At 38.7% G+C, this 117,063-nt stretch overlaps 4 protein-coding genes across 6 annotated transcripts; 2 read left to right on the top strand and 2 right to left on the bottom strand.

The window, feature by feature from the left end:
- Window positions 1-6,069: 6,069 nt before the first annotated feature.
- On the top strand, window positions 6,070-9,528 carry star2 (steroidogenic acute regulatory protein 2). Its single transcript, XM_087782976.1, has 7 exons — window positions 6,070-6,133; window positions 6,176-6,250; window positions 7,649-7,770; window positions 7,829-7,987; window positions 8,049-8,233; window positions 8,952-9,045; window positions 9,424-9,528. Exons 1-7 carry the CDS (start codon window positions 6,070-6,072, stop codon window positions 9,526-9,528), a joined length of 804 nt encoding a protein of 267 aa, XP_087639102.1.
- A 1,671-nt stretch (window positions 9,529-11,199) lies between these two features.
- adamts14 (ADAM metallopeptidase with thrombospondin type 1 motif, 14) lies at window positions 11,200-57,463 on the bottom strand. Its single transcript, XM_087784295.1, has 22 exons — window positions 56,910-57,463; window positions 56,273-56,691; window positions 38,201-38,357; window positions 36,409-36,605; window positions 32,290-32,373; window positions 29,975-30,131; window positions 25,820-25,925; window positions 24,289-24,432; window positions 24,030-24,162; window positions 22,992-23,105; window positions 22,751-22,899; window positions 22,299-22,471; window positions 21,971-22,104; window positions 20,785-20,908; window positions 20,582-20,662; window positions 19,373-19,536; window positions 18,509-18,674; window positions 15,136-15,268; window positions 14,868-15,075; window positions 14,620-14,749; window positions 13,551-13,655; window positions 11,200-13,475 (listed from the first exon to the last, which is right to left on the bottom strand). The coding sequence occupies exons 1-22, from the start codon at window positions 56,986-56,988 to the stop codon at window positions 12,961-12,963; spliced, it is 3,672 nt and encodes a 1,223-aa protein (XP_087640421.1). The 5' UTR covers window positions 56,989-57,463; the 3' UTR covers window positions 11,200-12,960.
- A 7,877-nt stretch (window positions 57,464-65,340) lies between these two features.
- On the bottom strand, window positions 65,341-111,437 carry pald1a (phosphatase domain containing paladin 1a). 3 transcript variants are annotated; one of them, XM_087784293.1, is made up of 21 exons: window positions 111,279-111,437; window positions 106,222-106,267; window positions 96,731-96,934; window positions 96,459-96,561; window positions 94,677-94,856; window positions 94,162-94,326; window positions 93,213-93,373; window positions 93,024-93,099; window positions 91,654-91,808; window positions 91,118-91,214; window positions 90,607-90,711; window positions 90,297-90,392; window positions 90,091-90,225; window positions 89,889-90,005; window positions 89,199-89,378; window positions 88,939-89,136; window positions 88,548-88,688; window positions 87,651-87,722; window positions 86,773-86,913; window positions 74,362-74,517; window positions 65,341-66,464 (listed from the first exon to the last, which is right to left on the bottom strand). In XM_087784293.1, the coding sequence occupies exons 3-21, from the start codon at window positions 96,919-96,921 to the stop codon at window positions 66,315-66,317; spliced, it is 2,619 nt and encodes an 872-aa protein (XP_087640419.1). In that variant the 5' UTR covers window positions 96,922-96,934; window positions 106,222-106,267; window positions 111,279-111,437; the 3' UTR covers window positions 65,341-66,314. The 3 variants fall into 3 exon arrangements, with proteins under 3 accessions (XP_087640419.1, XP_087640420.1, XP_087640418.1); XM_087784294.1 differs by lacking the exon at window positions 111,279-111,437 and adding an exon at window positions 108,362-108,498; XM_087784292.1 differs by lacking the exons at window positions 106,222-106,267; window positions 111,279-111,437 and adding an exon at window positions 101,107-101,297.
- A 1,498-nt stretch (window positions 111,438-112,935) lies between these two features.
- On the top strand, window positions 112,936-116,600 carry ndr2 (nodal-related 2). The gene is made up of 3 exons (XM_087782864.1): window positions 112,936-113,293; window positions 115,351-116,108; window positions 116,335-116,600. The coding sequence occupies exons 1-3, from the start codon at window positions 113,047-113,049 to the stop codon at window positions 116,485-116,487; spliced, it is 1,158 nt and encodes a 385-aa protein (XP_087638990.1). The 5' UTR covers window positions 112,936-113,046; the 3' UTR covers window positions 116,488-116,600.
- The last annotated feature ends 463 nt before the right edge of the window (window positions 116,601-117,063 follow it).

The following is a 117,063-nucleotide window of genomic DNA, read 5'->3' as shown; positions in this document are numbered from 1 at the left end:
GATGTGTGGAGTCCCTCATGGTTCTGTTCTGGGTCCTTTATTGGTTTTGCTGTACTTGATTCCCCTAGGTAAAATCATTCAGAGATTTCCCGATGTTTCTTGTCACATTTTTGCTGATGACATCCAGCTCTACTGCTCTTTTGATCCAACTGAGCCCCAGAGGCTGAACAGCTTAGTCAATTGTTTGCTAGAAATCAAACAATGGCTGAGTGAAAACACTTTACATCTAAATGTGGACAAAACTGAAACTCTGGTGATTGCTCATGATGATAATGTTCCAGGGTTGATTCAGTACTTCGGTGACTTAGGTCAGTCTGTCAAACTGAGCATGAGAAACCTGGGTGTTGTATTTGATAAAGACATGTCTCTTGTTCAACACTGCAGAAAACTGACCAGAAACTGTTTCCTTCAACTGAGAAAAATCTCTAAACTTAGGAAAATGTTGTCGGAACATGATCTGGAGCTTGTAATCCATGCGTTTGTTTCTTCTCGTCTGGACTATTGTAACAGTTTGTTTTCATGTCTTAACAAGAAGGAGCTGTCTCGTCTGTAGTTGATTCAGAACTCTGCAGCGAGAATTCTGACCCGCTCAAGTAGGAGAACTCACATTTCTCCGATCCTTAAAACTCTTCACTGGCTTCCAGTTTCTTTCAGGATCAACTTTAAAACTCTGGTTCTTACTTTCAGAGCTATTCATTATCAGGCTCCTCCTTACATCAATGATCTGATCCAGCCTTACACCCCAGCTCGGGCTCTGAGGTCTGTGGATCAGAATCTACTGATGGTTCCACGCACACGGTTCAGTACCAGAGGAGAGAAATCTTTTCAGGCTGTTGCTCCTAAGCTTCCGATCTTCCTCTCTCTTGATTGAGTCTACTGACTCCTTTAAGAAACATCTTTAGACGTTTCTATTTGTTCAGGCTTTTCCTTGATTTTCTGGAACTCCTGTTGTGTTATCAGTTTATCTTGATCTTTAAAATATATACTTTATTGAATATTGTTTTGATTGTTTAAGCGCTTTGTGACCCTGGTCTAGAAAAGCGCTATACAAATAAGAATTACTTACTTACTTACTTACATTTAAGTCGCCTTAATAACATTTCTTAAATCCTTGGGTTCACTCTCTCCATCTTCTTTTCCTTTTTTTTATCAGGATGGCTGCACCGTCCATCTCTTCATTCTCACCGACAGATTTCCGAACAAAACAAAGCTCAAAAACCAAGTAAATTCAAGTAATTATTATTACTTTTCCCCAAGGTTGACCCGGTACTAAGGGAGTTTTTTAAAGCAGAAATATAACTATAGATATATTAATTGATATATCAAGTAAGTCATTATTTGTAAAGCGCCTTTCGCAATACGACAAGCTTAAAAAATCAAAACAATGCACAGTTAATTGGCTTTATTGTGTCATTAAGTGACTCAATGATTTTAGGTAAGTTTGCGTTATTCATAAAATACCTGGACATATTGTGCTACTTCAACAAGATGTTTTCAAATTGTGTTTGAAATAATTTGTTGTAGATTTGTTGAACGATATTAGATTGTGTCAGCTCTTAGATTATTTTTATATTTTATATGTACTGGTAGTTGACCCACAATTAATACATCAGCATTTCCCCATAGCAAGTCCTTGAATTGAACAAACCTTGATCATCTTTTTTCGTCAATCCTTACCTTTTTTTTTTAACCCAAATCACAAACCACATGCTTGTCTCCGTTGTTTTAAGCTTCAAAGCCACCATTCATTGTCCATGAGTCATTCCTCTCCACCTATCTAAGCCGTCTGACTCCGTCCTCGCTAACTTTGTTGCTGAGCCTCTGACATACCTGAGCCTCTTCAACTCTGACTTTTCGAAATCTACTTGTCTTCGTGCCACTGTTCCATCTATGTGCGCATGTGAAATTGTGATTTGCTCCTTCAACTTCTGCGTACAAAAATAATTCACATTTATATTCACGCGGTTAATCAACATCCTGATGTGTCGCATGCCAGCGATGAAAAGAGTGGAAATGGAGGGTTGAGGAGAAGAAAAGCAATCAGCTGATTACCCCTTAGAATGATTGACAAAACCAAATACATTCTACACTTTTATGTACTGTTATAGGTCAACTAGACGTTTATCATCAAATGAACATCAGTAACTTATATCAAAATATCACTCCGACTACAGTCTGTATGGTTTCCATGCATTATTTAGAAAAAAGTGAATTTACTCACGTAGTTCGTGGAGGAAATAAATAAATCCATTGAAGCTCGTGAAAGACTCGAGAGTATTATAACTTTCTTAACAACGTCCAGCTTTTCTTGAAAAGTCCTTCTTGAAAATGGCTTTGCAAGTATATCCGCAACCAGATCAAGCTCTTCAGCCAGTGTGTGTTGAAAAAAAAACAGTTCAATTAACTCAAATCAATGTTTCAGCTCCATGTGACTTTTCTCAGTGCTATCAAAACAGAGGACATGAACGTGTCACGTGTTTAACGCGCTCAACGTGTTCAGCGTCATGGAAGCTGTGAGAAGGGTAGCTGCCGGAGAACCAGAATGACCAAAGAGAACCAGAACCACCAGATGACTTTCAGAGTACTAAATGTCATTCTCTTGTTTAATCAAATATTTTCAGGTAAAGAGAATCCAAAGAAGAAAGACATGTGAACTATATAACCAAACATAAAAGTGTTTTGATTTCTATATGCAGTTTGAACATACATCTCAATATTGTGTTTTCATGGAACATGTAATGTTTGATATCATTCTGATCCTTAGAAAGAGCTGGGAAATTTATGATAAGAACCTTAGATCTTCCAATAACGTCAAATAAGAGAAGTTTCAAAGTCAATCAGAGGAGAAGGACAGAGGGAGTGGACTAGAGCCAATCTCTAGCCAATGGGTGCTGAGGAATCAGACGTCACCGCCCTATCCAGGAGCATGAAAGAATGGCTTAGAAAGGCGCGATACAAATCTCAAACCTTTCGGTCTTACCCTGAGACTTTTGTGCGGCAAGTCTCCCCAGCTACATGACCTACTCAAGACGACGCAGCCAGCCAAGCAAGCCTGAACCTCTCTGGCTCCACCAACCAACCAAACTGCTCTTTCAGAGAAGCTCCATGCGTCAAAGACTTGTGATCCCTTGAGCCGAGTAAAGATGCGTCTCTGGTCGGTAACGCCAACTCAGTCTAGGAAGTTCTTTGCCAGTCTGCAAGAAAGGAACAGGACTGGACCCAAGAAGACCCCGACATCAGCGCTTCCCGCCGCCAAGCAGTCTTCACCGTGGTCCCTGCCAAGTCACTCCACAACGCAACTGGATCAAGGGCCTCGGCTTTGTGCTCCTGCTGCTGCTGCTCACCTCTTCCTCATCCTCCTCACCTCAACTACCTCGTCGTCATCACGCCTTCCACTCTCCTCTCGACGACGTAAGAAACTGTAACATTGTCATTCTTTCTTTCAATAAATCCTATAAAAAGTACCTCAGTTGTCTTTACAATTTTTCAGATTTTTGTATAATCAATTTAAGAGCTTCTTTTTCAGTAAAGAACATTAAACATGACAACAAGTAGTGACTTCAGTTAATGAGATTGATTCAAACTAGTGTTTTATTATTAATTAATAAGACCAATTAATTAATTATTAACCACGTAAATGTAATAGTTTCCTATGGACTAAGACTCAAAGGTGGTGCTCCATTATTTGAGGTATATTCTTAAAATATTACATTGTAATATTTATATAACCAGAGCGCTGGTCGTCCTGATAAAATGTAACCCTATAGTCACTACACAACTATTTATAAACTACTTATTCACATGTGTATTACCAGCAAAGTAGCCACTTATAAACCATCATAAGGTTCTTACACCTTGTGTATTGGGACTATATTCAACCCTTCATAGCATGATATTAAAGTATTCACTCTGAACTACACCTTAACTATTGATTGTTAACAGGAAATAAATAATTCATTAAAGATTAACTTTGGTGAAAACTGACTTCCCTATACAGTATTTACCCTTTATAAGCGCCATGAGAGAAGTAATTCACCATTAATAATACTGTCTCCCTCTATTACAGGAATAATGTACTACTATCAATATCATCATAATTACTAAGATTAAGTATTTCTAATTGAGAATGTGTTCGCTCTTCTAAAGTGGCATCATATTCATACTTAATTTACAAGTATTTGACAGTTTTAAGATCAAACATGTTTAACACTCAACAGCCTTTTTCTACCGGTGGAAACTACTCTACAAGTATTGACAGCATCTTAAAAGCAGCAAGTATTAGTCATAATGAATTACATTTTTGCTGATGACATCCAGCTCTACTGCTCTTTTGATCCAACTGAGCCCCAGAGGCTGAACAGCTTAGTCAATTGTTTGCTAGAAATCAAACAATGGCTGAGTGAAAACACTTTACAGCTAAATGTGGACAAAACTGAAACACTGGTGATTGCTCCTGATGATAAGGTTCCAGGGTTGAGTCAGTACTTCGGTGACTTAGGTCTGTCTGTCAAACTGAACCTGAAAAACCTGGGTGTTGTATTTGATAAAGACATGTCTCTAGTTCAACACTGCAGAAAACTGACCAGAAACTGTTTCCTTCAACTGAGAAAAAAATCTCTAAACTTAGTAAAAGTATGTCACAACACGATCTGGATCTTGTAATCCATGCGTTTGTGTCTATTCGTTTAGACTATTTGTTTTCATGTCTTAACAAGAAGGAGCTGTCTCGCCTGCAGTTAATACAAAACTATGCAGCCAGAATTTTGACCTGCTCTAGTAGAAGAACTCACATTTCTCTGATCCTTAAAACTCTTCACTGGCTACCAGTTTCTTTCAGGATCAACTTTTAAATTCTGGTTCTTACTTTCAGATCTATTCATGGTCAGACTCCTTCCATCAGTGATCTGATCCAGCCTTACACCCCAGCTCGGGCTCTGAGGTCTGTGGATCAGAATCTACTGATGGTTCCTGAACACGGTTCAGGACCAGAGGAGAGAAATCCTTCCAGGCTGTTGCTCCTAAGCTTTGGAACGATCTTCCTCTCCCTCTGTGTTTGATGATCTACTGACTCCTTCAAGAAACATCTTAAGACATTTTTAATTGTGCAGACTTTTCCCTGATTCTCTGAGACTCCTGTGTTTGTCTCTGTGCTGTCTTGATCTTTTAAGTTTATATTTTATTGGGTATTGTTTTGATTGTTTAAGCACTTTGTGACCCTGGTCTGGAAAAGCGCTCTACAAATATTACTTACTTACTTACTTACTTCCCCTGTGGTACTTTAGTGAATAGTTAGTTTTTACCAAAGTTAAATCTTTAATAACTTATTTATTTCCTGTTAATAACCAGTAATTCATGCTTTAATATCATGATATTAAGGTTTGTTTATATTCACAATGAACAGGTTGTGAGTCATTTATGATGGTTAATAAGTCCGACCATTATAAACGTATATTTAATCTGATTGTATTGCTCTTACATCACAATAAATATATTATCACATTGTTTGCACAATCCAGTTTTTTTCTCTCAACAAACGAATGATAAACATTTGCCTTGTTGATACACTATAAATATTTTGTTTCTAAGGACTTTTAAAAGTAAGAAATTTCACTGGATAACAGATGATAGTATATTGTTGAATTACTGTTCATCATGAGGTATGAGGTGAAGAAGTTCTGCTCTGGATGTGCCTCAAGGATGCAGACAATGAAAGAGGTCGAGTGGATGATTGATTTTGTTGTTTGTACTTTTTAATCCTATTAGTACAGATTTTATCTCATGCTTGTTTATGATCTGTTTGTGTTACTTATTATCAATGTTGAGTGTGTTTTCTTTTGTGTCACACAGTCACACACGTGTGATTATGCAATAGAACCTCCTTGCCGGTGTTATTGTTTCCATCCATGTGGAATGCACACATAGAAGTCATTCTTGTGTCCATTCGACCTTGGGGAAACAGTCCAGCTGCTATCTTCTTCTCGAGCTCTTATCTATGCTCGTCCTTGGCAGGACGTTTAAAACCTGGAGCGCGGCGTTGGTTCCCCGCTGTCACTGCTCAGGACAGACGCCATGCTGCCCGCTGTGGTCAAGCTCTGCTGCGGAATCTCCTACCCACACCTGAGGAGCACGGCAGGTAAGCGTCCACCTGCTTTGTTGTGTCAGTTGTTGCCTGCAGGGCTCCAGCGCACGGCCGTCGCAGTGGTCAGCAGGAGCCTCCAGCACCACCAACACAGCTCCGCTGACACACACGGTGGGAAATGTACTTTTTATAATTATGAATAATCGGAATTAGCTCGACTTATTTTCACTCATTCATGACCACATTCTCATATATTCCCTCTTGTTTTTTTTACAATGACGTTTGATTTGATTTGTAGATTTGGTTCAATTTAAGGTTTATTTGTTTGTACAAATACAACGAAAAGAATAAATATAGATAATAATGAGTTTAATTTAAGAACTGATATCTAGTCATTTTCAATGTTTTCTTGATAATAACTGAGTACATCACAAGTTATGACATTGTACTGACAATAAAAGAGCTTTTAGGCATTCCATGTTTTCCTGTTAGTCACATAATACAGACAGGAGTTGAGATAAGTTAAATTAAGGTAAGAAATTAAATTCTGTGAATGTTGTACTCGGCCGTCCAGCAAAAAGAAAGATGGTCAAAAAAGTTTGAATTCGAGGTATTCGTCTGATGTTGTGATATTTATTTAGCTCAACAAGCTACATTTTCTTTCTTTAATATCAAATGAAATATGAGAGTTTTTTATTTACATTTATTCAACAACATGTTTTAAGGGATTAATATATACAAGCAAGTAAAAAAGATGAAGGAAGAAAGTCAAAAGTGTTTCGTTAAAATGTAAATTAATAATAAATACAAAATACAGTTGTTTGTAAGCTATTAGGACAATTTTTACATGATCATTCTCTGACCGCATGAATACAGTCTAGGGGCCGCATGTGGTCCCCAGCTGGCACTTTGCCCAGATCTGCCGTTATTGGTCCAGCATCAAGGTTTGTCACCGTGTGTCATCAATCTCGGAAGTCTCCACCTCCATAGGACTTGTTGTATAAACAAAGCATAGCACGATTTCAGCTGACTGGAGGAGGAGTGAAGCCATTATTACATCCTAAAGGACTCTGCTCTCGTAACCTCTTGTTCGCTGAGATTTCAGATGGGGGATAAGTTTATAAAGTAATAAGTTCAAAACATGGTCATGATGAGAGACTTACTGCATCTTGGCGAGGAAGACTTCAACATTTGAAACATGTGAGTGAGTCAGGAGAGTTGGGTTTTCACATTAGTTATCCTAAATAATACATGAAAATAATAATAACACAACAATATAATAACAATACAAATAATGATAATATAAGGAAGATAATAATAATAATAAAGGAAGTCACGATAAATAAATAAACAACAGTAAGTGAGGGGAGCTAGTTACAACAATTTTTTAAATATATTGATATACTGTATATATATATATATATATATATATATATTGTTACTAAACATTTCTGTAAGAAACAAGGCTTTCATCTCATCGATATTCTGTCCTAAAGTCCTGCAGCTTGTTAACAGCATCTGCACACCAGCCATCACTGCTAAGTGTTGACTGACAAACACAATCCACAGGAAGCGTTCTGGAGGCGGTCGGAAGAGAACGTGATCGGTTGGAGCAGCAGGGCCGCGAGGCGATGAGGGAGGCCGTGGAGATGCTGGAGAACTCCGAGGGATGGACGGTGGAGATCTCAGAGGTGCGGTCGACACTGGTTCGGATGTTCTCGGGATGACGACGTGTTCCTCTGAATGTAGAGCAACGGGGACTTGATCAGCAGCAAGGTGACGCCGGAGGCCAGGAAGGTGTTCCGGCTGGACGTGGTCCTGGACGCCAGCATGGAGGAGATCCATGAGCTGCTGTTCGTCCGAGTGGAGGAGATGCAGCAGTGGAACCCCAACATTCACAGAATCAAAGTGAGCCACTAGACTCTCGTCCTGGACCTCACCTCTGACTTCCCCCTTCTCTCCATTGAAGGTCCTTCGTCGTGTCGGACCCGAGACCCTGGTCACTCACGAGGTGTCGTCGCAGATGGCGGGGAACCTCATCGGACAGAGGGATTTTCTGAGCGTCAGACACAGCAGGAGAACCGACGCCTGCATCTATCTGGGAGGTGCTGCCACCTGGCTGGAGTCGTGTCCACCTCAGGACGGTTATGTGAGGTGAGGCTCTACGTCACACCGGACTCGCAGCGACGACCCGCGTCAGTCAAGTGTGAACTAAACCTGTAATCAAGTCTTCACTTGACTGCTTTATAGATGGACTGCTCCTGATGATCTCATTTCTCTCAAATATCAAATGACAATAACTACTGTATACATGACGTTTCATGTCATACTTATGGTATGATATATAGGATATAATCATTGTGTCGGATTAATCTGTCCTGTAACAGTTGCTATGGTTACCTATAAAGATGTCAGTGTTTAAGATAAGGAACAGAGACGATGGATGTCAGCAACTACACAGAAAATATTAATTATTTTTGATGGAGGAGGTCCAACACGACTTGCACGATTTAATTAAAGTTCAGACAATTTACAGAAAACATTTTACACATCGGAGAAAAAAAAGCATTTAAGGAACAAAACTGGATAAGATCATAATATTAGCAGTCTCATTTATACTTTAAAATATTGTATTTGTTATTCATTTTCTTTATTTAACTGACAATTTAAAATAAATGGACTATAAAATGGGATTTTGACGCTTGAGCTGAGTTAACAGCAGTAGCAGGGACGGGACTTGAGAACTGAACAGAGCTGAAAGTATTTCCACAGAGACATTTAACAAAAAAATAATATTTCACGATATGTTAGTTTCAGTCATTTCCACCTTCGGCTGTTGCATGAATATAATCAATCTTGTCTCTTCTAAAAGGGCCGAGGACGGTCCCACTTGTATCCTCATCCGGCCTCTGAAGGAAGAGCCGGGAAGAAGCCGTCTCACTTGGCTCCTCAACATGGACGTGAAGGTGACTCGAACGCAGCATCAAGTGCCAAACCAACGCACGACTCGAGTCTTATGAAAGCGAGCGTGAAGACTCTATTAGCAGCTGCTATACGGATGAATGACTTGACTCGTGAATACACGACTTTCATTTCACGGTCACTCGATGTAGTTTGTTTCTTTCATGCATATGATTTGAGAAATAAATTGAAAAAATATTACAAGGTTGACAGTGGCAGTGAACGCAACACTCAGTGTAAATAAGACCAGTTAATACAGTAGCTGCAACGAGCTGGTTATTCACCAGCGTCTTCGAGATGAGACTCAGACTTCAAGAACAAGTGTGTGTTGTTGAAATTATGTTATGAACAAGATCTTGACTGTAAACTGAGTCTCCTGCCAGGGCTGGCTGCCGAAGTCCATCGTCAATCAAACGCTCCCGAGGGCACAGCTGGACTTCATCAGACACTTGCGAAGACGACTGTCCTGGACGACCAGCCTGGGCTGACAGGACTCGACCACAGTCTGGCACTTTTCTTTGTGACTTAAGAACCCAGTGAACGACTTCATCCACGGATGAGGAGCGACGAGGAACAGATAGGAATTAAAGTTTCTGTGACCAAATAATTCATTTCGGATTCCTACAGCAGAAGAACTACGTTGATGATTCAAAACACCTATAAAGATTTTCAATAACATGAGAGTTCTTTGTGTTTCGTCTCACATCTTGTTCTCAAGCACCATTCAAAGGAAAGACAAGCTGTGTATATTAATCCTTTATTTCTTGAAATACATGAAAATGAAGTGAAGCTAAAGTCCCAAATGCATTCAGTGAGGAGGTGAGTGGACCCCTGATGCTTGGTATGACTCATCATTCCAAAGCTGTGATTGGTTGATCCTAAAAACTACATACAAAGGTATTTTTGGTGATCATTGGCAAAGGATGGAGCCTCAAATCTATAACGCCAGCATTAAAAGCCCTTATCTAGACTTTGTAGTGCTAAAAATGTAGAATAATATATTATAAGAACAATAATGAACTTGATTTTAGAAACTTTTATTTTCAACACAACATATATATTTTTTTTGGTGGCAGTAAAATATAACAACACACAAAATAAGCAACAGAATCAATTTATTTCAACCTTTTTTAATGTATAATTACACTTAACTAATCACTGTTTTAAGTTAATGTTTCCACATGTATGTTCAAGTAATTTTAGACCTTTTTTGGACATTAAAATTAAAAGATAAGGAACAGAGACGATGGATGTCAGCAACTACACAGAAAATATTAATTATTTTTGATGGAGGAGGTCCAACACGACTTGCACGATTTAAAAAAAAGTTTAGACAATTTACAGAAAACATTTTACACATTGGAAAAAAAAAAGCATTTTACGAACAAAACTGGATAGGATCATAATATTAGCAGCATATTTTATTTGTTATTCATTTTCTTTATTTAACTGACAATTTTATATAAATGGATTATAAAATAGGATTTTGACGCTTTAGCTGAGTTAACAGCAGCAGCAAGGATGGGACTCAAGAACTGACAGAGCTGAAAGTATTTCCAAAGAGACATTTAACAAAAAACTAATATTTCACGATATGTTAGTTTCAGTAATTTCCACCTTCGGCTGTTGCATGAATATAATCAATCTTGTCTCTTCTAAAAGGGCCAACACTTGTATCCTCATCCGGCCTCTGAAGGAAGAGCCGGGAAGAAGCCGCCTCACTTGGCTCCTCAACATGGACGTGAAGGTGACTCGAACACAGCATCAAGTGCCAAACCAACGCCTTTTTAGGCCTTTTTTGGACATTAAAATTAAAAGGGTAATTGGTATTTTTTTTCTCGTTTCCTTTTTGTTTTAATTCGTCGCATATTTTATGTTTGTGTATAACTCTAATTTTATTTTTTTTAAACTAAAACATGGTTAAAGATATTTTTACTATCTTTAAGCAGAATTTTTTTTAAAATATTCTACAGCAAGTGTATCATTCATTCAGCCCGTCGTATAAATAGTAACAATATATAAAGTAATCGAAAGTATATTTGAAATACTTTGGGTTATACATCCCATACAAATCACCGTGAGTCGCCCCCTAGAGGAAAAAAGAAACAAGACACCGCAATAATGTTAAAACATGTTTTACTTTTTTTTCTCGTACCACTTTAAAAACTCAATAAATATTAACAGTTAAAAGCTTCCACTCACTCATACACACTCACACGTATATACACAACTATACAATACACATGATGTCATAAACTGTAAAAATGGCGTCTCACCACCTTGGTTTTCCATTTTTCTTATCATAATGTGACATTTACACTATTTACATTTTCATTTTATTTATTTATTTTTTTTACCAGAAAACAAAATCAGTACTTTTTGAAACTCTCTTATTTGTCTGGAAGTCACATGTGAGGGCTTTTAGTTGCTCAAGTCAAGTTGAAACATTATCTGCTAAGAGCACCAAAGTTTTCTTCCTCCTGAAAAAAAAAAAAAGAAAAGGGGTGATGGACCCTTCAAGATGTTCCCGTGCCAGAGTGGAAGCTCAATAAAATCTTAAACATTTCAAGCATATTGAAATCAATTATTATCAATGTTGGAAAACAAGAGAAACACCAACCTTTTTTTTTTTTACCTTCATGTTTACTCAGAAAATGTATTTATTTAATGCCAATATTACAAAGTAAATATTAAATGATGTACTTTTTCATGATTTAATTGAGGGTTTTAATAATAATATGACATTGTAAATTTAAAAAAAATATACATTTTGAACTAGTGTCTAGTTGAGTTACAGATTTTTAATTGGAATTAATAAACATTTAAACACCGCCGAGGGAAAGTATAATAAGGATGAATGTTTTCCAACATTGATGATTAATTCAGCGTTACAGGGCAATAAGATGGAATTTCGGATTTGAATATCGAAGACTGGATTTTGTTATGGGCTCATGACTGCTCATGTTCACAATAGTTCAATAGTAGTTCTAATGCACTTGGAACATAAACACAGGCTGTACATAGAGTCGGAATAATGATCCTACGTCATTGGTTCATACAATATAAATGCTTCTCATTCTCAGAGAGCGTGGGTCAAGAACAAAGAAGCTCAGTCAAAGCACACTTTGACACACATCAAAGCTAGGGGGCTTTTCACGTTTTGAAACCTGAATTTTGTGGATGTGTAAGTTCATTTTGACCGATAAAAAAGCTTTTTATGCAAACAGCACAATAATAATTCAGCATTTACTGTGTTGTCAAACCCTAGGAGCTACTCTTCAGGTGTCGGAGAGAGAGGTTTTCTTAAGCAGTGTTTGTCTGTGGAGCTGGAATCTTGCTCTTCCTGTTGTAGCCAACAAAAGAATAATAAAATCATAAAAAACCCACAGAAGTAACATAAATCATGGGTCGTGTTATCTTAAACAAGAGGAAACTTAATTCGACATTATAATGAATATTATATTGAATTGAATCCACTGTAGCGTCGTTTCTGTTCTCACTGATACAAACTCTCATCAAGATCTGCTTCCTGCGTCTGTTAGTGCCTTTAAAACAAAACTTCAGTATTTTAACGCTTCAATGAGAGAAGCGCCGGAAACAGAGAGCTCAATTCTATTGGCTGGATTTGTTTTTTCCTTAGCTACATTTCAAAGGCAACGTTATAAGTCCATCTGTCTAAAGCCTACAGGTTATTATTGTTTGTGTGAAAGAATATCAATATTATATGAACCAATGACACGTAGACCTCCGTGAACGCAGTCCTCACATTTTGTCTTCTTTTACAGCACCTTTGTTTTCTTAGTTTCTGCAGTTTGATGAGGTAACCATCTTCAGTCTGGTCAGTTTACAACAATCTTTGTAAAAAAAAAAAGAAAAAAAAGAAAGAAAAGAAATTAAAAAAAAGAATTGTTGAATGTTCATCATTTCTCAGTGGACTTTTTGTGAGCGGAGTCCCTCTCGGATCCTGAATCATCCCTTTTAGTTTTTGCTGTGGTGGGGGTTAAAGTGCTGTTTGCCGTGTTCTCCCGAGGTGTGGGCGCCGGAGGTAGAGCGGGTCCAGGGTCCGAGGAGCGAGGGGTGGGCCCTGAAGACGCCGAGACAGCAGCCCATGTCGGTGGCTGTGTGGGGAGGTGAGGTCGTCTGCCGCTGGTTCTAGTGGTTTGTGCTGGGAGTCGCGCACTGATGCTGCTGCTGCTGCTGCTGCTGCTGCTGCTGCTGCTACTTCTGCTGCTGCTGCTGAACAGGGAGAGAACAGTAGAAGCGAAGGCCTGGTGCTCCGGCACGGGGGTCTGGAGGAGGTCCGGGTATTGAGTGGCCAGGTTCTCCTTCTTATTGCAGGACTCGCAGCACAGCTTGTTGTATCCAGGGATGGAACAATAACGAGCCAGAACCTCCATTTGACAGAAGATCGATTTATCTCCCAGGCAGGGCTCGTCTGTTGAGGTGGCATCACGGAGAGCATGAGCGCCAGGCTTTTCTGTCAACCTGGACAAATTGTTTATTGACTTACTTGATGAGAGTCTGATTAGGGGATTCTCCGAAACCCTTTGATGGCCTGATGTGTCTGCCATTGTCGAGTTGTTCGCCGCGTCATCGCCCGGAGACACCGACTCACCTGGAGACCAAACATAAGAAAAATGTTTCCGACTGCATCGACTCTGAGCTTTGACTGAAGCTTAAACAGCATCTAATAGAAACTGTTTCATGCCCTCATGAGGTCAAAGACCATGTAGAAACCAAACATTTTATTTTGTATTTATTTATATTATTAATTAATGTTCTTTGAATGTGACTCTTTTTATTTTAAGATTTTGTCATTTTTGCCCCTAAAAATATTTGGAAGTCAACTAATGTAAAACCAACTCTCCCGACTCACATGTTTCAAAGTCTTTACCCAAGATGCAGTAAGTCTCTCATCATGACCATGTTTTGAACTTATTACTTTAAAAAGTTCTCCTCCGTCTGAAATCTCGACGAATGAGAGGTTACCAAAGCGGAGTCCATTATGACGTAATAATGGCTTCACTCCTCCTCCATCCAGCTGTAATCAGACCCCGCTTTGTTTATGCAACAAGTCCCTTTGAGGTGGAGACTTCCCGGGATTGGTGACTTGCAGTGATAAGCCTAAATGTTTGACCAATCACAACAGAGTGAGCGTGGTTACGGTAAACAAGAGTTCATCTCCAGAAAGTGTTTTCAGTGGGCGAGGCTTAAGCACATTTTCTAATGTAAATATTTCAATGAAAAGAGAGTTTTGTACAAACAGACACTGATGACTGATGAGTCCAACATCAGTTTACAGGGTCTGCTCGAGGTCTCTTCCCATTATCACATGAAACACATGTCACATGTTCAAGTCTCACCAGTTTTCCTCGTAACAAGGCTACTCTTACATCTTTGATGTTTGATTTAATTGAAAAATTGATAACAAAAAAAATAGAAATGAAAGGTTGAAAGGACTGAAGAAAGTATTTCAACATAAAAACAACCTTCAAGAAATAGTTAATTGAATCAAGATTTAATATGGTGCACACTGTAGTCCAGGAAGGTGTGTGGGTGTTGGTGCCTGTGTATCTCACCGAGACACTGAGTTAATCTGCAGATGATGATGGTCTCCGGTTTCTCGCCGTCACATTCTCCCACCGCATTGTCGCTAGTTTTGCAGACGACCTGTCTCTGCTGGATGCCTTCGCCACACGTCACCGAGCACTGAAAGTATTCAACTCATTGATAGCAAATCCTCTTGGGGGTCCCTCTACACCACCACCCTGGCCCTTTTCTGGACCAGTTTGACACCCCTGCTCTACACAAGCAGTTTCAGGCTCACCTGCGACCAGGCTCCGGTCCTCCACTGGGGCGGACATGCCGTTTGGTTGCAAGTCCGTCTGGGCTCGGGTCGGTCCTCGACGCAGTGCTTGCTGTGGACGGGTCTGTTGGTGCCGTTGTGCAGAGCCTGCATGCACTGGACCAGCCGGGTCTGGAAGCCCAACTTGCCGCACGTCTTGCTGCAGGGACTCCACTCTTCCACCGTCCATCTGAGAGCAGGGAGACAGGATGTGAAAGCGAAGAGTCCACCGCCCGCTTCCTGTACTCACATGGGCTGACTGCACTCCTGGACGTTGCAGCGTTTTCGGACGGGTTTGGGTTTTTTGCTGCTTTCACAGAAGTTCCTATGGACCAGGCGGCTGTCGCTTTTCCTCCTGCATCCATACTTGGTGTACTGAATACCTGGCAAAAACAAACTGCACTTTGAGTCATTCAGGAAACAATGGAAGAAGTTTAGAACACAATAATATTCACAAACACACAAGGCAGAGAACATCCACTGAGCCAAAGCCTGAGCGTCTCAGAAGTCCACTAAACTTGAGGTGCACAAACTTCACCTCAGGGATCTAATGTCTTCTTACAATGAGATTGTGGAAACTGCTAGATCTGAAAACAGATCAGAAAACTGGTAGCAGCAAATAAAAAAAACCCCAAAGTGTTGTTTGACACAATTCATTCTCTCGTGTCTCCTGCTCCTTACAAATCACACCGTCTTCTGTGAAGCTGACAGCAATGCATTGTTGAGATTTTTCATTGACAAAATTAAATTGATCAAAGAGAAAATCTCTCCCCCTTTGTTTGGAACCCCTACTGTCTCTGAGCCCTTCTCCTCCTCTTGGTCTTCCTTCACTGCTGTATCTTTGGGTGATATTTCGGCACTAATGAACAAGATGAAACCCTCCTCTTGCTCAGATGAAGTCCTTCCTTGTAGGCTTTTTATCAAAGTATTTGATGTAATTGGCCCCTGGGTTACCAATATGGTGAACCTCTCCCTTTCCACAGGGTTTTTTCCAAATGCATTTAAACATGCCATTGTAGAGCCTCTGCTCAAAAAGCCAGGCTTAGACCCGACTGACCTCTGTAATTTCAGGCCTATTTCTAAGCTCCCTTTCTTGTCCAAGATCTAGGAGAAGGTGGTGTCTGAGCAGCTGTCTTTGTTCCTGGATCAGAGCGACATCCATGAGAAGTTTCAGTCTGGCTTCCGTAAACATCACTCTACGGAGACAGCTTTACTGAAGGTGTCCAATGACCTTATGATGTCGGCTGACTCTGGTAAATTCACTGTTCTGATTCTCTTGGATCTGTCCTCAGCTTTTGACACAGTTGATCACCAAATCCTGCTGAAAACACTGAGGGTTGAAGTGGGACTGTCTGGGTCTGTGTTAGAATGGTTCTCATCATACCTTTCTGGGCGCAGTTTTAGTGTATCTGTCTGTATCAAATGAGGTCTGAATCGGCAGATCTTATGTGTGGAGTCCCTCAAGGTTCTGTTCTGGGTCCTTTATTGTTTTTGCTGTACTTGATTCCTCTCAGTAAAATCATTCAGAGATTTCCCAATGTTTCTTATCACATTTTTGCTGATGACATCCAGCTCTACTGCTCTTTTGATCCAACTGAGCCCCAGAGGCTGAACAGCTTAGTCAATTGTTTGCTAGAAATCAAACAATGACTGAGTGAAAACACTCAAGACCAGCTAAATGTGGACAAAACTAAAAATCTGGTGATTGCTCCTGATGATGAGGTTCGAGGGTTGAGTCAGTACTTGGGTGACTTACGTCAGTCTGTCAAACTGAGCCTGAGAAACCTGGGTGTTGTATTTGATAAAGACATGTCTCTTGTTCAACACTGCAGAAAACTGACCAGAAACTGTTTCCTTCAACTGAGAAAAATCTCTAAACTTAGGAAAATGTTGTCGGAACATGATCTGGAGCTTGTAATCCATGCGTTTGTGTCTTCTCGCCCGGACTACTGTAACAGTTTATTTTCATGTCTTAACAAGAAGGAGCTGTCTCGCCTGCAGTTGATTCAGAACTCTGCAGCGAGAATTCTGACCCGCTCAAGTAGAAGAAGTCACATTTCTCTGATCCTTAAAACTCTTCACTGGCTTCCCGTTTCTTTCAGGATCAACTTTAAAATTCTGGTTCTTACTTTCAGAGCTATTCATTATCAGGCTCCTCCTTACATCAGTCATCTGATCCAGCCTTACACCCCAGCTCGGGCTCAGAGGTCTGTGGATCAGAATCTACTGATGGTTCCAGGCACACTTTTCAGTACCAGAGGAGAGAAATCCTTCCAGGCTGTTGCTCCTAAGCTTTGGAACGATCTTCCTCTATCTTTGCGCTTGATTGAGTCTACTAAATCCTTCAAGAAACATCTTAAGACGTTTTTATTTGTTCAGGCTTTTCCTTGGTTTTCTGGAACTCCTGTTGTGTTATCAGTTTTATCTTGCCATTTAAATTCTATACTTTATTGAATATTGTTTTGATTGTTTGCACTTTGTGACCCTGGTCTGGAAAAGCGCTATACAAATAAAAATTACTTACTTACAATCCTCATAAACGAAAGAAGAAAGAAGAAAAAAGAAGATATAAAGAAGCAACCGTAGTGCATGGATGCTCTTCCCAAGATGCAACACTGATAGACTCAGGGACTCATGTTGTCTGTCTGTCTATCTATCATCTTTTCCTTTTATTTATTGTGTTCAAATTACTTTTGCCTACTATTTTCCACTGCACATAAACTATCAATTTTTTGGTTCTTAACACTTAGAGACAAAGATAATACTTTCTGTTTTTTGTTTCTTTTTTCAATTCCGAGCCTATGGAGTTAAATTCTTCTTCCGTCTCTAGTAAATGTGTGCCATCGGACTTTGAATATAAATGTCCATCAATTCAAAATAAAAACTTTGAATTTGAAAAACTATGAAATTTCACACACAGTTATTTTTCAATGCATGGATAAATAAAAACAGTGTAAAATGTGTATTAAAATAAAAAAAATGTTAAAACATATTCGGTTTCAGTAATTAAAAATCTATTCAAAATTCAATGTAATAAAAATAAGGAATACAAATTAATTAAATGGAAAAAATGGAAAAAAAATGTAATTTAAAAAAAAATTGTGTAAGAAATCTGATGTGAAAAAATGTAAAGTTAATATCCAGGATGTGTCAAGTGATCTCTATTATTCAACGTTACAACGAAAAAATGAAAAACAGGTCAACAGACTCACCGGAGCTCCATCAATCCAATTCACCACGTTGAATTGTTAGTTCTTTTTACATTTAATGATTTAAACTGAATTTCTTTTTTTACAAATTTAATTTGACACTGAATTTATTTATGCATTGAAAAAATGTATAACATTTGATGTTTTTTCAAATTCGGTGCTGTAACAATTCAGAGTTAGAAATCCATTTTAAATTAAATTAATTTTCAAAGTTGGGTGGCACAAATGTACTTCCATATTCCTGCCCGAACGATACACTCTCATTTAAAAAAATATATACACATATTTAAGTTAATATTAAGTATATATATACATATATATAAGTCAAGCCCGGCAACACAATCGACACCTGTGGCTTCCACGGAACGTTCCAAACACTTCTTTGCAGTGAAATTGTTCGTTATTTGGACCGACCTCCACCGCAGGGTTTGGAGCACTGCGACCAGCTTTTCAACGCCCACTCGTACGTGTCCAGCTCTGCTAACAGCACATTGTTATTGGTGATGAGGGGCAGCAGGTCCTCGTGGATGATGTACTTGTAGGTCAAGCTAATCTTGGTGTCATCTTCCTGGGGAATGATCTGAGGGAAGACATATCATATGGTTTATTTATTTATCTGCACTAAACTAGTCTGTAGGCAGTGATCCATCCATCCATCCATCCATCCATCCATCCATCCATCCATCCATCCATCCATCCATCCATCCATCCATCCATCCATCCATCCATCCATCCATCCATCCATCCATCCATCCATCCATCCATCCATCCATCCATCCATCCATCCATCCTTCCATCCTTCCTTCCATCCATCCATCCATCCATCCATCCATCCATCCATCCATCCATCCATCCATCCATCCATCCATCCATCCATCCATCCATCCATCCATCCATCCATCCATCCATCCATCCATCCATCCATCCATCCATCCATCCATCCATCCATCCATCCATCCATCATTCAACCCATCCATCCATCCATCAATCAACCCATCCATCCATCCATCAACCCACCATCCATCCATCCATCCATCCATCCATCCATCCATATCTATCTATATATATATACAATTATGATTATACATAGATGTCTTTATTTTATGTCCATGTTCACAGATAACTCCTGCCTACAAAAAAGTATTCTTAATTATTTATCTACCAGTGATCTGTTACGGAGAAAGAGTTCATTTTGGTTCTACATGTGCAGCACCCCGGCCCACTTAGCACCCCTTTCTGTCCTCAGAACAACATGAGAGCTATAAAAAAACGACTCACCAGAACTGTAATTCCTTCATGCAGTGGACCAGAAGTCTTTAGAGTCTCCTTCCCTTCATCCGTGCTGTACTCCCACTGAAGACCACTGTCGATAAAGGTCCTGGCCTCTGCCTCCTCGCTCTTAGCGTTGAGGATGAAGTTTCCAGAAACTTGATTCTTCACAGCTATTCGGTAACAGATAGACATAAAAAAAGACATTTATAAATGTAAAAATATAATTTTTATCTGAATAAACGTATAAAAAGTTTAATCAAAGGAGACAAATACCCTTCCTGTCATGGCATGTCTCTATGGGAATCACTTCCACCTTTTTTATTTCCCACATATTATTTAAATATGCTGTTTTTTCTTTTCTTGATTGCACGAGTCATATGTACAAGAGAGAAACAGACTTTGAAATAAATATCTTGAATGTTTGTATCATGCTGGACAAAACTGAAACTCGTAAACTTGTATTTGACAAAGACATGTCTCTAGTACAACACTGCAGAAAACTGACCAGAAACTGTTTCCTTCAACTGAGAAAAATCTATAAACTTAGGAAAATAATGTCACAACATGATCTGGAGTTTATAATCCATGTGTTTGTGTCTTCTCGTTTAGACTATTGCAACAGTTTATTTTCATGTCTAACCAAGAAGGAACTGTCTCGCCTGCGGTTGAAACAAAACTCCGCAGCCGGAATTCTGACCTGCTCTAGTAGAAGAACTCGCATTTCTCCGATCCTTAAAACTGGCTTCCAGTTTCTTTCAGGATCAATTTTAAAATTCCGGTTCTTACTTTCAGATCTATTCATGGTCAGACCTTCCATCAGTGATCTAATCCAGCCTTACACCCCAGCTCTGGCTCTGAGGTCTGTGGATCAGAATCTACTGATGGTTCCTGAACACGCTTCCGGACCAGAGGAGAGAAATCCTTCCAGGCTGTTGCTCCTAAGCTTTGGAACGATCTTCCTCTCCCTCTGTGTTTGATGATCTACTGACTCCTTCAAGAAACATCTTAAGACATTTTTATTTGTGCTTTTCCATGATTTTCTTGGACTTATGTGTTTTTCTTATGTGTCTTGACCTTTTAAAGTATATATTATAACTGTGTATTGTTTTTGATTGTTCAAGCGCTTTGTGACCCTGGTCCAGAGAGGCTTTACAGATAACCTTTACTTACTTACATAAAAAAAGGTTCATAAGGTTTCTCACAAAGTTCACTCACCGATAATATGTGGTGAGGTCTCATTCTCCTCTATAACAATATGCCGAGCTCCGATGGGGATGTCGAACATTTTCAGCATTCCTGACACAGAGACACAGTGGGGGGCGTTACCACCCTCGGGCAGAGACAACCACGGTGCAGAGAATCAGGATAGAAGAGAACGGTTTGTGGGGAAATTCCCTCCACGAGAATGGAGTCGTTACCGTTCTTTTTGGGCGTCTTGTTGAGGGTGAGCTTCACCGTGCGACAGTGGGAGTTGTCGCCCTCACACACCCCGCATTTGTCCTCCTGCTTGTAAGAGCCGACCTCCTTGTCACAACCCACGTGCTGAGAGAGAAGTGGGTCATCAGAACTCTTCACAGACCGTGATAGACATGTTTATTTACTGCTGCTGTCATGAATGTCCTACGCCCTTGGATCCATTCATTACTGTGACCCGGATCCAGAAAATAAAGCAGCACAACGTTATGAAAGAATATCAGAGCAACATTTAAAATTAAATTTCAAAGGCTACTCATTTAAAAAAAATATTGTGTGTGTTTTATTTTAAGAATAATAGTAGTGTGCACATCAGACTTTGTGTGTAAAAATAAATCATTCTTTTAGAACATAATCATAACCTTTTAAATTCAATGTTGTCTGGTGGCACTATTATACCAATTGTCATTACAAAATCTAACTAGTCATAAAAAATGCATTCACTTGTAAAAAAAAAAAAAAATCATAAAAAATATATATATATTTTTTATGTTTTTATATATATATATATATATATATATTTTTTTTATTATAAAAATATATATATATTTTTTTCATGTTTTTTTTTTTTACAAGTGAATGCATTTCACTGTAAGTCTATCAGGGCCGTCTGATTATTCAATGGTTGAATTTTTTAAATGCATGTAAAAAAAAAAAACATAAAAATATATATATATATATATATATATATATATATATATATATATATTTTTACAAGTGAATGCATTTTTTATGTTTATATATATATTTTAACTTTATTTCAATTATTAACCCTTCAAGGTGACTCAAAGCCCAGAAAACACCCCAAATTAACACAAGGGTCAAATAAAATAACTTTAAATCGAATCTTTCAATAAAGAAATAATCGAATGAAATTACTCAAATACTAATTAAATGACTTAAAAAATATATTTCCATAACTATAAAAGAAAAAGTGTCAACATTTGGAATGTTAAATTCAACCATTGAATAATCAGACGGCGCTGATAGACTTACAATGTGCTCTTTTATGATCATACAGCTTTTATCTGATGCGTCAAACTGGTACTTTTAAAAACAGTTTTTAAAGAATTAATTTCCCAAAACATTTTGAGTATGGAAAAAAAAAATGTACTTGAGAACCAAACATACCAGACACTCCCCTCGCGCACACACGCTGAAAGGGTCGGAGTAGCTGCAGCGGGCGCCGTCGTGCAACACTTGGTTCATGAACACCACCTCCCCGGTCTCTTTGGATTTGCAGCTCAGCTCGCACTTGTGGCTCTCTGGTGGAAGAAGATCACAGGAATGAATGAATAAAATGTAACCGAGTGTCACTTGGTTTGGTTCCAACAGATATTCCTGTTGATCAGGTGGTCATTGTATGGATGTCATGGTGAGGCTGAAGGACCTCACAGTGCACACCTACACCAGATATTGTCCCCAACACTTTTCCCCCGTGTCCTTGTTCAGCACGTACCATCTGGGTGCTCGTAGGGCAGCCAAGTGTGCTTCTTGTTGTTGTGATATTTGTTGCTTCTCTGGACGCACTGTTGAGCACGGAAGTCCTCATAAGGGCCGGCGCACTCCTCAGTGTTGCACATCTGGTAATCAAAGGCCGAACCCGGACAGTCTCGGCCTCCATATGCTGGCCTGAACACAAACGGATATCAAGAGGTCAGTCAAGAGCGAAGAAAGAGCTGTTACTACTGGATATAAATATAAAGTGCATTTTCTTCTATAATAAAGTGTGTTGTGAGGAGAGGTTAGAAAAAACCACCCATGATCCATTGACAGACCCTTGTGGTGCACCATGAATACAAGAGTTTAACATTACGCTGAAATAAAAAACAATTATGATTATGATTCATCTCTAGTTCAGTGTATCTCACGACTACGTTCCAGTCAAAAGATTAGTCTGAGCAGGCGTACGAGGGATTGTTGCACTGTCTACTCCGGGATCGGACGCCGCCACCACATGTTCTGGAACATGAGCCGAATTTTGACCACGTGCTCCAGCTCCCGTCGTGGCCCTGAGGCTGCTGGCTGGATCTCCAGATGCAGTGACCCTTGAAGCACCACTGGCAAGGACCAGAGAAATAAAAAAAGAAAATGTTCAAGTTATTAAAATGATCAATACCTCTTCGCTCAGGACTTGGATAAAAAGATTCACCTTCCCCGGTGCACACTCGGTGCCGTCCACTGGAGGACCCTTTTTGGTCTTGCAGAAGTACTGGTTGTCGGGGTGACTGCACCAAAGCTGTTTGCAGGGGTCATACGTACGGAACTACAGAGAGACAATAGAACGACAGGGAAAATAAACAGACCTCTGAGTCAAAGACATCATCTTTATCTTCATATTCCAGCAGGCGAGCTAAAGATGCTGTATTTTTAGAAGCACTATGATTAAATTGAGTTGAATTGAATACACAGGCAGCTACACTGTTGGGTTTTGAATGGGGAAAAAGGCCTCTCAGTCTTCTAGCAACGCACAAATGCTGCTGAAAATGAAATAAAAGAATGAAAATGATATAGAAAAATCAATTTAGCTTATAGTAACTATATTGTGCTCGCCTGGTTTGTAAAAATATTTTTTAATACTAAATATCAGTTAGCTTTTTGTTTTATTTGTGATAAGAAAATACTTTAATATTATGAATTGTTTCTTAATCATCATGGTAAAACAACTGTAATTTTTTTTTTGCAGAATTGTATTTGTCTATCAAACAAATTGATGATAAGAAATCTGTATTTTTTATGGCATTATTTACCTGTCTCTACATCCATCTATCTTTACGATCTAATTTTAAAAATATCTTTTCAGTCTTACTTAATACATTTTCTTTTATACAACATTCCAACTGTCTGTGTAAGCTAATTTATTTAGATTTAAGAAGTCCCTTTCTAGTGGTTAACGTTTTAAAATAATAGAATATAATATACAGCATAATATATTTTAATATCTAATTTCCCAAAGGAGATCTCCAGAGTGATTAATAAAGTCTATCTTATAATAATAATAACAATAATAATTAGTAAAATGAAAATAATGATAACAATAAATAATAAAAATAATAACAATCATTATATATGTCCTTTTGAAACGAAATACACTTTTTTTCCTTAACAAAATAACATCGTTCATATCAACCACAACATGAATAATAACCACTGACAACAGCAGAATAAATAATGTGGACCTCGAACTTACAGCAGTGCACATTTTATAACCGACCCCGAAATCGAAGCGACACTGCTCGTCCATGGAGTAATTGATTCCTGGCAGCTCGGTGAGTTTGGGCCACTTGTGCTCGAAGGGATCGTCCAGCAGACAGTCGTAGGAGCTGCAGGGGAACAACAGACGGACAGACTTCAACACCAGATGGAGTCTGTGAAGATGCTCGGACTAGAGAGGGAGAAGGAGAGAGAGCGAGAGAGAAAGAGAGCGAGGGAGAGAGAGGGATGCCTACTGTATGTATCGATTGAGCTCCTGTTTGCTGCAACGTGACCAGTGATAGCGATGGAAGGCGGCCTGGACGAGCGGCGCCATGATGCTTCCCATGCTGGTCTCGTCGGCACATCGGTTCCCCTGACCGTCGTGCTCCATCCCTAACCTGTGTCAGAACGTTATTTAAAAAAAAGGTTCAATTTCAATGCACAACAAATAAAAAGGGCTCTCATGATATCACCAGGTCTAGTATTGGCTGTTTTTTTTAATTTTTCAATACATGTTTTGACTTCTTGGAGGTATTATTTTCCACATTCAGTTTCCTTCCTGGTCGACGCGAAAAAATACCTTTTTCACATTTATCATCTACTATAAATGTGGATGCATGATTTACTCTTTAGTCCTCTAATGTTGGATTTCTTTTCCCTGTGGCTGCAGGTGTTTCATTTTATTCTCAACTTTTCATCAACCAACTAAGCCACCCTAACCTATCTTGATCCTCCACCCAGTCTCCCGTTGCCCTCTTTATGTCCTCCATGATCCCCATTGGTCGTCTCCCTTGTCACTTATGTCCCAGGACATTGGATTGTCTGCTGCAGGTTTCTTTTCATGTTCAACTCCTCATCTAAGGCGACTTTTGATTCTGAATTTAACCTTTAACCTAATTTTACCTGTGAAGTGTACGTTAGGACATATATGTTCTTAACACAGGACTGTGTGATTTGGTTTCACCAACAACTGTGTAACTTGACATATATAAGTTAAAAACACGACATTGTCGAGACAGTAAATTGAAAACCAAAACACAAATTTTCACATGTTGGCCTTTGGATCCAAACCGGGATGTGATTTCTGATAGAAATAGAATACAGATTACTAGCACACAGAGAACCGAGCCAAAAATGACATGCATTTTACAAAAAAAAAGAAAAAAATATTAATTATTCATAAGCCCACATGTAGCCTAATATATATTAAGGGAATTTCAAGAATACAGTATAAGATAAAGGTTCTAATGAGTCCATAACAGTGTTAATAATATGTTATTATATCTTATTTTAAACTTTAACTATGATTAAAGTTAAAGCTATGTAAAAAGAAAAATTAAGATTTCCAATCTACTATATCTTTACTCATATGTTTTATCATTTTGAGATGAATAATTTCATCTTGAAAGCTGATGAAAGAAAGAGCATTTGTACTTGAGTTTGACATCAGGCTCATGGCACACAGCACGATAAAATGTCATGCAGCTGTCACAGAAATGTATCATTGCAGTAACCCAATGAAAAAAAGATGAGCGCAGAAATGACTGAAAATGAACACGTTAAATTAACAATTAATTAACACAAACTTTGCTACACAAATGAAAGTGGACTGCAAAGTTGCATTAGTGACATCCCTGGACATGAAACACATTCAATTCCTTGTGAATAAAGGTCCGTGCAGCACACTTATGCGACGGAGCAAATAGCCTTTTTGGCCGGGAGAGCAGGGGAAGTTTAAAAATTGGATAGCAATCGTTCTGCTGCTGCGATTGGTCTGATACTCACACATGGCCGGTTTCATGAGCGACTACGAAGGCAGACGAGAATCCGTCTTCATGGTTGAGCGTGCAGCTCCTCAGTGGATGACACATCCCGGTCACCGGAGCGTAACCTGAGCAAATGAAACCCATGGTGTCAAGTTTGGTCGCTGTGACATCGCTCAGTGTGCACGTCCGACACTTGAGTCTTTGACAGGCGTGTCACTGAACACGCAATAATGATGACCATTTTTAAAAACGTTTTCTTACTTTTACATTTATATTCATCAATCAAATATTAAACGCTGTTTTACAATTACTATTTTTATTTATAATTTTAAACACATTTTACATTTAATTCGCTATATATTGATAATTAATTTAATAGTAATAACAATGGGGTGTTTTTGTTCAATAAATGAAACAGGTTTAAGTAATAGTTGAAGACAATACTTCATTATGATTTTTAATGGTTGCCTTTATAAAGCTGATAGAACTGTATTAATTAACAATAAGCATAATTGGCAACGAAAACTCATTATATTAATAAGATTATCTAGCAGTTCATTAATATATAAATAAATAAATACTCATCCTAAAATGTATACAGTGTAAAAGGTCTGAGTCAAAGCGGAGCCAGAGCCAAGGTCTTAAGTCAGCTGGTCATCATTACAGCACAACACGTATGAGCAGGTGGACACATGAGATTTGCTTGAAAAGCAAAAGCACAAAGACACAAAACTCGATCAAGAGGTGTGCAGCGATTCAGTGTTTGCTTGAGATCAGAAGCACGTTCATTTGTCTTCATGCTTTTCTGACCGTCGATTATTTGGCATGCAGGTAAAAAGCAGAAAATGCAGCAAGCAACAGCTTATGATGATGATGATGATGATAATGATGATGACAATGAAGTCGTTTCAAAAGCCCTTGACATGTTATTGCAGAGATGACAGAAGGATGAGAAAAGCTTTTCCTCAAAACAACAATCTCAGTCAAATTGACCAGTGACGTGACAAAATATAGTTATTACAACTTTCAAAGTTTTTCTTGAAAAGTAGAAGCTTGAAAAAGCTCACATGATGTGGCTTGCCATCTCACAAATATTTGCAAAACTGTAAACATGGACAAGTTAATACAATTCTACAAATATTATTGTTGAAATAGTTTTTTGGAAGTGATATTTTTTTTACGCAAATGTTGCTAAAGCTAAATAGCTAACACAACCTCAATGAAGTAGTCAAAACATACATACAATTCATGACACTTGCTCTCGCGTTTTTCAGTTGATTTGTGATAAATATATTTCTAAACAGCCAAAGAGCTGTGTGACTGCAATTGTACTGTGTCATTGCATTTAATGACGTTTGTTTTTTTTCTGGTGATTAAATCTTGTTTACCTTAACCGCACCGACTGCTGTGATCGGTCAAGCATTGAGGTTTGTCACTGCACTTGATCATTACCAGAAGTCTCCACCTCCAAGGGACTCATTTTATAAACAAAGCAAGGCATACAGCTGGCTTGAGGAGGAGTGAAGCCATTATTAATTTCATAATGGTCTGTGCTCTCGTAACCTATCGTTCGCCGAGATTTCAGATGGTGGAGAACTTTATAAAGTAATAAGTTCAAAACATGGTCATGATGAAGGAGTTACTGCATCTTGGAGAGAAAGACTTTAACATTTGAAACACGTGAGTGAGTCAGGAAAGTTGGAGTTTTCACATTAGTTGACCCTTCAGTATAGAGCTTCAATTCCACTGGTTTAACGTTCCACTTACTTTAGACCCACCCCAAGCAATTAACCTGCTTAATAAATTGTGAGTGGAGAAAATAAATATTTGTGTTCAAACTCATGACAAAACAACCAAGGAAACGTATTCCTGAAACACCTGGTAGCTCATGATTTAATTGGATTTGCTTGTCGTTGAGTCGTGATTCATAACACGACTAATCTAACAATGTTCAATAATAACACGCATTCAAGTTTAAATGTAGAAGGCTCTAGGCTGAAAATATAATGACTTAACAACAATATTGTTCCTCTGTCTTTTTCTTCCTGCATTTACTGTGCGCAGTGGGATCCTGAGTGGATGACTCACTGTTTTAAACATGGCTTAAGTGATTTGAATCAAAGATTAAAATCCTATTTATCAAACCACGTTAGGGATGAATTTGTCATCTAGAATCAGGTTATTCTGGTCAGTGTTGCTGCCTGTGCCGGTGTGGTGATGGCGTCCGGGATCAAAAGTCTACGGTTGGTGCGAGGAGTGAGACGTGAGAGGTGTCCTGAAGCAAAGATCCTTTTATCTGAGCGGCAGATAAAAGGATCAGGAACGTGCCCGAGATACATTCCTTTTGAAAGCTCATGAGCGTTTCTCACATAGAAGCGAAACCGTGCAGCAACTGCAGCATAAACTAGCGGCTGATGGGTGACAATGAAAGTGCTGTAGGTGATACATCAGTGAAGATGAAGTAATGACTTGTTTTAGACTCTCTCTGGATGATTCGACTTCCCGAAAGCTTTGAATCGAGATGCATACATATCAGTGGTGAGTGTGACAAGAGGGTGCGATGTCTGCATTGGAGGATGGGACACAGCGCCACCAGGTCCAGCCCAGAATAGTGCGCCATAGATACGGGTTGTGTTATGACAACAACACAAGCGTAGCCATGACAACAACCGGAGGTGAGAGAAGCACAGCAGGTAGCCTCGGGTCGTCCACAAAACATGACACAAGTGCTTCAAAGGTTAAACTTATCCACAGGTCAAAACATGAGCACAGAGAGGTTTTGTTCTGACTACAGGGCGGCGCCCTGGTGGAAACTGAAGGTAGAGTGAATGGTTACGTACATGTGGTTTGACAAGCGTTATTGATTTTTTATTAGTGAGATCAATACCAGATGTACTTTCATTTCAATGTTCAAATGAGCATCAAATATTATAAGCTCAACAAAATGTTTGTAAGGAGATTTTTCTTTTTTTTTTTACGGCATTGCTTAAAATACTCTTGTGGTCATTTGTGGAAGTACTGTAACAATCACACGCCAATTCATTATTTTAGCTTATTCATATATTTGAAGTTCATACAAGTTATTTTCCTACAACAATGTTTTTCTGTCGGCCACAAAGCTTTTTTTTTAGAAACAGAGTGATTGGTATGATGTTATTGTGATTTGTTTTAATGTCAAATGATGTGAAATGATGTAAAAGAAAAAAGGTTAAAAAAAAAATGGATTCCAAAAAACATCCTCTTTATTCAGGACCCCTTGTTAAAGGTTGAAGGAGTCAACAAGTAAAAAAGGCAGACTGATTTGTCTTTTACCGAGTATTGATTTCGTACAGATCATTAAGTCTGAATGGATCCAGCAATGTGGACATAACAGATAAACCTCTGCGCAGACTTCAAAATCTATATGGATGATTGTGTAAATGTCACATGACTTAAGTAAGCGTTTCATTTATTAACAGGTGTTTTGGGAGCAGCTTTTGTTGACCAGGAGAGGTTGTGACAAACAAAAACATTACTTTATTATTGTAAGATGAAGTACTTTTTTAGTCTTTAAATTGTCTTGCAAAAGATGTATTTTCAACCGAATCACAGTATCAATGCATACTTGTGTCCCAGTTTGATTTTACATTGTTGTATGTATCGTATCGTTGTGTAACATTATATAAGGGTAAAGGTCTGGGGATCGCAAATATAAGAAACACAATTTAAGCTCAGATAAAAAAGACAAAACGGTGCATAAATACGCTCAATTTCTCAAGTGTCTTTTTAACTGTGGGTTGACTTGAGTGACTACTAAAAAGGATTTGTAGTGCAAGACTGTGTTGTTCAGTTTAGGGAGCCTCGTATTGGAAATATGGACCATGTTTGATGCTCATTTGAAGGTGGGCTGAAGGAACCATACACAGAACTAATGGTGTGTTTTTAAAAAAACATTTCTGTTTTTTCTCTACATGCCAAAAACCATCAACATCTCAAATGTTCAGTTCTAGGGTGGCGTCAACATCAAGTCAGCCAGGTTTAGGAAAGATTTTCTGGGGGTCATATAGGATTTCAGGGTTGAGGCTGACGCCGAACTTTCCATCGACCTTACCTGGACTTGAAGCCAACCCTTCCTGAACGGAAGCAGAAATCAGCACTCAGACTGCACATGCCTCGATCGAGTGAAATACAGTACCTTGCATACCTGCGGGACCAAAATCTTGCCTTGTGAGAAAGATAGCGTGGTCGTGGTACTCGGCGTGGTCGGGGTCACGACGCTGCTGCGTGTTAGCCCACCTGCACACCTGCTCCAGGCTGCGGGAGGGGTTTCCACGCTCGATCAAGCTGATCGACTGCAATGAAAAGACAGAACTTTTGAACACAGAAACGACATGTCCGTGAAAAAGAGAACGGATCAGAGTTGACTTTTCTATAAGCTGCTTCAGAACTGATGTTTACATTATTAAGATGGAAGGTAAAGATATGTTCCTGGTGGATGTGTGCACGTGCGTGTCAGGGAGGTCTAGCTTGTTTGCCTTCACCTAATTACTTCTGTGTAAACAGTTTCTGCTAGGAGGAAAATAGAAGGACTTCTATAGCTGTAATTTCTGACGTTACACATGTCTTAATGACCAATTAGTCTTTGTTGGCAAGGAAACACTTGATAAATAACATAATGAGAAATGGAAAAGCAGGTTCGCTAATGGGAGACGTGACATTTGCTCATTGGTTTTTATACCAATGGTGCTGTACACATAAATTAAACAAGATAAATTGGCAATTTTCTAAGGAACTCTGGAATATACATTTATTAGCATTATAATGCTTCCATTAAAGATTCATGTACAATAAATGTCAGGTACTCTTAGTCTTTAGACTTTCTTTTATTCTCATTGCACAGAAAACACAGCAGTGAAACTGTCAACGACATTTCGTTGCTTGGCAACCGTTAAAAACACAGCATAATGAATGTATATATAAAGAGTATAAATATGATTATTAACAAGTTAAAAAAAAGTACAATATAGTATAACAGAATAAACAAATAACGATTTAAATATTGCATATAATTATTAATTTATATATCATCAAAAGTTAGATTCAGGATGAATTAAAAATGCTTTATCCTAAACATGTCCAGTTTTTTTTTTAATGCAAGTAGGTAATATATAAATATATGTGTTTGATCCATGAAGCAAACAAGCTTAAAATAATTTTAATATTTTTACTAATCTTTGTCCAGATACAAATATAATAGATCATATTTTATCATCATTATTAACTTTTCGAATAAGCATGCTCTGAAGGTGTAATAGTGGCAACAAACCGATGAAGAATAAGTGCGACAAACATCTCATGTGAATTTCGAAGAAATATTGTCATCAACGAAAAAGTAACCAAAGTGCAAAAGTCCCGGGAATGCTCTTGCTTTACGGTTTGGTTATTACTGTTAATGTCAAGATTGCTGGCCTTATGGTTCCAGATCCATCAATATCCATCCATGCTAACAAATCACTGCAGTTTCATTACAAGTGAGAAAGTGTCATCAATAGCCAAATATCCATAATGTGATGACGATGTGGATGAAAACAACACATGAAATGTAACAAAATCTATATTTGGGGTTATTTGTGACATTTACCACAAAAATTAATTATTACATTCGTCATATTTATTGCCTCAAATCATCACAAAACTCCAAGATTATCATCAAAGTACTAGCATATAATTTATTTTCCACCTTTTTACCAGCAACATTAAGTGGCAAAAAAAACAACTTATAGAATGTGAGAAGCTTTGCATACAGAATTTTATCTCTCACCATCTTTGCTAGACGCAGTGAACTAATGATGAAGTCATGCATGACTAGTCTACGTGGAATTTTGGGTTAAAAATCCGTGACCTGGCTTTATGTGGCCACTTTGGCATTGGCGGTTCCAGAACATTGAGAACTTTAGAATCTTCATTCTAGAATGAGTTTATTATTTTATTTTTATCCATTTTATTCCTTTAACTAGTAACAGTGTCTGTACAGTGTACAGTATGTTGACTCTAACCCTAACCCTAACCCTAACCCTAACCCTAACCCTACCCTGACCCTAACCATAACCCGAACCCTAACCCTAACCCTAACCCTAACCCTAACCCTAACCCTAACCCTACCCTGACCCTAACCTTAACCCGAACTGGAACCCTAACCCTAACCCTAACCCTAACCCTAACCCTGACCGTAATATTAATATTAAACTAATCATGTTTTAACCTAATCATGTTTTATTCTTTGTATTTTGTTAAACTATATTTTCAATTCTGCATCTGATGTATGAGAGACAATATCTGTATAGAGAGTAAAATAACTGTTGATATTAGAGCTTAGAACGATCTCTTCAGTTTACGTGTTTTTTCTATGAAATAGCCTGAAACGTGCCGACTCATAGTTCCAGACGCAAGACGAGCACGTGTTTGCCTGCTTTTCATTAGCATAGCAAGTGATTGAGGCTGGTGACTCACCTGTCGATACCCGACCATTATCATTCTGACAAGCACGATATTAATGTTGGCGCCCAGAGATTCGTCGTGGTAGATTTCATCAACCTAAGGGCAGAAAAAAAACGAGTAACTCGCATGAAAGGCAAAATACTGTTGACCATATTCAACAAACAAGACCCTTTTTTTTTTGCAGCAAATCACGTATGTCATCCTGCTTCCTCATGGTTCAAATGGTTAGTATTCAGCTGAGGAGCCACGAGAGTGTTACTTTTCATCACGGTATCACTACTTCAATATGATGAAAAATCCAATAAAACGACAACTGAAGACCTTCCTCACAGGATGTGAGAGATAAAGCAGGTCAACAATGTCTGAAATTAGTTTTTCAAATGAGTTTTTGCAAAAGATCAAATACGATACAGGAGGAAAACTGCTTGAAGTACTCACAATTTAAGGGCTTTTATTGTATATAGTTAACCACAGGTGTGCATCATATAAGATTTGTAATCCTTAGTATTGTTTCCTCGTCCATCACAGGATGGATTATGCAGTTTAAGAATACGAAGATTGTAACTCATTTATCCGTTGTGTGTCTTTGTGTGTCCTGTGACAGACTGGCGTCCTGTCCAGGGTGTCCCCCGTCAACCGTAGAATCTGGGATTGGCTCCAGCCCCCCACAACCCCAATAAGCAGCGTAGAAAATGAATAAATTAAGACATATGTCATAATTAATAACATTTTTTTTAACTTTGCTAAAGGTATGTCTTGGACCATTTAAGGTTCTTAAATGTGGGCGTCGGTATTTTTAGTATATTTTGACAAAGTTTATTTTGTCCAATAAACACATTAAGGCAGAATGGCTGCCTTGGGGCTTGGTTCTGGTTTTCTATTTCTTATTGTGTGTGTTTTTTTTTAAAAGTTTAATTTGTTTATTCTGTATTGGCACCTCAATAAGACTTTCTGATTCTAATTTTGATATAGAAACACAGATATAAAACTGTCCAACAGCCGGTCCATTTCGATGTCAAGATTGAAAAGGATAAAAAACCCATTGGATGGAAAAAGCTAAGATTATTTTGATGTCTCATCCATTGTAAATATATTTCATGCAGTTTTTTTTGCAGAGTTTTGCCAGAGAATTGAATCTATGTTTGTAAAGGACGGGAAGATTTAGTCCAAGATTATCTGAGCACAGCGGAAGGACATGGTGGTCCTTCCAGCTGAGCCCATTTTTCTCTCCTCTGACTTTTCTCTCAAGCCTTCATTCCACCCCGAGGAGAGCCCAGAGAACAGGTATCCATATTAACTTAACCCTTCAGCTGTCAGGTCGTTAAATCTAGAGAGGGAAACCGACAAAAGAGATTCCATGTCATGCAAATGTCTTACGTGCATTCAATTCTACATTCTTAGTTGATAATGAACGGATGTCACGCGGTGGTTAGAAGTTGCATATTTGGTCCTTGGGTTGAACCAAGTTTAGCGGGGTAATTGCAAAGCCAGCAGGAACGTGGGATCAGACTGTTGTGGCTGGAATGAAAGTAGCAGCTGTGGTCTGGAAGCGTGAGGTGTCCCGGGATCGTGTGTGCATGTGTGAATCAACACAACTTGAGAAAATTACAAAAAAAAAAAAAAGCCAACAACACTGCTTTTGTTGCACCTCCTGCACGCTGACAGGATGTTCAGCGATCAGACCCTCCAGGCGATTTATTCCAGGTGGTGCCACACTGCAGGTATGAACGGCGGGACTGGGGGGCGATCTGGGCAGGACTTTGACTGACAGCTGCAGACAATTCTATCTCTCTCGTTATTCTTTACTCTGTGAGCTGACATTAAACCTCTCTCCTCCGGCACAATGGCAGAATAAAAGGACGACACAACCACTAATTAAAAGAAATGAGAACACATGATTCCCGTCGACTGACACGGCCTTTGTGGCCGCCCCGTATGCTGCTTCCAGTCAACTTCCTAATTGGTCTAGTGGGGTTAATAAGACCACCGTGCTGGAACCAAATGGTAACTGTTACAGAGTGAAACCAGCGCTCTGTGAAAATCTGACTTGAGGGATTTGGGCTTTGTAAGTAGATTATGGTGGTAGGAGCTGGTGGAGCCCGTAATGAATGATTTTTTTAACCTCTTCATTATCCTGCGAACGGCTCCACAGAGCTGAGGGTCTATTGATTAACGTCTCATTTCTGTAAGGTGGGAGGAAATCAAGAATGTGAGATGACAGGTATCAAATCATTTCATACCATCAATATATTTTTCTATTTAATGTTACTAATTTATTAGTTTCAATTATTCTTGTTCTTGGACTTGAGTTGGTCTCGATGGTCTATGGTTTTGCTCCTGTCTTGGGTTCCCTCGATCTCGCCCGGTCCTGGGTCATAACAGTCGTCCAAATATTACTTTCCTGTTTCTTTGTGTCATCATAATGATTCATAGCATTGCCGTCAACAAGCCTTCATCATGTAACAAAACTAACAAGACTTGATCTGAAAGCTGGTCATGTGATCACTATAATTGACTATATAAAGCAAAATTGATTACTTTTTCTGACCATAAAGTGCATTTTCATACATAAGGTACACCAGGTTAAAAAGCGTTTTTTTTTCTCCTGCGTTACTTCTGATAGCCTTGAATTTTTAATATCCTTTGTAAACATGCAACACTACTATGAAACCTTCCACATAAAAAAAAACTATGGAGCCTCGCAGTAATCTTTTACCAAGCCTAGCGGTGTGGTGGATGTTTGTATCTTGATGGAAAATGTATGAACAATCAAGCTTAAAATACAGACTAATTTAACTTAACACATTAAGTAAAATCTACACATAAATTGCCCTTTAACAACATTTTGCCAGATTTTGACCTCCATATTTTTTAAAGTTAATACATAAGCCGCAGAGGATTATAAGAGTCAATGTCAATTTTTGTATTAATCAATTATCAATCAATTTACTCTGTGACAGTACTTTAGTGAACATTTGGTCACATTTAGTTACGAAATATAAAAATGTCTTAATCCCATTTTATTTACATTTGCCATTAAAACAAGACAAGCCTTTTTTTAATACTGTTTTAAAGACGAATTAACTTGTATGTGTGTTCAATAGTGTCTGAAGGGCAATGGGCATAACATGTGTGGGACAAATCAAATATAAAGTAAAACAAATGCTAACAGACTAGGATTGGGATTTATTTTCCGAGTAATCCGTGTCTTTAGGAGTTAAAGGAAGAAATCTGTGTCCGTATGAAAGTTGCGAAGAGTGCCTTGTTTTCTTTGTCCTTCTGGTCCAAAATGAAAAACTGAAAAAAACATCCAAATACCTCCATACTGCTCATCAGTAACACCCATCTTGTATTGAAGCCTCAACGTGAGAAATAGTTGAAAAAATGCAAACAAATCTATATTTTAAGATTTTTTTTATAGCTGTAGCTAAAACGGCTAACATACGACACTGGCAGGACAGATCCCAGTGTTTGAGATTTACCCAGTGTTTTCTGTCTGTGTAACATGTTAGCCTATTAGCTTCTGCTACAAACAAACTTAAATAAAGAATCTTTTAATGTTTTCTCCACATTTCTCTTGTTGGAATGGGATTACAAAAGGGACATTACATTTAAACAGTATTTGGATGTTAGACCTGGACCTGGATGATGAAGAAAGGTAGGCACCTTTCGTAATACTGACATAAATTTCTGCCTCTAAGTCAATAGTGAGTAGAAGCACTCCAAGAACTCATCATTTTTGGATAAGCTGTTGACCTGTCACTGCATAAGCCAACTTTGCATGAAGCAAAGGACAAGAGGAGGCCACTCTGGTTACTGTGAAGAGGACCATCCATTCAGCCAGAGGAAGATGAGCAATAATGAAGAAACAGCCACTCACTGATAGAAGGGTTTTTCTCCTGCATAATTATCTAACAGCTGCCTACATGTCAAATGGTACAATTCAATCCAATTCAACGCTAATGCACACAATATTTATCAGCGTCAGTGACTTAAATTAATTAGTATAGCCTTAAACGAAAAACTTATTCAAGGAACAAATAGCAATGATTATAAAATAATCAACTTCATTTGACAGGTTGTCAACTTAATAACCTTGAACACTGTTAATGAAAAAAGAGTTCCACTTACTATGTTCATTAGTGTGAGAACGTAGTTCTGCACATGCTCTTTGCCATGGAAACGCACCACAGAATCATCCACAGCGAGGAGCACTTCAATGTTGTAGTCGTCTGTCTTGGTGTGCCGTCGCTTTCTGTCCGCCTCGGAGAGTTTATGGCTGACAAGATCCAAAGATTCAGGGAGATCGGCGATCCCAAAGTCTGTCACTGCAATAAGAAATGTGAAAGAAGGATCGGTGATCAATACATTGTCCGAAGTAAAGCCGTACAATAATTTTCTTTAACTTTCATATCGGATTCATGTGTGATAAATGGTTTCAAGCATCAAACTCTTCCCTTGACTTATGTAGTGAATACATTGAAAAGTAAAAACGAATGAGCAAAAATAACCCTTTTTTCCATCAAATTAATATTAATCCAATTGTAATTCAGCAAACTGTCCCTGAGGAGTAGAGCTGCTCACACTTTTTCAGGATGAGAGCTACTTCTATGAGCAAAATGACCTCCTACTCTAAAAGAGCAAAGCATTTTATCGGTATACAATATTGTTTATATGTGCCATGTATGTTGATGTATGATCTGTTAGATTAAAATTGTAACATATATATACGCAATACTTGAAATTAATGCTGAAAGATAATCAATTATGAAGTAAGAAAATAATACAATTTACTCGTTTGATCTAAGAGAGGGAAACGTTTTGTCTACATACATACATACACTCACAATCAACATTTCTCTTCATTCTGATTACTGGCTTGGGACAAGCTTGAATCAGAATTATAGTCATAACACCGGTAGATTCAAATATTGTTTGACTGCAAATGACACCTTATTTTGTATATCAAACAACGAAGCCGGCGAGACCCCAGGGGGGGAGCAGAAGACAGGAATAATTAGATTAAATGGAGACAAATTAGGAACTCTCTCATTGGGGGATTGGGGTACACAGGGAACTTGAAAGATCAATTTATACAGAAAGGACAACACCCTAGGTGGGAAATCTGACTTAAATATAGCGAGCCTCCTACAGCTCGGGACCATTCTGCCCAGGACTGTCAATCTGTGAAGTCGCCAGGAGAAGTGGGTCCGTTCCCATCGTTATTTGAAGCTTTTATTTTTTTTTGACTGAAATAAAGCGACCCGTTACACACTCTGGATTGTTCCTCTTTCTCCACAAAGCAAAGTACAAGACTCGGGACAGATGTCACGTCGTGTTCGAGCGACGGAATTGAATCCGTGTTTTGATCCTTTTAGACTTAATGAAGTTGTGTTGAATGAGACCCTTGGCAGAGGTATGCACTCTCTCAATGCATTTGTAGTTTTTCACTTCTCCAACATGGAAGACTCAGGATATGCTGGAGAGATTACATCCCACAGTTGACCTGGGAAAATCTCAGTATTCCACCAGCTCTTCTGGAGGATTTCTGACCTCAGGTTAGCGGAAATAACGGAAACATTCATGTGAAACATATGTAGCAGAATGACTTCGAGAAAAAAATATAAAATTGAGCTATCGTAAAAATCTTCTGTAGGACTAGAAAGGTCCAAGAAGCCGGTAAATACCAGTTTTCCAGCAAATGTCAGAGCTATTGTTGCATGGAAAGGGGAATTAAAGAGGAATTCACGTCGGGGGCGTGGCTATTTGATTGCAGAGGGAAGGTTTGTTTCTCTTTTATCATGTTATTATGAAACTCCGGTTTCCACATGTGCACCCACTCACACAGCAACACCCAGTCAAAACACACACACACAGCTCGGTTTGTTTCCACTGACGTCAAGCAGCCTCTCTCCTTGCTTACCTTCGTTGTGGAGGTCCTCCCTGTGCAGCCCCGCGTCCCGCTTGATGGCCGACCTGCGGTAAACCACGTGGACACGCCCCTTCACTTCCCCGTCCTGCTTGCCCTTTTCCAGAGGCTCAATGAAATACTCTCCATTATCAGTTCGGATTAGACCTGCCTGGAAAAAAAAAGAGTTGAAATCAGTGCACCACTTCAAGAGACACATTCTTCCCTCCGCCAGTAATTACAGCGTAGCTGATCAATTGGGAAGGGCTGGGGAATGACGCAGGTAGATAATTCGGGTTCTTTAAGATCCTCTTCCATCATTTATTGGGTGTCATAACAGACATAACAGATGTTTCCATGCATTGACACGTTTTCAAGTGTGCTGACGATCGTGACTTTCGCAGAATTGTGTGTTTATGACACATATTTTGCAGGTGAATGAAAGAGAGGAGATTGTGATTATGTCACATATTTTCAGTAAGTTCATGGTTGAGTGTAGATCTCTTAAAAAAACTATTTCTGTGACATTTTATTCAAATATTATTATGAGAACGATTAACTCAAGGTTGGATTCCGGAAGCTTTTGAAGATTTCGATATTTACTTTAATGGCTTTTAACCACTGACATCACAAAAATAAGTCAACTTACAAGTTTCTGTAGTGACAAAAGGGTTTTTTAGATGAGATGGAAAAAAGTGTCAAACTCAAGCCTAAAACCATCGAAAATTGCGAACTGAATCAAATGTATATTTAATGAGCTGTCCATAACCGTAAATATGATTCCGATTGCGATATTATTTTGAGACTCAAAGGTCACCAAACATAAACATCTACTTTGATTTTAGCCATTAAACAAAGGGCCAAATCCCTGTAGGTCATGGAAGTTGCTTTACAGTCTTCTTTGTTTCTTCCGCTTTTCTAGATACCTAGTTCCGGAGATTATTTTATTTGAACTTAGATGAAATGGACGAAACCCCAAATTCGGAAACCAAGGCCAGAAACTGAAGCCGAAACACTGAAATAATTTATTACTAGCACTGGATTTCTGTTATTTTGCAATTGCATGAATTAATAGAGGATACATCAATTACAAGATTGAAAACATTTACTTAGCATTGATATTAATCATCCTTTTGTGCTGTGTCTTTCTAGTGTGTCATATTGAAAGGAATAGCGTTTGCTTTTAAAATGTAAAAACGCTTTGTGACATCGGTGAATTAAAAAAAAGTACTTTAAAAATCTAATATTAATATTTTTATTGGATCCATTAACCACCCTGACCTGTTTCTCTGCATCCATTCAGCCTGTATCTTTTCTTGTATGCACTCCTTTATTCCAACATACCTTTTGATGATCTTTATAATGCAGATCATTAACAGTCACGATAATGCGCAGAAAGAAAATGTCATCTACTCGAACCCACTGGAGAACTTCAGCTGTGATGTTAAAAGAAACACTTTAGGCTCTTTCAGACAAACTTTTTAATAAACTCTAAAAAGGAATTTGTCTTCTATTGAATCAAAGAGTTACCTTAAAGGCATTGGGATTCTGCCGAACTGTGCAGATAGGTGTGAGCACATTGGTAATGTAGAGAGCGGGACTGACCAAATGGAAAGAGAAATGTGTGTAAAGAATTGAAGCTATTCAGACCCGAGTCCTTAGAGCTTTAAAAGGATTTATGATCGACAGATCTGTTGAACCAAACGTGGTGAAGAAGATTGATTTTCCAGATGATTTGCTGTACAGTATAGGGAGTAAGCCTCCTCAAGTGAGTCTATAGAAATGGCCTGATTTCAGAGACAATGTTCTTATGCAAAGGCTACCTATCAACAGTTAATCTTCTTTTCTCTAAACTGTGATGTGTCCGTGTAGGAAAGACAAGAAAAGTGAAGCAGAGTTTACCACAGGTGAAGTATTTTCGTGTCATGCAGCAACAGTTTGCATTTGTAATTTCCTTATAATGAGCCCAGGAACTAGGTTACATTTTTCAGGAAAAATTCTTGGAAAGAAATCACTTTCTTGTAATGAGACATCTACGAGTATGTTACTGAATGCATTGATGGATATTTAATGGAAATGTTTCAGGGTCTTGTCTCTTGTCTGATCCTCCTTATCTGGGGTTGTGTCACGTTGGCAGCAGCCTCAGCACAGAGGCCCGAACTTTCCTCTCCTCAGCAATGTCATCCATCTTTTCCCAGGGAAAATTCATTTTGGCTGCTTGTACCTGTATCTTGCTCTTTCGGACCCTACTCACCACATGACCATAGTTGAGGTTAGGGATGAGGAAAGACTGGAATACGGAGAGTTTTGCCTTTTGGCATAGATCTTTTTTTACCACCACAGATCGGTAAATGCCCCCTCAGTCTCCCCGCTATCCCACGCTCCATTCACTCGTCTACAAGACCCTGAGATACTTGAACTCCTCCACTCTGGGTAGGGTTAGGGCTCATCCCAAACGCTAAGAAGGCATCCACTAAATCACTTGCATGTGTCAGTTGTTTTTTTTTAAATAAACTTTTCCTCCCTTTCAGGCATCTAGGCAATGTTTGGATTCATGACCACCTCTGGCACAGTCTCAGATATTTGTCTTCTTCCCCGGCTTGGTTTGGCATGAATAGTGTGTATCTGTATTTAAGTATTTTAGTTAAACGTATAAGCAGGAAAGGGGGAGCCTGGCCAAAGTGTGATCTAACTGGGGCCAAAGGGTAATTAGATTAACTCCTGTGGCCATTGTGGAGTTGTTTGTCCCGGTGCCAAATACTACTGTATGACAAACTATTGTTTTCACACACTGGAGAGAGTTAGCCTTTGGTGGACCTGTCCAGGATTTCACTACAACAGGCTTGACCAAGAACTGATTGGATATTTGCATGTTAGACACAAAACTGTGAAAACTAATTTGCACAAAATATTTGCTGCTGCTGTGGTGGAGAAATCAAGTTCTTCTGTGTAAACCAGAGAGCTGCACAAAACTATTCATTGAATAATAAACAGTGCAGAAGAAGAAAACCTCACAACCTTGGAATTAAAAATAATAAGCATCAGAGAACAGGTGTATTAAAGAAAAGGTCATTGTTGGGGTGAGTTTATTGTACTATTCAAGAAGAAAACTAGACGTAATTTCAATGAAATTTTGATCCCGTAATTCAATTATCTGTGTGTGATGTCTTGGACGAATGAAAATCAACCCGAAATGATTAAGTCAACAAGGAGTATATAAATGTATTAAAACATCTACTTGTAGTCAAGTCTTTCATCTCAATCATTATGTCAGCATCTGTTTATTCAATGTTTAGGTATTAAAGATAAGCATGTTTTATGTTTGCCTCCTGTACAATCCTGCAGTAAATAAAACTTCCAAAATAAAAATTATGATCAAAACTAAAATATCCGTGAGAAAATTATTCTTCAGTTTCAGCTATTTTCATGGTTAGTGATTGTTCCAATCTGCTAATCTATTATATTATGAATTGTGCAGCTGTTTTGCAGACAATAAAAATTAAACTTGACCTTTTCCGTTATGTTTATTAGAAAAAGCTTTTGATTTCAGTTCATTTGTCTTCAATTGTTGCAAATTAAACCCCATTTATGTTCTATTCCGCAAATACAATCTTTTAAACTCTGTTATTATTATTATTTAAAAGAGGCATTCTTTTTCTTATGTTTGATTTTTTGTAAAACAATACTGTTATTATTGGGCTGCTTGTTGAATATAATTTGATATATCCTCACAAATTCAATTCAAGCGTTGGAATGCATAAAGCTGTTGTTACTGCCACACATAAGAACGTCTTTATCACAGAGTTAAATCACTGAATCGATATCGTTTTCTTATATATTTTACAATGTGTCCAGTTGAAAGCCTGTTAAATGTTCAGGAGCAACAAAAAGGAGTGCAGGATGTAAAAGTCAAAGGTTGAAGTAGTGCGGTGAAGGATTTCATCCAGCTCAGGCCAGGAAATTCCAAGTACGACATGCTCAAATACTTCCTCTGCAGGCTCTTATTACACTGTGAGGGAGTGAGGCAGCATCTGGAAGAGCCCACTGTGGAGCATTATATTCACTTTGGCATTATAATATGAATCAGTTTGTGTGGAACTCATTTAACAAAGCAAGCACTTTTAAGTGTTCCTGTTGCATTCTTTACATTCACCTCTACCTCTGTATTTGTGACTCAATAGATACATTACTCAACATCAGATCATTAAAAGAAGCATATAATAAATAGTACATAATCGTGTTTGTTATGAATATAGTTGGATTTTTTTTTTTTATTCAACCAGTATTAGTTTCTGTTGTCTCTCCATCTAGGTGGGTTTGACAAAAATGTGCCTTCAATAAGCAAGAGCAGTGGTAAGTAATGATACGTTCTTGAGGTATTTCTTACTCTGCCTTACAAATGAGAATAAATAAATGTGATGGGTTCCTGAACAATAAACCTTCTCAGTTTCAGCCACTGGCTTTATTTTTTGCTCGATTCATCTGCCAAAAGCTAAAGGCTGGTCCATGAAAGTACTGCTGACAAAAAACCAATGAATATATAACTGAGTAAAACCAGTCCATGTGTATTAGAACACTATGAAGGAGCCTTAACTAAAGCATGTTACTCATGTTGTAACTCTCTAGTACTTCAGTTTTACAATTATACAATTACGTTGACCATGGATTATTAACATATTAACATCTGCGTCAAAAAAGGTCAAATCTTTGAAATAAATTCAGACACAATACAGTAGCAGTAGAAGGACAGTTACTATAACCCTTGAAACACAATACTTGTTGGGTTACCAAACTGGGGCTGGGTATGGATTTTGGTACTTTTGAAGAAACTCTTGATAGTAGAGTATCGAGTGTCTATACATGCCAGGTTGAACGGAAAAGGAGATTGAGTGCAAGAATGCTCCTCCAGATGCAACACTAATAGACTCAGGGACTCATTCATTCATTAGATTAAGTCTGAGTTTGGGGGCAGGAGTGGAGTGAAAAGAGGATGTTATTGTATGTTAATCCTTCTATCCTTTTCTTTGCGTTATTTCCTTTGATCTATGTTCTTTATATTTGCACTTTGTCATCCCTTTTTTCATTTATTTGCTTTTTTTAAGAAACTATAGTCTGCTGTAAACTGGAAACCCAATTTCCTGAAGGAGATCTCCAGAGGTAATCAATAATAAAGTTTATCTATCTTGTGTTTCAGTGCTAAGATTGGTTATCCATGTACAATAAAAACTTCATACTGTGTGTTTCGTTCTGAAGCGAAACTGAAAAGTGACATAGGCAGTGAACATCATATTGATTTGTAACTTGGTAGCTGTTCTTTTGCACTGGAACATTATTTTTTTTCTGTAAGAGAACAGCTTGGAGTGGAAATTTACCAAAGCAAAAAAATATTATTTATAATGATTTTCACTACTGTAATGTCATTTTATTTTTGCCATAATTGATCTTAATAAATTGGTATAAAAAAAAAAAAAGGATCTTTACCAAGTATCAAAGTGAAGGTGTCGATTTCAAAACCAGAATTGATGACGTTCAATAGATACCCAGCCCTACCCTCAACAATCCTTCGTTAATCTGTAAATCATGTCAATGAGATCTCCATCTTCTGGCATAGAAGTGTGATATGAGCAGCTTTCTATTCTGTCACCATATGAACGCCATTTAAAGCTGAAGCTGGTAGTTTCTGTTGTAAGACTCGATACACTGAAGACTATAATAAAAGAGCCAGGATCAATCTCTAATCTCAAATCAGGAGAGACGCTGGACAGAAAGTCATTATTTGAAGTAAATACTTCTGGCCACAGATGAGTAAAATCTCAGGAAACAATATATAAGGTACCCATTATTATTATCGACACGTTTGGTGAGGTATTCCATTGCTGCTGACTGACAGCTCACACGGCGAAGGGGTCAATAAAGCCACTCGGTCTCACTGGAAACCTAAATTCCACACAGTGGTGGCAGTAACTTTGAAGGTGAAGGTGTACGCCACGTAAAATCTGACGGCAGTCACAGTCTGTCGCTTGTGCTCACGAAAGCGTCGCCTCTGAAGAGAAACACAGTTTGAACAGTATTATGCAAACAGTATTATGAGCTGTAGATGGATTGAGAGCTAATTCTCTCAAGGAAAGAATAAAGGAATATCGATTTAGTAGAGACACAAAAGCCAGCAAAAACACATCTACAAATGAAGTACACTTGTTTATTTTCGGGGTTCTCAGCAAGAAAATCTATTTTCCCATCACAATTGTTTTTATTCACTTGTAAAAAATCATTAACTGCTCAACTTTTGCAGCAGATATAACGCACTTTGAAAATAAAATAAATTCAAAAATCTATATTCATCCATTTTATTGTATGTAACAGGACTGTTTTTTGCAAAGCATTCAAATCTTGGAAGATTAATTTTCACTGCAGTTACGTGATCATTTTATTCACTAATTAATAAACCTTAACTTTATGATAACTTCTCAGTTGCATGTCAGGTGAGATGTGATAAGCCAGAATGGAAATGGGTTATAAAAGCGGATCTAATGTCTAATTGGATGTTAAGGTCACCAGGTTCACTTCACCTTTACACTTTCCGACATCCGACCCCGTCGGCTTACAGCTTTTGTGAACAAGCAAGGAATCCAATGAGCGGGGCAGTAGGTTTCAGAGATGAGTGGAGCGCAGACGTGAGACTGAAACGATTGGATAGGCTATGAGAGCGAAGGGATTAACTCTGGATTGCTTTTAACCTCCCTCTGGCCTGCCTCATCCTACGAGGATAGCTGTTAAAGTGTGAGAATAGGATTTCTAAAAAGGGTCGGTCGTTTTCTCCAAACTATTATCAGCTAAAGCAGACAGTATAAATCAACAATTGTATCATATCCATCAGGGGTTAACATGTGTATTCATGTGTCTTTGCGTACCTGCCACTCACAAGGTAAATGGACTTTAATGATATACAGAAGCTGTGTCATTATCTCCTGATGAATTCATCAACATGTCTTCTTATTTGCTCAACTCCACACTCAAGCCGTGTTTAAAGGGAAGTCATTGGAACAAGAAAGCCTGTATTTGTGTGGGTTGAGAAAGAATAGAAACTGTGTGACCGTGTGGTGATGATGGTGTTCGGTTGTAGTAATTGTGTGAAAAGCCATTTTTTAATGTAATGATTGGACCAGGGATGTAAACAAGCACAGCTGATTACAGTGAAGCAGAAGAAGGTTCTATTTGTGGATAGTTTTGGAGAAAGAAAGAGGAGGGATGAAGAGTTGATTCAAAAAATACTGATGTAAACTCTCTTGAGCAGCAGGTTAAAATATACCGAGTATGTGGTTTGCAAGTTAAATAAATAGATACTGATGACAAAAATACTAAAACATGTTTTGAGGCTTGTGGCTGAACACCCATGTATATTGAAAATATCTTTTTGGAAAGTGAACAGGCTTATATACGTTCCCAGATGCAACCAAAAGCGCTTTACAAATAACCATTACTTACTTACACTCATACATAGCAAAACTGTCATTGAGTTTGTCAACACGTGAATAAACTGAAGGACTTCTTGTCATCATAAAGCTGTCTCAGGATATATTGCGGTAAAACACACTTAATCTTAATTCTCTTTTAATTTTGGTTTGATTTATTTAGCATTTAATCCATATTATTGATTTTAGGTTAGTTGAGTGTAAGAATATTCAAAATTACATTTTAATACAATTTTGAAAATGAAAGGAACCACCATGCTTCTATACAAAATTGTCAAGTAGGTGGAAGTCATGGAAATAGCCAAAAAAACATTTGAGGGGCGTTTCTTTCATAAATAACCAATCTTCAGATCCAACCTCGAACATTTGAAGACATTTTTCAAAATGCATTTTTTAAATGTTCAATAGAATATGTGGAATTACTATTATAACATTAAGTCATCACAGCAACTGTGAGGCGGTATCTGATCGTACATTAACTGCTCAGTGCATCTAAGAAACCTGCATGAGAAGCTTATTTGTAAAGAATGGAGACGCTGGTGTGTGTTGAAGTTTTATTGCAATACTATATCGTACTCAACAGCACTGTATCGATTATTTATTTTTTGGGGGCTTTTTTAATTTAATATACTTATTTTAAGGTTTACATTTCAATACACTGTGTTTAAATTTAAACAATTTGATTTTAAATTTAAAATTAACATGCAAATTTTCACAACGTTGTATTGCAATTAAACTTTTCCTAGATGGCAGCAGTCCTTACATCCCACACAGCTAAAGCAATAATGAAACCCTGCACGATCCCTAAGATTACAGAGGACGAGAGGATACAGTTGACTCCAGCAGCTTTTAGAGTAAGTTCATAAGTGAGTAATTACTATTTGTAAAGCTCCTTTCACAGACCCTAGTCTTTTGGACATATTTTGGTTTTAAAATAAAATAATTAAGTTAAGATTTAGGTATCGCAGTACATCGAAATATATCGTATTGTTGCCCCGCTGTTGTAATACGTATCGCCAAATACTTATCAATACCCCTACTATCTATCTGTATCTGCATGAAATTGTTTTTGAAATGATTGTGTGTTTCTACAGAAAAATGCAATAGTGTAAAAGTGCTTACTTCCCACTCCCGCTTGAATGTTTTATTATTTTGGACAATAGTAGGAGGTAAAATATGGATATTACATTGCAGGTCAAAGTGTTGTGATTTAATCGCAAGTACTTTTAAAAATAATCAAATTTAAACAATAAGCGTAACTAAACATTTTGTTTGCCGCTCGGAATACAGTCCTCCTGACATCAATGGTGTTTGAATAACTTGAATAACTTCAAATAAAAGAAATGATTTTCTAAAGAAGCAGACACTTTAATCTATTTATAATATTATTGATATATAAATCGTACATATACATATAAAATACATCTCTTATAGTTATGAAAGCTTTACAAAATAAAACCTCCAGTTTCCTGCCACTTGAAACCACTTATATTGGAGGTCAAACATTCGAGAGCAGGAATGTGCTCATTCTCCATCTGCAATCAATGGAAAAAGGTTTCTCGATACCTAGAAGGACAACTGTCTGTTGGGTGTTGCTATGTGGCGCGCATAATCGTCAGAAATAGCCACCATCAGGCCCCAAGTTATCTGGCACTTTCGGTCGCACATGTAACTCAATCATCTGAGCTTATTCCCGGCACATGAGTATAATGATAGCCTCGACTCCATGACAATGGAGCATGCAGGTCCGGAGAGTACAGCTGTGCGACAGTTCACCAGCTGTCGCTGACACCGTGGCCGCATCGTAAAATATGAATATGACTCCAATATTGAGTTACCGTCAAACTGTCACGTTATATTATATTTTATTCAGATTATATTTGAGAATATCTTATCACACTTGATATAAGGCACAATCACGAAGCACCTGTGGCGTCCGTTAACTCATGGCCCGGGGACCAAATCTGGTCATCACAGTGACAGTGAGAAGTTATAATCGTACATTAACCTCTCAGTGCACCTAAGGAACCATCTGTATGAGAAAGTTATTTGTAAAGAATGGAGACGCTGGTGTGTGTCGAATGACCAGACCAGTTTATTGTCCAGCCACACTACAAGGTACTTGTAGTTGTCTACAATCTGGACTTCATCACACCTGATAAACACTGGAGGTAAGTGTGGTCTGGAACTGCCAAAGTCCAGTGCAAAGGTTGCTTATAAGACTCCTGTACTCGTCCTCTTTGTTTTCCATGATGCATCCTACAATGACAGTGTCATCAGCAACGTCTGGACGTGACCTAGCACCTAGCAAAAAAACACAAAAGCACCTAGCGAGGCATACAACGGCACCTAGCAGAGTAATACAACAGCACCTAGCAGAGTGATAAAACAGCACCTAGCAGAGGAATACAACAGCACCTAGCAGAGTAATACAACAGCACCTAGCAGAGTGATAAAACAGCACTTTGCAGAGTAATACAACAGCACCTAGCAGAGTAATACAAAAGCACCTAGCAGAGTAATACAACAGTACCTAACAGAGTAATACAAAAGCACCTAGCAGAGTAATACAACAGTACCTAGCAGAGTAATACAACAGTACCTAGCAGAGTAATACAACAGCACCTAGCAGAGTAATACAAAAGCACCTAGCAGAGTAATACAATAGCACCTAGCGGAGTATTACAACAGCAACTAGCAGAGTCATACAACAGCACCTAGTAGAGTAATAAAACAGCACCTAGCAGAGTAATAAAACAGCATCTAGCAGAGTAATACAACAGTACCTAGCGGAGTAATACAACAGCACGTAGTAGAGTAATACAACAGCACCTAGCAGAGTAATAAAACAGCACCTAGCAGTGTAATAAAACAGCATCCAGCAGAGTAATAAAACAGCACCTAGCAGAGGAATACAACAGTATCTAGCAGAGTAATATAACAGCACATAGCGGAGTAATACAACAGTACCTAGTAGAGTAATACAACAGCAACTAGCAGAGTAATAAAACAGCACCTAGCAGAGTAATAAAACAGCATCCAGCAGAGTAATAAAACAGCACCTAGCAGAGGAATACAACAGTACCTAGCAGAGTAATACAACAGTACCTAGCAGAGTAATACAACAGCACCTAGCAGAGTAATACAAAAGCACCTAGCAGAGTAATACAATAGCACCTAGCGGAGTATTACAACAGCAACTAGCAGAGTCATACAACAGCACCTAGTAGAGTAATAAAACAGCACCTAGCAGAGTAATAAAACAGCATCTAGCAGAGTAATACAACAGCACATATCAGAGGAATACAAGATTACCTAGCAGAGTAATAAAACAGCACCTGGCAGAGTAATACAACAGCACCTAGCAGAGTAACACAACAGCACATAGCAGAGTAATACAACAGCATCTAGCAGAGTAATACAACAGCACCTAGCAGAGTAATACAACAGCACCTAGCAGAGTAATACAAAAGCACCTAGTAGAGTAATACAACAGCACTTAGCAGAGTAATACAACAGTACCTAGCAGAGGAATACAACAGTATTTAGTAGAGTAATATAACAGCACATAGCGGAGTAATACAACAGTACCTAGCGGAGTAATACAACAGCACCTAGTAGAGTAATACAACAGCACCTAGCAGAGTAATAAAACAGCACCTAGCAGAGTAATAAAACAGCATCCAGCAGAGTAATAAAACAGCACCTAGCAGAGGAATACAACAGTATCTAGCAGAGTAATATAACAGCACATAGCGGAGTAATACAACAGTACCTAGTAGAGTAATACAACAGCAACTAGCAGAGTAATAAAACAGCACCTAGCAGAGTAATAAAACAGCATCCAGCAGAGTTATAAAACAGCACCTAGCAGAGGAATACAACAGTACCTAGCAGAGTAATAAAACAGCACCCAGCAGAGTAATAAAACAGCATCTAGCAGAGTAATACAACAGCACCTAGCAGAGGAATACAACAGTACCTAGCAGAGTAATACAACAACAGCTAGCAGAGTAATACAACAGCACCTAGCAGAGTAATAAACAGCAACTAGCGGAGGAATACAATAGCATTAAGCGGAGTATTACAACAGCAACTAGCAGAGTGATACAACAGCACCTAGCAGAGTAATACAACAGCACATAGCAGATGAATACAAGAGCACCTAGCAGAGTAATAAAACAGCACCTAGCAGAGTAATACAATAGCACCTAGCCGAGTATTACATCAACTAGCAGAGTCATACAACAGCACGTAGCAGAGGAATACAACAGCACCTAGCAGAGTAATAAAACAGCACCTAGCAGAGTAATACAATAGCACCTAGCCGAGTATTACAACAGCACCTAGCAGAGTAATACAACAGCACATAGCAGAGGAATACAAGAGCACCTAGCAGAGTAATGCAACAGCACCTAGCAGAGTAATACAACAGCACCTAGAAAGTAATACAACAGCACCAAGCAGAGTAATACAAAATCACCTAGTAGAGTAATACAACAGTTCCTAGCAGAGTAATACAACAGCACCTAGCAGAGGAATACAACAGTACCTAGCAGAGTAATACAACAGCACCTAGCAGAGTAATAAACAGCAACTAGTGGCGGAATACAATAGCACCTAGCGGAGTATTACAACAGCAACTAATAGAATAATAAAACAGCACCTAGCGGAGTAATACAACAGCAAATAGCGGATTAATACAACAGCACCTAGCAGAGTAATACAACAGCACCTAGCAGAGTAATAAACAGCACATAACAGATGAATACAAGAGCACCTAGCAGAGAAATAAAACAGCACCTAGCAGAGTAATACAATAGCACCTAGCCGAGTATTACAACAGCACCTAGCAGAGTAATACAACAGCACATAGCAGAGGAATACAAGAGCACCTAGCAGAGTAATAAAACAGCACCTAGCAGAGTAATACAACAGCACCTAGAAAGTAATACAACAGCACCAAGCAGAGTAATACAAAATCACCTAGTAGAGTAATACAACAGTACCTAGCAGAGTAATACAACAGCACCTAGCAGAGGAATACAACAGTACCTAGCAGAGTAATAAACAGCAACTAGTGGCGGAATACAATAGCACCTAGCGAAGTATTACAACAGCAACTAATAGAGTAATACAACAGCACCTAGCGGAGTAATACAACAGCAAATAGCGGATTAATACAACAGCACCTGGCAGAGGAATACAACAGTACCTAGCAGAGTAATAAACAGCAACTAGTGGTGGAACACAATAGCACCTAGCGGAGTATTACAACAGCAACTAATAGAGTAATACAACAGCACCTAGCAGAGTAATACAACAGCAAATAGCGGATTAATACAACAGTACCTAGCAGAGTAATACAACAGCAAATAGCTGATTAATACAACAGTACCTAGCAGAGTATGACAACAGCACCTAGCGGAGTGAAACTGGCTTCCAGTTCCTTTCAGGATCAACTTTAAAATTCTGCTTCTTACTTTCAGATCTATTCATGGTCAGGCTCCTCCTTACATCACTGATCTGATCCAGCCTTACACACCAGCTCGGACTCTGAGGTCTGTGGATCAGAATCTGCTGATGGTTCCACGCACACGGTTCAGGACCAGAGGAGAGAAATCCTTCCAGGCTGTTGCTCCTAAGCTTTAGAACGATCTTCCTCACTCTTTGTGTTTGATGGAGTCTACTGACTTATTTAAGAAACATCTTAAGATGTTTCTATTTGTTCAGGCTTTTCCTTGATTTTCTGGAACTCCTGTTGTGTTATCAGCACCTATCAGATTAATACAACAGCACCTAGTGGAGTAATACAACAGCACCTAGGATATTAATACAACAGTACCTAGCAGAGTATGACAACAGCACCTAGCAGAGGAATACAACAGCACCTAGCAGAGGAATACAACAGTACCTATCAGAGTAATACAATAGCACCTAGCGGAGTAATACAACAGCATCTAGCGGAGTAATACAACAGCACCTAGCGGAGTTATACAACAGCATCTAGCGGAGTAATAAAACAGCATCTAGCGGAGTAATACAACAGCACCTAGCGGAGTAATACAACAGCATCTAGCGGAGTAATACAACAACACCTAGCCGAGGAATACAACAGCACCTAGCAGAGCAATACAAAAGCACATAGCAGAGTAATACAACAGCTAATAGTAGTGTAATACAACAGCACCTAGCGGAGTAATACAACAGTACCTAGCGGAGTAATACAACAGTACCTAGCGGAGTAATACAACAGTACCTAGCAGAGTAATACAACAGTACCTAGCGGAGTAATACAACAGTACCTAGCAGAGTAATACAACAGTACCTAGCAGAGTAATACAACAGCACCTAGCAGAGTAATACAACAATAATTTATATTTTATGCCTATAAATAAGTGTAAAATGAGTAAATTTGTGCAAGAGCTAATTGAAAGAGTCATATTGAATTCTCAGGAGTCAAGGATGCTGCTCTCCATATCTGTGGCTGGATGTGGACAAAGACAACAGCGGGATTCTTTTGGCATACGTCATTTTAGCTAACAATGGTGGCCTTGCACTCGATGAGGTGGTGGTGGAAAGAGCAAAGTTGGGTTTTGCGTCAGATACTAGACAGAGGAAATGTGACACAGTGTGGTTTCGACAATTATGACTCTTATATTGAGAGTTCTAAAGGTCATAGATCTATTATATGAGTATGTTTTGGCACCAGATTATTCACACAAGTTCCTACAATTTAATAAAAATGCTGCTCCTGTGCATGATTCACAATAAAAATGTTGCCGTGCCATGTGAGGGATTTCAGAGGAACAAAAATGTCATTAGACTCTTATTTTACCACAGTTTATTCCAATGATTGAACTAGTCATTGTTTTTTGATTAAAACAACAATCTTATTATATTGTTGTTTTACTTTCGTGTTCTCAGTTTTCAGAAGAAAACGTGACTCCTAAACAACAGAAAGAAGCACTTTTTCCCCCACCGTGAGCGCTGATGGCACTAATGATGTAACATGGAATTCCAGCGGAGTTCTGTCTTTCATCACACATGATCCCTCAGCATCAAGCAGACATGACAGACTAAATAAATTTGCCTGCGAGCTGTCTACACCACCACTAGCTGCGCCTCGACAAGCTCAGACAGGTCGGTGTTTACGCTGGCATCGATACAAGACAACACATGGCTGATATTTCTGGAGGTATGACTGCGGTTGGTGCCATCAAATAAAACATATTTTCCCACATTCATACAGATAGTTTTGGTTTGGTTATAGGCAGAAGGGTGTCACATTCTAGAATTACTGCTTTAACCACAATATGTAATTCATCTGAGTGCGCTGCTTTTTATGAGTCTTAGAGTCGACAAAAATGTGACCTTGAAATACTGTTCTCTTCTGATATACTGTATACTGAATACTGAACATTAGTGGAATCATACATCAGGCAAACATAATAAAATCAATGCCAACTAAAAGCACCATAGACATGACTTTCAGATTCATCATCTCAGGAAAAAATGTTTTGCAACTTTTGACATGAAAATTGAAGTAACCCAAGCATTTTTTGTAGTTAAAAAAAAAAGGGAACCATTAAAGAACTCAAAAAATAAAACTTCTCCGCCTGAACAAACCAAATTCCACCTCAAACTGCAAATGAGTTCCAGTAAACAAACTAACTGGGGCACAGATGTGAAAATTTCCCAATTTCGTTTCACACATTCATCATGGACAGTTCGGCGAGTTGATTAAATCGTGATTCTTTTCAGGGTTTGCGGTTATTATATAAACAGCGACCATTGGACCTCAATCAAACATCCACAAAAGCCTTTGAACTTCAGTTTATGTCATGAAGACTAGTACGCTTTAGCACTATTAAACATGGTGGATTTAAAAATCTCTCTTTGAGAGATAATCCAACGCAATTTCCGTCACTCATTATCTTTTAAATTCCAAACAACCTTTACAGAAATGTCTGGTTAAATGAAAAATATGCCAATTACATTACTTGTGTTTTCGAAAATTCCGTTTTCGCATTGTTTTGAGGCTAATTAAAAGGAAAACAAATATATTCCTTAAAAAAGTCAATATTCATTCCTGCTTTATCAAATAGAATACACTCTGAGCTGTGAGGCTGAGAAAAGTGATGCGCCACAGGAAGAGACATTTCAATAATGCCAATTATTCTTTGCAATTTATCTGCATCCATCACCTTACGTGGTCTTATCAGCCGCCATCAGCACTTTTCTCTCCACCATCAAACCATCCGAGTCAAACCTCTCTAACTTTTTCTGCAAACCTTTTCCACAAGCTGTCAATCTGACAAACTACTAATGACAACCAGAGCATCTACTTCCTGTTCCAGAGCTACTGTCTGTCGAGCATACATCAACTCCCGCCTCACTGCTGTCCCATGAAGCTTCACTCCAGCTGCTACTCTTCTGTCGCAGATCTCGATCAACATGTAAACTTTAACACGAGTTTAAAAAATCATTGTCAGTCTCTAACCCTGACTTGCAGGTTAATCAAACATCTTTTTTCACATTCAATGCAAAGGCCACGAGGCAAGATTTTCAATTGAACAAGGCTCTGCACGGTGAGGAAGGTCAAGCAACAGCACAATCTTCTTGGCATTTACTGGTTTTGGGTTTGAAAGCGGATCAAGGGACCAAAACAATTCATCATGGGTTTTTTGAAGGTCCCTTTGGACTTTGGATCTGTAAAAAAAAAAAACTCCCTGAATTTGTATTAAGTGTTTAGCAAGTTTAGGGTCATCAAAAATATTGAAAAAAGCCCTGAAAAACTTTGACGCCACATCTGGAAAAGGAACTTGTTTCGCATTGTGTTGATACTGCAGTGCAGACAGTCCTTCATAAGAGACAGCCGATAAAATCTCGGGTTCATCATTTACCTTAAACTAATAAATGATGTCTGGCAGGAGGCTCGCATCGATGTCGATTTTCTTGCTATGAAATAACCTGATAATAAACCTGAGAAATTATTCATTTTATGATTCACAAGTTCAAAGAATACTTTCTTGTAATTTACCTTGTGTATGCCTTTTGCCATGAACCTTTCGGTGGTTAATCTGTTAATTGAATTATTTTTATTTGAATTATTATTTAATTCTCCTGTTTTTCATGTTATTTGAAAACATTTTCACTCATGTTTATGTTTGTCATTTTAAAAAATAATCGACTATCTTCTTTGGATTCTAAGGTAATAATTTTATTATTGTGAAATCCCTAAATCAGTCGTGGAAACGCGCGTCCTTGTTCAAGATTGTCTTTTCCTGCAGCCATTCATGAAATGATTGAATTTTCTCGTAGGTGTTTATTTATTTAGGGGACGATGCATGTTCATGAACATAAAGATTTAAATATGCCAGATGCTACTTTCCATCTGCAGTCCCTGGAAGATCAAGAAAATACAAAGAACAGTCCTTGACGGTAACATTGATCTTCAGCCATCATTTTAGTTTGGACTATCAAGAATATGGCAGTCTCTTTCATCAGCTCAAAAGCACCTGTCGAGCCTTTGTTATACGTCCGGTCACTTTACTGTGTGTTGTTCTTTTGTAGCACCGACAGAAATGCTTTGGTAGTACCAAGTATCGAAGCATCTTCTTTCGTTCTCAAGTTCCAATATCCATGCGTGATCAAAATAACAATCTGTGGATTCCTTTGAAGAAAAACCGATAAGTTACGAAGCCAGAGAACATCAGATTAATTTGTCACATGAACTAGAAAGATTTGTGTGTAATGTCAATTTCCGTTTGTTAGAATTGTTCTCACAAATATTGGTATTGTGAAAAAGTGTTGTTAAGGAAGGTATCGTTACCAGTATCGAAAATGTTTGATGGTTACCCAGCCATAAGTGCTGGATTTGAACTTAATAAATGCTTTCAAGGAAATCGGAGAGGCCACATAAGATATTACAATATGGAAATGCATATTTGCTATATTTCTGAAGTATAAGGCCATAATGAAAGAATGTTTTTTGTGTGAGGTCTCTAATGGGTTTAAAGTAGCTGCACTTATCAGTGAGCAGTTATAAACACAATTCTAAGTACATGAAAAGTATTATGTAATGAACGTTTTTTGAAGCATATTCTGGCAGTGATGAAGGACAAACGCTTTTAGAATTTTACAAATGTGTGGAACAACTGGGGCCAAGTCTGGCCAAAGTCTCAGCTGGTACACGAGGAAATTGCTCATAATGATGGTTTGAAGCATTAGATTATACAGGGGATACAGGTCTGTTGATCAATATCTACAGCTCTTTACAGCAATTACTTTTGGAGTCTCTCAGTGAGTGTCGATCAATGTAGAAACACTTCAGCCACTCAATATCATTCTGAACTGAAGAGAACTCACCGAGATACTGCACATTATTTGAAGAGGAAGTCACTTCATGACATCTTCAGTTGAGGTGTAAGTTGGTGTTGGACCTGGAATACCACAGATTCCAGATGGTTTCGCGGTTCTATCGATGTGTATGTATGTACACGGTTGGTAGATCACTCAGTAAATCATGCCTGATTTCCAGCGATCTGATCTCTACAGCAATGAAGTCCAACCATAAGTAGTTTGGTGTCATTGTTTCTGAAGCATCACTTACCAGTCCATCGCAGTTGCTGATGGCCACCGTGGCCTCTGGCATGTCGCTCACGTCGCCGGTGAAAACACAGTTCCTGTGAATACGCTCCTTGGCCTTCTCCTGAAAGTCCTCCTGCCATTCCACAAAAGCTCCCGGTGCCACCAACCTCCTGTTGGTCCTGAGGCGGAGGTGCAGTTCTTTCCCGAACACGGTGACGTTGAAAAACAAGTGCTCTTCGACGGTACGGTTGACCGCAGGGGTCCCCGGGGCATCCCGAGGAACCCTTCTCCTGCCGCCGGGAGCCCGGGCGCCGCCGCCTCGAACATCTGCATCCTTACTTCCGCTTCCCGAGGAAACCACGTGGGAAATGTACCGGCCGTGGGAGTCGGTGCTGAATGGCACGATAAGACCATATTCACTTAACTTTCCAGAGAGTTTTTCTGATGGGACAGACAATGTCAAGTGAGAGTCAGAGAGTCAGGAGAGCAGATCAGAGACATTTGTGAGGGGGTTTTATTTAAGCATATAAAAATGGGTTGTAGGGTTCATGGCAAATAAATCCAGCTTTACTGAATCCCATCTTAACCTTCACTTTCTGACACCTATTCATACACTTTTTTTTTTTAACTTTTTCTGCAGAATTTTTACAAGCACTTACCATGGGTTTCTGTAGCCAAAATATGATCCAAAAACACGTGACAGAGTGAGAAGCATATGAATAAATAGATACAATCCATAGCGAGCACGTCTGTGTGGAGGTTGAAGCTCTGGAAGAGAAGCTTGCTGGAGCAACAAAAAAAAAGAGTCAAACTCCTGCGGGCCAGCCGGTGGACATTTCTCTCTCCTTCTACACTCCAAACTGGCGGATATTCGCAAGTTGTTTCCAATCTTTTGGCCTGTGCTGAACTGCAGAGACCGAGGCTGTCTCATCCATTTAGAGAGCCGAGGGGAAAAAATCTGGGGTGCTGATGACGACAACTGCCCGGTACAAGCCGGGGCGGTTTTTGAAGAGCTAATAACTTTTTTTGGTCGTCTTCTTTTTACCTTCTCGGATAACCTCTCGACAAAAGAGGAGATGGAGGAGGAGGAGGAGGTGTTTTTTTTTGCGGAGAGAGGGGGGGAAGAAGAAGAAGAAAAAAAAAAAAAAAGTCGGAGGAGTTCAGATAAGAGAGTCCCGGTGGAGCCACATCTGCCGCCCAGTCCTGCGGAGCAGAGCCGCCACTTGAAGCCCCGGCAGCCGACGCTGGGAGCGCCAGCCCTCCGCTCACACCACCGGACGTCGGGGATTTAAACTCCGTGGAAAACGCTCGAGTTGATCAATAAATAGTCGCACTGTTATAAAAAAACAACATTCTTGACGAATATATAAATATATTTTAAAATGTATCGCTATAGTTATTATCAGCGGATGTTGTTATAACGCTTTGCTTAAACTCACTATTTAAGTTTATAAATATATAAAAATAGATACAAAATATAAAAATAGATATATATTTTTTCATTCATTGAGGCGAAGTAAGCGATATAAAGTTGTAGCTAGTTTTTTAAACTAGACTGTAAAATATCGTTCTAGCAGCGTTACTGTTAATTACAATGCATTATGGGTAATTCAAAAAAACAAAACACTAGACGATTATACGACCGTTGTCGTGCTTCACTTGGATTAAACTGTAAACGATACATATTAAAGTTAAACACTGACTCTTTGTTTTATTAACCAGAAGAGGACATGGCGTCAATGTGTATGTTCGCTAAGAACACGCTTTTAATACATGTCTTTGTTGACAGAGCCAAAAAGGTAAAAGCGGCAAAAATTTAAGAGGAAGCTGAAAAATGAGAATTTAGGTAAGAGTAACACGTGTTTTCTATGTGTGTTTTACTGTTTGTCTCATTGTTTTTTTGTTTATCTTAATTGTATTTTATACTGGATGTTATGTATTTCACTCCTTTGCTAATGTTAGCAATGCTAGCGGTTACATTAAGCTAATGATAGCGACCAGCATTAGCCTCCGCTCTAATGAAAGTCCTGTAAACATTTTAGAAAATGCAAGAAAATACAAAATGCAATACTTAACATTTGTGATGTTTAGTATCAGATTATTGAAACAAAAAGGTTAAAGGACACTTTATAGTTCTAGCATAATAAACAGAACATATGGAGGAATAATACAAGACCTTCATAGCAAGTATGAGTGGAATATATTTCTAATTTTTTTACATCTATAACCATTCAAATCCAGAAATAAGTTTTTCAGTCAGTTTGTAAGGTTTGATAGATAGTAACCATTGAATAAAAGCGTAATCACCCACATGCCCTTCATTTATGTTGCACGTGACTTGGACTCCTTTAAAAATATGTTTTGGTTTGGATTCTATGAGCGCACTGAACTCTGTTTAATAAGGCGTCCTCTATTGAATTAGTTCAAAGAAGATGATGTTTTTATGTTATCCCTGTGGTTGTGAGTCTGTTGTGTTGAATCGTGTTGTGTGGTAAAAGCTGAATGGACCAGAAATGACCCGAGCGTGGATGAAACTGTTGTTGTACTTTACAATGTGCACGTCAACACCACCAGCCTGTGACCTTCACTTCTGTTTACGGTGGGGTTTTGTGTTGAAACTCAAATTTCTTTACTCATTTCCATGGCCAAAGTGACTCGGATTTCATTAAAAAACACACTGCTTTAATAATGAGTTCTGCTCATATCTGCCTCTGATCGTGAAGGACCTCGTGAAGGACCTCGTGCAGTCCAACGGTCCGGGATCTGCCATAATCCTGCAGAGGTCACTGTGAGCATACGTTCAATTCTCCGACAGGGATCAAATCCAACACCATCATTAATAGTTTAGGTGTGAAAACTAAAAAAAAAGGGGATTCCATCTGTGGAATGACAGCCTGTGAAAACTTTGGAGTGTGTGTTTTTTCTTTTTGTTAGAGTCCAGACCGGGTTGGACACGAGCACGCCGCCACTGAACCAACAGCTCTGGAATCCTTCTCAGAGGACGAGCAGAGTTGGGGGGGGGGGCGGTGGGGTGTGGGTGGGGGGTGAATGAGTTTTGACGTCGGGTATTTTCATAAAAAAAAAAAAAAAAAAAGGTGTCTAGACGAGACATTCTTTCTCCAAACAAGCCCACCTCCCCCACTCCACACAGGGCCTGCATTCTCCTAATTACTCTCAGGATGGTGGATGTCGAGCAGGTGTGGGGTCCCAGGCAGCGTCACTCCTCGAGGGTGGCAACGAGACGAACTGGATTGAAACTCTCTGCACCAGTAAAAAAAAAAAAAAATGGAAACTAACCGCCATGTGAGGATGGAAACCATTAACTGCCTTTTAAGAACTTTTATGCTCTTTTTCCATCCATACCATTGAGTTTTGCATGTGTCTCGAAAGCCAGGATTCCAAAATATATAGTAGTATTCAATTAGAAGCCTTGTTTTTCCCCTCTGAAATGAAAAGCTGCACTCAAGAGTTTGCGGTTGAGTCCACACACCAGAACAATTTTCTACTACAGCGCTGGGATTAGAACACGGTGTCCTAGGTGCTGCACGCTTTTTTCTTTCCTTTGCAACTGTGACTTTATAGGACTGTTAACGTGTCGCTGGTGTGTTCATGGATATCATGAGATACTTTTTTTTTTTGAAGAACCAGAGGGGTGCAAGGGCTGGAGTTTTTACTGGAGAGATTGTGGGATTGTCAGCGTGCGGAGATCTGGGATGCCTGGTGATGATGTGCTGTAATGTGGTCATGCCAGCGTGCTGAGAAAATATGTGACTTTTCATCTCCGAAGATGCAAAGCAGCTGCTGTTCTGCCTGGCAGCTCCAGGGAAGAAAGTGTCTGTGTTGGTTACTAACCAGGGACAGCATTTTGGTCCTCATGTGCTGCGTGCATGGAGGAGTCTGAGGCGGAAAGGTTGGACCATGAGCACTGAGTTATGACCCTGGTCAGGGGTCAGCGAGTTTCACTTGTCTTTATGAAAACGTGAAGCGACTGTAATTAGTATCTATTTTTTTAAGGACGTGTTGACTCGTCATCCTCTATTGTATCATCAGTATGTGTCTGTTTGCACAAAACTCTCTTTTCATTGAAGTATTAACTTCTTAAGCCCCGCCCACTGAAAAGTTTTTTTTCTGCAGATTAAATCTTGTTCACCATAACCACACCCACGCTGTTGTAATTGGACAAACACTAAAGTTTGTCACCGTGTGTCATGAATCCCGGAAGTTTCCACCTCCGAGGGAATCTTGTATGAACAAAGCATAGCGTGATTTCAGCTGGCTGGAGGAGGAGTGAAGCCATTATTACGTCACAATGCACTCCGCTCTCGTAACCTCTCCTTCGCCGAGATTTCAGACGGGGGATAATAAATGATCAAATATTCTTCATATAAATTACTGTGTTTTCATTAATGCAGAAATTCCTATTTTGAAAATATATATATAATGGGGGATCCATGACATTGCAGTTACACTGTTTCAACACTATACATATATATATATATATATATATATATATATATACTGTATATATACATGTATATATATATATATAGTGTTGAAACAGTGTAACTGCAATGTCATGGATCCCCCATTACTACATACCACACATTTCAATTTACTTTCTTGTCAAATTAAAACTTAAATGTGATAACTGATATTTGCCTGCCTGTGAAATGAAAGAAGATTAAGTCGCACAGCACTAGTTTGTGTCCGAACAACCAGCAGTCCGTCACCGAACTGAAAGTTCACTTGTGTCGCTCAACTACTAGTCATTACTTAAAGTTTTTTGTTAACTATACCATAGACCAGGGGTAGGGAACCTGGTCCAGAAAGAGCCGCAGTGGGTGCAGGTTTTCGTTCCAACCATTCAAGAGGACACATTTTATCCAATCAGGTGTCTTAGGAGTGTAATCAGTTGATTGTCAGTCTGGTGTTGCTTGCTCAGCTGAAACCTCATTGGTTAAACTGTACATGCTTGATCGGTTGGAACAAAAACCTGCACCCACTGCGGCTCTTTCTGGACCAGGTTCCCTACCCCTGTCATAGACCATTCAAGTCATCTCATTTAGTTGACATTGACATGAAACTTTTGTTCTACCTAGGACTAACAAATGGTATGAATAATCATTTGTAAATGCAATCACAATAAGTAGTATTTTCACAATCGTTTCACATTATCTTGTAAATAGTAAGTAAGTAAGTAAGTAATATTTATTTATATAGCGCTTTTCGAGACCAGGGTCACAAAGCGCAATACTCAAAAAAGTACATACTTTAAAGATCAAAATAATACTGAGAACAACACAGGAGTTCGAGAAATTCAAGGAAAAGCCTGAACAAATAGAAACGTCTTAAGATGTTTCTTAAAGGAGTCAGTAGATCCATCAAGCGCAAAGAGAGAGGAAGATCGTTCCAAAGCTTAGGAGCAACAGCCTGGAAGGATTTCTCTCCTCTGGTCCTGAGCCGTGTGCGTGGAACCATAAGTAGATTCTGATCCACAGACCTCAGAGCCCGAGCTGGGGTGTAAGGCTGGATCAGATCAGTGATGTAAGGAGTCTGACCATGAATAGCTCTGAAAGTAAGAACCAGAATTTTAAAGTTGATCCTGAAAGAAACTGGAAGCCAGTGAAGAGTTTTAAGGATCAGAGAAATGTGAGTTCTTCTACTTGAGCGGGTCAGAATTCTCGCTGCAGAGTTTTGTATCAACTGCAGACGAGACAGCTCCTTCTTGTTAAGACATGAAAACAAAATGTTACAATAGTCCAGACGAGAAGAAACAAACGCGTGGATTTTCAAGCTCCAGATCATGTTCCGACAATATAAAAAAATGATCTATTAGGACAGAGTGGCAAATGTCCCCGAAGTCAGACATTGAAGATGCCTGGCGTAACAACACAAAAGAATATCTCACTCGGGAGTTGAACCTACAACTGTGTTTAGGTGAAACAAGTTCTCTCTCAGGTTGCAGACGCCCCAATACTTACTCTAGAACTCTTGGAACCCACAATGATCAATGCGCCCGTAATTGGTTGACTCGACACTCAATCGTGTGAGAAAGCAAACTCCCAAGCGCAGTCAAGTCACGGCTGAACAACACGGTTGGAGATTTTCGTGCACCAATGCATTATGATCGGAAACCAGGTTCACGTTTCTTCCTCCCTAAAGACACCAAAAAACATCCAAATACCCGCACACTGCTCGTCTGTATTGAAGCCTGACGTGAGAAATTGTTCCAAAAAAACTAAAAAATCAGAGCAGCCAAAAACATCCCTCTGTTCTCTAAGAGGCACACAGATGCAGAAGCGTTTCATAATTCCAATCTGTTCATTTATTTCTTGTTAGACTTGATTTAAAGTTAACTTTGTCAACGCACAACCACAACTTTTCTCGCAATTTGTTCTGACCTTCAAGAGTTTAATGGTATAGATTCACATATAATCAGAGCAAAATAAGCCTTTGTAGCTGTATCAGTCCCAAGAAACATCCAGTGATGGCTTTAGCTTCAGAACGACATTGAACTGAAAGACGGATAATGAGAAAAATGAGGAAAAAGACTCATTTTCTTTCAATTGTAGAAGCAACAGCAGTGAAGGTAGGAAAGTAAGCAAGTCATTTATATTTGTAAAGCGCTTTTCCAGACCAGGGTCACAAACTGCTTAAAAAATCTAAACAATACACAATAAAATATATACTTTAAAAGATTAAGACATACAAGACAAACACAGTCTCAGAAAAAGGAAAAGCCTGCACGAATAAAAATGTCTTCAGATGTTTCTTGAAGGAGTCTGTAGACTCCATCCTATCAAGCTTTGTCTGCTTCACTTCAGAGTGTTATATTCAAACATGTCCAGGTCAGCCCATACAGAGGAAATGATGAATCATTTTTTTTCTGTTGGTCATTCAAAGAAGAAGAGAAATGGCAGTGATCCAGAAAGGAAACCCAACAAACAACAAAAGCGGCTTCACTTGGTTTCCATTGACAATAATCCAGGAAAGCCACCGTCTGATAGAGTCCTAACAACTTCCGCAGAGATAAGCTGGCTATGCATTTACAAGACGGGAAGCGATCTTGGATATCAGATTCTCAAAGCCGAGCGGCAGGTCTCACTGATCCGCCGGCGGCCGTCTTTTATCCTGCACACAGCCTCCTTTCTTGAGACAATCTTTTTTAATTAAGCCCGTACCTGTCCACATCAAAAGACAACTCAGATTAGTCTTTTGATCTGCCTAAGCTCTTTATTACTTTTTATGGAATATCTTACGACTTCGGCTCCACAATGAGTCAACTGTTTTGTCTAAATGTTCATCGTTGAACCCGGCATTTGGTGTCATCTACAGCTGGAGTCGAACCGGCAACCTTCTTGCTGCAAGACAGCAATTCTGACCCACAACTAAGGTGCTGTTACTAGGATTTCGGACAGCGCTATGGTTGAAGGTTACTAAGCACTGGTCCACAGACCACTGGACGGACACACATTTCATCCTTTAAGACCCACAAAAAGATCTATTAGAACCTAGTTTATCTCGATTAGTGATACACATTATGTAACGTCCTGCTACGTACAACCATCTCCAGTTTCTCAGGCTCAACTCATTGTTTAGTTACTGGATGTTCTTTTGTTATCCTCCCACGCCGTCTCAACACCATGTCTTCTTAGCTTCTCTGACCTTCATCATCCATCATGTATCATTCTGTAGCGATCAATGGTTGAATTTTTAAACTTTTTCTTGAAGACATGAAGTGTTGCTGAATGTTTGACATCCTTTTCAAATAATACAATACAAAAAGGATTTTAAAGTAGTTTGTATCCTCTTTTGTCTGAAATTCGTATTTCTTCTAAGATTCTGTTTTATTTTTCCGTCATAAAAGATCTTTTGAAATGCTTTGTAATGTCTCATACTTGATGGTATTGTAGATGAATAGGGCCACTCCTCCTCCACCCTTTTTTTTCCTGTTAATATAAACAAGATTATATCTATCTATTTATCTTTGCTGTATTGTAGTTTTTGGTCATGTTCTCATTGATATGAACATCAGATCCTGACAGCCCGGGTACCAGACTCTCTCATTCTCTCTTTCAACATACTTCCATGTTGTTGAAATCCAGATCGATGCATCTGCCTTTCAAGAACTCAGACACCTGCACCTCCACAGATTTGATCTCAGAGCCCCAAAGTTTTTATAAGCATATCTTTCTTTGTGATGTCCTCCCGGAGCTGTTTGATTTTAGCCATCACCTTTTGAAGAAGCCCTTTCATTTCTTTGAGTTTGTTTTTTATTGCCTTTATCTCTTATTTCATCGCCATCAGGGTTTCCTTAAATAATCCCCATTTTGACTCACTTTTCGAGTTCTCCTGTTTTTGGTTGGAAACAAGATTTAACCATTTTTTCTTTAACTTCCAGTCTTTAAACAGTCAGCCTCAAGTGGACTCTCGGGGAACTGCAGCTTTTTTTTGCACTTCTATGTTGCCTTCACTTTTAAAAACCAGATGTTGCCCCTTGGTAACACAGAAAGAAAACCCTTGCTCTAGAAAAAACAAGTTAACTCAGACAACGGATTTTTCCTGTAAATGAAAATGTGCTGTGGTACAAAAGCTCTTCACTGATTGGACGTCTCTACAAATAGAAATGACTTAAGCATTTTGATGATTAATCAGCTTTACTAACATTACTAACAAAGAGGCGGCGGGCAGAGCGAGGACACACAATAAAAAAAAAAGACGGTGGCAGATAAAAAAAATATATATTTTATGGTTTATATACTTAACAAAAAAGATAAACTATATAATGACTCAACTGTTCAGTGCAGACGTCAATTCTATCCTGCGGTGAACTCTGATAAAAGAGGCCACTCGGACATACGAGTGGCTCCTCGGCGAGCCTTGACAAAACAGAGAGGAAAAAAAAGAAAAAAAAAGACAGGAAGTGGAGAAATGAAGAGACAATTATTTGGCACCAGATCCAGATCCACAGTGAAACAAAGCAGAGTTGTGTTTCAAATAACCTGGGTTGAAATAAACCCTCCCAAATCCAGATGGATCAGTTTACGCCTCGAACAGCTGACATCCAGATAACAAGGAAGAGGCCGCGTGGACGTTAGAGCGAAGGATTTATTATAGAACAGTACAAAAGAATACAATAATTAGCCTTTTATTACAAGCCTTGTGTGTTCGTGCGACTCAAAAATACTATTCAAATCTGCTCAACTTCAGTGGAGGGTAGGATTGTTGCGGTTGAAAGACGGGGTTAAAAGAAAACAACAAAACATTAGTTCAAATAATAAGTACAAAGAAGATGATTATGTAAATAAAATAAGTAGTTTTACAAGGACAACGAATGCTATTTTGCAACAATTAAATGCTTTGCATTCCATTTCTTGTGTGTGAAACGAGGGAACATTTGTCTGTGAAGATGCTGCGACTGCGGGTTGCATAACGGAGGGAAGTGAATTTAGGGAGGAGGAGGAGGAGGAGGCGACGACAAGGGAAGTTTTGCTAGTCGGTAGAATTCTCATGCTCAGTCTTTTTCCTTTTTTTTAACCATATACTGTATAGAAGAACTGTGACACACTAGCCGTGTGTGCTGGGTACCCGTGATGTCACACACATTCTTATAGTTCACCCCTTTATCTACAATTTACTTTTGTGTCGTTATAATAATGACGCTTCAGATCAACGGATAAAACATGTTAAAAATGTTAAACTGAAATTAAAAATTAGCTTCAAAGAAAGTCCTTTGAGGCACAAAAAAAAACAGAAACTTGAGGGAAAGAGTTCGTTTAAAAACAAAAAAGGAAACAGCCACGAAGTGAAATAACAAAAAAGTTAATTCTGCAGTAAACAAAACCAAACACGTTGTTATCTAAACTAAACGATGTGCAGGTAAACAGTCTTTAACTCAAGAGTAAATACCAGCACACAAATATTAGTACGATGAAGTCATCATTTAGAAAAAGAGCTCTAAATTAAAACAGCTTCAAGGCAGCGATTGGTGCTGAGATCGACGACTCCAAAGGGCAGGACTGGACGACTACTGTGGACCGGGAACTGGGCACAGTGGTCTGGGTTCAGATGAACTCGCCCCGGTAAGGAAGTGACTGCACTCTATGTCTCTGCCAGCGGAAGCGCAGTCGGGCCAGAGACGAGTCCCTCGAGGTCTTGAACTCGGAGAAGTCCAGCTGGTCGAGGATGTCATAAACTCCGGCTCTGGCTGCAACCTACGACACAGACGAGAAAGGGATGAAAAAAAAAAGACATTTTAAGAAGGCGCTTGTGGAAGACAAATGAGGGGGTATTTTCTGAAGGTAGGAAGGAGTCCCTGGATCAAGCATCGTCTTTAACGTGGGGCCCTAGTCCTGATCACAGAAGAGACTAAATCTAAACCGACATCAAGGAGTTTAAATTTAACAATTTTCATCTCTCTCACAACGGTAGCGTGTGGCCTACTCATCAAATCCTTGAAGTTTAAAGATGATAGATTGAGTCATTTTATGTGGTCGGGAAATATGGTAAGGTCCATATAGAGTCAATGATTTATTATTATTATATTATTGCTAATGTTTAAGATGAGCCAAGCTAAGGTATAGAAAATTGTTGATGTCGGCAATTAAATTAAGTTCAGTCACTGTATTTTTTTGGAACGAGACACGTTTTTGCCTCCAAACAAAAATAAAGATCATCATGCACGAGACTCTAGGAAGATTGGCGCTAATGGAGAGATGGCTGAACATAAAACTGAGTTTCGTTGCTACTTTTTGAAGAATCTCCAACTGCGGCAAACTTGGTTTTTGTGTCGGAGTTAATGCGACGACCTCGAGTCGCACACTCCATGTGTCTGAGAGTGAAGAGTGTTGTTGGATCCACTGACAGCCAGAAACATGAGGCTGTTTAAGGCAAACAAGACGAAACCGTCTCTAACAAACTGACAGTAGTTCAAGACAGTTGAGCTGCAGCAGATAAGAAAAAACATTTCCCATGATACAATGTCAGAGCTTAAGTGTTTCATGTTTTATTTAATAAAAAAAAAATGAAGAAGAAGTAAAAAGTGACGTCTAAACTTATGTCACTTTAGTTGAACCAGGGATTTGGATCAATAGGACATCAAGAAACAAAGGACATTTACTTGTAATGTAATGCAACGACTTTTGAATAAAGTGAACCCAGAGACTCCTGTAATTGGTTTACATCATCACTTGAACGACGTCAGCTCCTCGACTATTCTGCCTCCTCATGTTTTTGCCCGGACGTGTTCGAGGCTGTTTAGACAGCTGTTCGGCGGAGAGGATGAGTCAGCGGCGCTGTTAACAACCTCGACAGAGAGCGACTGACTAACGGATCCGCTGGACTCAGTCCTTCCCCGCGATGTGGTCAGACTGGAGGTCTTCCAGGAACACACAGCAAACATCCCAACAAGCATCTGGGACTCACTTCCCACACAAGTATCATCACAGCAACGCTCAGCTGTTCTCCGCCTCCTCCACCGGTCGCACCTCCACATTAAATCTCTGCTGTGCTCAAAAGAATCAAAGTGGTCTAAAAAGACATTTGAAATCGCTGAGTCATTCATTTAGAAGAAAACAAAAATACATTTCCATATCTTTCAATGTAAATGTACTACCGTAGTCATCAACCAGTATCTGTTTTGTTTTTTTTAGAACAAAGGGTTTAATCCTCAAGATTCAAATTTAAAATAACGTCCATTGATTTACGAATGACTCAAAAGGCAAATTGATCACTTGGAATTTCAGGGGTCAAGGTGAATGACCTCCCTGGCTTCCATCAATACATATGCAGTGCTGGAGGCCGTTCACCATGAACCAGAAACAACACGAGGAATACAAAAAACTCATTTGTTGGAGCCTTCGGGTCACCTTGACTCTGAAATAACAAGGGTTAAATCTGATTAAATAAATTAAAAACTATAACATTCTGTGACTGTCGAGTAGAATTTCATGGCAGAATACCCACCATGCAGTGCAAGACAAGTTTATATTCTGATTATACACTAAATATATGGCCTAAGTTAAGCTAAACTGCTATTTTAAAGCATCAAAGTAATGATTTCAAAGTGATGACACTGGTAGTTTTAAGTGTTTGTTTTTTTTACACTTAAAACCTTAAGTTCCACGGCTGCTGGTCAAGGTCATGTTCAAGGTCAAGGTGCAGTTACCACCACAATTAAAAAAAAAAAAAAAGGTAAGACCCTAAGTTCCTCAAAGCCATCATTAGAAATCATTCTGGCAGGACAAGTAGCAAGACTATAAAGTCTGCAAGATCCTTTCAACATATGCTATCAAAATGTAAGCATTTTCTTCCAATGACACCGAAAAGGTAGCAAAAAACTTTGGGGGGACTCATGGGAAACTTTCTGTAGGGGGACGAGTTGCCCCACAGGCATTCTCAGCAGGAGGACAAATCACTATTCAAAGTTTACATATTGCAGAGGGAGGAATACAATTTCCATTCCTCTTTTTACTGCTTTGATTAGTGGGATCCTGCGGGGCTTGTTTTCATCCTATGTCGTGTTTGTCCAGTGTGTGGGCGGAAACATCACAAGATAGCTTCTGCACATAAACCACGTGTGAATACATCACTCAGGATTTACAGCGAGATAAATAAAAGAAATATTGTAATGGCGATATTGACACATTCGATATTATGTTGCTGTTGTCTGGAACCAGCATGTCGGGGGAAAAAGAGACAACCTTGGATAATGGCTGTGAGCAACTTGTTCCAGGATGAAACTGCACAACTGCACTTTACGCTGTACATTTACAGTCAAACACTCGAGTGAAAGGCAAACTCGCATTAGTGAATGTCTCACTTCAAAGCTTTAACTCCAGGCATTACACCAAGGGTTGTGAAGCTACGTCATTAATCCCAGAAGTCGCCATCTTGGAGGTTCCAGTTGTGTAAACAAAGCAAATGTACTGAAGATATCCTGAAGGACTTTGTGGAAAATGGTTAAGTATGTTCGTTTTTTTTTTTTCAGTACCAATCGGCTTACTGTGAAAAACATAAGATGTTTTATCTACTGCCAAAAATTCATAAAAACCAGAAAGAAACAATGCCAAAAATTCCTAAAAACCAGAAAGAAACAATGCCAAAAATTGTCAGAGGACACGCTTTTAGTTGGTTCTACAATCAAAACCCTTGACAACATCGGGATTTGTTCGTTTCCTTTTTAGGCAAGTGAAATGTTGACAGCAGCGGTTATCAATTTACAATCGACTTTTTCCACTTATGTTGGGATCATTTTCTACTACCCTTGTTATATAACATCACAGACAATACGCTCTCCGGAAGGTTTTATACAAAAAGCATCCATCAGTGATTTCTACCTCAAATGTTATAAAGGTTGTTTCAAAGAAGAACTTTGCAAAAATAGAAACGACACCAACGCAGGGCGAGTTCTTTATTTGCCATTAAGCTCAAGGATAGAGAAGCATGGCAAATAAAGAACATGAACTAAGATCAAAAGTAATTACTTAAGTTCACCCCTGTCTGGAAATCTTGTGAGCTCGAGGTTTTTCTACGAAAACACTAATAAGGTGATATCGGTGGAAAAGCTGAGAATGTTAGCAAACAAACATGGACAAACTACTGTCCATCATGGATGATGACAGTCATCCTCTGAACACTGTCATCAGTGAGCAGAGAAGCACGAATGCACCTCAGATGCAACACTAACAGACTCAGGGACTCATTAATTCCTCTGGTTATTAGATTGTTTAAGTCTGAGTTTAGGAACAGGAGTGGAATGAAAAAGATGATTCTATTCTATGTTAATCTTTGTATCCATTTCTTTGTGTTATTTTTCTTTCATCCATTTTCCTTATACTTTCTATCATTTGTCTTTTTTGTCTTTGAGTCCAGACCCCAAACACTCCAAATACTTCAAGACAAAACAAATCAAGAACCAGCCATGATCGAGTGTCCATTTTCAATGCACCCAAAAAAAATGCATCAGCAGATCCCCTTGACCTTTTCCAGGTCAAGTAATGACATGTCATTCATCCAGGCTTAAAAAGTTGATTCGCACATGAATAGTAAACGGTTTTCTCTTTCGGGCAGAGATGCAAAGGCAACAATATTTATTTAGACTTTAGTCAAACATTGTAAAGCTGATGTTCTGAATATAGCTATATGTGGAGATGGTTAAATCTCTACACAGATTATTTTTGAAGGCAAACAAAAGGTATTTTAAAGATGGTTTTCTCATGTTTCGTGCAGATTTAATTTTTAGGTGGAAGAGAACAAATATTTCAATAATATCGTTATTGCAATACCAGACACCCATATCTCATATTGCACTTATTTCCAACTTTTTGCAGCCCACTTTTAACCCGAACCAAATACTTCAAACCATTTCACATTGAGAAATATAAAGAACACAAAGCTCCTAAAGACAAGAAGAAGAAAGTAAAATTAGAAGTTCTGAGTGACAGAAGGCTTCGCTGCAGATAATGCTTGAGAACAGGTGATTGTTGCTGAAAGAGAACAAGGGAGAATTGTGGAATCACAGAGTGGAAAAAACTGTGAAGTTGTTGTCCAGGTGTGGAATGGAATATTGGCTTTTGAGGTAGGATCATGAAAAGATAGTTGGAGGATGAAAGACGTGTCAACATGTGTGTGGAAAGCTCTGCACAGGCGGAAGATTTGGAGGCGATCGATGTTAGCGGCAGGGGAGCTGGACAGATCACAACACTTTCGACAATTCCTTTGTTCACATTATTCAGATCCTTCATAGGGCGCAGAGAATCAATGTGAAAGCAGGACATTAAAGAAAAGCAGATAAGCTAATTGTCATCTTGATCCCACTGCGACTCTGAGACACGCAGAGAATTGAGCAGTGAAAAACTATACAATTGGTGCCAACACATGTCTAGGACACCCTGTTCTTCTCACATGTGGCCAGTTGTGTAACTTTGCTCTGGATATGTGAAGTCAAAAGTGAATCTGGCCTCTGGCATCGCAACTGGTCAATAACAATCGTGCCACGGTCACTGGTTATCAGCTACCGATCGTTCTGGCCAGTTATTTTCTGTCGCCAAACCAGGACACAGGATCACATCTACTGGAGAACAATACTAATAAATACAACCATGACATTAAAGTTCACCCAAAATTCACTCATTTTCTACTCGCCCTCATGCCGACTAATATTTGGGATTATATTCAGAGTAACCTGTTCCATTTTAGATTTACAGGCAAGAATGCACATCCATTTTAATGTAGCGACTGGAGCTCGGTTGTTTTTGTCTTAATTTTCATCTAAAATGACTTACTTGAAAACATTCTGACCCGCTCTGGTAGACGAACTCACATTTCCCTGATCCTTAAAACTCTGCATTGGCTGCCCGTTTTTTTCAGGATCTTTTTTGAAATTATGTTTTTTACTTTCAGAACTACTCAGGCTCCTCCTCACATCAGTGATCTGATCCAGCCCTTGACCTTTTAAAGCATGTACATTGCATTTTAACTGTACATTGTTTTTGATTGTTTAAGCACTTTGTGACCCTGGTCTGAGAAGGGCGCTTTACAAATAATAATTACAAACTTACTTACCTACATACTGCTCGCCTGTCATGCCCCAGTTGTATCGAAGCCTCGACATTTGATATTGTTCCGAAAAAACGTGCCAAGTCTGTATATTTTAAACTTGTTTGAAGCCACCAGTCTCTCAGCTGGAGCATAAAATCATCGAGGTTTAGGATAATACCCCAACAGCTGGCCTAGCTGCATAAAATATACACTTGTTTAATTTTTTCCAAACAATTCCACATGTTAAGGCTTCAATACAAGATTACAGACGAGCAGTATGGAGGTATTTGGATGTTTTTAAGTGTCTTTTTGGACGAAGATGAAAACAAAGACAACTGAGCATCAGTCGCTACATTAAAATGAACATCCTGTATATTTTCATCTATAACTCTATAAAAAGGAACAGATTACGCTGAAAATAATCCCAACCCTCAGGCGACATGAGGGTGAGAGTAAAGTTTGTGAATTTTTCAATATAACATTGACATTGAGTGTAAAGATTCTTGTAAACAGCTTCTTCCCCTTTTCTTTAAACGTGCTTTAAAAATGTACATTAGGAATGATAGGAGGGTTAAAGGTGCACAGCCTTCGCCAACGTGTCGACATTTGAAATTAAATGAGGACCTTCAACTATAAATGCCAGAGAGCTCTTTGGAATGACATTTTGATACAAGATTCACAGGCTCTCGTACCTTTGAATGTGTCTGTAATTAAAAACAGGAGAAAAGTTCTTCAAATGCCAAGAAAATATCTTGGACTTTAAATTGTTTTTAGTTCCTTTTTTTATTTTTTATTTCATTTTCCTGATGCACAAAGGGTCAACATAAAGCATTTAAAACTAAAGCTGAGGCTTAATAACTGTATTAAGTTGTGTGTCATTCTGTTAATATTGTTGTTGTGTTGTTCATTTTCGCACACTGCTTAGTGTGAAAGCACTTGTGTATTGAAAAGTAAGTTAAAGTGCAGAAGTGTGTGATTTGGGACACACCAAAGATTGCATCTCCAGAAAAACACCGTTTTCAGTGGGTGGGGCTTAAGCATATTTTTTAATGTTGATACTTCAATGAAAATAGAGTTTTGTACAAACAAACACATACTGATGACACAATAAAGCTCCAACATCTATTTAAGACAGACTTTAAAAACATTAGTTGACCTTTAAACTTTCATTTAAGATGATAACTTGTGTTGCAGCTGCATATAATTGTGGAATAAGGATGACTTTGATACTGATGGATGCAATTTTTTTAATTCTGAATTTTTGAAGCCAAAAGTTTATAATCATTTTCACAAGAGATGCAACATTCCTCAATAGTTCACTTGGAGTTGAAACCCAGCACGTATACAGAGCTGAGTTGACGTCTCAATCTGAAGAAGTTTGGCCACGATTTGGAACAAAATGTTCTTTCTAGTAAATTAAGTCAATATCAACACAAAAAAACTACAGTTCATAGGGCAGTTCACTAAATGCACAACCTTTTCTTCACTCTTGACAACGTTTCTTCACTTTTGACAACCGTACAAACATCCAAAGACTTTGCTCCATTCAAAACCACGGAGCAGAGATGTGAAGTGACATGTTTGCTAACAGGAAAAATGCATGTAATGTGTTGTGGCAACAGCTTGTTGTTAAGTGTTTATCCTGATGACCAACTGCAACACTACTTATCATTGTGTAAATTGTTACTTTACAGACTGCTAATTTCTTTGGAATGCAGTAACTTCTTCTTTTTCTTTCACTGTAGAGCACACCTGGTGCAGCGATTAATGCAACAACAACAGGCGAATAACACGAGTGTTGAAAACTTTATTTCATTTATTAGGGATGCGGTTATTAGATTGTAATGGTGCCAATACTGAGAACTGGGCTTTGAGTATCGACTTTGTTTACCCATAACCAGTAAAAAAAAAAAACAGCCTTTCTAACAACATACTATACACATTCAGGCTCTTCAAGTGAACAAAAAATTCCAGAAGGAATAATTAAGGCATACAGAACCAGGATTTGAAAAAATTAAACACGGCCACAAAACCACTCATATTCGACCCCTTAAAGGACCATCTAAATAAATTAAAGCACTTTTTCTGTTTCTTCTTCTTCGTAGTGCTTTTTTTGTTTCTTCATATTCTCCTATTCCATGGCCTAGAGCTTCTTTAGATGCTTAATTCATTTAGTGTTGTAGAATCTTGCGGCGTGACCAGTGTGCAACTTCAGCACAAACACAGAGTTACATTGGCTGGATCGTGTCCATAAAACTGCTATTTTTTCCTGATACCCAATCCGTCGTTGAGAGACTGGATTGGTCCGATACCAGGATCGGTCCCTAAGATTTATGTGGAAGCATGCGAAAAGATTTCTTCTAATTTCTGGTCAAGAACTTGGATACAATTGCAAAAAAACACATGTTTGTTACTGCCTTGTAAATGATGTTTTAATTTTAGAAGTCAGTAGCTTTTTTCTAAATATTAACCGTACGTATTTCCCCAAAACATTTTATTATTCTTTCATAGATTGGAGGATAGACAAATGGAAGACAGAGTAAAAAAAGAAAACGGGACAAACATAATTACCTGTTCCATCCACACAGTGAAGGGTCGCTGCCAGGAGTCTTTCTTCTCGAGGTGCAGATAAGTGTTGAAGAGAATGAGGTAAATGTAGCGCTCCAAATACTGCAAGCTCTTTAAAAGCATCTGCTCACACTCCTTCTCGGACTTTCCGCTTTTTATCTGTGAAAAGCAAAGAACATTTCTCTTTATTTCTTGACACATCCATCGTATCAAAGGTCAACATCATTATCAACTCACTCCCTTTTGTCTTCTTTGAAATCTTTGATTAAACCTTCACATTGGGGTGAGTAAAAAGTCTTTGCCCGGTTTGACACAACTATTTCTTAGCTACACCATATTTGTAAAAATGTGTATGTGAAACAGGAGATTGAAAGGCATCACTCGGGACGCTGCAAAAAATCTGTTGTGGTGGATTTTAAACGCCGGTTGATCAAAGTTCTGAGCCTCTGTTTTCGTCAATATCCGTGGGTTGAGAGGAAAAACCACAACAGGGTCAAGTGGCTGTAATGAGTTCCCTGCGAAGGACGCCTACGGGTTGAGGCTCAGGAAAGAGTCGCCACCGCTGCCCTGCATTGAGAGGAGTCAGATGAGGTGGCGTGGACACCGGGATAAGGACGTTTAAGGATACACATCACTGGAGGAGAAGTCTTGTGAAAGACTCAGTGACCTGACTCCAGATAAGTGGGGGGAAGGGTAGCATGACTGCTGGACTGGTGTTTATTTCCTGGCAAACTGGACCAGTTCATTAAAAGTCACCTGAGGCAAACTACCATGTAGTTTCCTTTTCCACTACTTTGGTCTCTCACATAATTTAAAATCCGTTCCTTTATAATCATGATCAGATCAGGCAGTGGGTCATCACTTTTGTAAGAGTTAACCAGGGTTAAAATTGTTGTATTGGGTCACACGGCTGAAACATTCTTGGGCCGTTTCTATTTTTTAAGTAAATCCATGCGTGAAGTGTGAAGGTCTGTCTACCAGCTGTGTGTTTGTTTGCCTTGGAGTCTGCATGCCATCGGCAGGCAAGAAAACATTGCTCAATGAGCTGGCAAATGCAATTTTCTGCAGACAGACTGGTTTGCAGTCGATGAATGATCTGTGGTCGCAGCAGTATCTGCTCACGTTTGCAGAAAATCTGGAAGGGCAGTTAACAATCTTCTCATTCCTGTTCAGATGGTGATGGGCGCTTTACGAACTCGCTGGGATCCTTTAAAAAAAAATGTGTGGAGGACCATCACTGGACTTTCATTTTAGAGCTCGATGACGCAACAGTGAGTCGGGGAATGAGTGGCTTTTCCTGTCGGCTCCCGAGCAGCCTCGGTCGGAGTCAGGCTTTCCAAAGCATCTGCAGCTGAGTGGGAGAAAACAGACCAGCGGACCGTCTGTTTATCATCACAGAGAAGAACGCAGAGGAAAAACAACACCTTTTTTCTTTCCCGGTGGTGAAATTTCTGCTGACCACCGATTAACCCAATCACCCCGTGCACCCATCACCCCCCCCCCCACACCCACCCAATGTGTTACTGTAGTGTACGGAAATCTTGGCAGTAATCTGTGCACCGGCCCAGAGCAGAGCTTACTCAAACCAGATTAGATTACATAACTCACACTTCCAAAGAGCAAAATCGTGCCCCCTTTTTGAACCAGCCAGGGTTGAGACCAGAAGAATGGCATTCCATACTTTAAATAAGAGTATTCAGGACAGGTCATTGGAATGGTTCACTTTTTCCTAGTATTATATTATATTGAAACCACGTGGTCGCCACAACAATATTTTAGTACAACCCAACTCCGGTTCTTTGGAGGAACCGACCAAAATACTTCGCTAGTGTTGGGTATCGCAACATGGTTTGTCTTCCGATGTCAAGTTTCGATATCCAGAGGTTAATCACATGATCAAGACGTAATAAACCAGGCGGTGATTGACCATATTGTTGAAAGACGGGGTTCGCTTCCATAGATCTACAAATCACTAGGCACTGGAGGTTGATGTAAATTTAACGATGCAACATAAGAAAAAAGATCATCATCGCGAAGACTGGCGGATCGAGTAATCTGTCGAAGCACATTCACATGCACGGAATGCATTCAAGATCATAAAACACACCTACTTACATACATTACTATAAGGTTATATACATCACCTTGTGTATTTGTCGTTTAGAGTTTTCATAACACAATTCCATTTGAATTTTCATGGCTTTGACTCCAAGAATACTGATGATTTATTGCAGCATTTTATTTTCACTCATTAACGTCTGGAGCCTTAGGCAGATAAGGAATACAAGTTGATTAAAAACTTACTTTGTTTATACAGATTAACAAATCAATACATCATGTATTGATTTGACATTTCCCTTAAAGAAAAAAAAAAAAAAAAAAAAAATGTTTTAAAGGTTAATCATTTTATTTGCTGATGCCGTGATTAGTTGCCGTGTTAAGTCTAGTTTGTGATTTTCTTTCCCAGGTGTGTAAGTCTGTACCAAATCCCTTAAACCCTACTTAATTTGTTCTGCAAAATAAATTGTATTACTTATTTGAATATAATCTCCCGTTGGATGTGTGTTTGCTTCTTCAGGTGCAGCTGAGATTAAAGGTAAAACATGCAGCATGTGCTGCGTCTAAGGAATATGGAACCGTCGTGGATTTGACCTTTTCAGTAGGTGCAGTTGGATGAAGTTCTGTACTGTGAAGGGCACATCATGGAGGGGCTCCGTCAACCTTGACATATGGTGCCAATTACCAGCTGATGAGGTTTGTCGGGGTAAAGGGGCCGATCCATATTGGCCCGTTCTCACCCAGGTTAGCACAAGCGGTCATTCATCAGAGCAGAGAGAACACCTCCTGCTCAAATCCTGAACCAAACCACAACCTGTCAGAAGGGGACAGGGGGCTCCTTGACTCCGGACAACTACAAGTCCAACACATGCTGATTTTTCGGTTGCTTCAGCGAAGAGGCACAAACATTGCTGTGACTGGAGCCTTGAAGTTCCAAATTATAGTGCGGTGACACAATAAATACATATTTTCAGAGTACAGAAAAGCCAAGTGTAAACATTAATAAAGAGCTTCTTAAGCAAAACAACAAGTTCACAGTTAAAAATAAATATGAATAAAAATAAATATGCAGATGCACTTGTGTAAGACAGTTCTTAAGGAGTCTTTATTGGAATTTCTGAACGTAACTGCTATATATATATATATATATATATATATATATATAGTTAAATAAAACTACCAAAATTAATAAATACATTCATCATTTTTTTTATCTGATCACAGTTAAAGATCATACAATGGTGCATGTAAGATGTTTCAAATCATAAATTGTATGTTTGGAATGTACCATTGAGTTTAAGATCACACATTTAGGTTCAAATGAAAAGACAAGATTACAAGGACTTCTGAAGAGTTTATAATAAGCCTTAAAGGTCAACTAATGTGTTGATTTAAGTGCGTATTAAATAGATAATGGACTCTATTGAACTCATCAGTGCGTTTCTGTTTGTAAAAAACTCTTGGTTGGGTTATCAAATTTGTAAAATGAACTAATGTGAAAACCCAACTCTCCTGACTCACTCACATGTTTCAAATGTCGACGTCTTCCTCTCCAAGATACACAAGTCCATCATCATGACCATGTTTTGAACTTATTACTTTATAAAGTTCTCCACCGTCTAACAATATCGCCGAACGAGAGGTTACAAGAGCGGAGTCCATTATAATGTAATAATGGCTTCACCTTTCCAGCCAGCTGTAATCACGCCCGCTTTGTTTATACAACGAGTCCCTTGGAGGGGGAGAATTCCGGGATCGATGACATGCAGTGTTAAATCACTTAATCAACACATCAGTAGCAGGTGAAGGGGCAAATACAACTTTTAACCAAATAACTCCCTAGTGGATGGTGTCTTTTTTTAGTTCAAATCATCCTTATCCTCAAGTAATAATTCATATAAGTAAGTAAGTAAGTAAGTAAGTAGATTTGTGTACAAAGGTTTGTTCCAAGCCCTGCCTCTCGGGCTTCGGCTCAATTTAGAGACGGCCACTGGAAGACATTCTCCAAGCACAGCTGTTCTGCACTCATTTTTTAAGAAGCAGACTATAAACTGACAAAAAAAACAAAAAAACATACGACTTCCACAACGTGCCTCGTAGATGTGTGACTGTGGACCTTTACAACATGAATGGACCAGAAACACGTTGTGATGTTCTAAAAATGAAGAATATACAATGAGGTTCAGCAAATCTCATAACTTTTCTACTGCTGGAACCGTCATTTGTGTCATTTATTGTAGGGTCTATATTGAAACAGTTGCTACATATCACACTAGCATAACAGCTAATGTAAAAACTAATACACTAATAAGAGATGGCCACTCAGAAGGCTGGTAGTAGAGGTGGAACAGCTACATCAGAAGTCAAGCAGCAGAGCTGGTCTTAATGAATCAAGACGGTGCCAAGTTTGCCTCTTATAAAAGCCAGCAGAATAACCGAGAAGCAAACACAGAGAGAGAGAGGAGGGGTCGGAGAAGCTTTACATTAACGGCTTCTGCAGCTGGACTTTTTTTTTTTTTTTTTCCAGCTTCTGCACGGTCCTTGAAAGAAAGGCAAAATGAAAGAACACTTTCAAAATCACAACCTAAGTGTAACCACTGCTTCTGCTTTCAATCCACAACTTAGGAGTTTGGAACAATGATAAAGAGGCAAGTTTTAAAGATGGTTTAGGTCGTCGAGAGCAGATTGCCAAAGCCACGGGAGGAGACAGACCTCATCAATCTGGTGAAAGGCTATGGAATAAGTTCCCACATTTACCTCAATGGTTACTTCTGTGCCTAAGTTTGGCCAGCGACTCCTCTCTGACACAGAATCCATCATGTGTCGAGCCACAGACAGAGCTGCCCTTTAATAGTCAAAGTTGCAAAAGGAAAATGTAGAACAGTAGTTTAGAAAGAGGGTGTACGATAAGAACATTGTTGTCTATGTATGCGACATTATTCCATGTTATATTTATGTTTAATAATATATTGTGCTGCAGATGTTACCGATTTGAACTGCTATCCATTCACTTTACAAACATATTGAAAATCATTTTGTAGAATGGTATTTATCCTGAATATTGTATTAACTTTCCATTCTAAGTTTACTCTATATTTAGAGATCTACATTTATTTTATTATAATAGTGCTCTACAGAGACCATACCCTGTAGACCAAGCTCAAAAGGTTTCCCATCCTGACCCATGTCAAAGACCTTATTTCCATCTTTCTTTTTTTGCCTTGTGGCCCACATCTGACACTGCCATGTCCAAACGCCTCACACAACAGTGGGTCATCATGGGGACCCTGAACTATGTTTGCAACTCTATTCACAACAAACTGTGACACGTTTTATGTTCAAACAATTTTAGCTGGACGTGGGGGTCGGACCCCACATGAGTCACTCGCCAAATTACTGCCGTCCCCTCTTCTCGGACAAGGTTTATTGGCAGACAACGGACCGAGAACATTCCACAAGAGCTGCACTTCAGAGGGCAGAAGAGGGACCGAACGAGGAATGCCGTCAGTCATATTTTAGTGTCAAGCCTGTATTGATGGAGGAGCGACAAGATCTCGCTGCATCCATTTGGATTTGGAAGCGACACGTTTTCCTGCAGCAGCATTGTGAAAATCCACCAGTCATGACTTATTCATAGTCATGCATAGTTAGTATTTATGTCAAAATATAGCAGTGTCATTTTGACACAAAAAGGGTGGGGGCCTTATTCTTGAAGAAGCATTGGTCAGAGGCCACAGGCACAGCTACTGGGGGCACGAGCAAGATACTCCTACGTGGTTTCTGAGGTGGTTATTTCTGGTCTGTGGGCCAGCGGCATTGACAGCTTTAGTGTGTGGCGGCAGGAAATAGCAGACACTATAAGCAGGTCCGAAATGGTGGTTGGTAGAATTGGTGGGGGCGCCACCGATGGGTCAGGGCAAAGGTCAGCCTAGGGCAGTCCAGTTATTCAGGGTAAAGAGGGACAGACACAGTGGCGGTCGAGTCAGCACATACAGGGAGCGTTGTGCATCATGAGGGGGGGGGGGGGGGGGGGGGGGTTATGTTGAAATAAAAACAAAATTAACTACTTAAAACTTAAACGGTCTCTTTTTCTTACGTTTGTACAAAAAATGTTTCACGTTCAGCTCAGATTTAAATGACTCATTATAAATAGTGAGTTTAGAGTCACAATTATAATGTTTCTCACTCTAAATTTGATAGTTATTTGAATGCAGTCATTTACTATAGACTAGAATAGACTTTGAGTGCAACCATTTTAGTAGGTTACAAAAAAAACAATCCGATTTCTCATAATGACAATCGAGAGCATGTCAGTATTCAGTGGGTTTTCTCAGAATCCCCTGTTAGAGTGAAGTACATTATCCAGGAACACCGACTCTATATGACAACCAGCTAAGATATGGGTCATTTAATTTCACCAATAGTTATTTTTTAGATTGTTAAAACAAAAAGGTAGCACATTTGTATCAACTGTTAAAAAGGAACATTGCTTGCAAAGAAGCGTTGTTGTGGAATATAATAACGTAAACAATCCAAGATGAGGAGAAGTAAATCACTTCCCAGATGCGACGCCGTTACAGAACGGCTGCAATTACATTTAAATGTTGCAGGTTGCAAGTCGGAGTCAACACGGCACTGGCATGATTATAATTTAGGTTCATTGTTGGGTGAGGAGAAGTATGATGGTAATTATGATGAATGCTGCAGTGTAAGGATCAGAAAATGGAAATGGAACATTAAAAAAGAATCCCAGAAGCAGCTCACTAACGGAGAATGACACCACCAGGAAAGTCAATAGGATGTCATCCTGTCTTGACACGACCGACATTTAAACCATTTCTAGACCAATTTAGAAAAATGTGAAGTTTTAAACAACCTTCTGCCCCCGACGAGTGACGTGTTCTGCTTCGATTACATACTCGCCCGTTGAAGGGCCTGTGACACAGCTGTGAACTGGGCATGAATATTTAGTATGAAATGATCTCTCTCAACCACAAAGCTGGTACTGTTGAATTTAAACTGAGTGAAAAATGATTTCAGATTTGACTTCCTTGTTCCACCACAAGATATTCTGAGACACCATTTTGATGTCTTGACTTGATATGAACCCGGAATATTGGGATAAACATCGATACATCACTGTTGAATTGAGAGTCAGATCTCCATCTGACACGTGAGTCATCATGAACGTTACGATTCAAATAAGTTCGACTCACTGATGACGACCAAAAACAACAATAATCTGCATCACGAAACAACACTTTACACAACAAAATCAAATCTTCCGTCTAATGACCCTTTGAGGTTTTTTTTTAGACATGTGACACTAAAAATGTCATAATTAAGTATCTATGCCTAGATTTGCAACAGAAAAATCCATTATCATGAAACTCCAGATGTCATTTAGTTACAAACTACATGGATCTCCAGGAGGAAAAGGGAATTTTGTAAAGGCTTTGTTCTTCACCCTGTGGCACTTAAGAACATAAGGAGTGAAATAGAAGACAAGGAGCTCAATATTTTTGCAGATTTTTAAAAAATGAATATGAAACCAACTTTAGAATAATAAAACTTTTTTTCTTAAGGACATTGAGATTGCGAGGCAACTGGAATATGTAGAATTTTTAGAATACGTTTCATTTCTTCTCCAAGATCTTTCTTCAGTTCCCAAAACTCGCTTTAAAACCTTCTGGATTCTTCTCTTTTTCCCAATGAATGGATTCTGAAATACATTTTAAAAAGTTGAGCAAATTAACATTTGTCAGATTTATTAAACTTTCATATTTGGAAAGAAAAAAGAAAAAATGTTTTGAACGAATGGTGGTGAACAGCGTTTTTTTAAAAATGTATTATTCCTTAGACTTCAACTCTGACAGATGACAGAAGAGTTTTTCTGAGCCTTGGCAACAGTGATTCAATGTGAACGAGCACAGTCGGTCTGTGGAAACTTCCTGAAAATAAATGAGCACATGAATAGTTACTGACTGGTGACAGCTGCCTATAAACAGTGCCCCCCCCCCTCCAACACACACTCATTCATTCACTCTTTCACACGCCTATTTGCACTTTGAATCTTCACCTGCGTGAGCAACACCATCCATAAATAAACATGTATATACAACAACTGTCATCAGTGGCAGGAATGTCAATGTGAAGTTAAATTACAAATATACATATTAAATAATTTGACCACAATACAATACTTCTTTTTTCTTTTTTTTTTTTTCATTCTTTGAAGCACATCCTGTAACCTTCAAAAAAGTACCGACCGTATATACGTTCCACATTTATTGTCGACGTAAGATATTCACGGGGGTCTAGTATTGTTCAAAGCTTGCGTGAGTCACATAATGTTCTGTAAGTAGACTGTGAAGCAAGCAATTTTCTTTAAGTGGAAAATTATTTGAACATATATTTTTTTTATATTTACCATCATAACCTGAGAAACATACATTACAACATGTTTTGTGTCTTTTGTGTCTTGAAGAGTCACTCATTCCAAGAGTGTGCAGTGAGACTTTTGCGAGTGCGATCCTTCTGTCTAACAAAAAAAAAAACCTGCCCACATCTTTCTCCTCTGCTCCAGAATATTTTCCACCACCCCATCCAAACCACGGGGGCCTTCCTATTGGACCTACCAATCAGTTCCACGCACTTACCGCACATTTCACTCAACCCACTGGACAAACCATTGAGGAAAAGATGATAGGAGAGACAACCTTATGCAATACCTGCCATTTCTCAGTGTATCACATCCACTTCTATCCAGACCCCGGGGGTCTCAGGCGACTGAACACATTAATATAGGACTAGACTAAAAAAAACGTCACCTGCAGATTCACATACACAGTGTCTAGAAGCATCCTCTGGCTCTTCTCATTCCAAGTCTTAAGGTTAAGAAGAAAAAAAAGGTTGCATCTGTACTGTGGACAGGATTGAAGGAGACTTTGAGCAGAAACGTCGCCCCCTGTCTTCCCCTCTTCCTTCCCCCCCTCTCTCTTGGCCCCTGCGGGAGCTTGCGGACGGTTCAGGTCCCAGTGTAAATATATTTTTTCTCTATCAAAGACACATTTTCCAACCACTGTCAAAGAGGACGTTGGTGCTTCTAAAGGGGTGAGGAAGAGGCCTAACTAAGAGCGGAGAAGAGGGGGGCCCGAACATCTGGCTCCATTTATCAACGCGCCTGCTGGTTCGAGGAAGAGGGGAAAGGCTAAAAGGGGAACACGGGGAGAAGCAGGGTGTACACTGGAAGGGTTAAAGGGCAAGTTAGCTCAATGCTGGAGCTTCTGGATGTCACCTCTACTCAAGTGACACAAACAAATTGGTTTAAAACTCAGAAAATAAAATACTTTGAGGAAATTTAGATTTTCGCAGCTTAATATCCAAATGAAATTCATTTCGATGCCTAATAAACATTTTCATATTTCTCGCAAAGGTACAACAGACTTTTTTTCTTATAGTGTTAGTTGATTTACAGTAAATGGATCGCACATAGACTACAATTTAACTTCAATCACAAGCTTCTTGTGGCTCATAAGAGCTTTAAACACCTGTTCAATACGGGTTCGACGTTCAGCAAGAAGTTGCTCATTACAAGCTGATATCATGACCTGTGAACAGGATGTTTTTTAGCAAGTGTTAAAGATCACATATTGCCAAAACTAATTGCGAACAAAATGCAAATGGCATGGAAGTGTCTTGTTATGAGCCTCTCGCAGTAGAGTATTTTTATTTATTAGAGGCTAAATTACATTCTAAAAATGAACATGGAGATTTCCGTTTGAACTCTTATTCACCGTTTGATAGAAATTAATTAGGACTGTGAACGAAACGTCTAGAAATCAATAACCATTCAAAACTTTTTTTCTCTCTTCCTCCTCTTCCGCATTCATTTATCACCAATATATATATATATATATATATATATATATATATATACTGTACATACCTGCAAGTGACGCAGAGCTGCTGTTGACCAATGAGGCTTGTATGCGTGAAGTGACAGCGACGGCTCACAAGTTTTTATGAACGATTGTTTAAAGATACAAAGATTACACTGATTTTATTCATAAACAGTGTTTAATTACAAAAATATATGTACTGAGGCTTGGCGTTCCTGAGCGAGGCTCCATAGTCAGTAGTCTCACAGAGTAATACTACGGTGATTTGCGACGTAATACTATGAAAACCGTGGAGTAATACTACGGTGACTCGTGGTGCTGCTTCATAGTTTACCAATATTTACCAACAAGCACCTTCTATCACATTGAGGTCAGAAAGTACAACCATAATCTATAAGGCGCACTGTGGAATCTTTAGAGAATTAAAGGATTTTAAGAGCCCTGGATGGTCTGGAAAAATGCATTAAATTAAGAAGAAAAGTTAAGCCTATAACAGCCCTTTATTTAACTGGGTGTAAAAGAATAAATGTTTTTGCTGGTGGAAGGGCTGCAATGGAATAGGTCAGAGGTATTTCAATCGAGACCTTCTAGTTGTTATACATCACAACTTTAATAGAAAGATTGCATATCGAAGATCATAAATCTGCTTTGTGTAACTGGTTACACGACGGTTAGAAGCTTCGGTTACGCATGTCGAATTTTCTTTAACAAAATTAAACATTGACACCCCTAAAATAAATATCATAGCTTTAAATGTCCACTTCTTCTATGGTGGAGTCTGGCACTACTGTCTGGCTTCAATATGAGCACAATATGTGTGATAATCGATACAAAATATAAACAATTCCATTGCTTCAATAACTCTCGAAAAGATACGCTTTTTCTGTCTATTTTCCTGAGTCTCACCTCTCCAGTCATTGATCCTCCCTCTTATTTTTACCAGAGGTAAGTGCAGAAAAATGACCGGCACAACTGGAACATGTCACCAGAGCGGCAGCTCCAACATCACCTTTGATTCAAATAATTTCACGTTTCGAGTAATCGAGGATCTGATTTGCAGCAGAAAACGGAGAAATGTGCGCCAGCGTCAAAGCTAGACATTTTCCCGAAGCATACAAAGGTGACGGATAAATTCAGAGTTTGTGAGACAATGAGTCCATTTATGTGCCGGAGACAGAGCCGGGTGCCTCTCGCTGCCAGAGGACAGCTGACAGCGCACAGAGGAGAGATCATTGCGGTCTCTGTTACTAAATGGATAAACAGAAGTACAGGCACTTGTGGACGTGGTCCTGAAGGGTCCTAAAGATTTGTAATACGTTGCAGCAACACACGGCTCCCCGCTCGTAAATAACGTGGCTTCATGTGTCCAGGATTTGAATGAAGTGTGCCATATTGTTAGGACTTCGCACAGCATGGACTCAAAACCCTGCTCAGAGCTGGCAGGCGGCGACTTCTGCTCGCTCAATTATCTCTGCTGCTGTCAGTTAAGGCCCAGAGGAATTCTACGGAGCTTCAGTGATAAGTTCTATGCCACCACAATTATTTTTCCACTACTCAGCTGCGGGACTGGGCACCACGCTGGGATTTCTCAGATTGGCAAGAATCTGACTGAGAGAGCAAGTAATTAACTCCATCTACAGGGCAGGAGGGAAAGTGCAGCCGCAGTCAATCATCGTCATACTGTGCTGGTTTCAAAGACTTTTGAAGTTCAACTCAAGTGAAAACCCAACTCTCCTGACTCACTCGCATGTTTCAAATGTTGAATCTTCCAAGATGCAGTACGTCCCTCATCATGACCATGTTTTCACCTTATTACTAGGGCTGAACGATTAATCGCATTTGATTTAATTAATATAAATAGTAACTAAAGTCGTTTTAGAATCATCGGTATGGACAGAAATAGAAGAAATTATAAAATAATAATAAAAATACTAATACAAGAGTAATGATAACAACCAGAGTAGTAGACAGACTGATGTAATGGCTTTAGTTGCCACAGAAATAGCAATGGAAAAGGGAGCTGATAAAATAATAGTGGGTAACCGACATTTTACAAAGGGTGTGATCATTTTAGGTCATTAAAAAACAATCATTCAGCGTGACATGAGGCAGGATTGGAACTACCAACCATTGGATTATGGGTCAACCGGGTTTACCAAATGAGACAATCTTGCCACAACAGATAAAATAGCAATGGTTAACTTAGTTTTTTTTCCAGTAAAATGTATATAAAATGCTAGTATACACGTTATATACCAAGATGGGCACATAAAGAGCTTTGTAGGGTTGGATATGCACATTTTAATGAGCCACACAGCACAGAAAAGAAACAGCTGAACTCATCTTGTTTAGACGTCAACACACTTACAACCATCTGTCTCACTATATTGTCAAACCAAGGTAATTACAATCTCATAGCACCAATGGATTCTTCAGGATAAAGAGGTCAACATACCTGTCTGTATGTGCAGATGATGATCTCCCTCAGGTGATAATGCATGGGGGTCATGGTCTCGCTAACGGAATCCAGCGCCATGTCAACCTCTTTCTTCATCCGGTGGCCATCAGGGAGCAGACGCACCAGCTGCATCACAACCTGAAACAAACAGTTGTGAAACACTTTCGCACCATAGGACAAATCTGCCTTTACACCTGGAGGCAGCAAATGTTGTTCGCTTTTGTTCGTTTTTTTTTTCCGACAATCCAATTTGACAAGGCCTGCTGTTCCCTTTTCTTGCAATGGATAATGGTTCCTCTGAATAAATGTAGCGATTTCTCTTTAGACTTCTTCGTTCACAAAAGACGCTCAATCAATGTGAACAAGCAGTATTTGAACACCTGGGCAGGTTGATAGTTGAAGGGAGAACATAATGCTGCTATAAATTTGCACTGTTGGAGAAAAAAAAAAAAAGGATTTAAGCCTAATATTGTTTCACCAAAACTTTTCAGCGGCCGGTGAGATTTAAAGTTGATACCATTTTACTGAGATGCTGTCAGGGGACAGATGTAGGTTTGACATTGATCCGTCAAATATTCTATTTTAAGACACCTTTCATGACCAGTAGAATAAATGGATAAAGCCAAAAGGATGTTAAATTTTACCCATCACTCTTTATATGGATTCTTAACGTTGAAATATTCAGTTAGACACATAAACATAGCTTGTTTTTTTTGTTGTACTTTGAATAAGAATGCATCTTTCAATTAAAGTACATTTTATAAACGTGAAATTTTTATTTGGAATATAATGTGGTGAATACATTTTCGAAAAGCGAAAAGATTTAAAATGTGGGTTAAAACCATAGCACGCCTTTTTATTGACCTCACACACACCTGAAATTCTCCTTTTGTGTACTTGGCATCAGGAACACTGACAATCTCATCATCAAGGAACTCTGGAAAACCCTGAAATAAAAAATGTTTGAAATAAATGACAGATAGTGCTCAAGAGTACAATCCATAGCTTTTATTAATACAACACGACTTGAGCGTTATCCAACAAGTATTTTAGAGTAATCTGACACATTTTCCTAATTTAAAGTATATTATCTATGTTTGTAACACTTAAAATGACCATATAATTAAAAAAATGAATGAGGACTGTTGCTAACGTCAACAAACTCAAAATGGGTAAATAATGTAATATTGCTGAATTCATTAAGTGACTTTTTTTTTCCATGAAAAAAAGTTAAATTACTTTTCCAAATAATAACTGATTTTTCCCATTTCTCAGAAATAAACAACAAATATGCGTTGAAAATGATTTGTCCAATGCTAGACGACAACCCCACTGCAATCAGTCGAGAGGTCACAGCTCCCCTTGACTTCTCTTTCAGTCCAGAGTTCTTCATCTCTTTCAACAAAATTATTTTATTAACCCTGTGGACCCTTGTGGACCTCAAACACAGAAACGTTTTTTTAATAAATAGCAATTAAAACAGCTTGTTTTGAAAATATGTTAATTTCCAGACACTCAAATAGGCATAATTATCTGGCTATGATTATTGTTAATGGATCCAATTCACCAACCAATTATCAAAATATTATTCTTTTAGGGGGATTATTTCTTCTTTTATTTTTCCTTGAAAAAAAGGAAAATACTTTCAAGTTGACTGCGTCTCCCTTTTGGAAGGTATTACATCATCTTCCTGTTGAAACAACCTGTTTTAGTATGAACGACATGTCGGGGATCATCAGAAAAACAAGAATTACGGTATGAATGTATCTTACATTTATGTGCCAGAGTGTCAGCACGGAAACCACCATGGCCGTCGTTGTCTGGCCTTTTCCGTTGGAGCAGTTGAAGACGAACGCTGAATGAGTGTCATCAGCCAGAGCACTTTTCATGGAGTCCAGCAGCTTGTCAAAGTCCTGACGTCACAGACGCACAAGTCATTGTGAGTTTTGTTAGAAATCTAACTTTTTCAAAAAGATACAGTTATACACCAAACATTTTTTTGACAATATCTTTTTCCAATATCCAATATCTTTCTCAGCAATCAAGAACTGCAACGGTAACCTTTTCATATTTGATCAGAAGATGGCGCACATTGCTTTCTTAACAACATCATGCAGACTCAAGATGTGTGTTTTGTTGTTGGGGAGCTCCTAACACAGTTACCTCCTCCCTGGGCGCGCTGCAGTCGGGCAGAGGAATGCGTTTATACACAAGGCCTTGGTGAGATTTCTTTTGTCTGTCGAAAATCTCTCGGATGGTCGAGCAACTTTTAAACATCTTCATCTGTTTATCCTGCTCCAGCGTCACCTCCAGCCACTTCTGAGCCCTCAAGATCTCCTCCTTTAGAGACGCCTCTTGTTTCTGAAAGAAGTCGAACGCATGTTAGAGGAGTAACATGGAGGCACACGGGAGTTTCTCATCACCTCGATCTGCTGCGAGTCAGACGATGGAATACTGATGTGCTGGTCCAAAAAAGAGGGTTCTCTTGGAGTTAAAATCTGCCCGTTGCCCTCAATCACCAGCTCCTCCTGCAGGTTGACCCACAACACGTGTCGGTGTTTCCTCTTCTCATCCATCAGGTGGGCGAGAACGGCTTCAGTGGCCTGCAAGCATTAATAGTAAATAATTCAGAATCATCTTCAAATCTTAACCCTTGTGTTATCTTCACGGTCAAGGTGACCCGAAAACTAATTATTACATTTTGAACAGAAACAAACTCATGAAAAATAATGAGAGTAGCACTCGAGCTGTAATTTTCTCTTGGTCTGAACAACCTGCCCTGAGAGTCTGAGCGTCCTGTGACCACCAAAGTGCTTTCTCTTTGTGGAATGAATATTAAATTAATCCTTGGGTTATCTAAGGGTCAAGGTGACCCTAGCTTCCGTAAATACATGTAGGGCCAGAGCTCGTTCACCTCGACTCAGAGAAAACACAAGGGAAACCACAAAAACATTTATTTTCGGGCTTTGGGTCACTTTGTCTCATTTTTTTTTTAAATGCTAAAATTTAAACAATCAAAACAGAAATTCTGAAAGTATAATAACGTCACAATGTTTTGGCAGCTGCTTCAAACTTTTAACAACACGCTGATACACGAGGCATCTGCTCCATACCTCTGATGTTGGTTGAGACATCCCATAAACCTGCATTTTCGGGACTCGTCTGAAGTTGACCGCCTTCATTTCCTTCTTGGTGCCGAGGACATCAGGAGCCAGATACTCATCAGCAACCTGAACACATAAATAAAATCATCTTATATCTGTGCTGACGTACTTTCATATAAATGTGTTATTTAGAGGTTGAAATGGCACAAACCAGGACTCGAGCAGCTTTGGTGACCAGCTCAGGCGGAGCGGAGAGCTCTGAAAGGTCCATGCAGGACAGTAATCTGTACATCCAGGCATGTCTGCACATCCACTGACTGAAGCTGGATGCAAAGGAGAGAGGATACTGGAACATAACAACGGTTTTAATTTCTTCATAGTTCAACTGTTGAGATTCTCTGGATTATAAGAAATCACCTGTTCGTGAAGGAAGGCGTTAAATACCACCAAGTAGAAGTAACGTTCCAAACTCTGCATGGTTCTGGTGAGGAAGTATTCTTTGGTGCTGTTTCCCTGAAGGAGAGAAAATGCCTGATGAGAATGGATTTTTCGATTAAAGCAAAGTTTAAGCTCTAATCATTCTCATCATCCACTCAAGTCGTTCGCGGCTCATCAAGTCGTTCACAGGAAGACTTTATCTTCCATGATGTTGTTTCGATGACTCTTCTTTTCACCAGATCGCTCTCAAATGAAGAGGTTTTATTGTGGATGAAGAAATATTACCAACCTGGACCTGATAGTCCTCGGCGATCCCTTCCAGTTTACTCTTGTTTTCGTATATCGCCTCTTTGATGTTGTGCATTTCTGAGCATAGAGTAATGGCCTGGTCCACCTGCACGGACACACGACTGAATTAATCCTCACATTTAAATGCAAATAATGAAATAATGATGAGCTTAAATGGGTCTGCAACACATTGTTGAACTGTGCATATACATATACAATGAGAAATGTTTTATACCATCCAAAAAGTTGGTTCAAATGGAAAACTAGAAGTGAATTGTAATGTTCATTAGTTTTACACTATGAAATATTTTGAGACGGCTTCATGACGTCAGTCAGTATCTTTTGTTAAAAGTAATAAAAAAAATCAATATTAAATGTATTCCATCAAAAGAAAACTTCTCGATAATCTTATGGCACCGAAAGCTTTTTTTAATATACATGCAGCTCTGAAGGATTCAGATGAAGAGAAAGCTCTCAACACATGTTCAAACAGTTCATTAAGAATACTCTACCTCTTGCAACAGCTGCTCTCCGTCAGGAAGCTTGTTAATCAGAGACTGGATAACTTTGAAAAGTGGTTTCAGACTCGGAGCTGCAGCTTCCACCTCTCTGCAGGGACAAAAGAGCATCTTCAAACTGAGCATAAATGCTTTTCACAATATTCACATTCGACAGAAAAGATGCTCTCAATATCATTGCACTTGTAAGACACTCTTGTCATTTATCCATGTTTACTGGTTGTATGCATACGTTTAAGCTTCAGTCATTGTTATGTGGAACATTAACGAAAAGTGATAAAAAGCATTGCACTTAGGAACAGGTGACATGGAAGTCAAGATAAATGTTGTTTTTTTTTAATTACAATTGTCTATTCATTCTACACCCATGCTGTCCCTCCCTTTGAAAGCCTATCCTCTAATTTTCCTCTTTGATAGCAACACTAACGATCCAGTCAAACTGAAAAAAAGCACATAACCCTTCACTTTAATTCGAGCATTCATCTTCCTCAGAGTCCAATAAACCGCTTATTAACCAGGTCTTTGTTTACTTATGCCGGAGTGGAGAATCCTTCGTCAGACGGTTCATGGCCAGGGTGCCGAGGATCATGGCCAGGTTGGTGCGTCCGACGCCAACTTGGCAGCTGAAGAGCAGAGCAGGCATTGGCCGAGAGGAGTCACGTTCTGAAGACAAGCTGGGGCTCTTCTGCAAACATGAGTATCACATGTAATCATTAGAAATAAAAGAAGGCTCAATCATGTGACTCAACACCTACCTTATAAAAACATACAGCCAACTTTTAATATTCTAATGTTTTTTTACTGTCTTGTTTTCGTGTCTTTATCTTATTTTTTTAAACGTCGGACAAACGTAACATACAATACAAATAAAATCCATCTATTATTATTATTATTATTATTCATGTGACGAATATCAAACTTTAAAGTAAAGTTTTTTTTCCCCAGGTAATTTTGCTAATTTCTTCAAAAATGCACTTCTTAAGTTCAACCACTTGATGGAGACATTTATCACCGTTTGCAGTCCGGATATAAATATTCTGTTAAGGTGTTAGGTTCAACAAACACCTTAACTTAACTTAACTTTGGATGAGCTGAGGATAACAAGAGACTTGATTAATGATGCAAAAAAGCTGAAAAAAATCTGTGAATGTTTGAGACCTGGTTCAGGAGCTACAAGAGCCTTAAGACCAATCGAATGAACGACCGAAAGAGACTTGAATAATGATCCCAAACAGCCAGAACTGAAAGAGAATCCTGGTTCAGAAGCCAAAAGAACCGATCATTCATACTGGAAGATAGAGAGGAGAGAGTTACTGAAAACTCAAGTAAAGTACCAGTAAATACGCTCCACAATTGAGTTGATAAAAGCTAAAGCTGAGAGAAATTGATCAGTGCCACAGGAACTGACCTTTACTGAAGTAACAGTCCATTACATGACATGTTTACTGACTACCTGCTGCTGCTATGACAAAGAACGAAAGATCCCAGAACACATGGGAAAATCAATCTCTCATAGACGCTGCTTTCCATCCACAGTTAGGTCTAAAAAAGTTAAATCAAATAAGAACATCCTGTATGAGTGCAGGGGAAGCAGACACAAAGTTAATGGCTCAAAGATTGTCACAATTGACGTATCACTCAGGAGATGAGCTCAAAGACAATATCCAGGGACTCTGCAATGTTTTTGCGGAAGAAAAAGGTTGTAAGTTCTCTTTAATTCCCCCTAAAGTATATACTGCAGGATCCTGGACCCCTTCCAAAACAGTTGAGGGAGTTATTCATATTTTTTTTTACCATACTTGGGCATCGATTGCTCATTTTATGACTTAGAGTTCCCTCCTTACTTCCAAAATTATCAAGGAAAGTACCTCATCAGCTCTGAGGGACAAAAAAAACCTACCCTGAGAATTTCAACGAAGGCGTCAAAGTCTTCCTCTAGTGGTGCCCCCTCCATTGGCAGTGGTAACCTGTGGTACCTAAGGCAACAATGATTGTGTCGTCATGGAACAGTCGTATAAACATATGGCTCTTACCGTTGCATTATTATCATGTCTGATTCCAACAACAATCTTGTAAAGTGGTAACTAACCTGTAGGCCGGCATGGTGAACACTGGTCTCTTGTAGACCTCCTCGGTCACGTGGATGTCCTCCTCGCACATGATTTTTATCTGCTGAGGCTCGTCCTTGAAGAACTCAATGTCGTTGTAGACGTAGAAGACATTTTCACTGAGTTTGGCAAAGTCATGCAGCTGTGGAGGGTAGTCAAAATAGTTAAATCATTATTACTATTTATATTATTATTAATCATGTCTTGTTTTTAACAGGTGAACCAGGGGGGGCATTATGGTTTTCTTTAAAATAGTATTGCTTATTCTCCATACGTACCATTTAAAGACACTTGTTGTTCTAATACCAACAACTAAAGATTTGTTGTCAACTAAAGCGCTTGAGACAATATAAGAAACTGAAGTTTTGTCTCTCACCGGTAGAGGGAGACATTGGATAGACATGCGGTAACTCTCAAGCGCTCCCTTTTCACAAGTAGAAAAGGTAGATTTTCCTACACGTTTTTTGCCTCAATTTACACTAAAAACGTTGTGTTTTTTTAAATGGTTGAGTCCTCCCATTAAAACCACTGGCTTTCAGGTTTTCAAACAGAAAAAGCAAAATAGACAAAAAGGCTTAGTTTCTAACCACAAAAACAAAAAAAACGGAACAGAAATCAATACAGAATAAAACTTATGTCATGCAAATTAGTAAACAAGAACAAATAAAAAAGCTATTTGTACAAGGCTTGTTTAAAACAAGTCAAATTGGGCAGAAACCTAACTAACCTGGCAACACATTTTTAAAAACAAAGAGGCTTTATCAATACACTGCGATAAGCAAATGTTTTAAATGAGAATTTTTTATTTTAATTGTTGGAATCAAAGCTTGAATTACATATTTCTACTCTAATATAGCCTACAGTAAAATGATTGTACCAATGCTGTGTTACCTGTGTAACACAACCTTAATTTCCAATGTCACTTGTCACCTCTTTGCGGATGTTGAGTTCCAGCGTCTCCACCAGCTCCTCCTTCTGGAGGCCATGCAGGTTCTCGTGGAGGTTTTCTTTCCTCCTGGGTGTGTACGGCAGAAAGTTGTCGTCCTTGCGCAGGAAAACCACCGGCTCCTCTCTCACACAAACGAAAATAACCTCCTGCAAAAACACAAAACACTCAGCCAAGAGGTTTTAAAAGCAGCCCTACATGTCCTTCACTGTGCTGACTCTTTAAAGACATGCTGGACCTGCTGCTGGAAATGTCACACGCTGGAACAGTTTTGCTATATAATTTTACCAATTTTATTACGGTCTATCTGGCTGCCGGAACATTTCAAATCATTTTTTCCAGCGAGAGATGTGAGCACGAGTTTCCGTAATGCGGCCGCAGACTCACCAGTTCAAGTATTTATTGACAACACAACTTGGAAGCGACACTATGGAACAAATGTAAGTCATGCGAGCTCAAGCATTCTGACCCTTGAATCAAAGTATTCTCAGATATTGACCTCATGTCCGTGAGACTGAAGCTTCTGAAGAACTTGTTTGAATCCGTTCAGGCTCGGTTGACCCATCCCGTAGAGCGGGTATGACCCTTTGACTTGTCGGAAGTTTGGCGCTCCGTAGCTGGACGTGGTCTTGAGGACGTCGGCTTTGCTGTACACGTCCTGCACCATGAAGTACTCGCCCTGGAGAGACAAACTTTTTTTTAGTCGACTGGACTTCCCAACACAGATCTGTGTTTACATCAGGTTAAATCCTGATCACAATTCCTAAATTAACTTGAGATTATTCATGTCTTTTCAAACTCTCACCTCAAAGACAGTGTTTTCCCAAAAGATTAAACCTTCACACTTCATAGATCAGCCAATAAGGATGTTTATCAACTAGATTATTGGCCACAAAAGATTTGTCGGATGTAGTTTTAGTTTTAAAACATGTCAAACTGTTTGATTTAAAAAATATGAATTAGTGAAATGATCCGATTAACCCTCTGTATGAATGAAGGAATACCAAATAATCCACATATCTTTTCCTTTTATTTTTGAGTAAAATGATTTGGTGTTAAAGGAAATAAATGTTCTGCATAAATGAATGAATGAATGAATTACATTTCAAAAATAAATATAATAATTGTATGAAAAGAGGAAAATATAAATGAAAGGAGATATGATTCATACATAAATATGTACAATATTTTCATGTCTAAACAAGAAGGAGCCGTCTCGCCTGCAGTTAATACAAAACTCTGCAGCGAGAATTCTGACCGGCTCTAGTAGAAGAACTCACATTTCCCCGATCCTTAAAACTCTTCACTTGGTGCCAGTTTCTTTCAGGATCAACTTTAAAATTCTGGTTCTTACTTTCAGAACTATTCATGGTAAGACCTTACATCAGTGATCTGATCCAGACTTACACCCCAGCTCCGGCTCTGAGGTCTGTGGATCAGAATCTACTGATGGTTCCTGAACACGCTTCATGACCAGAGGAGAGAAATCCTTCCAGGCTGTTGCTCCTAAGCTTTGGAAGGATCTTCCTCTCTCTCTGTGTTTGATGATCTACTGACTCCTTCAAGAAACATCTTAAGACACTTTTATTCGTGCAGACTTTTCCTTGATTTTCTGAGACTCCTTCTGAGCGCTTTGTGACTTTGGTTTAGAAATGCGCTTTAAAAATAATCTTTACTTACTTACTTAATTATTTACTTAAAATAAAATAGTTAAAAAAATAAAACTTCAAACAAAGTCACCATCCCTCGTCTGCCTATAGGCAATATAGTAAATTACAGTCAGATAAATGTAATACAAGTTTAAAAAAATCTGTCCTTTTCATTATGATATTTAAAAGATTCCATATATATACATCTTTCCAAATAAAATATAGAATTGTGAAAATTAATTGGCGAAACCAGAATTATAAATATAAATAATAATCAAATAACAGGAGGTACAGGAACTATTTTATATATATATATAGGAAATTAATTTAATATACAATATTTTTATAATAGAATCTTTGCTCAAAACATGAGTTTTTCGTCTCTCCAAATACCCATTGTATTCCTTGTAAAAAATAAATATTTCGGGTCACTCCATTGGTTGGGTCAGAAGGGTGAGCTGGTGGGGACGGAGCAGATCAAAGCTCTGATATCGGGGTGCCAACATTCCTCAATCAATGGCTGCCACTCATCATAAAACAGCGCATGACAATGTCCGTGGACCTCGCTGCAATTTGGACGAGTCACTGCGAGATGACCGGCGTCCCTCGGTCGCACCGCGTGACCTCATTACCTGCACCAGGAAGTGCTCCGGCATGGCGTCCGATATCCGGCCCACCTTGTAGTGGGTCTTCCGGATGTCATCGTGAATCTGGAACTCCTGTTTGCAGTTATACCTGCGACACACGGAGAGTAACGAGATTCAATTATCTGCTGCCGTTTGCTCGAGCGGAACCGACAAATGAGATGATAAGAGGGGCAAACACGAGGGTCCCGGAGGAGGGGTTCAGGATCAAAGAGGATTAACACCCAATTGTGAGAACGCGGATTGGAGGAGGGACTTACGTGATGACCACAGGTGCTACTTTGTTGGTGATAATGGACTTGGCCTTGTTGTTGTGGACGTTGACCGTCTGGAAGGGGTTGGAGTTGAGAGACTGCCTGCTGTCGGCCATCCCGTTGCCATGGACACACTCGAGCGGCGATGCTAGAGAAACTGGTGGTGGTGGTGGTGCAGCGCTGGCAGTCGTACCCATGCTCCACGAGCAGCTGACGAGACAGAGGAAATAAATGCTATTCGATAACTGGATTTCACAATGAATTGATGCTGTTAACTGATCATAACGTTTCCTGTATATCGTCAGTTTATTTGCTGTAGCCGCAGAAAACATAAGCAGATAGTCATCGTGAATGACTGTGTGCAGTGAAAAGAGAAAGAATATTTTGATATTTCTGCGGCACAATCAGCTGAATTTAAACATCAAACTGAAGGCATATTAGGCGCTACTGGATGAAATAACTTAAGCGTTCTTCAAACACACTTGTGAAATCTCAATCATCGGGCCCTCATTCATTTTATGCTGCCGTGGCCTCGAAGGAAAATAAATGAGGGTTCTTGTTGATTGAAGACTGTACAGAGACTAGGGTTGTCAAACATTAAATCAATATTAAAAAAAAAGATTGATAATTATTTTATTCAAAAATTAAATTCATTTTCAAAAGTATTATTTATTTATGTAGTTTTTGCACTACCTCAAACATCAGAGTAGTTAAAAAAAAGATCATTTTTTATTATTTTTTTTATATTTAATGTGCAGTTCCGTTCATTGCTAAATGTAAGTAAGTAAGTAAGTAATTTTTTTATTTAGCCATTCTTGTCTTTTTCTTGGTAATACTTTTTTTTTTTTTTTTAATTTAGGGGTCTTTTTTCCATTTTTTCGCACTGAAAACAATAAAGCGTCAAATTTAAAATGTAAGTATTGTGAGAACCCTTACTTTCAATGACAGTAAAATTGATTTAACACAACAAACACTGCTTGAGCTCCTTTGTGAGTCTTAATGTCACTAGAAATCATTCTAGAATCATCGTTTTATTTATTTTTTATTCCCACAGGTTGTATGATGGAGATTTTGCATTCAAACTTATATTCTTCTTTTAATTTAACAATATTTTACCACCAATTTTTCAGCCCACAGCTTATACTGTAGAAAGCGATGTACCCACATTTGACATCCCCGTTCCAACATCAAACTGAATCGGAAATAATTTGCAATTACGAAAACGACATAAGATCGGTCACACGGAAATCAATAGAGATTATACGGTATGTAGACATGAGTCAACTTCCATTGGAAAACAAAAAATGCGTTTCCAATCTGTTCCCAGATATAGTAAATATTTTAAGATGTGATTTACACATGCGTCGAGTTGTGCAATTGGTTATTGCATAATATCATGATTATCATCATGTTTTCAGACGAGGAATGAAGCAAGAGAATCTGCAACATCATCTGTTCTGATGCTGGCATGCAAGTCACTCAGACTGCTCACGAACTACACTTCCCTAAATGTGGCGACTCAATGTATACATTTTGAATTGACTCATCATTCACTAGATTTACCAAAAGAACAAGCTAAACAAACCAATAAAAAAAGCAGAAACAGTGAGGAGGAAGAGAGAAAGGAGTAGACAGTAATAAGATGTGCTCTTAGAACAATTTATCAATTTAGCTTTAATGTTTCTTACACGGTTATAGAATGTTCCACACAGAGGCACGAGGAGAAATAGAAGACAACCTTTAAGGTCAATGGCGTCAGTCGTTATAGGGAAATAAAAATACCTTATTGTTGATTTGTTAGCATCGATTTGGTTCAGATGCAGCATTTTTTAGGAATTATTTCCATTTTAAATATATATTTTTTGTTGTTTTTATCGTTCTACCCTAGAGTTGCATTTGTGCTTTTTTTTTTATCACATTAAATGATCAAAATCTTTAGTTTTTTATTTGCATTTTGTATACTTTTTTAAGTAACAATTAAGCACACGAATGTGCAAGTTATTTTCTATTTTTGTATTCAATGACAATCTTACATAATAGTTATTTTTATTAACAAGTTGATGGGCAAAACATATGAATAAATATTAATGGAAAATATATATTATACTACTAAAACATTTGAATGTTTTTTAAAATTGTAATATACATTCAAAAGTTGCAGAGCTGCCAACAAAACCATACATTTTTATCTCTCTTTTTAATCTCTGATGGGTCAGATCATTTATCATTTATCTTCACACTATAGTCCGAGGAAAGTAGCTCTACATTTGTAACTCAGTGTGTGTTTTGGTCCTAATAGGTGAGAGCAAGACCCCTCTCCCCTCACCCCGAGCTAGCCGACCGCAGGCTTCAAGCAAACATCCTCAGCTCTCAATAAACAGCCTTCTGTGGAGCTCTGCGGATAAACAAACTCAACCATCGACGACTCAGCAGTCGGCGTTAGAAGTGACGCGCCAGCCAGGCCCGGTGTGTGGCATGTGGATTGTCATCAGCACCACAGCGAACCCACGTTTTCAGGTTATTTCAGAGCAATATATCGTTCAATCAAATAAAACCAAATGGAAAAGTAAGAAGCTTTTATGGATCTAGTTTACATTGTGTTGTCAAAATGTGTCATTCTGAAAGATTACAAAAGCAACACACAGTTATTTTAGTGCGAAACAAAAGTGCATTTCTAACTGTAAATATCCTTATTTTCCCCAGGAATACAATGTTCAGTATTGACCATTGTGACAGAAAAAAGCACAAGCCTTTGCAATTATATTCCCAATAACTGGAAACAGAATAACCACGAAATGAGTTTTGTTGCTTTGAGCTGGCTTTACACATGTTTTAACTTTACCATGATTTTGTTCCCCCAAACGTAACCAATTAATAGTGACCCACATACCTCTAGATCCCAACTCTTATTTCAATGTAGTCCCTTACATACATTTGAATCTGAATTTCTGTTAATACTATATTCATATGTTATTTTCACAGAAAAAAACTCAAAGTAAACCAGCAGGTGCACTTCAGGTGGTCATGTGACCCTGCCTGACTGATACAGTATTTTGTCGAAAAAACTAGGCTTGTGCTTGAAGCGTGCCATTATTTTATCTTTGGGTCGAGGTGAACGACTTCCAAGGCTTCCAGATACATATGCAGTGATGGAAGTTGTCCACCTTGACCTAGAGAAGACACAAGGGATACCACAAACACATTTAATTTCGGGCATTCGGGTCACATTGACCCCGAAATGACACAGGGGTCAAGAGAAGAAAGATGCAGATCAAGTCAAGTTGTTGTAACTATAATATCAAATATACAACAACAAAAACACCCATTATATTGTTAAATTACAGTTGAAAATTGGTTCATATTTGATAACTTTTTGAGTGTTGATCAATAATAGTTGGAACGGGAAATGTTTGATTCTAGTGGAAGAATTCTACGATTGTATGTGTTCGATGTTTATCAGGGGTGGGCTAGTTGAGGTAGTAGGTGAGGGGCCGTCAAGCAAAGACGGAGGAGCGAAGAGATAAAATATCATAGTAAAAGCAAGCAAAAATAGTAAAAAAAAAAGAAGAAATAAACATATAATAAACCCTACATACTGTATTTATAAAAAATATTGGGTAAAAGAAACTGAAAAAAACATTTTCCTCTTAATATGATTTCAATACTTTCTCCATTTATTTTCAGGTGCAAGAAACAGTTAATTCAATAATAAATACGGAAAAAAAAAAGGTTAGCCGTCGTAAAAAAAGGCTATATTCTACTCATACAATAATGAATACAGTCAAAGGACCAGCGTGGCCCCCGGACTGCACCTTGCCTAGGTGTTATTTAATAACAGAAATGTATTGTATTAAGTATTATATGCAGGAATGTACTGTAAAACGTGAATGACAAGATGAGATTAAAATAACCAGATGCTGCATCCATCCTTGAATCTTTGCTGTCGGTGGCAACTCACAGTAAACCATGTGACGATCACCACGAAACAACAAACTCTCGGTACAGACTGTTCAACTGGAAATGAGAGTCAAGTTTGGTGGGAGTAAGCGTTTCAACACGGTGCTGCTTCAAACGGTCATTTCACTCTGCACGGTAGCTCTGTGCTCGAGAGTTTCACAGCTGCTCGGAGGGAAGATCAAACTTGTAAGACGAGCCTCTGATCCTGTTCAACCACTCGACCAGCTGGTGCTACATACAGATGTGGATACGCTCGGAGCCAACACAAGAGAGTCAAAACGTTCCGTTAAAAAACAACTTGGGACTCGACACCATAAAAGGAAAAGAGCCTCAGAATCTTTTCAAATAACAACACACGCAATAAAAAAAGCAAGCAAGCAACTACTCGAAAGTAACAAAAACCACAACGGCTACTACGATCTTACTTGTGAGACGAAGACCCCTTTCTGGTCTGCTTGTAGTCGGCCATCGTGCACGGGAGTGTGAGAACTTGGCATCACATCCACATAGACACATCCTCTTTAGAATCCCCTCTGCCCACCCTTCCAGTCTTGTGGGAAACACCCCTCTAGGGAGCTCCGAGTGCCCGGTCACTTGGCACAGAACGGAACCTCTGGCTGCCCTCCATCTGAGAATAGACTCCCGTGTCTGTGGAAGGCAGCGGGGGAGGCGGTGGTACATCTGGCAGCCACATGGACAAGACTCAGCTGCCTTAAAGGGACAACGAAGTACTCTAGCGGTGTACGACAATAGAAATACACCATCGTCTTGACGTCCTCAGTCACAATGCCTTCTTTTGAAGCCCTCTTTTTATCAAGGGTATCCATCAACCTGAAGAAGCGTGGTTTCCAGTTTCCATTTAATATTCTTAAACTAGATTCTGAAAGTGTAAAAACTTTTTCTTACTATTAATCATTTTGGATTGACGCTAAATGACATTCATTTCCAGCCCAGTACACAACATAGTTTCTTATACTTTTTAATAAGGGGTGTCAAACTCAAACACACAAGGAGCCAAAATCATATAACAGTGCCAAGTCATGACCGAACAAAGTATATTAACCAAACAGGTTAAGTAAAATACAGTAAACTAAAATTAATAAATGCTTATATTAAGTATTAATAACACAGATTCCAAATTACTCTTTGCTAATTGTCACGATCAATGCTTGACAGTTAATACAAAACTCTGCAGCGAGAATTCTGATGCGCTCTAGTAGAAGAACTCACATTTCCCCGATCCTTAAATCTCTTCACTGGCTGCCAGTTTCTTTCAGGATCAACTTTAAAATTCTGCTTCTCACTTTCAGATCTATTCATGGTCAGGCTCCTCCTTACATCACTGATCCAGCCTTACACCCCAGCTCGGGCTCTGAGGTCTGTGGATCAGAATCTACTGATGGTTCCTGAACACGGTTCAGGACCAGAGGAGAGAAATCCTTCCAGGCTGTTGCTCCTAAGCTTTGGAACGATCTTCCTCTCTCTCTGTGTTTGATGATCTACTGACTCCTTCAAGAAACATCTCAAGACACTTTTATTTGTGCTTTTCCACTGATTCTCTGGGACTCTTGTGTTTGTCTCATTTGTCTTAGCCTTTTAAAGTATATATATTAACTTTGTATTGTTTTTGATTGTTAGGGCGCTTTGTGACCCTGGTCTATTCTCATTTATTGCTTGGTTGACGTTTTGTTCACTCATAAAAAGGCTTTTAAGAAGATGTTCGCCATTGTGGTCTGTGACATCATCACGTAGGAAGTGCTCTACAGAAATTTTGCCAGACCAAAATGGTACTTACACCGTTACTTAAGGACTTGCATTAACGCTAGATTTCCATGATAACAATTCTTCTAAATGCTCTCAAAAGCAAAATGCTGGAAGAAAAGTTACAAACCAACAGGGGAATGCCAACCATCACCACATTATTCAAACAAACCATTTTCTTGATAAGGTTAACTACGAGATATGTCCAGAATTCAAGCTTTTTCTTGAGAAAAACTTGGGCGTTCTTAAGACTAAACGAGACCAAAGATGGCAAACCCTCAAAATCACTATCATTTTTGAGCGGTGTAATCAGCAGCTTTCCCTCGGAGCAGGACCACAGACTTCCACAGTAATTTGCACGTTGCTTTTGACTCAGTAATCTACCCCAAGAACCTGGATAATCATCCTGCCTTTTATACGGAATCACTCCTTAGAGCTGACAAATAGTTATGTTCAGAACTCAAAATGAAATGCATTACAGCGGATGCGTCTCCTGAACAAGGATCACAGAAACAAGCGCCCACAAATTAAACAAATACTCTTGCACCACATTAAACACACCAGCACACTTTAAAAAGGCAGATCTGGGGCCTACAGTGGGATGGCGAGTGGGCGGAGACTTGAGAAGAAGTAATCTTCAGTCATAAACATCCTTCAGGAAAACCAATCACCAGGAAAGGCTGCATGTATTTCTGCGTTGCTCAAGAGACCAATAAACCCACAAAACTATACATGCACAATATTCCTGGTATAGATTTTAAAGCCTCAACAGCCACTTACGACCTTCAAATTCTTGAGAAATGATTGCATGGAAACTAGGAGCTCCTTCACTCCGGTTCCATTCAGAGTGCCACATTGAAATTCCGCTGGTGTCCACAGTTTGCCGTTTTGACACAAAAGGGTCTGAGTGCAGACAGGAAGACGAGTGCAGCTGCAGGATGCATCTGCTGGAGGTCCGAGGAAGGACGAGGAGCAGTTCTTCGTTCACAACTGATGCAGGCTTTAGCCTAGCTGCGTGCGGGTTCAAAACCTACAGGAAATCTTTCGACACAGCTTCCCCATTCTTCTTTTTTTCGGACAACCAGAGTGACAATTGGAGAATGAAGTCAAATTGTGGTGCAACAACAAGGATGGCAGGAACATACAGTGAACCTATTTTACCTTCTTCCTGCTTATTTAATCAGAAAACTAGTAAAAACCTTTATTAACAAAGTCTATAATATTAGAACTACCACATGCAACTCTTAAAACTTCTACAAAAAATTGGTAATAATATGTATATTTAATATTTGGCTTTAATTTAATCTGAATTCGGCTCCACTTTGTTATTTACTTATAGGTTTTTAGTGACACGTTTCCTCTTTAAGTTAAGGCCCGAAAGGAGGATTCATTTTGGGATTGGAAGCCTGTCAGCTGTTCGCTCCACTAACATACCATTATAATACATTCAATATAAAAACTTTGGTATAGAAGTGCCACCAGACAATATCAAAAGAGTACCGAGCTACTTCAAACTTTGAACCAATCATGTATATTTAATATTTGGCTTTAATTTAATCTAAATTCGGGTCCACTTTTTTATTTACTTATAGGTTTTTAGGGACATGTTTAAAGTGTTTCTATCATTCTAATTCTGTTTAGGACGTTAAAACCTATTTTATTACTTATTTTGTGATGTATCGTCTGTAGGTTTTTACCCATCTTTAGTTCCCCCCTAACTCTTCATTTTGGCATCAAGGCTTTAATAAAGTATCTGCATCTACTGCTATGGAGCATCCATGAATATCCACGTCCTTGAGGTAAACAAGGAAACACACCGCGGCCATCGCTCTCAGACAGAGGAAGCGTCTGCCCACCTTGACAGGAAACACTACTCGTGCTGTCTGACACTTCCTGCCGGAGGATGTACTTCACCAGTGGGATGGAAGGTTACATGCAAGCGCGACTCCGCAGGACATCTGCTCAGCGGGGAAATGAGCTCCACGATTTCTCCGCTTCGTTATCTTCCGAGTACAATCCACCATCAACAACGCTGAGATGTTGAGCTGCAACATTCAAAGCATGCGCCCGATCTATTTTTGAGATCCCAAACTATAATTTCAGGATGCCTATTTGAGACGCTGTGATTTCATTGGCTGCATATTTTCCAAAACCAAGCCACGAACCACAGTATTGCACAGGCGACAGGCAGAACTTGAGTTGGACAGACGAGCAGGTTCAACCCCACACTAAGTGGGACTTGTGACACATGACTTTTCATTTCAGCAATGATGCAAATTAAACCCAGTTTAAATGTTATTAGCTTTAGCTTTATAATTATGATAACTAGGTTTTTCCTCTTTAAGTTAGTCTGGCAGGAAAGGAGGATTCATTTTGTGCTTGGAAGCCTGTCAGCTGTTCGCCCCACTAACATACTATTATAATAAATTCATTATAAAAACTTTGGTATAGAAGTGCCACCGGACAATAACAAATAGAGTACCAAGCTACTTCAAGCGTTCAACCAATCATGGTGGCAGGACTCAACTTTTTTATTTTGAATCGAATAGGTTACGAATTAAGGAAAATATGGAATTTAGAAGATGCATTTTTGTTTTATTTGAATATGAATATCAAACTATCTGTAAAAAATAATACAATTTAAAAAATTGAATAAAAACAAATACAATTTTTAATATACAATATAAATTCTATGTATATTACATTTAAAATAAATATGCATTATAAAATATTCAATGCTTAGGTTCAACCACAGCCTGCGTAAAAACAATAAACCTGTTGACACATTATTTATTACCAGCTTTGTTTATCGTTTTGTGTGATTAACCTTTTGTTATTATTGTCGTCATTGTGGACGTTTTAATCAATTGTGTGTTTGTATTTTCTGCCGGTATACCGCCGTCTTCATCTCAGAAACAAATTTTGTTCCATTCATTGTATATAGAATGACAAACATTTTTTTAAATGAATTGAAATTTGAATACATTATAGCAGCTCCAGACACCAAACTGTTCAATAATTATGAGACCTTTAGTTTGAAATTATACGTTCCTAAAAATGTATTGTACTCTGGCCATAGAATTTCTGCATAATTCATGAAACCAAAAGAAAATTTCAACACTCACCTACTGTGTATATATATATATATATATATATATATATTGAACATTTTTGCTTAAATATGAAACTTCAATAAAACATATTCTACATTATTATAACGCATTACTATCCAAAAAGTGAGTGATAGAGACATTTTCAAAGTTGATTTCATTTGTTTTGATTTTTACTAAATAACCATTTCCACTTATTGTCAGGAAACTAACGGATAAATGTTTGTTCAACATGTCATGTTCACAATAGAATGATGATGGAGCTCACATGTTAATAAGACGAGGCACATGTATGAACTCTCATCTGAGTCGAAGGTTTACCTCAAAACAGGAATGATCTTCGCACCTGTTAGTCCATCAAGTAGATCACAGAGGTAGCTCAAGTAAATAAGATATAAATAAATCCAAATAATCGTGCATCAAATATCAACTAATAACCCTTTAAAATGTTTATTTTTATTTGATTAAAAGTATTTTAAAACACAATACAAAAAAATATGGGTCAATCCTTAATTCAAACAAGAACAGAATGTCACCTAATTTTGTTCAAACTTAAACATTTGCCATCGTTGCATCTTTTTGTTTGGTAAAAACCCCTGGTTTGTTTACGTCGGGTCAGCAGCAGCATGTGAATCACAAACAGGACAATGGCGTGAAGTGTCACAATACCTGACATTCAGCTGTGCAGTCCCCCCTCCGAGAGGTTCTCCCGTCTCTGGGGGAAGAAAATAGAAAAAAAAAAAGAAAAGCAGTGGATTAGATGAAAACTACAGGTCTGACGTCCAGAGTGGCATCTCTGTGTGGCGCCCGGGCGAGCAGGTAACAGCTAGACTAGCATGGCTGGCGCATCCGTATGAATGAGTCAATGAAAATGTCCTCAGTCAGGACAGAACCCTGACAGGAGGTGAGGGAGGAGAGAGGAGGGAGGCAGCTCTGTGGGTTGGACACGGCATTTCTCTCTCGGCGGGTACTTCCGAGTGTGTGTTTGTGTGAGTGTGTGTGTGTGTGTGTGTGTGTGCACCTCCTGCATGTTCAAGAGTGTCCGTGTAAAAAAAAAGGGATGCAGAGGAGGACCAGGAAGCGCTTACTCATCATCTCATTCATCATCTCTGTCACAGCCTCCTGGCAACCAGCGCCTCCCACACATGCCTGCACAACTCCACACTCCCACCGTCACAGCTGAGGCGCCGTGACTCAACCGGCATATCGACGTAAAACTCATTGACGTTATGATGGTAACCATGTATATATCTCACCTTATGATAATAATAAATCAGTAACATAGAGTGAAAGATATCACAATTTAAATATATAAAGTAACAAATACAATAAGCTATAGAAAAAGGGATGAAAAAAATGTTAAAGAAAGTGAAATTAAGTATAAGATCATTTATGCATCAGATAAAATCAAAAGGTGACATGCTTTTTTTAACAGAAATTATAAATGCATTTAAAAGTCGGAACATTGACAGTGATTTCAAAAACGATTTTGTTAAATGCAAAAATGCTCGGATAAAAGAAGGAGTGGCATACTGTTGTGTATCTTGACCTTTAAAGTATATACTTTATTGAATATTGTTTTGATTGTTTACGCGCTTTGTGACCCTGGTCTGGAAAAGCTCTATATAAATAAAAATTACTTACTTACTTGTATAACAATAACATTGATTTTTTTTTTTGTTGAAAAGTTTTTGTTGTTTTTAAACTTTTTTCTATATTGAGAGGTTGAATTTGTTTTATTGAATAAGTGAATTCAATGACTTGTATATTGAAAGATTTGTTTGTTTGTTTTATCGTTGATATTATGAATATTTTCAAAATAAAGAAAACGTTTTTACACAGAGATTGATATTTAAATTCTAACGATTATAATTTTAATTTTTAGGTTCAATATTATTTAATTTGTAGGTTTACATACAATACAATATACAAAAGTTGGGATAATAGTGTCACCAGACAACAACAAAAGAGTACTATTATACTACTGCAATTTTCTGGTAATCATGCCAAAAAAAACTTTATTCTAAGTGTTTGTATTCTCATATTAAAAGTCTTAATATTATACATTATGTTTCTACTGATTTTTAGTATATTCTTTTTTTTTTATTCATCCTATATAAAAGGTAAATGCACAGCAACAGACAGAAAAACTTCCATGTATATTGCTGATATACTAATAAAGCCATTTTTAATTCTGAGTTTCACCTTATAATTTGTTGTATTTCTATAGAAAACATAAATTTAATTTAACATTCCATGATTGACACATGTATATTTAAGGTCAAATAATCTATAGTTCAATCCAACTGAGAAATATAAGCTATATAAGGTGTTATGGCGAGCGGTGCGAGGCAGACGATCCAGCAGCTCCGACACGTGCGTACAGATGACATCACGTAAGCCTAATTGACGACGATGTTCTAATTAGTTCATTCATTAGCGAGTAACACTTGCTGGATGAAGGACAAACACACCTACAGCTGTACAAACACTTGGATTTAGAGCTCGTAGACGACAGCGTGCTTTAGGATTATCGAAACAGACGTCTTCGACATCACGACACGATAAATGCTCTAGGCTTGGAATCTTGGGAGTTTTAATTTTCTTTTCTGACGTCGTCATGTGTGGAGATAAGTAGAGATTCAGAGTCAAAGAAAAGGAACTTTCTTTTGAAAAGATTGTGAATCTGGGACACCAAAGTACAGTCGGATTTCAGAAAAGTGGGATTTTCAGCATATTAAGCAGTTATTTTTTGGTTCACCATATGAAGCAGTTATTTTTTGGTTCTAAAAATCAAGCTCATACTTACATCTATCTTCGTCTTGGATTTTTCTAGTGTTTCAGATGTGAAATTCTTTTTTAAAACCTCACTAGCAGGACCCTACAACACTAACTACCACTGCCAACACCTTATTAAATAAGGTTTATACGTCACGATTATCTCTCTGTTGTCTGTCTGTGAGAATATTTGCATCGAAATCACACAGCGGTTAAAGATATGGATGTAACATTTAGAGGCCACACCTGTTCCTTCCTTCCTTCCTGCCACAGTTCAAGATTTGGTTTCAACACAAGAATGAAACTTCCTCCTAATACCAGGACGGAAAGTTCACAAGCGAGAATAAAAAAAAGATGCAAAAAAAAAGAGAGGTGTTAAATAAACAACATTTTGGTCCGTTTATGGAAAGAGAGAGTGATGCAGAAATAGATAAGAGAAATAAAAAAGTGTTTCCATCCGCACTGATTTATGAAGATTTAAAACATACACATGTCGGAGCAAGAACACAAGAAGGAAGTGAAGTGGAACTGATCGTCCAGACACATCCTCTCGGCGAATGTTAGAGACATGGTTTGGATTATAATCGTTTCAGTGGTGTCTGACTTTGTTCAGAGGAAGGAGAACAAAGATGTTATCTCATCATTGAGCGAGACATGAAACAGAATACTTACGTACTTCTAACACCCAATTATTACAGCATCAGACTTTGAATAACAAAAACCATTACATTTCAAGCCTGCTTATTTTGGGCCTTTTTTTCTCAATGCATGAATAAATTCAGTGTATAAAACTAAATAAAAGAAAGTATACAACATAAATAATGTGTAAAACAGATTCAGTGTTAGCAACCAAGCATCCAACGAGAAGCAATCGATCCCTACAGTCATGTTGCCCGGATATTAAACCTGAATTTTTATACACCAAATTTCTTACACTGATTTTATTTACATTGCAATCTATTACCTTTCATTTACACTGAAGATTTTTTTTAATTCAATTTATTTAGACATGAATCTAATAATGCATTGAAACAAAAATAGGCGACAAATAAAACAGTGTTGAAAAACTGTTTTAAATTCAAAATCCAATGCCACACATCAACTTCCATACGCGTCCCTTTTATTGTGTCGCCTCAAGTGTTTTTCATCTAGCTTCCCAGCTTCTCCACTTGTATGGCTTTGATATAGTACTGTATGAAAGTCCAGTCCCCACACACAACTGTGGATAGCCGCGCAAGTACACATGGTTTTCCCAAACCAGTGGTCTTGATCGTCAACATTGTAAACTGACCAACCTTCTGATAAACCTCACGACTTAAACCGGATCATGTTCGGACAAGTAGCCGATGAAGTGAAGACGCTTCCATCATCATTCATGGTCCTGACGCACATTCATGTTTTGAACTTGTGTTAATTGTCGTGTTCGCAGTTTCTTTTCACCCCCTGAGGACGTGCGGAGGCGTGATCCGAGCGCCACAGAGAGGTCTGCAGCTGAACCAGCAAATCAAACGAGAACCAGGACCAGAACCAGGATCAAAGCCCATCATGTGACTGGACTTACTGCACCTCAGTGTTCTAGGGTTTGTGTTACACTTCGTGGTCAACACACTGCAACTTCACCTTAGAATGATGTTGTGGATTATATATATATATATATATATATATATATTTGATCACTTATATTTGACTCATGTGCCAGTTTATTTAAATGAGTTAAGTCAGGCTTGGACAAAGTGAGGGCCCTTTAATTTGAGTCAAAAAATATGTAGAAATTATGTTTATGGTTTATGTTTCAGGACTTTTGTCCTCGCCTTTGGTCATTTTTGTGACTATTTTTACCCATTAAGAAGATTTAAGTGGAATAAAAATGAGGTTTAAAAGAAAAAAAAAGTTTTTTTTTTGCATATGCATCTATATTTTATGAGTTGATTTTATACTTTTCACTCGGTTTTGCGTGATGGCATTATTTTTATTCATTTCAATATCATCTCATCAGTTCACATCACTTCATTTGTGCTCCACACAATGTTCTACTGTAAACATAAAAGATTATAGCCAATATAAGAGTACAGATGTATTAGTATCATAGTTTATTTGTTGTTCTTGCCTTGTTTCATGTTTTTTAGTCGTCATTATTCACATTTGTCGCCAGTTAAATAAAACAGTCGTGGACGATAATATTGTCGTTTTGCCTTTGTATATGATGTCGTTTGTTAATGTGAATAAATATTTAAACTTGTTTTTGCTTCCATAAACCTCGATAAACTTCCTACGATCATCACTTTTTCATCTTGCACTTTCTTTTTATTGCACTTAGTTCTTGTTTCATGAATCCATCGTCTGTGTTGCTGGAAGAAAAAAACTATTTCCCAAAGGAGATCTCCAGAGGGATCAATAAAGTTTATCCATCCATTTATCTATCTAATTCATCAGTACTAATGTAAGAGTAATTTTATTTCTAGACTGTACTTTCTGTATAAGGTGTTTTTGAAGGTCTTTTCTAATGAATCTTTAGAAACGTTTTTTCCTGTCACTAGTGACACATATTGGCTTTTACAGAATAAAATACACTTCAGCTTTTTTGTAACTCCAATCCAAGCGAGCCAAACCCAGACCATGCAGAAGGTGGTTCTAGTGGAGCCAGGACTGCAGTATTTCACGCTCAGATGTTCGTGTGAAAGTGTTGAAGACAAAAGCAGAGTCTGGGAGCTCAGATGGGGGTGCAGAGCACATGCATCCCCCCCCCCCCACACACACACACACACACACACATTATCCACTAACACTTCTGATGAAAATATCCCACGTCGTCGCTGAAAGCACTTTAGGTGCTCGTTTAAAACAATATTTGCTGAACAACGGTGATAACAAACGTGTGCACGGAGGCGGGTGTGAACTTTTATTCGAGGTGCAGCGACAACAGTCGAACCTTCGAGGTTTCTACTCACCATTTCAGCCGAGGTGTCACAGAAACACACTTCTACAGGTCGAGGCTCGAGGGGAGCTGCTGGACACGAGGGGAGCCGGGCTCACATCCACGGGGGGAACATCATATCCATTCACTTTTTTTTCTCTGAAGAATTCACGAGGAAGAAAGTTTCGCCATGAGAAACAACTTGCGCATGCGCAGTCTTCCCTTCACCGCTGTATATGTTACACTTTAATAAAATATAGTTTCTGAACAACTATGGCGATTCTATTTGATTTTACTTTCTTATCTCAATAGTATGTGTTTTAAACCATTTTTCTTCGCGGGCATTTCTTTGTTAAACGGATTTTGTGTATATATTCACATCTAGAAATATTAAATGAGTTATTTATTTACGTATTATAGCATGCGCTTTACTTTATTTCCTGTTTGAATACCGTATTTAAAACTCGTGTATATATATATATTGAATTAGTTTTATTAGACTATATTGATATACTTCTTAATGAAAAGATTACTAGAATTGAACAAAGTAAAGCTCAAAATCATTTTTAAGACATATCGTGTGTATTGGTTTATTTCCTCTTTTTATATATTTGACACGCTTATATTTTTTTCAACTAGTTTTATTTCATTTTATTTTATTTACTAAGCGCATGTCAGAAAATGTTAAACGACACCTACAATCTATCAGACCAAAGATCTATATCATTTATTTAAAAAACATGTTTTTTTTGTTTTAATTTTATACTTAAACTTTAATTTATACTTTATAATTCTATAGCTTCCTTTCACATGTGTCTTAATACACAGAAGCTTAAGCTGAAATTTAACCAATATATCTAGATGATTATATGCATCCTTATATTTTAAAGGTTTTCAGAAAAAGAGATAGTAGCGAAAATAAAAAAATATTTTATTTAATCTATTTTTATGAACATAGTACAAAAATGCAACAGCTATTGGTCTAGATATTGTAAGTAAGAAATTCCCCGCTAAGTATTAAGTCTCTGAATGATATTGTTGAAATCATTTGATTAAAATATTGGTGTTTTTCTTTTTCTTATTTTGTGTATTATCTTTTATTTTATTTTATTTTTTATTTATTCTGTACTGTCCCCACAAAAAAATGGTGTCGACGTGTATACAACCCTGGCAATAAAAGTTTCTGATTCTTATTACACTTTGCTAGCCTAAACTTAAATAGTAAATTATATAAATTATATTCTTGATATTTGTGTACTATATGAACATTTTTGTGGTAGGAACTAAACTTAAAAAAGAAACGTTTTGTCTTATCATTTTAAGATTTAAGAAAACTGATCTATTTAATGACTAAACAAAATAATTGATGATTTTAACCTGGAAAAGACGACCCGTCGACCTATAAACACATCAGTGTGCAGCTGAACGTTCAGGATAAAGGGAGTGAGGACTCGTGCAATATTATTAATGCTGATTACTTCATGTAAATGTATTGATCACACAGTCGTTCCTGGCTATTGTCCAGCTCTCATGGTGAACTGCATTACACGACGGGAAAGCCTAACAATTAGTGTAAGTCAAACATCAGGAACAATTAAGAGCCGAGAGGATGAAGCAGCGGAGGCCGACGGAGGAGATGCTTGTAAACACCGGCGGCCTCATTAGCACCTGAATGGATGATGAGCTGTCAGCTATCAACTTCCTTTAATGTTCTCAGCTACTTGTTGGACATGAAAGGGGGTGTCTGAGGGTATATAAGACCCCTCAGCTCCCACTTGGGAGGAATTTGTGGTCGGGTGAAGATGCAGGGAGCAGCTCTGGGAGTTCTGCTGCACGCGTCTCTGCTGGTGCAGCTGGTCCACGCCAGCAAAGATGGAGTGTACGTCAAGTCCCTGCAGAGGGTGGCCCTCGTGGATCGGACCCCTGGGTACCACTTGCCCACGTACATGATGCAGCTGTACAGGAACTTTAGAACAAACTTCTCCAGGGATGCTTTCGAGTTGGACGCGGACATGGAGGCCGATACAGTGAGGAGCGTGATGGCCAGAGGTAAGAAAATATCTTTATTATTCCTGCTGACTGGTGTGGTGTGGATTCATCGGGGACATTAGTTGGAGGACATGTCGCCCCCCCCCAGACGACTTCAGAGGATTCCAATCCACATCCCGCCTATGCAGGGATCAGCCGGTTTCTTCACCCTAACTCTCAAAGCAAACCTCTCCTTTCTTAAATGTTGATTAGAGACCTGGCCAGACAGCCCCCTATACAAATCTCTTGTCGGCCCAAATCAACAACTTCCCTTAGTTCTTTTTTCACACTTGACTTGATTAGATTAGAGTCGGGGATTTAATGGTGGCACGGAATCAAGCCCAGCTCGCTGCTAGGTGTCGGAGTTATTACCTTTTTGTCGGGCCGAGGAAATGCAGAAGCCAGGAGGGGACGATGTGTGACATGTTTGACTTGAGCTGAAGCTGCTCATACTTCACTCCACTGATTAAGAGACTTTAATCCTCTAGATTAATCTGGACCACACCTGGTTGTTACATGACAATTGACCACCCATTCACAGCTGAGGGCCCAACCCAGTGGACCCGCAAAACATGGGAGCAGATTAATGCCAGAAACTGCTTTGATTGCTCTAATCCTCATTAATCAGAAGCCCTAATATAAGATAAGTGATTGCTCCAGAGTTAATCATTTACTCAACATGAACCGGTCTCACATTAATACTATACTGATATAAATACTGTTCATATAATTGCATGTAGCATGAAAATGTATCGCTGTGACAAATGTATTTCATCCTAAAACAGTACATTAATAACTTATATTTAAAGCAGTATTGTTATATAATATAGCAATATCATTAGGAATTATAAGAAAATACATTTTATTGAATTAAAATGCTTAAAATGCTAAATATTGTTACATTTACATATGATGAAATACATATAGATAGATATGGAAAATGATAAAAGAAAACAAAAACAATATTCTTGTTGAAAGCATGTTCTTGAAAAAGTAGGTGTTTAAATAAAATATTCATTCAAATATAACCATACATATCAAACAAAAATAATTATGCTTAAAATCATGACTGACTTATAGTTGTGTATAATAACTTTATATAATATCTTTATTTGATTTAAAGAATTACCATCTAAACCAGGGGTGTCAAACTGGTTTTCACCAGGGGCCAAATCATCATAATGGCTCCCCTCAAAGGGCCAGATGTAACTTATAAATGTAATTAAATGTAAGCTAATGTAAAATAAATGTAACTACTCCTTAATGTTAAATTACTTTGAATTTATTACTTGAGAGGGGGCATAACTACTGTAAAACCAACAATTGTGAGCTGCTAAAAACATGTGGTGCACTAAATAAGATATATAAGGTAAGGCAGGCGGGGCCACATAAAATCACATGGCGGGCCACATTTGGCCCGCGGGCCTTGAGTTTGACACATATGATCTAAACCATAAAATGATCGTTGTTTTTTCAACATTGATTTTTAACCATTTGAACAAAATTAATGAAAGCAGATTTATTATGAACCATGACATTCACCAAAGAATTATTAAAACAATATCAGTAGTATTTTTTAAATAATTAATAAGATTTTTTTGAGTCATATGCCTTTTCACAATTAACTTGAAAAGTTGGATAACATAGAAATAGAATAGATTCCAAAAAACCCTTGTGTTTCTTTACACAAAATACATATATTTGATGTATTAGATACTTTGGTATAACTGTTGTTTTTAAGGAGTTAAGCTCATAAATATGATGGAATGAAAATATTCAGTATATTCTCAGCAAGACGCACAATATTAAAACCTTGAGTGATTGACATGGAATCAAAAGAGTCGAAGTTGGCGCTATTTTGCAACACTTTCAGATGATGACGATCATGAAGGTCAGGAGTTTTAAATGAACTTTTGTTCCACTCCTCACACAGAACACTGACTCACACAACATCACAGGTTCAGCAAATCTAGAGCTGATGTCGCTTCATGAAGACAGAACCTTTGGAGCCACAGATGAAAATGAATGAAATGAAGTTACTGATGTCTTAATGCATCTCTTTTATTTTTCTTTCTTAGGTTTGGTTTACCGACAGCGACGCTGGCTCGTGACCTTTGACCTCCAAGCCCTGCTGTCAGACAAGCAGGTCCAAGCGGCCGAGCTGAGGATCCGTGTCCCGGCGGCCTCCGGCGGGTCCAACATCTCGGTGTCGGTGTACCACCAGCACGGCCCGGCCTGCCTCTCGCCCAAGCGCTGCCCGGAGCAGCAGCTGGTTGGTCTGCTCACCGAGTCGTCCGTGGTCACTTCCTCTCACAACTGGAAGGTGTTCAACATGACCGCCCCGCTCCTGAGGTGGCTGCGAGAGTCGGCGCACAAGAGAACGTCCAGGAGGAGGAACAAGAAGAGAGGCCCGACTCCACCGGAGCAGCCGGTTCACACGGCCAGCTCCAGGAGGGAGCAGGAGGCCGGCGAGCGGGCCTTGATGGTCATCTTCTCCAACACCGACGATCAGAACTCAAAGGCCAAAGCCAGTTTACTCCACACAGCTGAGAAATCAAAGTTCTTGTCCCCCGCCGAAATCAAGAAGAGCCGCTGGCCCAAGAGACGCAGGAGCAAGAGAGGCCAGAGGGAGCAGGCGGTGAGGAGTCCGCAGGTGTCCAGGCGGGCCGGGGAGAAGAATCTGTGTCGCAAAGTGGACCTGCATGTTGACTTTGGCCTGATAGGCTGGGGATCCTGGATCATCTTTCCCAAGAGATACAATGCTTATAGGTGCGAGGGGTCGTGCCCGGGACCGCTGGGAGAAGATCTGAACCCAACCAACCATGCTTACATGCAGGTACTGATCAACATACTCTTTTTATTTCTATTTTAAACCCTCTAGTGTAAGAATATAAGGTTAAACTAGTTTCTATCATAGGAATAAATGATATGATAACGTTAATAACAACTTTTTTAAAGCAAACATTTTTATTTATCACTATTTCATATTATAAAACGAAAGGAAAGACAACAATTTAACCACTTGAATTGATGATGCTAATAAAATCTCTCTTCTATTCCAGAGTTTACTGAAACACTACCATCCGGACAAAGTGGTCGCCCCCTGCTGTGCTCCCACCAAAACAAGTCCACTCAGCATGTTGTACTACGAGAACGGAGAGATGCTGCTCCGGCATCACGAAGACATGATCGTGGACGAGTGCGGCTGCCAGTGAATTCAAGGCAAACCTACTTAAAACAGATTTTCTTTTTGTTAAAGCTCTTGGACATTTGCTGCTGCGCTATGAAAGAATAAAACTATAGCTTTTTGTTTTTTTTTCTTTGGGGAAATTTAAAAATGTACAAGGACGCATTTCCCTTAATTTATGAAGAATGAAATGTTGTTGAATGTTACAGCACTGTTTATTTTATGCTACCACTGTATGATATTGTATATTTATTGTAAATATTAAATATGGGTATTTATGTATCAAAAGATCATGTTCTCTTTTTATAATACTGCTTTATTTTCTTATATTGTGTCAAGTTGTAGAATAATAGAAATCAATCAAACACAGACAAAACTGGATGGATATTTACAGACTTTCAAATTGTAAATGAGCATTTCTAATACATTAAAATTAAAGGAAAATTCAGAAATAAATGTGGTGAATGCTAGGGGTGTGTATCGATAAGAACTCGATAAGAATCTGGCTATACAGGACTGGGACAACGATACAATACAATGTGATACTGTAGGAAAAAGGATTTACTTGTAGTATTGTCCAAGTACTTGAAGCTGGTGTTGCAGA

Source organism: Callionymus lyra, chromosome 2, assembly GCF_982586985.1.
Source record: "Callionymus lyra chromosome 2, fCalLyr1.hap1.1, whole genome shotgun sequence".
Lineage (NCBI taxonomy): Eukaryota > Metazoa > Chordata > Actinopteri > Syngnathiformes > Callionymidae > Callionymus > Callionymus lyra.
Note: the sequence above shows the minus strand (reverse complement) of the source record. Positions and strands in the feature narration are given on the sequence as shown.

What these genes read in the sequence shown, in the direction of transcription:
- pald1a (XM_087784292.1), bottom strand. Translation starts at nt 101,150, where the DNA reads ATGGCCGACTACAAGCAGACCAGAAAGGGGTCTTCGTCTCACAA. An exon ending in GATTCTCCACTCCGGCATAA is followed by an intron (nt 91,215 to 91,653) that starts GTAAACAAAGAC and finishes TTGTCCCTGCAG; the next exon opens with AGAGGTGGAAGCTGCAGCTC. An exon ending in ACACAAAAGGAGAATTTCAG is followed by an intron (nt 86,914 to 87,650) that starts GTGTGTGTGAGG and finishes TGTTTGTTTCAG; the next exon opens with GTTGTGATGCAGCTGGTGCG.
- ndr2 (XM_087782864.1), top strand. Translation starts at nt 113,047, where the DNA reads ATGCAGGGAGCAGCTCTGGGAGTTCTGCTGCACGCGTCTCTGCTGGTG. An exon ending in GAGGAGCGTGATGGCCAGAG is followed by an intron (nt 113,294 to 115,350) that starts GTAAGAAAATAT and finishes TTTCTTTCTTAG; the next exon opens with GTTTGGTTTACCGACAGCGA. An exon ending in CCAACCATGCTTACATGCAG is followed by an intron (nt 116,109 to 116,334) that starts GTACTGATCAAC and finishes CTTCTATTCCAG; the next exon opens with AGTTTACTGAAACACTACCA.
- star2 (XM_087782976.1), top strand. Translation starts at nt 6,070, where the DNA reads ATGCTGCCCGCTGTGGTCAAGCTCTGCTGCGGAATCTCCTACCCACAC. An exon ending in CAGCTCCGCTGACACACACG is followed by an intron (nt 6,251 to 7,648) that starts GTGGGAAATGTA and finishes CACAATCCACAG; the next exon opens with GAAGCGTTCTGGAGGCGGTC. An exon ending in CCTCAGGACGGTTATGTGAG is followed by an intron (nt 8,234 to 8,951) that starts GTGAGGCTCTAC and finishes CTCTTCTAAAAG; the next exon opens with GGCCGAGGACGGTCCCACTT.
- adamts14 (XM_087784295.1), bottom strand. Translation starts at nt 56,988, where the DNA reads ATGGATTGTATCTATTTATTCATATGCTTCTCACTCTGTCACGTGTTT. An exon ending in TTCTCACACTAATGAACATA is followed by an intron (nt 32,374 to 36,408) that starts GTAAGTGGAACT and finishes TTCTGCCCTTAG; the next exon opens with GTTGATGAAATCTACCACGA. An exon ending in GACCTCACCACATATTATCG is followed by an intron (nt 19,537 to 20,581) that starts GTGAGTGAACTT and finishes GTTACCGAATAG; the next exon opens with CTGTGAAGAATCAAGTTTCT.